The 125,656-nt window shown below is 42.2% G+C and overlaps 3 protein-coding genes and 1 pseudogene across 3 annotated transcripts; 3 read left to right on the top strand and 1 right to left on the bottom strand.

The window, feature by feature from the left end:
• Positions 1-8,121: 8,121 nt before the first annotated feature.
• Positions 8,122-24,465, top strand: LOC145356789 (acidic mammalian chitinase-like). The gene is made up of 12 exons (XM_080209657.1): positions 8,122-8,131; positions 13,966-14,001; positions 14,433-14,634; positions 15,810-15,866; positions 16,130-16,280; positions 16,804-16,928; positions 18,146-18,272; positions 18,375-18,557; positions 19,811-19,927; positions 23,292-23,430; positions 24,125-24,196; positions 24,308-24,465. The coding sequence occupies exons 2-12, from the start codon at positions 13,992-13,994 to the stop codon at positions 24,463-24,465; spliced, it is 1,341 nt and encodes a 446-aa protein (XP_080065783.1). The 5' UTR covers positions 8,122-8,131; positions 13,966-13,991.
• A 5,937-nt stretch (positions 24,466-30,402) lies between these two features.
• Positions 30,403-51,813, top strand: LOC145356788 (acidic mammalian chitinase-like). Its single transcript, XM_080209655.1, has 11 exons — positions 30,403-30,427; positions 33,752-33,781; positions 33,868-34,069; positions 36,614-36,670; positions 37,474-37,624; positions 39,325-39,449; positions 41,254-41,380; positions 41,850-42,032; positions 46,710-46,826; positions 49,163-49,301; positions 51,557-51,813. The coding sequence occupies exons 1-11, from the start codon at positions 30,403-30,405 to the stop codon at positions 51,811-51,813; spliced, it is 1,413 nt and encodes a 470-aa protein (XP_080065781.1).
• A 6,804-nt stretch (positions 51,814-58,617) lies between these two features.
• LOC145356787 (acidic mammalian chitinase-like) lies at positions 58,618-77,610 on the top strand (annotated as a pseudogene).
• A 2,666-nt stretch (positions 77,611-80,276) lies between these two features.
• On the bottom strand, positions 80,277-106,156 carry LOC145356786 (acidic mammalian chitinase-like). Its single transcript, XM_080209654.1, has 11 exons — positions 106,132-106,156; positions 103,787-103,819; positions 102,405-102,609; positions 101,390-101,446; positions 96,704-96,869; positions 95,714-95,838; positions 92,932-93,055; positions 92,633-92,815; positions 86,964-87,080; positions 84,215-84,350; positions 80,277-80,521 (listed from the first exon to the last, which is right to left on the bottom strand). Exons 1-11 carry the CDS (start codon positions 106,154-106,156, stop codon positions 80,277-80,279), a joined length of 1,416 nt encoding a protein of 471 aa, XP_080065780.1.
• Between the last annotated feature and the right edge of the window lie 19,500 nt (positions 106,157-125,656).

Raw genomic sequence — 125,656 nt, 5'->3', positions numbered from 1 at the left:
CACATTCCTCGAACAATTAAAAAAAATCAAATCCTGACAATGTGTGTGTCAAATGGATGTAGATTCATTTTTCGGGTATCAGTAGGGTTGAAATGCGTGGTGGTCTCTTGCTTTGGGGTGATTTTTATTTTTTCATTGGGATCTGAGTGTCGCTGTCATGACTGGCTTTTATTTCCTGTCCTTAATTACCCTCGATTAGCTGCCATCTTGAACTGTTGCAGTCCCCACAGCAATGCTCTGACATCATAAACATCTGCAACAGCATTTTCACAAAACAAGGTTGCTGGGTTTTATTTTAGCTGAAGCTGCTTTTCCATATATGTTCCAGAACCTTGTTATGGAATTGGGGAAGTGTGTGTGTGTGTGTGTTTGTGTGTGTGTGTGTGAGATACTGGTCAGTTGGGTGAAGATGTGTTATTAAGGAAGAAGAAAGACAAGGAAACAATAAAAAAATTATAATTTAAAAAAAACAGACCTAATGTAAAAAATGTCTTTATATTATTGATGTGATATTGAAACATTATTGTTGAATAAGGGAACACTAAACTACTCTTTATTTTTCCAGCCTGCCATTAATCTTCGTTGGGTACCCTTGAAGCTGTAACTGGTCTTCAGTTTTATTACTGAAGTGACACTACTTTGTGGGTGAATACCATTAATGTACCACATCTAATTTATCTCAACTGAAGATTAAATGAATTGCAGGTTAAACAGCAAAATAAAATCATTGGTTCATTAAGAAAACAGCTTATGGTGTTTGGTTTTTAATGATTGAAATACAACAATATCAGTTGAAAGGATTTCGCCAGCGTGAATTCATTTCCAATGTAACAGTTTAAGGCAGGCACAGACATTCGAAACTTTGACGTAAAGACAAAGCACAGCTATCCGATATTACACTCATTCCAGCACATCCCAGGGAAAGCATTTCTGTGTTCAACATAGGAAGGAAAGTGAAACCAATTTATGTATTCTGCAGCCCACTAACATTTGTACCTAAAAGGAAATGAAATTCATAAGTTATATAGCAGATTAATTGTCAATGAGACACATGGGGGTGGGGAGAAATTTTCATTAGCAGTTCATTTCTGATGTGAAAACACCATTTTCAATTAGATTGCGATTTCCCTGAGGGAATTTTTTTGTTTTTTACTCTTTCTGGATGTCATTGGCCATCTTAAACTGTGTTTCAGAAGGTAGTGGTGAGCAGCCTTCTTGAACCGCTGCAGCCTATGTTATGGACGTGCTAATAGGGAGGAAGTTTCAGGATTTTGACCCAGTGATTGTGAAGGAATGGTGATTTGGTTCAATGTGATGATGCTGTATGAGTTGGAGAGAAACTTGTGCGTGGTGATTTTCCTGTGCATCTGCTGCCCTTGTTCTTCCAGTTGGTGATGATCTTGGGTTCATAGGGTGCTGTTGAATAAGGCTTGATGAGTTGCAATAGTACATCTGACAAATGGTCATGTGACTGACATTGTGCACTGCTGTATGATTTCCTGCTAATTATTTATTAATCATACAACCAGTTTTCTCATTAACAAGTAATTATCACAATGATCAGTTTAATAACATTAAAATATAACTGATTATTAAGACAAAAACTTGCATTCTCACACTGAATCCTTTTGAATAGAATGGCAGACAAGCAGGTCAGCAAATACATTTACATTTTGCACACATGTTGCAAGCAAATATATTTGTCACCATTCCATTATTTAAGGCCAATTGCAATTTTTATCAAAGATTTTCAGCATGTATCCAATGGCAGATTCGTCCACGGTGACACCGGTAATATTGACAAAGATCAGCTGGATTGGCAGATGACCCATCATCCTTACCCTGTCAAAATTCATGGACGATAGAGTTAACTGTTGTCAGGCTGCTGCTTGAGAATGTGGGTAACATTTTGTGGTCCTGCCAGTGTTGGGAATCATTGTGGTTGGGGGTGGAAGATCTGGTGGGAGGCTAAAGATTGAACAGGGAAGGGAGGTGGGCAAGTTCAGGGCAGTGTGGGAATGGGGACAGGTGTTGTCTCTGCTGCGAGGGAAGGCATATGCAGGGTTGTAGTTACATTACCCAGGGCAATGGGAGGAAGTTGAAGGATTGCGGAGGGAAGTTCAAAAGTGATGTTTCTCGATGATGTTTGTTGGTGATGGGAGGAGAATTGTGGGCGGCGGGGTGAAGATAAAAGATACTAGTGCAGGTGCAACACATAGTATGTTCCATCTTCTCACAAAGACAGCTCAGGAGAAAGACAACATCCTCAATGTCCAAGAGCAACAACATCTGGTTGGAGGAGGGCCCACTAACATTGATGAAGCTCAAGGTCAGCACAACTGGACAATTAAAGGAACAGCTGAAGAATAACAGGAACTATGATTGCTGTGGTCATTTGAAATCCTAATAGTCCAGGGGCCGATGTGGTGGCACAGTGGTTAGCATTGCTGCCTCACAGCGCCAGGACCCGGGTTTGATTCCTGTGAATGTCTGTGTGGAATTTGTACATTCTCTGGGTTTCCTCCGGGTGCTCTGGTTTCCTCCCACAGTCTAAAGACGTGTGGGTTAGGTAGATTGGCCATGCTAAATTGCTCCTTAGAGTCAGTGGAACCAGCTAGTGTAAATGTGTGGTGTTATGGGGATAGGACCTGTGTAAGGTTGTGGTCGGTGCAGACTCGATGAGCTGAATGGCCTCCTTCTGCACTGTAAGATTCTATGATTCTATGAGGAACCAATTAGACTGGCCCAGAGGCTTCTCAAAGCAATGAGATTCCAGGAAGGTGTTGAGCTGCCTCTTCATTCTGAACAAAAGGCTCTGGGTTGCAGTCAGAGAACACAATAACACAAGAACACAAGAGCTAATATCAGGAATAGGCCACCATGTCTTTCAATCCTGCCCCACCATTCAATATGATCATGGCTGATCTATGCTGGTTTCAACTCCTTTTCTGTGCCAATTTTCCGTTGTCCTCAATTCCTCGATCAATCCAATATTTATCCACCTCCATTTAAAAACTTCTATTGATCCAGCCTCCACTACCCTTTGAGGTAGAGAATTCCAGAGACTTACCACTTTCCACAGGAAGAAATTTTCTCAGATTTAAATGACTGGCCTTGAATGAAGGATGAGGGGAGAGGGAAAGGCAGATTTCACAAGGGGCAAGCCAATGAATGACTGCCAACTCGTAACTTCAAATTTCCATCCTCCTGGGTTCATGGCCATCCCCAACAAATACGCACGTAGTTTGTCTTTCCACTAGGACAAGGCAAAGATTTCTCCAAATGGTATTGAGAGAAGTGGAGGTAAGCAGACTAGTGACGGGGGATGTTTTTCACATTTATCAAAGTGGCACCATACACAGAGAAGTGAGGGGTGTGATATCCATCTTTGGTCCTTTATGGACCTGGAAGGGATGGAGCATACATGAATGAATTGAGAAAACATACAAAGAGGGCAAGTAAATATATATTGATAAGTGCTCAAATGATAAACAGTGATTAGATACTAGCCCCGCCAGTTGAATTCAGAACTTCCTAATCTATCTAATTCTACTGCTAAATCTAGGTGCATCCCCAACACACACAGCAGAAGTGGAGGCTGCAAGCTAACTCTGCCATCTTGTTCATGATGACTTTGGTGTCACCCTCTTTAGGTCTCAGACTTATTAAGAGCTTTGAAACTCCTCTTCATGGGCAGGTGATACATCCTGAGCAGCTATAGTTGATCTGGTCACAGACCAGAGAGGTTTAGCAAAGTCGGAACAACCTTGAAGTATCCTGGGTGGATGTCCATGGTTTGTCCAACTGATGCTTTTCCTCCCTTTGGGTGCTTGAGGACCCTTCCCTGACTCCTGAAGGAGAAGCAGCACATTATGGGAGATTGGGATGGCCTATCCCCTTCTCATTTAGTCACTGCTGGAACACAGTCATGGCTGCAGGGATATACAGCATTCCTGACAGCATGAAGATAAGGACTGTTATTTTTCCATTGTGACTGACCCTTTCCCAGTGATATGGTTAATGATGTTTGGAATTATTGAGCACTAATGATAAACTCAGTGTATAAAAGAGAGACTTGATGCCCACAACACACCAGCTGCAAATGGCAAAGCTTCTACTTGGAACAGGTAAGCCTGTTTTACCATTTTACTACCTTTAATATTGCCTTAAATGCACGCTTCATATCATTGAGGGGCTGAACTATTATGTATGTTTCAATTGGCTGAGCAACAGCATTTAAAATGTGACTTAAACGGCAGCACCTAAGATGGCCAAGCATTCACCTTACAAACTACAAAGCCATCAGTAAGGACCTGGGCTGACTAGAGGTAGCCCATTAACATAAATGGATGATGCATTCACAACACATTCAGATATAACCTGTGCATTTAGCTGGGTGTAGGTCAAACCATTGAATCATTCATATTGGACAGTAAATCCTGACTGAGGAAGGTACTCCACTTTTATACCACCATTTTATAATCTAAATGTTGGTTTTGCAGCTAGTTTAATATGACCATGTTTGGATTCCTGGTCAGTTTCTGAGCAGAGATCATGTGATGAGCCAGCTAACCCACTTTGTGTTTAAGAAACTGTTTTGTTCCAGAGTGAGTTCAGAAAGACTCTCAGTTGGCACCCTCTCTCTCTCTCTCTTACTGTCCTGCAAACTTGTCCCCAGCCACACAATGCAGGCAACATCTTCAATGTCAGCATGGCAGATGCTGATTCCAGAAGAAAAGACAGAAATCATCTATGATCATCTTTAACTTGTTTTGATGCAGAATCAGGAAAGATCATTGAATCCAATCTGAAACTATCCAAAGCATCAATCTACAATTGACTGTTTTAGACATCTATGTGTGTGTTTAAGCACTCTTAGGTAAATATCATAGGATAGAATCATAGAATCCCTACAGTGCAGAAGAAGGCCATTTGGCCCATTGAGCCTGCATTAACCATAATCCCACTCAGGCTGTACCCTTGTATAGGACCTGGGTGGGAAACTTGTCCCACATGTTGAAGAGCAAAGTGTCTCCAAAGCCAATGAAGCGGTGATTATGGCTGACTGTGAGCATGTCCACAAACACTTTTCCCAGAGAAATCCTTCCTTTCAGATCCAAATTCCCAAATCGGACTGAAGATGAGAGAGTGACAGGAGAATAAGCCGCTATAGGCCAGAAAGTAGAAATGGAAACACAGGGGGCCCTCCTCATACTGAGAAGGAAGGTGCTGTGAACAGCAGCGATGATTGACAACCCTGTGTGCTTCCATTGTGACAAAGTAGGCCATCTCTGGAAATTAAAGGGAAAACGTACATGTTTTGTCAGGGTACATCAGATTGGTGCATGCAAAAGGGACTTGACAAAAAACACAGCTGACAAGACAGGCTCTAAATAAAGGATTCATAAACTGTTATCCTTGGACAAGTCCCCACAAGCCAATAGCCTTGCTGAAAAGGTTAGCACTGAACTGAATCTGATGCAGAGAGCATTCAGGAGTACTGCTACTTAAAGGATATACTTCTCTTGAGGAATTGGAGACATTCTCATAGACTATGGCTGAAAACTTGGCTGTGATCCACCATGTAATAATGTCTCTGAGATACTCTAGGGAAATATTGAGGACTCCCCATGAAATACCAATGGATGGATATGTCTTTATCCTAAAAAAAACCCAAGCCTGCATAAGTGTAGCAAATAGGATTGAGGAAGTGAATTGTTCTGTTGAACTCTAGACCATAGGAAAAAACAAAGGATGCTAGAGCAGTATTAGAACCAGGAAGAGGGTAAACAAGTACAGTTATGCCAGAGAGTGAGGAAAGAGGAGGCAAGTGGAACAGTGGGAGAAGAAAGCCTAGACTATTACCAATTTGAACCCCCAGCTGTGCAGAAAAAATGTGGAAGAGGTGTCAGAGCGTAATGACTTCTCATGAGCTGGCCCCAGCTTACCCTCTAATTCTATGCTCATAAAACTTAACTCTAGCTCTTTTAAACTTCCTAATAATGCTCTCTCTAAATGTCTCCTGATCTTTCTTTTCATCTTAGCTATGACCATAACACTATATTCTGCAGCCTCACCTTTCCTTCTCTCCTATGCACACTATGAACGGTATGTTTTGTCTGTAAAGTGTACAAGAAACAATACCTTTCACTGTATCCCAGTACTTGTGACAATAATAAATCAAATCAAAATTCTGACAGTTCACCAGCACTGAAATGTTAGGGAGGCTGGGCACAATGCTTTCTTATTTAGACACAGAGCGGAGAGGTGACGTAACAAAGATGCTCGTATTATTTAGAAGGATTTGGGACAGGATGTAGGGCCCCACTGTTAAATTCTTTACTGTTAAGGAATATCTTGAAGAACTCATTCTACAGACAGATGTCAAGGAAGACAGGTATTTATTGTAGTCTTACTCACTCTGTATTCTAAGTCACAAGTGCCCTCTCAGGGCGGTTGCTGGGCAGATCACAGTACACCCTGGGTCACCCTTGAAGTGACTACACCCCAACATATATAACAGCTGGTCTACACAATGTAGATGTAGGAGCGACCCCTCTCAAGGTGAACTTATAGAGGTCTATAAAATAATGAGGGGCATAGATCAGCATCTTTTCCCAAAAGTAGGGGAGTCTAAAACTAGTGGGCATAGGTTTAAGATGAGAGGTAAGAGATACAAAAGGGTCCAGAAGGTCATTTTTTTCACATAGAGGATGGAGAGTGTCTGGAACAAGTTGTGAGAGGCAGTAGTAAAGGCGGGTACAAGTTTGTCTTTTACAAAGCACTTAGACAGTTGCAAGGGTAAGATGGGTATAGAGGGACCTGAGCCAAACACGAGCAATTAGAACTAGCTTAGTGGTAAATAAAGGGTGGCATGAACAAGTGGGACTCAAGGGCCTGTTTCCAAGGTGTAAACTTCTATGATTCTCTAACTCTAAAACAAAGTCCCTATTGCTTAGGTTCTGCAAAATTGGCGAAGGTTCAGGAAGAAATTAAATAGAAGCTGGAACACTTCCTGATGGAGATGAGCCACAGCAGATTGAGTTTTCTGATTTTTCTTGTGCCAAAGTCCAATGGCACAACAAGGCTCTGCATTGATTACAGAAAAATTAATGTAGAGCAGACTTATACTTGATATCTAACCTGGAGGACTTAATTGACGGACAAAGAATCTTCACTTGCGTCACAAAGTTAGACTTGTTAAAAGGATATTGGCAAGTTTCCTTCAGCACTCAAGCTGAAAAGGCCTTAGTTTGTGACATGCCAGAGAGCTTATTCCAATTCTGAGTTATGCCTTTTTGGATTAGAAATGTCCCCACTAAATTACTGGAAAGAATTCTGAGGGACAGAGTACATCTGCATTTCAATACGCATAGATGAATTAGGGTTAGTTAGCATGGACTTGTTAAGGGAAAGTCATGTTTAGCCAATTTAATAATTTTTTTCGAGGAGGAAACCAGGAGTGTTGATGAGAATAATGCATTTGATCTGGTTCATATGGACTTTAGCAAGGCTTTTAATATGGTTGCTCATGGCAGACAGGTCAAGAAAGTATGGGCCATGAGATCCAAGGAAAAGTGACACATTGGATCCAAAATTGGCTAAGAGGCAGGAAGCAGAGGTTGATGGTAGAGGGATGTTTCTGTGACAAAAATTCTTTCTTCTTTGTAGAGATTGGTGTTAAGACCTTTGCTATTTGTGGTGTACATTAATGCTTTGGACTTAATGTAGGGAGTATGATCAAGAAGTTTGTGGATGGCACGAAAATTGGTAAGGTTATTACTTATATCAAATTTTTAAACATTAAAATTTAAAGAAGAGACTCAATTACATCCATAAGGAGGGATGATATGTTAAATGAATCAACTGAGACCTTATGTGTTGAGCTCAGAAATAAAAAAGGGGCAACAACACTACTAGGACAGCTATCCTTTTTACTACATGGCCAATTTTCGTGTCAAATCTACAAATTTCCCAAACATGATGCCAATATATACAACAAGCAACAACGACCCCAACACGGATCCCCGTGGAACACCACTGGAAATCATTTTCCATTCGTAAAAAACATCTGTTGATCTCCAAATGGAGAGAGGGTTGTGGAAGAGCAAATATGTAGGCAAAGTTCTGAGTGAAAATTGGGGACTTCAACCATCATATTATCAGTTGGGTTACAAACAATGTGAAGGGCACAGAGGGCACAAAATTCTTGAACTGCTTTCAAGAGAATTTTTTCAGCCAGCATGAAACAAACCCAATGAGAGTGAACACAATTCCAGACTTAGTTTTACGAAATGAAGATGGACAAGTGGATGAAGTAGCAGTGAAGGACCATTTTGGAAATAGTGACAATCATTATCATAAAAGATAAAGACAGAACAAGAATAAACTTTCTAAATTGGGGGAAGACAAATTTTACAATGCTGAGACGTGACTGTGTGGATGTGGACTGGCTGCAGCTACTCAAAAGGAAAGCAGAGACAGACCATTAGGAGGCAGTCAAAGGCAAGATCCTCTGGGCAAATTGTAGACATGTTCGCACAAGGACTGGATGGTATTGCTAAATCTAGAGTGTTCTGTTATATAGATGCATACAAAATAAGATAAATCAGAAGGCTTATGATAGCTGCAAAAAACTTAATAATTTAGAAAATTAAGAGGAGTGTAGAAAGTACAGGGTCAATAAAAAATAGAAGGTAGGAAAGCAAAGATAGGGTACAAAAAAAATTGGCAGGTAAAATCAAAGTAAACCCAAGACATTTTACCAGTACATTAATAGCAAGAGAATACTAAGGAAAGGATAGGGCCTATCAGAGACGTACATGGTAACATGTGCACTGCTGCTGTAGATGTGGGTAGGGCTCTCAACAAGTATTTTGTTTCCATCTTTGCTAAGGAGAGGGTTGATGTAGACATTCTAGTTAAAGAGGAGGCGTCTAGAATATTAGATGCAATAAGCATAGTGAGGGAACAAGTAATGCAGGACCTGACAAACTTGAAGGTGGATAAATCACCAGGCTGATTGGATTGTATCTGAAGATGTTAAAGAAAGCCAAGGAGGAAATGATAGATGCTCTGAAGTTCATTTCCAATCCTCAGTGAATGCAGTGCAATGGATGTGGTCTACCTGGATTTCAATACAGTATTTGTCAAAGTCTCACATGGCAAGCTGGTCAGAAAAGTAAAAGCCCATGGGATATAGGGGAAGTGGCAAATTGGGTTCAATATTGGCTCAGCGACAGAAAAATAGGAGTAGTTGCTGATAGATGGTTTCCAGTGGTGTTTCATTGGGCTCAGTGTTGGTGCCATTATTGCTTGTTGTATATTTTGCTGTCATGATTGGGAAATTTGTCGATAACACGAAAACTGGCTGTACAGTGAAAATGATAACTGTCGATTCCAGAATGAGATCAATGGTTTAGTTGAGTGGCAAGAAGTGGAAATGGAATTCAATCCAAAAAAGTGTGAGGTAATGTATCAGGGGAGGCTAAACAAAGCAAGGGAATATTCAATAAATAGAAAGATATTGAGAGAGGTTGAGGAAGTGAGTGACTTTGAAGGACGTGTCCACAAGTCCCTAAAGGTGTCAGGACATGTGGCCAAGCTGCTTCAAGAAACCATATGGAATGCTTTCCCTTACTGGGCAAGGTATAAAATACAAAAGCAAGGATGTGACATTGGAATTGTATAAGAAGTTGTTTAGGCCAATGCTGGAATTTTGTGCGCAGCTCTGGTCACTACATTATAGGAAGGACACAATTGTTCTGGAGAGAGTACAGAGGAGATTGGCAAGAATGTTGCCAGGGCTTGAAAACTGCAGATATGAAGAAAGATTAGATAGGCTGCGATTGTTTCCCTTAGAACTGAGGAGGCTGAGGGGTGAGCTGATTGAGATGTACAGAATTATTACCTGCTCATATAGAGTAGACAAGGATGTCCTATTTCCCCTAGCAGAGAGATTATTATTATCAGGAGTCACAGATTTAAAGTGAGAAGTTAAAGGATTAAAGTGGACATGAGGTAAACTTCTTCATCCAGGGCATGGTGCATTTTTGGAATTCACTGTCTGGTTCGGTGGTTAAGGCAGAAGCCCTCAACTCATTGAAAGGTATCTGGATCTGCACCCAAAGAGCTGAAATCTGCAATGTCAGGGACCAAGTGCTGGAAAATGGGATAAGAATGGGAGGCTGGATTTTTACTTTTAATTTTTTGCCTAGCGCTGACACGATGGGCTGAGTGCCTGCTTTCAGTGCATGACTTTTCTGTGATTCTCTAGCTGTACCCTACAAATTACAAAGCCATCAGCAAGGTGTCAAAATGTCTAGAAGTGGCCCACTAGAGATAACCACCTTCAATCAATGTGGGCGAGTTTCCCCAGCCATTCGCGCTGGTGGGGTTCTCTGGTCCTGCTGCAGTGAACAGAGATTTGGTTGAGCGCCAAATTCCCCACTCTCGCCAGCAGGGACAGTGGACGTGAATGGCCAGAGGAATCTGTCCTATGAATGACTCATCTCCTAAACCATTCAAAAAATAACCAAGACATTAGGTTCAATCACACTGGCAAATGGGTCCTGGCTAAGAAAGGAATGCTATTAGCCTTATATTGAAATTACTTGTAAACCAGCTTCCCGTGACCATGTCTGGGAAATGCTACAACTTGTGAGAGGGGATCATGTGGTGAGCAAGTGCACCATCTTTGTGTTTAAGGAAACTGCTTTGTTCCAGGTCACTACACAGGGGAACGAGAAGAATGATCAGTTGGTGCTGCCTCTCTACCTCCAGCTGTCCTGCAATCTTGTCTTTGGACCAACCACAAATCTCAGGCAGAATCTTAAATATTAATGCAGGAACTGCTGACTCAGAAGCTCCAGAAGAAAGACAGGAAACTTCCGTCAACATCTTTAATTTGGCTTGATACAGAATCTGGAAAGACAATCAAGCCCAATCTGAAACCACTCAACCCATCAATCAGCAGCTGCCATATTTAATTGATACTATTGAATTCTTTAACTATTTAACCCATCCTCCCATATTGTAATGTACTTCTGTGTCTAAGGGTGGAACTTTGCTGGAAATCGCAAAGGCGGGCAGGAATAAGTGGTGTCAACCCAATGATGGTGATGGTTAATAATCTTGCTTAATGGCACTTAGAAATAACAATTTGAGCCCATGGGATTCATGCTGGTTCGCTGGCTGGTGCCTCCTGATTTGCCTGACTTGCTGTTACCTTAGTGTCTTAATGATGGGGGTGCTACATTAACAGGTGCCCCATTGCTTACCAACTACTTCATCCTGGTTGGGATATCAACTGATGGCTGGAAGGGAGGCTGCCTCCAAGTTTTTTGCTTTTTCTGATGCCACCCTAACAGGCTGCTAGATATAGTGGAGGGGTGACATAACATCTTGTATCCCCGCACAGGGAGGAGACAATAAGCCAGCATGGAGGTGATGGCAGTGGTGGTCAGCACCAACTCCCAGCAGAGGGGGGCAGGGATCCGATGCTACAAAAGCATGAATGATCTCTGTTCTGCCAGGATAAGTCACTCCTCCCATCACCCTCAGCTCATGCACGCTCACATTCATTACACATACATAGGAAGCTCACTCACTGCCCAGCTCAAGGGGCACAGCCCATGCAAATTTTTATCTCCCTCTGAGGCCTCGTCACCTCAATGCTCACCACACATGCCAGGCATTTTCATCATCTGCCCTGACACATGTCCTGCTTACACTGATTTCAGGTTTACCCATTTCCGTTTCTAACTTACCGTAAAGTTAATGAAAATAGAATTAGATTATAGTGAGCAATAGTGGTAGAAATGTGAGGAACTACTTTGTCTGGCATTTTTAGCAATGTAACCTATTTATCATTAAGTGGTTAAATTAGCAAAGGAATGCTATACAACCACATTATTGATGGGTGATCTGCCCCAGAACATTTCCTTTGCAAGGGCGCAGTCAAAAAATTGTCTGGCATTTCAATTTCTCTTCATTTGACTGAAATATTTCCATGGATAATCAAATGGCTAATCAATTTACTGTTATTTTGTTCTCAGACAAATTTGGGGTGCTACTAGTGAGCTCAATTACAGTGCAGGATATTTCAAGCACCTTGAACATCTTGGTAGCATTTTAATGTTTTCAGAGGCATTTGAAAATCGATCCATCTGCAGAGTTTAACATAACTAATCTGTTAAACAATCAGTTGCACGGAAACTTGAAAGAAAATTTTGCAGCCTTTAACATTTGAACCGTTTTGCATTAATACTTAGAACCAGAGTTAAATGGAAACAGTTGAAAAGTTGGTATCTGAGGTAAAGTAATGATTCAGAGGGTATGGGTGGCATGGTAGCACAGTGGTTAGAATTGCTGCTTCACAGCTCCGGGGACCTGGGTTCGATTCCTGGCTCGGGTCACTGTCTGTGTGGAGTTTGCATGTTGTCCTTGTGTCTGTGTGGGTTTCCTCCCACAGTCTAAAGATGTGCAGGTTAGGTTGATTGGCCATGCTAAAATTGCCATTAGTGTCCTGAAATGTGTGGGTTAGAGGGTAAATATGTAGTGAGATGGGGGTAGGGCCTAGGTGGGATTGTGGTCGGTGCAAACTCAATGGGCTGAATGGCCTCTTCCTGTACTGTAGGATTTCTATGACAAACAAAAGCAAGAATAAATCATACCTGCATAGTGCTTTTAATGTAGAAAATCGCACAATTTCTGTAGAGCTAGGTGGTGCTGCCCTGAATATCACACACTAGGAGATGCATCCATGTCCCTCCCTCATTGCCCAAAATGTATTTCTCCTGTGGGGTGAGTGAACTGTGGAGTCAGGACTGTCCCTGACAGGTCATCCAAGTGGCCCAAGACCCAATTCCGAGATGGACTGGTCTGATTACAACCTTACTGAGTTTACAAGTGACAAAGTTGAACAAAATGCTTTTTGCTGAAGGTGGGCTGAGATAAGGAAGGGGTTAAACCATGTTATTAAGGTGAAAAATAGGCTGTCATTGCAACTGGGACAATATAGGTCTGGAAGCTTAACTGGGCACTGAATAGGACATGAGCTGGTGAGCCACCTGGTTCAGTCTGAGACAGTAAGCAGGAAAGAATTGGTGGTGAAGTTGGCAATAGGGACTGTATATAATGAATTCTGTCTGACATGTGGTGTGCCACAGAGCTGGGACCTCAACCTTTTACAATTAATATTAATGAGTTGGATGAACAGACTGATGATATGATTGCTAAACTTGCTGATGACACAAAGATAGGTCGGAAAATAAATTTTTAAGATGACATAAGGAGGCCACAAAGGAACGTGGGTTGAGTGAGTAGACAAAACACTGGCAAATGGAACATAAATGATTTAAATGAGAAATTGTCCACTTTAACACGGAGAACTAAAAATAAACTTATTATCTAAATGCTGAGAGTTTGCATAACACTGAGGTGCAAAGGGATCTGGGTGTCTGAGGGCATGAATCACAAAAAGGCTAGTATACAGGCACAGAAAATAATTAGGAATGCTGATAAAATGTTATTACTTACTGTGAGGAAAATTGATTACAAAAGTAGAGAAGTTGTACAGGGCAGTGGTGAGACCACATCTGGAGTATTGTTTACAGTACTGGTCTCCTTATTTAAGGACGGATGTAAATGTGTTAGAAGCAGTTCAGATGTTTATTAGACTATTACTAGGAATAGGTTGTCTTATGAGGAAAGGTTGGATAGATTAGCTTTTTATCCACAAGGGTTGAGAAAAGTAAGAGGTGACCTCACCCAAATCTTTAAATCCTGAGGGATATTGACAGGGTGGATATTGAGAGGATGCTTTCTCTTGTTGGATGGAGAACAAAGGGTCACTGTTTAAAAATAAGGGATTGCTCATTTAAGACCAAGATGAGGAGGAATGTTTTCTCTCAGAGGTCTGTAAGTCTTTGGAACTCTCTTCCTGAAAAGGCAGTGGAAGCAGAGTCTGCCTACTCCTCCTTCTAATTCATATGTCTGTGTGTAACGATTAACTGGAAAAAATTGTGGGTCATTCCAGACTGATTGTTGGGCAAATAGTCTGACAGTGCAGAGGCAGAGGAGGAGAGAGTATTGATGATGTAGAGCCAGGTATTATCAATGGATGTGTAGATCTGGGACCCCTGAGATTGTCAATGATCTCACCAAAGGGCAGCAAATAGGTGAAGTGAAGAGTTTGACTGAGGATTGATTCTTAATGATTCTTATTCACTCTATAGTAACATTGTTCTGAACCCTTAAACCTTTCACTATATTTTGATCACATTTTTAACAATTCTCCTATATTCTTTATTACAGTGGTGGTCTTGTTGGTGTGCCTGGAACTGGGTCAGTCTTTGTGCTTTTTAAGCTATTTTGAATTTTATCTAATGTGTAGAGACTCAGTACTGATTTTCCTTTCTCCTCACTCTCAGGCTCTGCCTACCGACTGGTTTGTTACTTTACAAACTGGTCCCAGTACAGATCAGGAGAGGGGAAGTACATGCCAGAAAATGTGGATCCCTGCTTGTGCACACATCTGATCTATGCTTTTGCTGGGATGAAGGACAATAAAATCACCACCACTGAAGTGAATGATGTGAAACTCTACCACTCTTTCAACAGCCTTAAAAACAAGTACAATTATTTTATAAATATCGAGAATCTACCTGCAATGCTAAATATATTTGGTCCTTACTATATTCTGTAGCACTTTGAAAAATTATACCAGATTATATGTAATCTAACATGACTGACCCAGTCAGATAGCTATTGTGTGGGTGAAACTGGGTTATGTTGATTTGTGTCCCATTAGCAGAGATGTGTCAATGCCCAATAGGTCTGACAATGTCTGACATAACCATGACATCACCATGTGGTGACACATAAACAAGGAAATGTGTTATATTCACAGCAAGTCTGACAGCATCTGTGGAGAGAGAATAGAGTGAACGCTTTGAGTCTGGATGATCCAGACTCTAAACATTAGCTTTGTTCTCTCTCCCCAGAATTGGTCAGACCTGCTGAGATTTTCTAGCATTTTCTGTTTTTATTTCAGATTCCAACATCTGCAGTATTTTGCTTTTAATACCTAATATCCATTTAGCATGGCAAAGACCCTTGAGGTGAGAGATTGAACTGAGAAGTTCCATCTCTGTTCCTACTCCTTAAATTTCTGGAATTCTTTTCCTAACAGAGCTGTGGGAATTACTGCACCAGATAGATGGCAGCAGTTCAACAAGTTGGATGACTACCAGTATTTGCATCTGCCTGAAGCCAGGCCTAATGTCCATTGCTGTGTCCTCCACACTGGATAGGACAAGGAGGCATTGCCCCAGTCCACCAGCCCAGCCAGGAAGAAGTCAAACCAGATTGCCTGCATTATGAATGCATTTGCCTCAGTCATCAGATCCTGGAGTGGGAATTGAATTTGTAGTTTCTGGTTCAAAGGCAGGGACACAGCCCACTGTACCACAAGACCCCCTACTGCCATCTTTGCACATGCGATTAGGAATAACCAACAAATGCTGACGTGACCATAGATGCCCACATTACTTGAAAGAATATAATAAAGATATTTTATTTTTGTGGGACTGTGGGACATCCCCGCATGAATATCCTCTGTGGCTCATTGTGTTGTGAGATGTTTGTTCTGCACTGTGGGATTTCTGTTCAATTAAAATTCAGCACCAAAGGGAGGAAGCCGTAAAAAGACTAGGGAAATAAGGATTTTCAGCAGTGCTGGTGTATTAATAAATGCATTTGCTTATGTTCCTTGTACTGAAAAAACAATTTCTTCATTCTTACAACAGAAATGGAAATCTCAAGACTCTCTTGTCCATTGGAGGCTGGAACTTTGGAACTCAGAAGTGAGATGAAAATATTTGCTTTGAGTGTTGGGTGAAGAGTGCTTTTATTCCTTTTGCTCCTAATATAAAGTACAGATAGATCTGGAAATAATTCTTCTATAGGTTTTGATAAGTATATAACTTACATTTTGAATAAACTGTAATTGGTTTCCTTGAATATTTTGAAATTGCAAATGATTCAGAACTCATAAAGGTGTAGGTGGTGATTACTGAGACCAAATTTCACCAATTCTGACTCTGTTAAACATTCTACTCTCCTCTAGGTTCTCCGCTATGGCTTCCACACCAGAAACTCGCCAAATTTTCATCACATCTGTAATTGGCTTCCTGCGTGGTTATGGGTTTGATGGTTTGGATATTGACTGGGAATATCCTGAGGGAGGAAGCAAACCTCACTTCACTCTGTTGGTAAAGGTAGGGGGAAATTTATTTAACAGGATGCTTGGTTTAGTAGCTAAGATAAAGCATCATCCAACTCTTTTTGTAAATTTAAATTTTCTATCAAAATTCTCACCAAGGATATGGAACACTGGAACAGGCACAGACGCTGACTTCTTCCAACCTGTTGGCCATTCAATAAGGCAATGGCTGATCATTAAGCTAATCAACTTAGTCTTAAAAGACAGCTTTGTAGCATTTGTGAAACACAAAAATGGAATGTTTAAATGTGAAAAACATGCATTAAAACAATGAAAATAATTTAATTGCAGCCTCATTAATCACTGTTCGGGCTACTGTGCAGGTAGAGCTATTGACCTCAGCTCCATTTAAACCTGGTCCTATCTCTGACTTTACTGTTAGATTAGATAGATTATTGTAAGACACTTGGCCATGGTTACATATTATGAAGCTGGACAATTCTTTAGTTTGTGTTTGAAATCGTCCATTTGGTGAAAATTTGTTGCTAAGAGAAACTTTATTCATTTTTAACTTCTAGGAAATGTTGGCAGCTTTTGAAGCTGAGGCGAAAAGCTCTGGAAAACCCAGGATGCTGATTTCAGCTGCAGTTTCTGCTGCACCAGGTTTTGTTACTCAGCGATATGAGGTTCCTCAGCTTGGACAGTGAGTGACATATTCATTACACAGGTCTCTGTGAAGAGAGTTGTTTTTGTGTTTACTTGCTAGTTTAACAAGTTTAACTGGTTAGCAGCTGAAACATCTGGACCTGGATGGCCCTCCATTGAATCTCCTGTTGGTTGAATCCAGCTGAGATAATGTTAAAGGTTCTTGGTACTTTCATTTTGTCCTGTAACTTCAGACATAAAGTGCATGCATCTGGTCATCATGTGAGATTAATTTGTCTATCAATGTTGACTCTCAAAGCTAGACAAAATAATTATCAGTTTGTCATGCAGTTCTGTCACACATTATTTTGCCAGAAATTTAGAGAATTATATAACAAAATCCTTTTGCCAGTTCTTGAAATAATGTGACGGAGAGGAGAGTGAGTGCAGAGAGAATGGAGGGAGGGTCAGAGACAGCTGGTTGAAGTATGGAAAGTGTTCAAGGGAGATGAAGAGAGGTTGAATTTATCTACCATGTTTTAGGTTTTGTTAGTTTGGCCATGAGTTGGGAATATCCCAGTTATGCTGTGTCCACAACTTGGGTAATGTTGAGAAAGTGGATAAATATGTACTTTTTTTTAACTGAATAGTAAAGTATGAAAAGCAGAAGGTGAATAATAGAAGAAATAATTTGACCTGCCACTTTCACAGATTCAGTGCATCCTGAATATGTTCATAGTCAATGAAGTCTTTTGGATACAGTGGAATTAGCTGCATTGTCTGGAAATGCAGCAACCAACAAATTCACATCAAATCCCCAGAAACAGCAACAAGATCGTGACCAGGTGTGCTGAAATCTTTTCTGCTGGTTTTGATTGAGGGATAAATGCTGTTTTCTAAACAAGGATAAATTGTTACTCTCTTCTTTTTCAACTGCATCAAGTAATTCTCATTGGTTATTTATCTCAATGCGACATTAATTGTGGACAGGAAATTCTGGTCTGCTGTGCAGGATGCAGGCAAACTTCCATTTCTGGGACCTGATGACCTGGATGGCAGGCAAAGCCAGGAAACCCCAATGTTGAAAGTAATTCAGCGTTTGTGAACTGGTTTGGGATACTCTGAGGCTACGCAAGATCTTGTTTAAATGCAAGGCCCCATTTTATTTATATCCTACATTTCCATTGTCAGAACTCATTCATTTAATAAGTTAGGTGATTACCATTTATTTTAGTGAAAAATATATCAGTGTAATTCAGATCTCTTTTCACTCAGAATCTTGGACTTTTTCAATGTGATGACATACGATTTCTTTGGACCCTGGAATAGCGTCACTGGAGAAAATAGTCCTCTTTATTCTCTCCCAAATTTCAGACACTACACCAACCTTTACTTTAATGTGGTAAGTGTTCTTGATCATGGAATCCAATCATATTTACTATTTTAAATGGGTAACTATCTTTAACTCCATGGAATGCAAAGCCTTTCATGTTTCGTCCTGTAGAACTATACAATGATACACTGGAGACAAGAGGGAGCTCCTCCAGAGAAGCTGAACGTTGGATTTGCTACATACGGCCATACCTTCAAACTGGTCTCATCCAACAGTGGGATTAGAGCCTTTACAGAAGGAGCTGGAGCAGCTGGGAAGTACACCAAACAGGCTGGAATCCTGTCCTATTATGAGGTAGCTCTTTATCCCATAAGAGTTTATATCCAAAATTACCAACTGAACAAAAACTGACTTATATTCATTTATTTATTATTGTGACTAGTTGGTTTATATTAACAGTTCAATTAAGTTACAGTGAAAATCCTGTCTGGGTACACTGAGGGAGAATTTAGCACAGCCAATGCACCTAATCAGCACGTCTTTCAGACTGTGGGAGGAAACCGGAGCACCCAGAGGAAACCCACGCAGACATAGGGAGAACGTGCAGACTCCGCACAGACAGTGACCCAAGACAGAAGTCGAAACCAGGTCCCTGACGCTGTGAGGCAGCAGTGATAACCACTGTGCCATTGTGCTGCCCCTAAGCCCCAACAAACTCAAACTTCGCTGTGAGACTTTGCCTCAATCATATGAACATCTTCAGGCAGATTAAGTAACATGCTAAAATACATTTTAAAAACATCTACTTATTACTCTTGTGCACCTCAGATGATGAAGGTTTCCATGCTCTGATGAAGAGAGGTGTCACACCCTCCATCATTAGAAGGTGCTTGACTATTTTACCCTGGCCAATGTTGTCAGTCCTGGAAAATACACAAGGAGGCAAAATAGAGGATATAACATTTTACATCCCTAACCTTCTTCCCTGCAGAAAATTCCAGGGGTCTATATATAGTCAATCCTTAATACTGAGTGTGCCCAGCTATGATGATGTGCATATTGTTAGAAAGCAAAAGTTACCATAGTCCCTGTTGGCCATAGGTACTGAGTGGTGGTGATTTAACCTCAGGCAAGGGGCAAGATTGAGAAGGTGGATTTCATGAATTACCTCAGTCAGTATGGGAATTGAATCTGTACTATTGACATTACTCTGTATCACTATTCAGCTGTCCAGCCAACTGGACTAAACTGATCCCCAAAACACCAAGGAAGCTGGTGTTGATGCTATTCTTTAAATCAATCACTTTACCATGTGCTCAGGTAAAATCTGGATGCTTCTTTGGCTCCTCTTGTGCCTTAGATTGGAAACCATGCAGTGTGAGGAATCTTTGAATATCTTTTAGTTAAGGATAATATTAGTCAGCATTTGCTAATTACGATTAAAAGTATTTCTTCAACAGTGGAAAAGAGCAGTGCCCCGAGGAAGAGAGAAAACTGTAGCTAAATAAATCATTAAAGAAAAATGAAATAAGAAATGTTGTCAGTGTATATTGAGAGCGTTACAAACCACTCATGATTTGAAAGCTAATGTCTCACTCTTCTCACAGATCTGTGCATTTTTGAAAGATGGTACTTCGAAATGGGATACTCCACAGGTGGTTCCATATGGTTACAAAGGAAGGGAATGGGTTGGATACGACAATGTGAGAAGCTTTACAGCCAAGGTATCTTTGATGTTTGACACTTTTTATTTTGTGGTTTTGTACAAAATCTGTTTCAATATACAGCTAGTTTGTCACATTCAGCATTGGAATCATGATGCTACATCCATCAATAGAATAACTGGAATATTACACTATTATACAAATGGCTATGAAGTATGCATCGGGGTGAGCTATCTTGTTGAATGTGTTTTCACCACCATTTTATTTCTGATTTAGTCTCTTATGCTGGAATGTTGGAACAAGATTTTCCTGTTAATTCACCCCTTTGTGGTTAATGACAGGAACACATACATTTTTTCAATACTCATTTCACAGTCACTTTTACAGTGTTAGCAATGATATCTGCAAAATCTATTTTAATGGTCACCATAGGAAATATTTCCACGTCCCCTGGTCTATGACAAAGGTCCAATGAAACAGTATTCATGCAAAGCTAGCAAAGGACCTTTGGTCATTTGCACAAGTGCGAAGCTGCTTTTTGTATTCAGTTATGTAGGGGGCAATTTTAAGTCTGCATTGGCTGTCAGTATGAATGGTGATATAGGCTTAAAATCTTGCGAGAGTTGGGAAGCTAAATTCTCACTGGTAAGATTTTTTTCCCAATTTTTCATATCCATTATCTCCCACCTGAAATGGGAACCTCATTTCAATAAGTTTTAATAAATGTAATGATAGCTTCCCTGCAATATGTTCCACTGAGGGCATATAGCTAAATATAGCCCTGGGGGGGAAAGGGCACGTCCTGATAGTGCCCTGGCATTGCCCTTTGGTATAATAGCAGTGCCAACCTAGCTCAGCTCTTTGGGTGTGCCACTGGGGACTTCCTCTTATGTGACTGGGTGTCACACTGATGTCTGCCTGGTGGGGACAGGGGTGTGGCCCAATGTTTCTGGAGATGGTGCATCCTGATGCTTGTTGTGGGGGGATTGCCCCATCGCTTGTGCATGGGGGTGATCGCCACAATTCCTGTGTTTCGGCGGGGGGGTGGGGGGCTTGCCCTGATGCTTGTAGGGGAGACCCCGTGTCCATGGGGATCCACTGGGCCCAGCCATGCCAGAGTGATGGCAAAGGCTGTGGCCCCAGATCCTCTGTGCACAAAGTGCCAGAGAATCTGGAGACAAGATTCGGCTGTGCAGATGGAGAGCCTCACATTAGTTTTCTCACAGAAACTGAAACTCTGAAAAAATATTGTAAGGTTTTGCCCGTAGTAAATATGTACAGAATCATTATTATGGCTCAAAAGGAGGTCATTTGCTCCATTGTGTCTGCACCACCTCTCCTGATGAACAATTCATCTCGTGCCATTTCCCTTCCTTCTCCCTGTAACCCTGCACGGTCACCCTTTAGGGATACCAGTAACTTGAATCCTTCAATCTAACTTTCCTCCTCCACATTCTTAGGCCAGGTAATTTTACACCTTAACCACTTATTACATGAAAAGATTTTTCCTTATATTACTTCTGTTTCTTTGTCCAATTACTTTAAATCTGTGCCCTCTTAGAACCATAGAACCATAGAAAATTACAGCTCAGAAACAGACCTTTTGGCCCTTCTTGTCTGTGCCGAACCATCTTTCGCCTAGTCCCACTGACCTGCACTTGGACCATATCCCTCCACGCCCCTCTCATCCATGAACTCGTCCAAGTTATTCTTAAATGTTAAAAGCGTTTACCACTATCCAGCAGCTCATTCCACACTCCCACCACTCTCTGCTTGAAGAAGCCCCCCCTAATATCCCCTTTGAACATTTCTCCTTTCACCCTTAACCCATGCCCTCTGGTTTTTTTCTCCCCTAGCCTCTTGTTCTTGGATATTTCACGTGTGGGATGCTTGTCCCTATCTAGTCTGTCCAGACCCCCATGATTTTGAGCAAGTCTATCAAATCTCCAATCACTATTTTTTCGCGAACAAAACAGTCCCAACTTCTCCAATCTATCTTCATAATCTTCAAAACTGAAGTTTCTCTACCCTGGAACCATTCCTGTGAATCTTTTTCTGCACCTTCTAATGCCTTCATATCCTTCCTCAAGTGTGGCGCCCAGAACTGAGCACAATACTCCAGCTAAGGCCAAGCAAGTTAAACATAACTTGCGCTTTTGCTCTATGCCTCTTTTAATAAAGCCTAAGATACCGTGTACTATATTAACAGCTCTCTTAACCTGTCCTGCTGAATTCAATCACTTAGTAAGAAGTCTCACAATACCAGGTTAAAGTTCAACAGGTTTATTTGGAATCACGATCTTTTGGAACACTGTTTCATCATTGGGTGAGTCCATTCTCCTGATGAAATGAACTGTGTGCATTTTTGGGCGCCGCACCTGCGCAAAGATATTTTGGCCTTGGAGGGAGTGCAGAGGAGGTTTACTAGGCTGATACCGGAGTTGAGGGGGTTGAGCTATGAGGAGAGGCTGAATAAATTGGGCTTGTACTCGTTAGAGTTTAGAAGAATGAGAGGAGATCTCATTGAGACGTATAAGATGATGAATGGGATGGATAGGATAGAGGTGGAAAGACTCTTCCCGCTCAAAAAAGACAATAGGACTAGGGGGCACAGCCTCAAGATAAAAGGGGGGCGGTTTAGAACGGAGTTGAGGAGGAACTTCTTCACTCAAAGGGTGGTGAATCTCTGGAATTCTCTGCCCGTTGAAGTGGTGGAGGCTGCCTCGCTAAATATTTTTAAGACGCGGGTTGATGGGTTTTTGATAGGAGAGGGGATTAAGGGTTATGGGGAGAGGGCGGGAAAGTGGAACTGAGCAGAGACAGATCAGCCATGATCTTATTGAATGGCGGGGCAGGCTCGAAGGGCTGGATGGCCTACTCCTGCTCCTATTTCTTATGTTCTTATGTTCTTATGAAGGAACAGTGCTCTGAAAGTTCGTGATTCCAAATAAACCTATTGGACTTTAACCTGGTGTAGTGAGACTTCTTACTGTGTCCCCCCTAGTTCAACACCGGCATCTCCACATCATGGATTCAATGAGCTAGGCACATACATGCCCTACTCCTCCCTATTAAAGATATATCCATTAGGTTATATTGCCTTTCCATGTTTTCCTATTAGATTAAATGCCTTACGCATTTCTCTGCATTGAACCTCATCTGCCACCTGTCTGCCCGTTCCACCAATTTACCAATGGCTTTTTGAGACCCTACGCTATCTCCTTACAGATCACAATGCTTTCAAGTGTTGCATTATCCTCAGACTTTGAAATTGTGCCCAGTACATCAAGGTCTAGGTCATTAATATACATGAGGAAAAGCAATGGTCTGAATACTTGCCCCCAGGTAGAATAAGTTCTATTGGGGGCAAAAATTGTTTGCAAACAAGGATTTGTGAATTAAAGTTGTGAACAATGCCTTTCAGGCTAAGTGGCTGAAAAAGAACAACTTTGGAGGAGCCATGGTATGGACTCTTGCTATGGATGATTTCTCCGGTTCTTTCTGTAATGAAGGGCCTTATCCTCTCATTAATGCGCTGCACACTGAGCTTGGAATTTCATCAAGTAAGTACCAGGATTCTTTATATTTGCAGCTTATCACTAGTTTCTGTCACAAAGTCAGCGTTGGCAGCAGTTAACAACTAATACAGAGCAACCTATACACAGAGCAATTATTACGAACACCTGAATTTTTTTCAATTTCAACTTTGTTGGAGCCACAGAAATTTGATTAGTAGAATATTGCTGAATGTCTACAAGCATCGCATATATAAAATAAGACAAGGCACACAATTTAACTATTGAAACATGTTCTTATGTTGTTACAACCATGATTGCAGGCATGAGTTCATTCCTCTCTCTCTCTCATTCTCATGTAAAAGAATAAAGTTTTAAAGTTTAAAGTTTATTTAGTAGTGTCACAAGCAGGCTTACATTAACACTGCAATGAAGTCATTGTGAAAATTGCGATACAAATTTATCAAGTTATTAATAGAAAGGAATCAATAACACCTTCCATACATTGGGTGTAACTTGACATAAAATAATATAAAGTCCAGACAGAAATGGATATGTCATATAAATTTGTCAGTAGCTTTTATTGGACTAAATTTGCAAAAAATTTGTTCCTGATACTGTAAGCAATTGAGTTCTACCTGAGATTTTTGAAGCAGCAATAGTCTTTGACTTGCAATGTTTATCTTTGTTTGCGACTAATTTTGAAGAAAGAAATGAATTTGCAAATTTTATTTCCTTCTAGCTTGTGTTCCATCCAAAACAACACTGCCACCAGCTGTTCCTCCTACCCAGGCCCCGAGTGGTGGTGGTGGTGGTGGCAGTAGCAGTGGTGGTGGTGGCGGAAGCAGTGGTGGTGGTGGTGGAAGAGGTGATGGTGGAAGCGGTGGTGGTGGAAGCGGTGGTGGTGGTGGTGGTGGTGGGAGAGGCAGAAGTGGGTTCTGCGCCAGCAGAGCCAATGGTATCTATGCTGATTCCAAAGACAAGAACAAGTTTTACGAATGTGTCAGTGGAAGGACCTACCAGGAGAGTTGCGCTCCTGGATTAGTCTATGATCCTTCCTGTCACTGTTGCAACTGGGCATAATGAGGAAGCAGAAGGTAAGCTTGCTTAATAACCAACACAACAGTTCAAAGCAGATATTCTGTGAAATACAACAATGTTGAGGCTGTGCAAAATATCAGTGTAGACTTTATTGCAAATCCTGAAATAGTATATCAAGAGATAAGCGTATATGGGCCAAACCTAATAAAACGCAATTCACTGGTTGTAGAATTCCAACAAATTGTGACAATGTTCATGTCAAATGATCATAGATTCATTCTCCCAGCTGTGAATGGGATGAAATGGATGGCATGCCCCTGTATTGGTGTGATTTTTAATGGTTCATGGGATGTAGGTCACAGGCAAGTTCAAATTTTATTGCCCATCTTTAATTAGCCTTGATTAGCCACCATCATGAACCGCTGCAGTCCCCACGGCAATGCTCTGACATCATAAACATCTGCAATGACATTTTTACAACACAAAGTTATTGAATTTTGTTTCAGCCCAAGCTACTTTTCCATATATGATCCAGGAACTGGTTGTGGAATTGTGGAATTCTCTGGGTGGAATTTTATGAATTCAAAGTAGAGAACATGGGAGAGTTTCAGACCCGCTTTTTGGGCGAGTTTAGAAAAGCAATCTTATGAAACTTAGTCAAGAAATAGTGCCCGGATGTAATTCTCGCCAAGGTGGGGCAGGGGCTAATCTTGTCAGTGAAGCCGGTTGCTGAGCTCTAGGGGCACCATTGTACATGCACTCTGATCTTCCAGTAGACTGGAAGATCTCCTGCCACCCTGCTCAACACCGCCCCCCACCCCCCCTCCGTTGATCACTCCTTGTGCTGTTCTCCCCACTCACCCCTTTGGACGTCGCCCCCCCCGCCAATTGTCACAACTGCAGAGATACCCCCACCAAGTCTCCACCCTGGACATCACCACCCCCCCCCCCCCCCTCCCCTCACCCCCTCCCCTCCCCTTCCGGTTACCATTCTGGACGTTGCACCCCACCCTCTTGATTGCCACCCCCGCAGAGCAATGTCCCCTTGCAGAGTTGCCCCTTGCCTCCCCTCCCCAATGGAACTTCCCTGCCTCATCCCCATCATGACTCCATCCCTTCTCAGCCCCACCCCACTCCAGCCCTCTTGACACTGCCCCGATACAGTCAGGATGCCCAGTGGGCAGTGCCAGGGTGGCCAGTGGGCAGTGCCTGGTGCCAGGTGGGCACTGCCAGGCTGGTACTGCCCAATGGGGCACTGTCAGCACTAACCCCGACCAGCTGGGGGGCTCCAATGGTCTCTGGTCTCACCCACAAGTTATCAGGTCTGGCTCCCGTTAGTGGGGACTCTACATGATCCTTGCTGGTGAGGACCTCAACTGGTGAGGAGATGTTCAAATGAGCCCAGATGATAGTGCCTGTGACTCACTAATAACATGAATATTTTAATTGGCTTTGTGCCCTCTCTGGCTGTGGATCCAATTTCCCCGACAAATCAGTGCTGTTAAGATCGCAAGCGGTGTAAAACTGGGTGCAATTGTGATTTTTTGCCTCTCACCCAATCTTACTGACTAGGCTGGCTGATTGATCAGTGGAATGAGCAGGTAAGATTGCAGCTTACTGAGGCCAGCGTGGTCCTGGTCACTTCTGTTGGGTGAGGATAAGCTGTTGGGGAAGAAGTGGTCAGACCTCACTTGGAGTACTGTGCTCAGTTCTGGTCATCTCATTACAGGAAGGATGTGGAAGCCATTGAAGGGGTGCAGAGGAGATTTACAAGGATGTTACCTGGATTAGGTGGCATGCCTTATGAGGATAGATTGAGAGAGCTTGATCTTTTCTCTTTAGAGAGATGAAGGATGAGAGGGGTATAAGATGATGAGAGGTATTGATCAGGTGGACTCTCAGAGACTTTTCCCCAAGGCTGAAATGGCTGTCACAAGAGGACACAGGTTTAAAGTGCTGCGGAGTAGGTACAGAGGAGATGTCAGGGGTAAGTTTTTCACTCAGAGGGTGGTGGGTGAATGGAATTGGCTGCTGTCGGTAGTGGTAGAGGCAAATTCGTTAGGGTCTTTTAAGAGACTTCTGGATGAGTACATGGGACTCAATAGGATTGAAGGTTATACGTAAGCCTCGTAGGTAGAGATAAGATCGGTGCAACTTGTGGGCCGAAGAGCCTGTTTGTGCATAGTTTTTCTATGATTCTAAAGGAAGGAAACAAGAAAAGAATTATAATCAAAAAAAAGATCTAATATAATTTAAATGCTGCTGATGTGATGTTGAAACATTATTGTTGAAGTAGAGAGCACTAAAATACTCTTTGTTTTTCTAGGCTGCTGCCAAACTTCATTGGACACCAGTGAAGCTGTAACTGGTCTTCAGTTTAATGACTGAAGGGACATTAGTTTGTGGATGAAGATCATTAATGTACCACATCTAATTTGTCTCAACTGAAGATTGAGTGAGTTGCAGTTTAAACAGCAAAATAAAATCATTGATTCATTTAAAAAAAAACTGTCTATTGGTGTTTTGTTTCTAATGAATGAAATGCAACAATATCAGTTGAAAGGATTTCACCAGCATGAACTCATTTCCAACATAACAGCTTAAGGTAGAAACAGACATTTGAAACTTTGACACATGGAAAAGGCACAGCTCTCCGATATCTACACTCATTCCAGCACATCACAGGTAAAGCATTACCGTGTTCAACACAGGAAGGAAAGTGAAACCAGCTAAGTTTTGGTACCCTGCATCCCACCAACAATTTTTTTATTCATTTGTGGGACGTGGGTGTTATTGACTGGCCAACATTTATTGTCCAGTTGAAAGTCAACTGGACTTTCAACTGTGGCTCTGGAGTCACATGTAGACCAGATCAGGTAGGAATGGCAGATTTCCTTCCCTAAAGGACATTCGTGAACGAGATGGATTTTTCCAACAATGGACAGTGGTTTCATGGTCATCAGTAGATTCTTAGTTCCAGATATGTTTAGGTTGAATTCAAATTCCACCATCTGCCATGGCAGGGTTTGAACCTGGGTCCTCAGAATGTTTGCTGAATTTCTGGATTAATAGTCTAGTGATGATACCACTGAGCCGTCACCTCCCCTTTTCCCAAGAGAAAATAAAACACAATATTTTAGTAACAGATTAATTAAATCTGTGGCACAGTTATGGCATTTGGGTGGGGCTGGAGGGTGGGGGGGTGGTGCGGGGTAAGTTTTAATTGGAATTTCATTTCTGATTTGAATATATTGCTTTCAGTTAGATTCCTATCTTCCCATGGGGGATTTTTTTTATTTCTTGTTCTTTTTTGGATTTGAGCATTGTTGACAAGATTATTACTTATCTCCCATCCTAAACTGTGCTTGGGAAGATAATGGTAAGCAGTCTTCCTGAAGCACTGCAGTCTATGATATGGAGAGGGAGGGAGTTCCAATAGTAGTAAAGCAACAGTGATTTGTTTCTGTGTGATGATGCCTTATGAATTGGAAAGGAACCTGCAGATGCTGTAAAACCATGTGTCTGCTGACCTTTTCCTTCTGTACATCTTCTGGATTTAGAAGATACTGTTGATGGAGGCCTAATGAATTGCTGTAGTGTATCCTGTTGATGGTACATGTTGCTGACATTGATGTCAGCAATTGAGCTGGTCAGCAAACTGTCATCTGACTAATCGGGGCCACTGCACAAGCGCAGAGTTCTGGAACTGTCAGACTCTGATGTGAATAGGCTTCCTCCCCCCCACCAAAAGCTTTTAATGATTTTCACAATTGTGACCTCTGCAGTCTGGAGGTTCAGGTCTGAAGTTGAACTGAGAAAACAGTTGTGACTTACACCAGTTTTCTTGCCAATTCAGCACTTTTGAGAGAATTGCTCCCAGAATCTTTGCTTATTTATTTATTCATCACAAAGCAGTTTGCTCATAAACAAGTTATTATCACAACAATCAGTTTCATGATATCAAACTATAACTGTGGTTATTTAACGCCCAATCTTGTATCAACACACTGAATCCCAGTGAATACAATGGCAAACCAGAGCATTCACAAATCCACCTTGTGCCAGAAACCTTGGCTGTTCCTGTTTTTGCTTGCTGTAGACCCCTGTTGGTGAAGTGAACTCTACATTAGATCTAACCCCCACCAAGGTGTGTATCTCTGGGTTAGTGGAGGATGAGGTGACTGCTGTGACTGGTCTACAGCTGAGAAGACATCTTCTGAAGAGGAGGCCTGTGTTCTTGGGCTTTCTTCACTGGAGGGGATTGGTCTCCACTGATTCTTGCTGGAGCCTGGTATGGAGAAACTCAAGAATGAGTGGCTGTCTGGGCTCAAACATTGCTCATAGAAATCAGCTTGAGTTTCTGAAGGTCTCAGGATAATATATGCTTCCCCACTGGATTATTGGGATGGACTTGCCTCATCCTTGGTACAGACATGGTCCCTATCCTCCTCTGCCATTTCTACAGCCTGTTGCTCGAATGCCATGAGCATCTTTCTGCAAGTGTCCTATCATGATTAACAAAGGGCTGTCCATGCGCCTTTTAAATATGGTGCCTGGATGTGATGGCAGAGCAACCAGTTTCTTGCCCACCCCATCCTGAGACGTGAGTCATGTTAACTATGCAGCAGCAAAATTAATCATTTGAACTTTGCACAATTAAGCGCGCTTACCCATCATGCTCTGTGGCAAAGTCCTTTTGGATTCCAGTTTCCACCATAGGGCTTAGTGCTAGAGTGGAACATTCAGAGGAATGAGGGGAGATCTTGTAGAAGCATAAAAGATTATGAAGGAAATCGATAAGATAGAAACAGGGAGGTTGTTTTCACTGGCAATTGAAACCAGAACTAGGAGGCATGGCCTCAAAATAAGGGGGAGCAGATTTAGGACTGAGTCAAGGAGGAATCTGTGGAAGTTGTGAATCTGTGGAATTCCCTGCCCAGTGAAGCAGTTGAGGTTACCTATTGAATGTTTTTAAGTCAAGGATAGATAAATTTTTGAACAGTAAAGAAATTAAGAGTTACGGTGAGCGGGCGGGTAAGTGGAGCTAAGTCCACGAAAAGATCAGCCATGGTCTTATTGAATGGCAGAGCAGGCTCAAGGAGCCAGATGGCCCACTCCTGCTCTAAGTTCTTCGGTCCTTATGTAATGGTTGCCCTTGGTGATCCTGTAACTGATTGATGGCTCAAATTCTGTCAGGAAATTACAGTTAGTATTTTTATGATTTGCATTAAACATCAAAAATAAAGCATCCAACATCACCTTTATTGGATTAAATTTAGATTTTCCTCATGAATTTGAGAAATGATTGTAGCCGCTTCACCTCAGATCATTCTATTGTTCTTCAGGTTGAAATCTGAAATTTAAAAGAAGTCAATTAGTGACTGAACCCACACGTCTGCCATCAGAACTAATTTGCCCCCAAACACGTCACCTTTACTGAAACTATCTTTCAATTGCAAAGTTGTTCATTGAAGTTAAACTTAACTAGCAACTGCGCGGGGATTTGAATCCATGACCCAGAGCCTTAGCTTGGGCCTCTGGATTACAGGTCTAGTGAACATCACCACTGTGTGACTGTACAGCTTTCTGTTTGAAAGTGCACCCTTTTGGTGTAAAGGGTTGCACTGATGTCAGAAGTTCAGGTCAGGAACATTAAAAGGTGGGAATCACATCATCCCATGTTAAAAGAACATGGATCTCTCAAATCTCCCCACCAATTTTCTGGTCTGTTTCTAGTACAAGAACAAGTCTGGGGTTGCAATGAAGGTCAAAAATCCAGATAACATTGTAGAGGAGAAAAATGGTTACTCACAGAGTGATGCAAAAAATGTTACAAAGATTAGATAAGACCTGTTATTTTTCCATTGTGACTGATCTTTTACCAGTGATATGGTTAATGATGTTTGGAATTATTTAGCACTAATGATAAACTCAGTGTATAAAAGAGAAAGTTGATGACCACAACACACCAGCTACAAGATGGCAAAGCTTCTACTTAGAACAGGTAAGCTTGTTTTACCATTTCATTACCATTGATATTGTCCGTGAAAATGAAACAATGTTTTCTGTCGAAAATGACATCATTTATTGATGGGCTGACCCCAGTAGATAAGCTTGAAAAGACTGAACAAGAGCATTTGAAATGTGACTTAAATGGCATCACCTAAGATGGCTGAACCTTCACAAATTACTGAGCCATCAACAAGGAGCTGGGCTGTCTAGAAGCGTCCCTTAACAGGCAATTAATATAGACCATCTCCTGAGTCATTCACAACATATCCAGATATGTGTATCCAGCTGTGTGTGGTCTAAGCAATCCACTTTGGACAATGGATGCCCACTGAGAAAGGAATTCCACCAGCCATACCATTTACTAACTTTTAAATGGTTGATTGAAATGAATTTAGCATGACCATATTTGGATAATTAGCCAATCAGTGACAGGATTCCCACCTGACTTAATGGAAATCTGGGGCTGTATTTGTCGTTGGATTCATGGACAATGAAGGATAGGAAGTGGGAAAGAAATTGGTTCCTAGGCATACTTTTAACCTTCCAAACAGGTCACAGAACTAGAATACTTAACAAGTCCATGTTTGAAGATACTTTTTTTTATTCATTGGGTGTGGAGGCCCTTGAATTGAATGGCTTGCTGGGCCATTTTAGAGGACGTTTAAGATTCAACCATATTTGGAGTCACCAGTTGGCCAGACCAGATAAGGATGGCAGATTTCCTTCCTTATTTGATGAACCAGATGGGATTTTCCAATAATGGTTTCATGGTCATCATTAGACTTTTAATTCCAAATTTTTATGGAGTTTAAATTTCAGTTGTTGTCATGGCAGGATTTGAAGCCAGGGCCACCCAGTAATTCTGGAAGCTAGTCTAGTGAAATGCCACTACATCACTGCCTCCAGTCATGGAGCAGAATGAAGTAACTTGGAACACTTCTGCATTGAAGAGTTACGGAATTTCGCCTACTGTTAGGAGTGAGGTTCTGCCCAAAAGCTAGGAAAACCCTCAAACTTCTGGCCACTTTTCAGTTGAAGCTGAAGAACAGGAGATAGGCAAACAATCTGAAGTGAGCAAAGATACAGCTGGAGCTTTGGAAAGTAAAGGCAATATTTCAAGGAACAAAGGAGAAAGAAAAAGACAGGAAAGAACAGGAAAAAGAGGAATGAGATTTCCAGGAAAGCAAAAAAAGGGACAGAAAAGAAAGCAGGGAGAGAATTTCAGAAAAGAGAGAGTCATTGAGGTCTTACATCATGGAAACAGGCCCTTTGGCCCAACTTGTCCATGTTGCTCATTTTTTACCACTGAGCTAGTCCCAATTGCCCACGTTTGGCCCATATCCCTCTATATCCATTTTAACTATGTAACCGTCTAAATGTTTTTTAAAAAGAAAAAATTGTTCCTGCCTCTACTACTATCTCTGGCACCTTGTTCGAGACACCCACTACCCCCTGTGTAAAAAAATTGCCCCTCTGGACCTTTTGTATCTCTCCCTTTTCACCTTAAACCTATGCCCTCGAGTTTTAGACTCCCTTACCTTTGGATAAAGATGTTGACTGCCTATTTTATCTATGCCCCTCATTATTTTATAGATCTCCATAAGATCACCCCTAAGCCTCCTACACACCAGGGAAAAAAGTCCCAATGTCTATCCAACCTCTTCTTACGACTCAAAAAATCAAGTCTGGTAGCATCCTAATAACTCTTTTCTGCACTCCTTCTAGTTTAATAATAGAGAAAGAGCCTTTCAGGGGAAAGTTATGAAAGCAAGTTAAAGGCAAAAACGGAGCAGAAGCTAAGATAGATGGAATTGAGGGGGCAAGTATTGACTGTACCCATTGGAGACAAGTATGTAAATGACTATAACTAAGGGCTGATCATTGAGCTCTTAAGGTACCAAGGCTTAATGAGAAGGACATGAAAGCAATTTTTGTGTCATTCAGAAAATTTGCCATGAGATTGTAGTGGCGAATGGAGATTTGGACCCTAATACTACAAATCAGATTAACAGGGAAAACCCATGAAGTTTATCCCCTATTGTTCAATGAGAATCGACAAACTATGAGATGAACAATGATGGCTTTCAGAGTCTGTATGGGCTGGTACCAGAGCTGTACGGGAAAAATTCCAAACTTCCTGCAAGTGACCTGAGCAAAACTATATTGGGTTTCAAAGGCTTAGGCGACTTGTTTTCAATCAATTGATACGCGTGCTAAAGTTAGATCCCATGCACAAAAACCTCAGAGGTGCGATTGTCCCTGAGGAATTCAAAAGTTCACTCCCACTTTCCGGAAAGACATGTTGAAAAGCAAAGCGTCTCCAAAGCCAAACAAGCAGCGATTATGGCTAACAATGAGCATGTCCACAAACACTTCTCACAAAATATATCTTCCTCCAGTTAAACACTCATTAAATTAGCGAGAAGATTCTTTAAAGAGACCTGTTATGATCAACTGAGGCATAGAAAGAGAATGGAGCCATCCTGCTACCTTTTACCCAACCTTCAGAATATTGTAAGGCTATTAAATGGGGAATGTAACAAAGAGGCCAATCCTTTCTCAGGTTCGGGTCTCAATGTAAAGGAATGGATCATTTGCTGTGTTACCTGAAGATGCCTTATTGTTAGGTTAAAAGCTGAATTTGCCTCAGTCCCAGGTGCTGACTGGTGGTGATTTAACAAGAGGATCACCATGCCTCAGGTGAGTGGCAAGGATGAGAAGGCAGAGCCTTCATGAATAACCTGAGCCAGTATGGGAATTGAACCCAAGCTGTTGGCATCACTAACCAGCCATCCAGCCAACTGAGCTAGCAAGCTATCTATCTACTGTTCATTGGTTAAATTAGCAAAGGAATGCTGTGCAACTACATTGGTAATTGGTGATTTGCCAGAAAGTTTCATTTGCAAGGGTGTAGTCATAAAGTTGTTTGGCATTTCAATTTCTGTTCATTTGACTGAAATATCTCCATGAAGAATCAAACAGCATCAGCTATTTGTGCAGGTTCTTTTTTTCTACCTTGTAAATGTACCTGTTCTTTTGTTCTCAGAATTTCTGCTTTTTCCAGTTTGGGCTGTTACTGTTCATCTCAATTTCAGTGCAGGATATTTCAAATTGATGGAAATCTTAGTAGCATATGAATATATTCAGATGCATTTGAACATTGATCTGTCTGTAGAGTTTAATTCAGCTGCTTTCTTAAACATTATCAATTCGATGATAATTTGAAGGAAAATTTTGCAGCTTTTGCAGTGAACCTTAAAGATTTCAGAATATTTTGATCATCATTTTAACACTTCTCCAATATTCTTTATTACAGCAGTGGTCTTGTTGGCATGCCTGGAACTGGGTGAGTCTTTGCCCTTTTTGAACTATTTTGAATTTTATGTAATGAGTCGAGGCTCAGTGCTGATTTTCCTTTCTCCTTGCTCTCAGGCTCTGCCTACAGACTGGTTTGTTACTTTACAAACTGGGCTCAGTACAGACCAGGAGCTGGGAAGTTCATGCCAGAGAATGTGGATCCCTGCTTGTGCACACATGTGATCTATGCTTTCGCTGGGATGAAGCACAATCAAATCACCACCACTGAAGTGAACGATGTGAAACTCTACCACTCATTCAACAGCCTTAAAAACAAGTATATTTTTTCCATAAATATTGAGAAATTCCTGAAATGCTAAATATAGTTTAAGGCCCTTATTCTATTCTGTATACTGTTGAAAAATTATATGGAAATATAACATGACTGACCCAGTCATAAGATAGAGTCATAGAGGTTTACAGCATGGAAGCAGGATCATCAGCTCAACATGTCCATGCTGCCCTTTTTTTTAACCTGCTATGTTAGCTCCAATGGCTCGTGTTTGGCCCATATCCCTCTCTACCCATCTTACCCAAGTAACTGTCTAAATGCTTTTTAAAAGACAAAATTGTACCCACCTTTTCTACTACCTCTGGCAGCTTGTTCCAGACACTCACCACCCTCTGTGCGAAAAATTGCCTCTCTGGATCCTTTTGTATCTCTTCCCTCTCACCTTAAACCTGTGCCCTCTAGTTTTAGAATCTCCTCTCTTTGGGAAAAGATGTTGGCTATCTAACTGATCTATAGTTGATATATGAGTGAAATTGGGTTATATTGATTTGTGTCCCAACGATAGAGATGAGTCAATGCCCAACAGGTTTGGCAATATTTAACGCAATCATGGTATCACTATGTTGTGCCACGTAAACAAGAAAATACTTTATATTCATTCCACGTTTCAATTTGAAACCCCTGAGATGGTGAACTGAGAGTTATTTTAATTAGTGTGCAGCTAGATTATATTTGCCACATATACTAAATGTTGCACTTACACCTGAATCTGGCAATACGCTGGTGCACAGGCTGCCATATGTGTTGTACAAAATGCAGTGTGTACAAACCTGCTTCTGTGCAGAAACACTGGGCTATGGAGAGAGCTGGAATTTCCACTCTGTTCAGCAATTCAGAATGAGTGAGATGGCATTTGCATTTTAGTTATTCCAGCCAGCTACAAAGCACCCATCAATGCGTGTTAAATATTCTCACAAAATTGACGCTGGTCCCCATTATTGTAGCCCAATGGGAAGTGTTTTTTCTTAAACTCCTGCCTTGCCCTTCACACTTTCCTGCCTTAGAGGACAACGAGGTGACTTGCAACAGGGCTCTGCTTCTGATGTTTATTCAAAGCTGCAATATCCATGTTGCTAGCAAAACCCATGAAGGTGAGAGTGACTGCCTGTGTAATCAATGCAACATTTGTTCTGACTGTGACGTCAAGGAACCCTGGCAAAATTGAAGACATCCAAATAGTATTACAATTCTGTACACACCCCTGCACCCACCCTTTCTCCAGTACTGACATATTGGCAGTTATTGTTGACCACGGACTGAATTGGACAATCATATAAACACCACAGATACAAGAGCAGTCAGAGACTAGCAACTGTGAAGTGAGTAACGCACTTCCTGCCTTCTTAAATCTTGTCCACCATCAATAAGGCATAATTTGGGAGTGTGATGGAATGCTTTCCATTTGTCTGGAAGAGTGAAGCTTGAATATACAACATTGAAAGAACTTGACGCCATCGAGTACAATGCCTGATCTGCACCCAATCCACCAATTTGTATGTTCGCTCCCTCAAATACTAACTCAGGCTGGCAGCACTGGACGATAGAAACAAGGAACACTACAACAACATCCTGTTTTGGAACAGCATCATTGTTCCTTTACTGTTGCTGGACAAATATTTAGGAATTCCCTTCCTAACAGCACCAGATAGATGGCAGCAGTTCAAGAAAGTAGATCACAAAAGAGCCTCATTTTGAAGTTTCTGCCCAAAGCCAGGTCCAAACAACAGAACTGTGTCCTCTACCATGAGTAGGTCAGGGAGGCATTGCCACATTCCACCCAACTGAACCCAGCTTGGGCATAAAATACAGCAGTGGAACTTGAACCCAGATTTTTTGGTTCAGAGGCAGGGACACTTCCCATTGCACCACAAGACCTCTTACTGTCAACTTCTCAAACTCAATTATGGATGACCACTGGATACCACTGGATGGCCGTACCAGTGACATCCACATCCCATATTCAAAATCATGCAGGGACTGGGCAGAGTAGATAGGGAAATGTTGTTTCCTCATGAAAAAGGATCAAGAATGAGAGGCCACATATTTAGAGTGATTTGCAATTAAAGCAAATGCAATTTAAGAAAAACCTTTTCACACAGCGAGTGGTTCGAATCTGGAATGCACTGCCTGGAAATGTAATGGAGACAGGTTCAATTGAGGCATTCAAGAGGGGTGTTAGGTGATCATCTGAATAGAAACAATGTACAGAGGAAAAGGCAGGAGAATGGCACAATGTCATGCTGCTCGTTTGGAGAGCTGGTGCAAACACGACGGGCCTAATGGCCTCCTTCTGTGTCATAACAGTGATAGAGAGATAGTCTGTGAGATAAGGCTTGAACCTTACCTCCACTCCCCAGTGTCACATTATGTTCTGCTCTGAGGTATTTCTGTTCAATTAAAATTTAGCCCCAAAAAGAGAAAGCAGTAAAAAGATTAGGACAATAATGAATTTAAGCAGTGCTGTTGTTTAATAAATACATTTGCTTACGTTCCTTATTCTGAAAGAATATTTCTTCATTCTTATAACAGAAATGGAAATCTTAAGACACTCCTGTCCATTGGAGGCTGGAAATTTGGTGGTCAGAAGTAAGATGAAAATATTTTTATATATTATTTCAATGTTGGGGGAAAAGTGCTTATTTTCCGATTGCTTACAATATAAAATGAGCTGGGGTCAAAGATTTGGAAATTATAATTGTATGTTTTGATGAGTAATAGATTTTCATTAAGGAGCTTACTGTGACTATGTTCAACTGTGTGTAAAATATAATTCAAACAATAGTTATAAGATTATATCTGAAAGGAAATATTACATTACTTTTATAAAGGCTTTATTTACATTAATACGTTCAGTGAAAATTGATTCAACTCATTACCCAGAGCAGCAAGAGAGCAAGGTCATTTCATAATTTTCTTTTAGTAAGTTCTAATTTGTTTCCTTGTATATATGTTTTTAGTTGCTTATGGAATGTGGGCATTGCTGGCTGACCAGCATTTATTGCCCATCCCTAGTAGCCCTTGGAGGGCAATTGAGAGTCAACCAATTGCTGTGGCTCTGGAATCATATGTAGGCCAGATCAGGTAAGGATGGCAGATTTCCTTCTCTAAAGGACATTGGTGAACCAGATGCGTTTTTACGACAGTGGTTTCATGGTCATCAGTAGATTCTTAATTCCAGATATATTTTATTGAATTCAAATTCATGCCATGGCAGGATTCCCAGAACATTAGCTCAGTTTCTGGATTAATTGTCTAGTGATAATACCATTAGGCTTCCCCACCCATATTATAAAACAATAAAAGAGTCAAAGCTTTTAAATGTTCAACTTGTAATTAGTGAAACCGAATTATTTCAGTTCTGACCTGTTTAACATTCTACTCACCTCCAGATTCAGTGCCATGGCTTCCTCGGCAAAAACTCGTCAGATTTTCATCAAGTCTGTGATTAGTTTCCTGCGTGGTTATGGGTTTGATGGTTTGGACATTGACTGGGAATATCCTGGGACAGTGGGCAAACATCTCTTCACTGTGTTGGTGAAGGTAAGATCAAATGGATTGAACAGGAAGATTAGCCTCATAGCTGAAATAAAACATTTTTCTACCGTGTTTGTAAAATTGAGTATTTTTCCAAGGTCCTCACCAAGGACATGGAATGCCAGAACAGGCATGGGTCATTGAGCACTTCCAGTCTGTTTGGCCATTCAATGGGATCATGGCTGATCTGCAAGCTTAAAGGGGGCGATATTATCAGCTCGTTCTGCCAGACGACCGGTGTGGCGAGCCGGTAGGATCGGGTGATAGGTGAAAAATTGGGTTCATGCCCTGTTTTACTCCTGTTGCGATGTTACCAGCCCCATTCTGCCTGTGAAATTAACTTCACGTCCTTTCCGATGTCTATGTGCAGAACACAATTTAAATACATTATCTTCGGGGCTCATTTGCCCTTAGCTGCTCACCAGTTGAAGTCCTCATCACCGAGGATCACAGATGAGGATCACCAATGGGGACCAGATGTGATGGCCTCGCTGCTGGGACCAGAGGCAATTGAAGCCCTGGATAGTCAGGAGCAGGGGTGGGCAGTGCCCAAGGGACAGTGTCAGTGTGGCACCCTGGCACTGACAGATTGCCATCGGGCATTGGGAAGTACCAAGTGGGGGATGGGGCTTGGGGGCGGAGCTTGAAACTGCTGGGGCCTGATAAGATAGGCCCATAGAAGGGGTGGGGCCGTGATGGGGGTAGACTGGAAGGAGAGATCTGTAGGGGGGAGGGAAAGGGGTACTCAGTGTTGGGGGGCACTCTGCATTGGGGTGGTTGTGACTGGCTGGGGTGGTGATCAGGGGCAGATGGCGGGTGGAGATCAACAGCATCTGGGGCAGCGATTAAGGGGTGTGGGATTTCCAGTGTCTGGGTCAGTGATTGGGGGGGTGGGGGTAGCAATGACCAGGAGAACAAATGGGAAAGGACGTTTGATCCGGGGTGGGGGTGGGGTGGGGTGGGGCGGGGCGGTGGTGGGCATGAGTGACAGACAGATCTGGGAGATCAGAGCACCTGCGCAATGGTATCCCTATACTCATTAGCTGGCATTCCAGCAAGAATACCTCTGCCCACTCCCCCTGCTGCCGAGAATCACAATTGGGCTCTTCTTTTTCCGCGTGCTGTACGATTGTGTCTGGGAGTCACCCTAAAAAGTTGGCATGTTTCTCTCCTGTTTTCACTCTCGTTCAGCAATTTTTTTTGGTAAGATTACCCCCAAACAGTTTTAAAAGACAGGTTTGCAGGATTTGTGAAACATGAAAATGGAATGTTTAAATGTGAATCACATGGCATTACTCAATGAAAATAATTTAATTGAATTCTCATTAATCATGGTTTGGGCTACTGTGCAGTAAGAGCTATGAAGTTGAAGTCCAATAGGTTTATTTGGAATCACTAGCATTTGGATGAAGGAGCAGCGCTCTGAAAGCTCATGATTCCAAACAAACCTGTTGGACTTTAAGCTGGTGTTGCGAGACTCTTACTGTGCCTAACTCAGTCCAACGCCGGCATCTCCACATCGTAACAACAATTGACCTGGGCTACATTTAAACCTGATCCTACCTCTCACTTTACCATTAGGTTGATAAGTTATTGTAAGACACTTGGTCATGGATACATATTATGAAGTTGGACAATTCTTTAGCCTGCGTCTGAAACCCTCCATTTGGTGAGGTTCTGAAACTTTGCTTATTTTCAATCTCTAGGAAATGTTGGCGGCTTTTGAAGCTGAGGCGAAAAGCTCTGGAAAACCCAGGATGCTGATTTCAGCTGCAATTGGCGCTGCACCGGGTTACATCAATATGCGATATGAGGTTGCTAAGCTTGGACAGTAAGTAACGTGTTTAGAACGGACTGTCTATGGGGATAATTTAGTGTGCTTCCTTGCTAGTTCAGCAAGCTTAACTAGTTAATAGCACCATGGGGCACAGTGGTTAGCTCTACTGCCACACTGCACTAGGGACCCGGGTTCGATGTCTAGCTTGGGTCACTGTCTGTGTGGAGTTTGAACATTCTCTGCGTGTCTGCGTGCATTTCCTGTGGGTGCTCCAGTTTTCTTTCACGTTCTGAAAGATGAGCTGGTTAGATACATAGACCCGAACAGGTCCTGGACTGTGGCGACTAGGGGAATTAAACAGTAACTTCATTGCAGCATTAATGTAAGCCTTACCATTGTATGGCTAATATAAGACTAATAAATAAACTTTAAAAAAGCCCTCCATTCAATCTCCTGTTGGTATTGAGTTTGCTGAATCCAGCTGAGGCAATGTTAGATCACAGAATAACTACAGTGCAGAAGGAAGTCATTGGGCCCATTGATTCTGCACTGACTCTTACCCAGGCTTACCCTATAACCCCATGAATTTATCCTGCTAATCCCTGAACCTATATATCTTGGGATACTAAGGGGCAATTTGAACATGGTCAATCAACCTAACCTGCACATCTATGGAATGTGGGATAAAACAGGAGCACCAGAGAAAACCCACACAATCCCTAATGCTGTGAGGCAACAGTGCTAACCACTGTGCCACCATGCTGTCATGCTATGTTCTTGGTATTTCTATTTTGTCCTGTAACTTCAGATGTAAAGTGCATGCATCTTGTCACCACGTGGGGATAGAATTGGGCCCCTACTTTCAATCTCTACACAGTTAACTTTCCATCAGTGTTGAGCGTCAAAGTTAGACATTAATAATGACTAATTTGCCATGCAGTGACTGTAGCACTGGATTTTGCCAAGGAGATAAAGAATCTTATAAAAAATACCTTATCTAACTCTACCTGTTCTTAAAGCAAGGTGATGGAAAGGAGGGTAAATGCAGGGAGAGTGGAGGGAGGGACAGGGGTGGCAGGGAGAAGAGGAGAGAGAGCTTGAGTTAAATTTATTTCTTGCAGTGTTTTGGGTTTGATAGATTGGTTACTGGCTGGGAATATCCATGTTATGATGAATTCACATCTTGAATAATATTGAGAAAATTGCACAGATGTGTCTTTCTTTCAATAGTAAAGTTTGAAAAGCAGAAGGTGAATAGTAGAAGAAAGAATTTGAATGATGTGCCACGTGTCATAGCTTCAGTGCATTCCAAATGTGTTCATAGTTGATCAAGTATTTTGGATACAATAGACATGGCTGCATTTGTCTGAAAATTAGCAACCAATAAATCTCCAAAAATGGCAATGCGATCATAATCATGTTCTGAAATATTTCTACCAGTTTTGGTCGAGAGATGAATGTCATTTTGGAAACAAGGTGAACATCTTCCTCTTTTCTCTTTCCTCTTTGATAAGATAAGGATATCTCTAAATTAAAGAAAAAAGTTTCCATGCATTAAGATACCCCTCTTCAATCATTATGTAATGCTCAGTTAGTGCTGCACTTTTCTTTTGGATGTGATGCTAAACTGAAGTCCTGTCTGATCTCTTAAATAGATGTTAAAGATCCCATGGTATTATTCAAGGAAGAATCTGGCTAACATTTATTCCTCAGCCAAACGCATCAACTCATTCTCATTTGTCATTTGTCATAATGCAGCTATAACTGTGGACAGGATTTCAATTGTCACTCCTCAATACTTCAATGAGTCAGATAACTATCATTCATTCTGGTCTAACTCAATTCCTTTCTCCTCCAGAATCTTAGACTTTTTCAATGTGATGACGTACGATTTCTTTGGATCCTGGAATATTGCCACTGGAGAAAATAGCCCTCTTTTTCCTCTCCCAAATAATCATCATTATACCAACCTTTACTTTAATGTGGTAAGTGTTCTTGGAAATGGAATCCAATCATATGTATTACTTTTAATATGGGCTATCTGTTTCAGAGTGGATGTAGGTCAGATGTTTCCATTAGTAGGAGAGATGAGGATCCAAGGGCACAGCCTCAGAGTAAAGGGATGACTCTCTAGAACTGAAGTGAGGATGAATTTCTTCAGCCACAGGGTGGTGAATCTGTGGAATTCATTACCACAAAAGGCTGCAGGGGCTAAGTCATTAAGTGTATTTAAGACAGAGATAGATAAGTTCTTGATTGGTAAGGGGATCAAAGATTTCAAGCTAAAGATGGGAGAATAGTGTTGAAAAACATATCAACCATGACTGAATGGCAGAGCAGACTCGATGGGCTGAATGGCCTAATTCTGCTCCTTTATCTAATAGCCTTATTGTTTTCAGCCATATGGTTTGCAAAGCCCTTCTAGCATACACTTACGATTTTTTTTCCCTGTAGGACTATGTAATGAATTTCCTGAAAAAACAGGGAGCTCCTGCAGAGAAACTGAATGTTGGATTTGCTGCATATGGCCATACCTTCATACTGGCCTCATCCAAAACTGGGATTGGAGCCTATACAGCCGGTGCTGGAGCACCTGGGAAGTACACCAATCAGGCTGGAATCTTGGCCTATTATGAGGTATTGATACCGAGGCAGCTTCTCTATTTCATAAGGACATTTGAAAATACTAACCAACCAAGTACTGAATTTAATGCTCCAAAAAAATTAAAGGTGTGTTGTGAGGAATTACATTTATCAGATGAACTTCCTTCGACATGTATGTATGTTAAAGCCATGTGCTCACTATTCTCTGCAATTGCACTGATGGAAGTTTCCAGAATGGCCAATATTAAAACAGGCAGTGCATTCTGACATCCTTACCAAAGACACTCTGTCCCATATATGAAGATCCTGTTGACTCTGCCAGCATCATAACACATGGCATCACTCAGCTTAGGTACCAACAAAACAGGAGCTGAAACATGCATCTGATGATCAGAGATATAATGCTGTTTTACAGATGAATATCCAGATATTGAATTACATAGCAAAAGATATTCCAATGAGTCACAACTATTTTATTGTGATACAACTGTTCAGTTCACATCCTGGTTTCCACTCTTGGCTTCTGGATTGTCTTCCTGTCCAGAGACATACCCTACTGAAGAAAAACCCAACCCTTATGTCAAAGCTTCAATGAGCTTCACTCGATTCACTCTTAAACTTGTCTTGGATTACACTCAAAGGGACCTGCACTGCTAACATTTATACAATTATACTTAGGCAAAGGTATACAGGTACAAATATAGAAAAATAAATAAATCTTGGGTGGCACAGTGGTTAACACTGCTGCCTCACAGCGCCAGGGACCCAGGTTCAATTCCAGCCTCAGGTGACTGTGTGGAGTTTGCAGGTTCTCCCTGTGCCTGTGTGTGTTTTTTTCCTTCCACACTTCAAGGATTGTGGGCTACACTGAATGCCCCTTAGTGTCAGGGGGACTAGCAGGGTAAATAAGTGAGGTTAAAAGGATAGGGCCTAGGTGTGATTGTTGTTGGCGCAGGCTTGATGGGTTGAATAGCTTCCTTCTATGATTCTGATGTTAATTCTGCTTCCCCGCTGTTATGATGTGAGTATGCCGGCGTTGGACTGGCGTAAACACAGTAAAAAGTCTGACAACACCAGGTTTTAGTCCAACCTATTTATAAATAGGTTGGACTAAAACCTGGTGTTGTCAGACTTTTTACTGTGTCCCCGCTGTTACACAGTGGAACATTCCTCTCCCAGCACCTTCAACATTCTTCTCTGTAGACACATTCCTCTCAGTGAAACAATCCGATAATTGATGATTGGTACGTACATACCCTACCTTAGAGATTTCTTTCCTTCCCAACATTTGCTTTAAGCTGGTTATGTTTCTCCGAAACCTCTATTCATTTACACATTTTAAAGAATGCACATTATCCCACTAATATCGGTTGCCAGTGCAACATTCTATTGTTACTGTTCTTCCAGTCTATTTTTTATACAACATTTCTTCCAAGATCTTGAACACCATATGAACAGATAATAAGTTCAAGAGTTTCAGCGACTAGTGTGCTCTTCACCACTCTTATTTTTTTTGCCTCCTGTGCGAAGGGCTAACTTCCCATTCTCTCACACAAGAAGTATCCCGAATCCTGCTGCCATGAAAAATCCACCCTCAATATTTGCGTGTGAGGAATCAATAAAAGCAATTAATTTCCCGTCATTGGGATCACCCAAAGCTGGGAACTTTAACATACACTTCCCCAGTTTCAATATTCTAAAACTTTTATCCGCTCTCAAAATGTCCTCCACTTTCCGATTTTTCATGATGTGGAGATGTCGGTGTTGGCCTGGGATAGTCACAGTAAGAAGTCTCACGACACCAGGTTAAAGCCCAATCGATTTATTTGGTGGCATGAGCTTTTGAGCACTGCTCCTTTATCAGGTGAGTGACGTTTTCATGACAAGGCTAAATCCCAGTACATCAAAACTTGCATCTGGTTTTCTGTATGCGCCTAACCACACAGGCACACAGACTGGACCCCAAAGATGTGCTCTTAGGCTGATTGGTGTAACAAATTGTCCCTAAATTAGTCTTCCCTCAATGTGGAATGCCATAAGCATAAATAAGGGCATGGGTGGAGAGGGGACTCATAATATTAAAATGGCGGCGTAAGGTCATTGGGCCGAAGGGCCTGTTTCCCGTGCTGTGTTGTTCTTTGTCCTTTGTTCTAACCAATAGATCAGGCCGAACTGACACCTCAGCTATTTCCATCTCATCCTTGGCAGCAGCTGATCTGGAACAACTTGTGATGGGATTGGCATTGAGGGAGTAATATTATTGATGTAAGTTTCTGCCTGATTCACCCTGCTTAATTTCCAAACCCATATACCTGAAAGACCTACCCAGAAGCTTGGCTGCCAATTTGAAATTCCTTCCTAATTTGACTAATAACATTTTCTACAAAGTCATTAATGCCCCTCCATAAAAGTCATCCATATGCATCAAGAAGATGCCCGGTAGTACAGTGGTTAGCTCTGCTGCCTCACATGCCAGGGACCTGGGTTCAATTCCCTGCTTAGATCACTGTCTATGCGGAGTCTGCACATTCTTCCCGTATCTGTGTGGGCCTCGTCCAGGTACTCTGGTTTCCCCACTCAGTCCAAGAGACATGTTGATTAGGTACGTTGGCCATGGTAAATTCTCCCTCAGTTACCCGAGCAGGCGGTGAAGTGTGGCGACTTGGGGATTTTCACAGTAACTTCATTGCAGTGTTAATAGTTGTGACACTCATAAATAAACTTAAAAACAAGTTTTCCCTTATAATGACAAAAAACATAGAAGAAACCCATTCAGACATTGAGTCTGCACTGACTATTAGCCCAGGCTTACTCCGTAACCCCACATACTTACCTCACTCAACTTTCAAAGCTATATATCTTGGGACAATAACGGGCAATGCAGCTTGGCCAATCCACCTAACCTGCACATTTTTGGAGAGGGGGAGGAAACCAGAGCACCCAAAAGAAGTTCATGCAGACATGGGGAGAATGTGCAAACTCCACATGGACATCACTCGAGGCTGGAATTAGACCTGGGTCCTTGGCGCTGTGCAAAGCTAATCACTGTGCCAACTAGAGTTGTGAACACTCTTCAGCTCCATAGTTATCACTGTTAAATTCCCAGGCTAATGGAAAACTTTCACCAGCATGGTAGTGTATTCTGATAGTTAATAACTATATCACATTTTGATGTGATCTGTTCATTAAGGGATTCATATTCTTTATTCACAACTCTGTACTTTAATGGTAGCTTTAACTTGTGATGAAGGATGGACAAACTTTTTATGCAATTTTCAGATGATTCTCTTCTTGTTAACCAGACTCTTATCCCCAGAGGTCAACAATACCTCTCGAATTTCTTGATGGGAACCTCCTTGTGGAATATAATAATGTCTGCATTTAGTGAATTGTAAATCCATCACTTTACCAAGCACAAATACTTTGTCATTCTTCATGTCCAAATGCATTGAAAACTTACTCAGCAATAACAGGTATGTCATTCTGAACTTTGTCAGTGCTGATGAAATGATGCATTCCTGCAATTCCAGTTGGGAGAACCACTCTCTTTAAGGATGTCCAAACACTGGGACTCTGAAATGAAACAGAAAATGCTGAAAAACTCAGCAGATCTGGCAGCATCTGTGAAGAGAGAAACAGAATTACCGTTTTGACTATGACTTCTTCAGTGTCATACTTTGCTTCCTTTTAGCTAGAGAAGTGATGCGAGTCCACATCTCCATTTTGTTCCTATGAGTCTAATGTTGAAAGGATTGGTGGGTAATCATAGTTTCTGATCTTACAACATGACTCAATTACTTCACCTTAAAACCCACTGAGATCTTTTGTTTTATCAGAAACAGAGATTGCTTTCTGTTTTCTTTATCTTCCCACATCAAAAGATTGAAGACAATCCTCTTCTACCATGTTTTACAGATGAATATTCATTTATCAAATCAGACAGAGAAGGTTCTCTGATGGTTTTCAATTGTTTTATTGTGACACTACAGTATAGTACAAGCACTGGTTTCCACTCTTCCCTTGTGGATCTTCTCTTCCAGTCCAGAAGAAACCCTGCTATTAGGGAGAAACTAGCTCTTAAGTATAATCTTCAATGTATATTATCTGTTCAATTCAGTCTGAAGCAAGATCTGGAAAGAAATCAACATTTCTACCATTGTCAAGTGTCACACCCTTCATCATCGGAAATGTTTGACTGTTTTACTCTGGCCATTGTTATCAGTCTTGGAAAATACAAGGATATAACAGTTTACCTCCTCAACCTCGCTCCTTGTAGAAAAATTTAGGGTTTTGTACAAATATTGCAGCCAATCTTTAGCAGTTTGTGTGCCAACTGATGACTGATTTCCACATTTTTTGGAAGGTAAGGAAACTGGTGTTGATGCTATTCCTGAAATCAATCTGTTTCATGTTATTGAATAAAGTCTGGATGCTTCTTTGGCTCTTCCATGGAAACATGCGATGTGAGGAATCAATGAATACCTTTTAATAAAGGATAATATTGGTCAGCATTTGCTATTTATGAATACAACTATTTTTACAACAGCAAAACAGGACAGTGCCTCCAGCCTGAGAGAAAATGGTAGCTGAATAAATTATTAAAGAAAAATGAAATGATAAATGTTGTCAGTGTAAATTGAGAGCACTGCAAGCCACTGATGATTTATGACCACGGATGATTTGAAAGCTAATGTCTCACTCTTCTCACAGATCTGCTCATTTTTGAAAGGGGCCACTGAGGAATGGGATGCTCCACAGGTGGTGCCGTATGCTTATAAAGGGAAGGAATGGGTTGGATACGACAATGTGAAAAGCTTTAGAGAGAAGGTATCGCTGATGTTCTACATTTTTTTAATTTGGTGGCTTTGTGCAAAATTTGTTTTAGCATACAGCTAGTTTGTTGCAATCAGCATTGGAATCATGCTGGTATATTGATCAGTTGAATAACAAACAGTGTATCATTACACAAAGCTTAGGTGGAGTATGTGTCACGGATAATCTGATGCTCTTTAACCAACATTTTTATTTCTGAGTTAGTCTCTTATATAAGAGTGTTGGGAGATGTTCATATTTCTGTTGACTCACCTCTTTGTAGCCAAATTATGTTCCATCACAGGAATAGAGGCATTTTCTGAAATGACTGATTTCCCAGATACTTACACAGCAAATGGAATGATATTTGGAATATCTATTTTAAAGTCATTACGATACTCATTAAATATTTCATGTGTCTATGACAAAAGTCAAATGAAGCAGTATTCATGCAAAGGTAGCAGAGGACCTTTGGCCATTTTCATCAAGTCACCTTTATGTAGGTTGGAGTTTTCCAATCTGTTGACAAAGTATTGCCTTGAGCAGTAAAATTGGAGGCAACCCACTGGCTGCCTTGCTGGGTTTTCCTGCTGAATTTTCAAACACCCAAAAAAAAGGAAGGGATGCTTCCCATGATGCCATGCTGCTGGGTGGGCTCTTGACTGAGCTTAAACCATCATCAGCTTAGGTTTCTGAGAGGTGAGACATCTTATTTTGAAGGCCATACTAAATTAAAAAATAAAAATCAAGAAAACAAGCACCATCCCGCATGGAACCCCCTCCCCCGCCCCACCCATCCAAGGACACGGAGCCCATCCCTGCATGCAACCCCTCCCCTCATGGAACACCCCCCTTGACAGTGCTGGGGAGCATTGCAAGGGGAAGCGCCTGACAAGTGTGCCAGGATGCAGTGACAGGGGAAGTGTCTGCGTCGTGTCAAGGGGCAGGGGTAAGGGGCTGTGCCTGGTCAGTGTCAGGGCATTGCCCAGGCATGACACTCTCCTGGGTGGGGGCTGTCTGCCTCCAGTGGGTTCTGGTCACCAGATGCATACCTTAGGGGGTGTGGCAGACCCGTCATGATTCATGTTGGCATGAACAGACAGGCAGACATTCAGACATAATTCCCATTAAGTTATTGGTCAGGGTTGGGGTGGAGGGGTTGCAGTGGTGGGGGAGAGACAATCAAATGGGGAAATCCCACCAGTGAGAAAGCCATTTTGGGACTCTTGCTCAATTTACCACTTGCACGGGCATTCCTGCCACCTGAAAACAGGAGCTGGAAGTCCTGAGCACTTCACTGAGTCATAAAATTGTTTCAGCGCAGAAAGAGGCCATTTAGCCCATTTTATCTGCACCGGCTCTCTGAAATAGCAACTCACCTGGTGCCATCTGCCCATCCTTCCTCCTTGACACTGCATTCCAGAGCCTTACTCCTTGCTGCGTGATAGAGACTTCCCCCATATGACTGTTGCTTCTCTTACTGATTACATTACATCTGTTCCCCTCATGATTAATCCTTTCCTGAGTGGGGACTGTCTCCCTCAGTCCTGTACTCATAATTTTGAACACCTCTATCAAATCTCCTCTCTGCATTGTTTTCTCAAATGAAAACATACCCATTATCTCCAATCCATTTCCATAATCTTCATAACTGAAGTTACTCTTTCTTGGAACGACTCTCGTGGATCTTTACTGCATCCTCTAATGCTTTCATGTCCTTCTTAAAGGATGGTACCCAGGACTGAGCACAATACTCCAGCTCAGGCCAAACTACTGACTTCTTCATGTCAAACATAACCAGTGAAAACCTACCAGATTGCCCACCCCGGATTCCCAGAACAGAAAGTAGCTTTGGGTGGGATTTTATGATCTCACCTTAGCGAGACTGTAAAATCCTGCCCAACCTCTTTGTACTTGTACTCTGTGCCCTGGATACTCCATCCATTATTGAGTGCTCTTGCAACGGGTCCTGCAAAATGAAATTGCCTATGTGCATATATACCCAGGCCTTGCAAAGATGTATCTTTTGTTTTATTTTGCCTTTTCACGTTCTTCTCAGATGAATGACTTCATCTTTATCCGCATTGAGCCTCATGTGCCATATGCCCATTCCACCAACTTGCCTCTGGCCTTTCGAGATCCTGCACTATCCTCCCCTGCCAGTTCCCAGTGTTGTCAGGTTTTGTGTCATCTACAGGCTTTGAAACTGTGGCCAGTACACCAAGTCCTTAATATATATGAGGGAAAGCAACGATCCCAACACTAACCTTAGGGAGTTTAAGTTAAATTTGAGATAGAAATTGCTTGCAAGCAAGGATTTGTGAATTAAAGTTGTGAACAATGTCTTTCAGGCTAAGTGGCTGAAAAAGAACAACTTTGGAGGAGCCATGGTGTGGACACTTGCTATGGATGATTTCTCTGGATCTTTCTGCAACGAAGGGCCTTATCCTCTCATTAATGCGCTGCACACTGAGCTTGGAATTTCTGCAGGTATCAGCATTCTTTGTCCTTGGAACTGATTGCAAGTTTCTATCAGAAAGTCAGTATGGGCAGCAACTAATAATTGCCAATTTCAAATATGTTTAACTGTCTACATGACTTGGCGCAAGGAAAAATCCAACCAGGCTCCTTAAGTTAACAAGTGTCATCTTTATTCCTAAAACTCATTCAGGTAAAGATGCAGAAACAACTGCCAAAATATTAAAATGCTCAACTATATCCAAAGAGGATGGCTTGTTGGCACAGTGGTTAGCCACTGCTGCCTCACAATGCCAGGGACTCGGATTCAATTCCCAGGCTTGAGTCACTGTCTGGGTGGAGTTTGCACATTCTCCCCATGCCTGCATGGGTTTCCGCAGGTGCTCCAGTTTCCTTCCACAGTCCAGGGGGGTGTGTGTTAGGTGGTTTGACCATGCTAAGTTGCCCCTTAATGTCAGGGGGATTGCCTTGGGTAAATGCATAGGATTACAGTGATAAGGTACGGTTGGGATTGTGGTCAGTGCAGATTCGATGGGCCAAATGGCCTCCTTCTGCAGTGCAGAGATTCTATGATTCTATGATACTCACTAATGAAAAACAAAATTCACTAATGCACAGGAAACGCACACACTGTAGTATTGGATCGGTAAGATGTAACGGCCAGAATTTTACTGGCCTGCCCACCATTGGAATTGGAGTGGGTGAGGGGCAAACAATGGGAAGGTCCAATTGGAAGAAAGATTTTATTGTTTTGGGACAAGCGAGGCTGTAAAATCCAGCCCAATGTGTGGGACGGCATAAAGAGTACTGTCCTTAAAGATGATGCAAGAGGCATGTGGCCAAGAGTAAAGAGTGATAATGTTGCTTGTATTAGATATGTGTATCTGTAAGTCATTATATCTAATAATGTTTAGATATGCTAATGACTCAGCAATCATTATTTAGCTAGTCCAACCAATCTACAATGCACACGAATCAGGAAACCCCATGTCCTACTCAACAAGAATGCAAAAAGGAAATAAAACTCTTCAAGTATCAGCTATTAAAAAACTCGACAGAATGACAAGTAGATTCACTGAAGTAAAAAATCACATGGTGACCAGATGTGTCTTTGCAGCTGAATGGTCCTGGTCCTCAGTAGCTGCTGGCTTCACTAGATATTATGGTTTTTAACTAGGAATTCACCTTTTTGCACTCTCAGTTTGCAGCAATAAGTTCTTCTGTTGGGGTTTTCAAATCACAAATAGCTAAGCTTTGATGAAGAAAGAGAGATGGGGTGGGCTGTTGGCTCTGGTGCAGTCTGTCCTTAACTGTTGAAAAGCCAGTATCTTTTTACCCAAGAGCTAGGTTATATGACTTCTGTCTGAAATCTCCGGGTCTCCATAAAAAGCAAACTGTGTCCTTTACAAATGCAATGCAGCAGCTGCTGTAAGCCAGTATCCTTTGCTAAGGAAAAATGTCCTTTTCAGAAAAAGTGAATATCCAGATTATGGCATCATAGATTAATATGTATCCAGCTGAGGATGTAATAAAGTCAATTTTGTATAACACAATTTCATAAAAATATTAACAGGCCAAGTCATGAATCTGTACTGGTTGTTACATCCGGTACTCATTGATAAATGACAAAATAATACATTCAGTTTATTTAATTAAGTGGATATTTATTAATTTAACTTAATTTATTTATTTATTAGTCACAAGTAGGCTTTGATTGACACTGTAACACAGTTACTGTGAAAATCCTCTAGTCGCCACACTCTGGCGCCTGATGGAGTGCACTGAGGAAGAATTTACCATGGCCAATGCACCTAACCAGCATGTCCTTCAGACTGAAGGAGGAAACCAGATGACCCAGAGGAAACCCACGGAGACAAGCTGAGAATGTGCAAACTCCACACAGACTGTGACCCAAGCTGGGAATCGAACAAATGTCCCTGGCACTGTAAGGCAGCCATATTGTGATGCAGATTTATCTTTTTTTTAAATCAGATGGAGTTCGATAACTGTGCAATTTGATTAAAAATAAAACGGTAATTAAATTGCATGTCAAAATTTTCACCCCAACAAATAGATTCCAGGCAGCATTCAATATGTCATCAGAATTCGTCAGTAGCTCTTGCTGAACTGAATTATCAAGACATTTGTGAATTGAGTTCTACCCTGAGATTTTCTAAGCACCAACAGCCCTGACATTACGATGTTTGACTTTGTTTGCTATTAATTTTGCAGCAAGCAATGAACTTGTGAATTTTATTTCCTTCTAGCTTGTGTTCCATCCAAAACAACACTGCCGCCAGCTTTTCCTCCTACTCAGGCTCCTAGTGGTGGCAATGGCGGCAGCGGTGGTGGTGGTGGCGGCAGTGGTGAAAGTCGGTTCTGCATTGGCAAAGCCAATGGTGCTTACCCTGATCCCAAAGACAAGAACAAGTTTTACCAATGCGTCAACGGAAGGACCTATGAGAAACATTGCAGTTCTGGATTGGTCTATGATACTGCCTGCAGCTGTTGCAACTGGGCGTAATGAGAAATTGGCAGGTAGGCTTGCTTACTAACATAAGTAACAATTCAAGAAAACAAACTACAGAAAACTATAATGTTGAGGTTGTGTGAAATTCCAATGTAGACCCTACTAGAAGCCTGAAGAAATGCATCAGAAGATTAAAATATGTGGGTAAAATTAACAAAACGCAGTTCACTGGGTACAGAATTCCGACAATTCCAGACAATGTGTGTGTCATATGATACGTAGGTTCATCTTTTGAGTGTCGATAGGGTTGAAATGGACGATGTGTTCTTGCTTTGGGGTGATTCTTATTGGTTCATGGGATGTGGGAGTCCCTGTCATAACCACCGTTTATTGCCTGTCCTTAATAACCCTTGATTAGCCACCGTCTTGAACCACTGCAATTCCTGTGGCAATACTCTGACATCATAAATATCTGCAATGGTATCTTCATAAAACAAGGTTACTGAGTTTTAATTCAGCCCAAGCTGCTTTTCCATATATGATCCAGAACCTGGTTGTGGAATTGGGTATTTCTGTGTGTGTGTGTGTGTGTGTGTGTGTGTGTGGTCCTGGTCAGTTCTATTGGGTGAAGATATGCTGCTGGGGAAGAAGAAAGGTGAGGGAAGAAGAAAAAAATTATAATTTTAAAAATAAACTTAATATTGAAACTGTTTTTAATATAACTGATGTGATATTGAAACATTATTGTTTAAGAAGAGAACACTAAAATATTCTTTATTTTTCCAGCCTGCTGTCAATCTTCGTTGGGCACCAGTGAAGCCGTAACTGATCTTCAGTTTACTTATTGAAGTGACACTACTTTGTGGATGAAGATCATTAATGTACCTCATCTACTTTGTCTCAATGGAAGATGTAAATTGCAGTTTAAACAGCAAAATAAAATCATTGATTCATTAAGAAAAGGCTCTATTGGTGTTTTGTTTTTAATGAATGAAATGCAACAATATCGGTTGAAAGGATTTCACCATCATGAACTCATTTCCAACATAACTGTTTAAGGCAGAAACAGACATTTGAAACTTTGACACAAGCACAGCTCTCCGATACCTGCACTTATTCCAGCACATCTCAGGGAAAGCATTTCTGTATTCAATACAGGAAAGAAAGTGAAATAATTGAGATTTTGTAGCCCATATCAAACCAATTTTTTTCCACGCGAGAAAATGAAACTTAAAATTTATGTAAGAGATTAATTAATGATCTTTGTGGCAGATATGTAGTGGGGAAAAATTTGAGTTGGCCGTTTAATTACATTGTGAAAACACTGTTTCCAGTTGGAGTCCCATCTTCCTATGTGGATATTTTTGTCACTTTTTTTGGATGTGTGCGTCATTGGCAAAACTACTACTTTTTGCCCATCCTCAATTGCCCTTGAGTCGGTGATGGTGAGCAGCCTTCTTGAACCGTTGTAGTCAGTGTCATGGAGGTGCACACACAGTGCTGTTAAGGAGGGACTTCCAGGGCTTTGGCCAATGATAGTGAAGGAACAGCAATTTGATTCTATGTGATATTGCTGTATCAGTTAGGGAGAAAACTGTGGGTGAGACGTCTGCTGCCCTTGTCCTTCTAGCTGGGAGGGTTTGGAGGATGCTGCCATCGGAACCCTGACATGTTGCTGTGGTGCATGTGGCTGATGCTGTGTGCTTCTCTGCTAATGTATTTACTAACCATAAAACCAATTTGCTCACAAACAAGTAATTATCATGAAAATCAATTAAATGATGTTACAATATAACTGGTCATTTAAGATACAATCTTACATTATCACACTGAATCTTGGTAATTACAACAGCAAACCAGTGCATTCGCAAATTCATCTTCATTTTGCAAGATTTACCAGGAATCTTGGCTGTTGCTGCCTCCGCCTGCTGTGGACCCTTGTCAATGAAGTGAACCCAAGCCTACACTGGAAGGAGGGGGGAATTTTCCTGTCCCATCCACCATGGGAATCATAACGGGTTGGGGGGCAGACGATGCAAAGGTCTGTTGACCTTGGGTGGGATTTTCCAGTTTTGAGGTAAGCACAGCCGAAAATTCTGTCCTAAATCTTTGAGCCCCCACCGAGGTGTGTGTCTCTGGTCTAGTGGAGGGTGCAGGTGACAGCTGTGACTGGTCTACAGGTGAGAAGAAATCTTTCTTCGTTGAGGCCTGGGGTCTTGTGCTTTCTTCATTGGAGGGGACTGGTCTCCACTTTTTCATTTTTTTTATTCATTCATGGGACATAGGTGTCACTGGCTATTCAGCATTTATTGCCTATCCCTAGTTGCCCTTGAGAAGGTGGCGGTAAGCTGCCTTCTTGAAACACTATACTCCATGTGCTGTGGTTTGGAAATGCACATTACGAGGGGCCACGGGCTTAGGGTGAGGGGGGCGAGGTATAATTCGGATGTTAGAGGGAGGTTTTTCACACAGAGGGTAGTGGGGGTATGGAATGCTCTGCCAAGCAAGGCGGTGGAGGCAGGCACGCTGGAGTTGTTTAAGAATTACTTAGATAGGCACATGAGCAGGATGGAGATGGAGGGATATAGGAGACTGCTTTAACATAAGAACATAAGAACATAAGAAATAGGAGCAGGAGTAGGCCATCTAGCCCTTCGAGCCTGCCCCGCCATTCAATAAGATCATGGCTGATCTGTCTTGGCTCAGTTCCACTTTCCCGCCCTCTCCCCATAACCCTTAATCCCCTCGCTTATCAAAAACCCATCAACCCGCGTCTTAAAAATATTTAGCGAGGCAGCCTCCACCACTTCAACGGGCAGAGAATTCCAGAGATTCACCACCCTTTGAGTGAAGAAGTTCTTCCTCAACTCCGTTCTAAACCGCCCCCCCTTTATCTTGAGGCTGTGCCCCCTAGTCCTACTGTCCTTTCTGAGCGGGAAGAGTCTCTCCACCTCTAACCTTTTAAATAAGGTTCAGGAGCCTTGGGACATCCCTGGGAATCAATTGATTCCTATGGACCTTCCAACATATTTTCTGGCTCACTTGTTTTACTTTTGAGCTTCTGGGGATTCCCTTGAATGTTTGTACAAGGATGTGCATGTTATTGATGTTTTTCTCTTTTAATCCACAGGTGCTTCGGTCTGCCTTGTTGTCCAACAAGGGGCATACACGCGACGGGTCGTGCAAGGGCTGCTCTTGGATGTTTCGAGAGTAGCCTAGTACTTCATGTCGTTAGTGTACGCTTAAACTGGACCAGATGCTGGGCAACACGACAGTTCAGTGACTATCACTGTTTGCTGTGCAGGTACATGGATTTGGGCAGTGTCTGCGGGAATTTGCGCATCGTGAATTGTGCTTGCGTGGGTTTTCTCCGGGTGCCCCGGTTTCCTCCCACACCCCAACGATGTGCTGTTAGGCTGATTGGTGTAACAAATTGTCCCTAAGTTAGTCTTCCCTCAATGTGGAATGCCATAAGCATAGACAAGGGTCATGGGTGAAGAGGGGACTCATAATGTTAAAATGGCGGCATGGGCTTGTTGGGCCGAAGGGCCTGTTTCCTGTGCTGTGCTGTTCTTTGTTCTTTGTTTGGCCCTCAGTGCCATTAGGGAGGGAATTCCAGGATTTTGACCCAGCAACTGCTAAGGAATGGAAATATATTTCCAAATTAGAATGGTGAGTGGCTTGGAGGGGAACTTGCAGATGGTCGTGTTGCCATGTATTTGCTGCTTTTGTCCTTTTAGATGGAAGTGACTGTGGATTTGGATTTGGAAGAGGCTGCCTAAGGATCTTTGGTGAATTGCTGCAGTGCATCTTGTAGGTAGTACACCCTGCTGCTATTGAACATCAGTGACTGAGGGAGTGGATGTTTGTAGATGTGGTGCCACTCAAGCAGGCTGCTTTGTCTTGGATGGTGTCAAGCTTCTTGAGTGTTGTTGGAGGTGCACCCAACCAGGCAAATGGGGAGTATTCCATTGCGCGCCTAACTTGCATGAGTGCACCTCAATAAGTACGATTCAGCCCACTTGATCAGCACCCCATTCACCATCTCCAATATTCAGGCTCTGCAGTCTGTTCCATACACAAGATGTATTGCGGCAACTCAGCAAGGCTCCTTTGATATCAGTGTCCAAATCCACGAGTGCTGTCTCTAAATAGGCAATGACGGCAGGCACATGGGATTAACAGCTCCTGCACTTCACACCCCATGGCTGAACCTTCGCTGTGGTTTGGTCAAAATCCTACTGTTGCCTCCCTAACAGCACAGCATATGGACTGCAGAAATTCACAAAGACAGCACACTACCATCTTTGCAAGACTGTTAAAGATGGGCAATAGGAAAGCTGCCTGGCCAATGATTTCCCACGTCCCATGACTGAATCACAAAATGAGTGGTGATGTGAGTTTGGACTGAGTAACATGTTCACTTACCCTAGCAGAGTGGATCAGACATTGGCACATTTCCTGCATTGTAGGCCATCCTATAGTCACCGACCACCTCGGTGATCTTCTCCCAAGCAGCTGTGCTCAGGTGGGAAGGCCAGCTGCTGCCATTCTTTGGAAAGAGGATCATCCTTCCTTTTCTCGGTGGCCTGGAGGAAGTCCTCTGGGAAGGCATCGCTGAATCGGAGAGCTTGAGCTGCTGCCTGCTGCTGCACATCTTTCTGCAGTGTCCTGGCATGATTAACAAAAGGCAATCTGTGTGCTTTTTAAATATGGTGCCCGGATATGATGGAGGACAGCCAATTTCCCTTCTACCATGCCATGGCACTTGATGCAAGTAGTGTTATGGAGGTGCACACACAATGCTGAAAGGGAAGGAGTTCCAGGGCTTTGACCAGTGATACTGAAGGAACGACTGCAAAATTAATGTGCTTAACATTGCATCATTTAGCACACTTACCCATCACGTTTTCTGGCAGAAATCCCTCTGTCTAATCGCTTCTGCCATTGGACTTAGTCTCAGGCAGAAATTTCCACCCCATAGTTGTAGTTGATGATGTCATCATTGATGATGGCTCAAATTCTGTGAAAAAAATTACAATTAGCATTTTTATGACTTGGATTAAAAATCGTGTGGCATGATGGTACATAGGTTGGCACCAGGGATCCACATTTGATTTTGGCCTTGGCTGACCGTTTGGAGTTTGCATGTTCTCCCCATGTCTGCATGGGTACCCTCTGGGTGCTCCGGTTTTCTCCCATAGTCCAAAGATGTGCAGGTTAGGTGGATTGGCCATGCTAAATTGCCCCTTGATTTCTGAAAATGTGTAGATTAGGGGGTTATCCATATCCAACATCAGGTTTATTGGATTAAATTTAGATTTCCCTCATAAATTTGAGAAATGATTGTATCCTCTGAACCATGGATCATTATTATTCTTCAGGCTACAATGTGAAATTTTATCAATCAGTTATTTCAGTAAAAGGAGACCAATGGATACTGTGCCCCATTGAAATGGGGGCTTCACTCTTATTTGCATTGAATGGTGGAGCTACTCACACCAATCAGGAATTTCAATGCTGCTCTAACCAACATTGGGCGATTTTGATGCCATGCCTGCCTACAAGTGGCAGAGAAGTGAAATAGGCATATTCAGGGCTGGAGCGAGAGTGTTTTCCTGGTACTGGGAGCAACATATCCTCTTCTGGGCTCCACAGAGTAACTGGCAGGATCATATTCCATGTAGGTGCAGATCCATTTCCTTTGTGACCCAGCAGCCAATGTTGAGATTTTGATTTACAGAAGCAAGGTACACAGCGTCTATTCTTGGCAGCTACCCTGCATGCATCTTCCAATGGTTGCTTAACAAAAAATGCATGTAATCATGACAATAGCTTCAGAAATAGAGACAAGTTTATTAATTGGATTTAAATATGACCAGAGACCATGATGGGGTTCTAATCCTGCCTGAAAGTCTTAGTGTGCTAGTCCAGTGACATTACCATGATGTGACTGTCTCTCTAGCAGGTTGATTTTCTGATTAAAAGTGCACCCTGTTGCTTAAAATCTTGCACTGATGTCAGAAATTCACCGAATCATAGAATCCCTACAATACAGAACAGGCCATTCAGCCCATTGGGTCAACACCAACCCTCCGAAAGAGCACTGCACCCAAGTCTAATCCCCCTCCCTAACCCTGTAACCCTGTGAATTGATAATAGCCAATCCACCTAAATGGCACCCCTTGGACACTAAGGGACAATTTAGTATGACCAATCAACCTAACCTCCAAAGAACTGGAGCACCCAGAGTAAATGCACACAGTCACAGTGAGAATGTGCAAACTCCACACAGACAGTGACCCATGGTTGGAATTGAACCTGAGTCCTTGGCATTCTGAAACAGCAGTGCTAACCACATGTCACAAACATTCATAGGTAGAAGTAATTGATCTGAATAAGGTCTGACTTGTCTTGCTTGACCAGTTTTTCATTTTCAAATAGCTCAGTTCACACATCCTGTGTTGAACCCATACAGCCCATCATAACGCTGACCAGCAGAACCTCCATACCTACCTGCAGCTGAAGCACTGATGATTCCCATTCTTCCTGGTCCTACAATAAAAGATCATGGGACCCTCAATCCTCCCACCAATTTTCTTGTCTCTGTTAAAGTACAGGAACACATTTGGGGTTACAATGAAGGTCAATAGCCTGAATGACATTGTGGAGGAGAAAAGTTGTTATTTATGAAAAGGTGAAAATAATGTTAGGAAGATAAGATAAGTACTATCATTTTTCCATTGCGACTAATCTTTTCCCAGTGATAAAGTTAATGATGTTTGGAATTCTTGGCCACTAATGATAAACTCAGTGTATAAAAGAGAGAGTTGATGCCCACAACAGACCAGCTGCAAGATGGCGAAGCTGCTACTTGGAACAGGTAAGTTTGTTTTATCATTTCATTATTGGGTAAGTTGTTGGAAAGTATTTTAAGAGACAGGAGCTACAGGCATTTAGAGATGCAAGGAGAACTGATTAAGGACAATCAGCATGGCTTTGTGAGTGAAAAATCATGTTTCACAAATTTTATTGAGTTTTTTGAAGGGGTAACCAAGAAGGTAGGTGAGGGCAGTTCAGTTGATGTTGTCTACATGGACTTTAGCAAGGCCTTTGACAAGGTACCGTATGGTAGATTGTTGCATTAGGTTAAATCTCACAGGATCCAGGGTGAGGTATCTAAATGGATACAAAATTGGCTTCTTGATAGAAGCCAGAGAATGGTTGTAGAGGGTTGTTTTTCAAACTGGACGCTTGTGACCAGTGGTGTGCCTCAGGGATCAGTGCTGTGTCCACTGTTATTTGTCATTTATTTTAATGATTTGGATGAGAATATAGGAGGCATGGTTAGTAAGTTTGCAGGTGACATCAAGATTGGTGGCACAGTGGATAGTGAAGGAAGTTATCTCCAATTGCAATGGGATCTTGATCAATTGGACCAGTGGGCTGACGAATGGCAGATGAAGTTTAATTTAGATGACTGCGAGATGATGCATTTTGGTAGATTGAATTAGGGCAGGACTTACTCAGTTAATGGCAGGGCATTGTGGCAATTTACAGAACAAAGAGATCTAGGAGTACATGTCTGTAGTTCCTTGAAAGTGGACACAGTGGTGAAGAAGGCATTCAGCATGCTTAGTTTCATTGTTCAGAACATTGAATACAGGAGTTGGGACATCTTGTTGAAGTTGTACAAGACATTGGTAAGGCCATACTTGGAGTACTGTGAACAGTTCTGGTCTCCCTGTTATAGAAAGGATATTATTAAACTAGAAAGAGTGCAGAAAAGATTTACTAGGATGCTACCGGGATTTGATGGTTTGAGTTATAATGAGAGGCTGGACAGACTGGGACTTTTTTCTTTGGAGCGTAAAAGGCTGAGAGGTGATCTTATAGAGGCCTACAAAATAATATAGATTAGATAGTCAATACCTTTTTCTAAAAGTAGTGTATCTAAAACTAGAGGGCATAGATTTAAGGTGAGAGGGGAGAAATACAAAAGTATCTTTTATTGTCCAGAGAGGCAATTTTTTCACACAGAAGTGGTGAGTGCCTGGAACAAGCTGCCAGAGGTAGTAGTAGAGACGTGTATGATTTTTTATTTTAAAAAGCATTTAGATAGTTACATGGGTAAGATGGGATATGGGCCAAATGCGGGCAATTGGGATTAGCTTAGGGGTTAATTCCATATTAGCTATTGAATTACCCTGTTGCTGTTCCTCCACTAAAGGCTCTTTGGCAGTAACATGTATCTGTGCATTTAGCTTGTATAGCAAAATAATATCAAAGTACTGGTGAGAAATTATTGTTCAGGTTTTCTTCTTTCTATTTCTAACTAGTGAAAACAGAGTTAGATCACACTGAGTAAAATCAGTAGAATTACAAGACAATACCATTTCCATCAACTCCAGCATGATGCTACAACCCAACACATCTTCCCCTCACTGCCCCTGTCAGCATTCCGCAGGGATCACTATCTCCAGGACATCCTGGTCCACTCCTCCATCACACCCAACATTTCATCCCTGTCCATGGCACTTCCCATGCAATCGTAGAACACGGGCAGTTGGAACTAGCTTAGTGGTAAAAAAAGGGCGATGTGGACAAATTGGGCCAAAGGGCCTGTTTCCATGATGTAAACCTCTAATACTTTGCATGGTATTTCCGCATTTGAACTATTTATCATTAAAGCTTAAATTGGCAAAGGAATGCCAAACAGCCACATTGATAATGCATAATTTGCCCCAAAAAGGGTGCAGTTAGGAAGTTGTTTGGCATTTCAATTTCTGTTCATTTGACTGAAATATTTCCATGAATAATCAGATAGCATCAACTATTCTTTCTTTCTACATTGTAAATATACCTGTTATTTTGTTCTCAGAATTTCTGTTTATTCCATTTTATGGAAATCTTCATAGCATTTTAATATTTTCTGAAGCATTTAAAAATTGATTCATCTGTTGTCTCCCTAATGGCATTGTGAGTCAACCCATAAAACATGGACTGCCACAATTCAAGAAGGCAGTTCATCACTACCTTCTCAAAGGCAACTAGGAATGGGCAATAAATGCTGGCCAGCCAGTGACGCCCATGCCCCACGAATGAATAAAAAATATTTGTAAAACTTAATATAGCTGATTAATTAAACAATCAATTGCATGATAACTTGAAAGAAAATGTTGCAACCTTTGTCATTTAAACTGTTTGACATCAACACTCAAAACCAGATGGGGGTGGGAGCTGTGGATGAATTATTCCAATCATACAATGATTAGCTTGAAAAACTATTGTTCATCTCAGACTTATTGCTGGGAAATGACTCTGACAGCACAGAGGCAGGAGAGTAGAAGATATTGAGGATGTAGAGACAGGTGTTAAAAAATGGATGTGTAGATCTTGAGCCCATGTCTGACAATGATCTCACCAAAGGGCAACAAATACATGAGGGAAGGAGTGTGACCAAGGATTGAGTCTTAATGGTTCCTATTCACTCATATAACAGCATTGAAACCTTAAACCTTTCAGCATAATGTAATCATACTTTGAACTTCTCCTTTATTCTTCATTATAGTGGTGGTCTTGTTGGCGTGCCTGGAACTGGGTGAGTCTTTGTGCTTTCCAAACTATTTTGAATTATGTGTAATGAGTAGACGCTCAGTGCTGATTTTCCTTTCTCCTCACTCTCAGGCTCTGCCTACAGACTGGTTTGTTACTTTACAAACTGGGCTCAGTACAGATCAGGAGAGGGGAAGTACTTGCCAAAGAATGTGGATCCCTGCTTATGCACACATCTGATCTACGCTTTTGCTGGGATGAAGGACAATAAAATCACCACTACTGAAGTGAACGATGTGGCCCTCTACCACTTATTCAACAGCCTTAAAAACAAGTACAATTATTTTATAAATATCAAGAACATTCTTGTAATGCTAAATATAATTGGTCCTGATTATATCATGTTCAACATTGAAAAAGTATCATAACTGACCTAGTCAGATAGCGGATATATGGGTGAAATTGGGTTATGTTGATTTGTGTTCCATTGACAGAGATGAGTCAATACCCAACAGGTCTGACAACGCCTGACACCATCATTATATCACTATGTTGTACCACATAAACAAGAAAATACTTTATATTCATTCCACATTGCAATTTGAAACCTCTGAGATGGTGAACTGAGAGTTATTTTAATTAGTGTGCAGTTAAATTATATTTACCACATATACTAAATGTTGCACTTGCGCCTGAATCTGGCAATACGCTTGTGCACAGGCTGCCGTATGTGTTGTACAAAGTGCAATGTGTACAAACCTGCATCTGTGCAGAAACACTGGGCTATGGAGAGAGCTGGAATTTCCACTCTGTTCAGCAACTCAGAGTGAGTGAGATGGCATTTGCATTTTAGTTATTCCAGCTAGCTAAAAGCACCAATCAATGCGTGTTAAATATTCTCACAAAACTTACACTGGTCCCCAGTATTGTAGCCCAATGGGAAGTGATTTTGTTCCCCTGTTTTTAAACTCCTCCCTTGCCCTTTGTATTTCCTGCCTTAATGGACAACCAGGTGACTTGCTACAGGGCTTTGCTTCTGATGTTTATAAAAGCTGCAATATCCATGTTGCCAACAAAATCCATGAAGGTGAGAGTCAACACAATGATTGACTAACTGTGGCGTCATGGAATCCTAGCAAAATTACCGACATTTAAACGGCATTGCCATCACTGCACTTCCCCTTGCTGTCAACTGGTTATCAACACATGCTTATTGTCAACAATATGGAGGTTATCATTGACCACAAACTGAACTGGACCAGCTGTATTGGAGGCAGTAGCATGCTATTTTCACAGGACTAGTAATCCAGAGACCCAGAGTAATGCTCTGGGGTCCTGGGCTCGAATCCCACAATGGCAGATACCTGGTAAAAACCTGGAATTGAAAATCTAATGATGACTGTGAAACAATTGTCAAAAAGATTGTTGTAAAAAACCCTTCTAGTTCACTAATGTTCTTTTGGGAATGAAATCTACCATCCTTAGCTGGCCTGGTCTACGTGTAACTACAGATCCAGAAATATGGTTGACTCTGATATACCCTTTGAAATGGTGTTGTAAGTCAGTCTGTCCAAGGGAATTTATGGATGGGGTTTAGGCCCATCCAGGGATGCCTACATGCCATGAATATATTTTGAAAAACTGTGGATGCAAGAGCAGTCAACAAATGGGAATTGTGAGCTAAGTAACTCATCTCCTGACTCCCCAAATTCTGTCCACCACCTACATGCCACATGTGAGGAGTGTGGGAATGAATACTCTGCATTTACCTAGATGAGTGCAGCTCTAACATTAAGTAAGCTCAACATCATCTAGTACATAGGAGTCTGCTCAATTGGTACCCCATCCATCAATACAAAGTTTATTCCCTCCAATATTGACTGGCAGTAGTGTGCACTATAGACAAGACACACTACAACAACTAAACAAGGCTTAGCTTAGGAGAATCTTGCCAAGTAAATTTTCTTTGCAATAGTGTTGTGGGAGTGTCTGCACCAAATGAATTGCAACAATTTAAGGAGGCTGTTAAATTCTTTTTCAGTGAACAGCTTCTTTTTCAGATCTCTGCCTGAGGTCAGACTGTGGCCTCCACCATGGGTTGGACAAGGCGACTTGTCAACAATTCACCCTAGTCAAAACAAGTTTCAAAACTGCTTGACTGCAGTATGAATCACGGAGTCATAGGATCACAGAATCCTGAAAGTGCAGAAGGAAGCCATTCGGCCCGTTGAGCCTGCACTGACCACAATCCTACCCAGGCCGTATTCCCGTAACTCCTTATATTTACTCTACTAATCCCCTTGACATTAGGGTTAATTTAGCATGGCCAATCAACCTAACCCACACATCTTTGAACTGAATGCATCTGTATTGGTCATTGGATTCAGGAATAGAACTTGAACCTGGATTCTTTTGGCTCGAAGGAAGGACACTGCCCACTGCACCACAAGACCTCCTACTCCTAGCTTCTCAACCGCAATTAGGGGTGACCAAGAAATGCTGACTTTGCCAACGATGCCCACATTATATGAAAGAATAAAATAAAGAGATAGTTTTATTGTTTGCGGGACATCCCTGAATGAACCTTATCCTCTTTGTGTGGTACATGTTGTGAGATGTTTGCACATTGAGGGATTTCTGTTCAATTAAAATTTAGCAACTAAAGGAAAATGATTAGGACAATAAGCAGTTTCAGCAGTGCTGTTGTGTTAATAAATGCATTTGTTTATGTTCCTTATTCTGAAAGAATAATTTCTTCATTCTTACAACAGAAATGGAAACCTTAAGACGCTTCTGTCTATTGGAGGCTGGAGCTTTGGAAGTCATAAGTAAGATGAAAATATTTTATTTTAGCATTGGGTGAAAAGTGCTTCTTTTCCTATTGCTCAAAATATAAACTAATCTGGGTCAAAAGATAGATTTGGTGTAGCTTTTGATAAACGTATCTATTAATGAGAATATTATGACTATTTTCAGTTGTCTGTAACATATTCTTCAAGAAATATTTATAAGATGATATCCAAAAGGAAATATTTAATCATTTCTACAATGACTTCATTCATATTAAATACCCAGTGAAGATTGATTCAACAGATTACCAAGTGCAGCAACAGTACAATGCCGTTTCATTGAGATAGTTTTGCAAATTAAAATTGTTTTCCCAGAATATTTTGGAATTGTAAAAGAGACACAACTCTTGCAGGTTCAGATCGTAATTACTGAGATCAAAATACTCCAGTTCTGACCTTGTTTAACATCCCACTCTCCTCTAGGTTCTCAGTTATGGTTTCCACAGCAGAAAACCGCCAAACTTTCATCAACTCTGTGATTAGCTTCCTGCGCGGTTACGGGTTTGATGGTTTGGATATTGACTGGGAATATCCCATGGGAGTAAATAAACATCTCTTCACTCTGTTGGCACAGGTAGGAGCAATTTTTTTCAACAGGGTGCTTAGTCTCTTAGATCTTAGTAATTGAAGTATCTAATTTTTACTTAGTAATTATAGCATTTTTCGTCTGTTTATAAATTTACATTTTTTTATCAATGTCCTCACCAAGGACACAGAACAGCAGAACAGGCATGGACAAATAGGCTGTTATGTCATTCATTGATTGAACTGAAATCTAACAAACATAGAGAAACAGTTTTAAAAGACAATTTCACAGAATTTGTGCCACATGAAATTGGAAACGTGAAATGAAACAGCAAAATAATTTAATGGCACATTTACTGTTCTGGCTACTGTATATAATAATACTTTAGGTAAATTATTGTAAGACGCTTGGCCACAGACACATGGAACCATAGAATCTCTACAATGCAGAAGGGGGCCATTCAACTCATTGATCCTGCCCCGACAATCTCACCCAGCTCCTATATTTGTAACCCTGTTAGTCCCCATGACACTAAGAGACAATTTAGTATGGCCAATCAACCTAACCCACACATCTTTGGAGAGTGGGAGGAAATCAGAGCAGCCAGCAGAAACCCACACAGACACGGGGAGAATGTGCAAGCTCCACACAGACAGTGACCCAAGGCTGGAATTGAACCCGGGTCCATGGCTCTGTGAGGCTGCAGTGCTAACCATTGTGCCACCATGCTACCAATATATATTATGAAGTTGGGCAATTTTTTATTCTGTGTTTGAAGCCCTCTATTTGATGACGATCTGTTGTTAAGAAAAACTTTCTTTCATTTTTAACTTCTAGGAAATGTTGGCAGCTTTCGAAGCTGAGGCGAAAAGCTCTGGAAAATCCAGACTGCTTATCTCAGCTGCAGTTTCTGCATCACCGGGTTACGTTGATTTTAGATATGAGGTTCCTCAGCTTGGAAAGTAAGTAACATGTTTAGTTGCACAAGATTCTCTTGCAGAACATAGCTTTATTTTTCTATGCTAGTTCAGAAAGTTTGCCCAGTTAGCAACTCAGACATCCAACCTGGAAGGTCCTCCCTTCAACCTCCAGTTGGTGTTGAATTGTTGTATGTTAGAGGTTGTTGGTATTTCCATTCTGTCCTGTAGCCCTAGCTCACAGTGAATGCATCCAGCCATCACGTGAGGATAGAATTGGACTCTGCTTTCAATCTCTACAGTTAAATGTCTAGCAGTGTTCAGTGTCAAAATTAGACACCAATAATGATTGCTTTGTCAGGCAAGGCCTGTAGAACTGTATTTTGGTAAAAAAAATAGAAAACTATCCCAAAAAAAAACTTATCTAGCTGTGCTAGTTCTTAAAGCAAGATGGCTGAGGATCAATGTTGGGAGAGAGGAGTGAGGGAGAGAGGGTGACAGAGTGAAGGAGGGAGAGACTGAGTTCAGGAGAGTTGAAGAGAAAGAGAGGTTGAATTTATGTACTCGAATCCAAGCTTAGCTTCTTGCAGTGTTTTGGGTTTGATAGTTTGGTCATTAGCTGGGGCAGCACACTGGTTAGCACTGCTACCTCACAGCGTCAGGGACCCAGGTTCAATTCTGGCCTCGGGTCACCGTCTGTGTGGAGTTTGCACATTCTCCCGTGTCTGCGTGCGTTTCCTCCGGGTGCTGTGGTTTCCTCCCACTCTCCAAAGATGTGTGGATTAGGTGGATTGGCTATGCTAAATTGCTTTTAGTTGTAGGGGGACTAGCTAAGGTAAATACATTGGGATAGGGTCTGAGTGGGATTCTGATCGATGGACCAAATGGTCTTCTTCTGCACAGTATGATCATATGATTCTGTGATTCCATTTATATTATATTCATAGCTTGGGTAATGTTCAGAAAGTTGTACAAATGAATAGTAAATAATAGAAGAAAGAAGTTGAACAATTTCCACCTTTCACAGCTTCGGTGTACCCTAAATATGTTCATATTCAGTGAAGTATTTTGGATGTATACTGTAGATACAGCTGCATTGTCTGAAAATGCAGCAAACTCACAGCAAACCCAGATATTCATGACCAGATATCATGAAATCTTTTTTGCTGATTTTGATTGAGAGATGAATGTGGTCCTGGAAACAAGGAAAACATTTTACTTTATTCTTTTTGCAAGATGGCTATTTCAAACTAAAAATTCATGCCTGCCCAATAAAATCCCCACTCTTCAATTATCATGAGGCCTTTTACTCTTTGACTTTACTTACTTCCTTAGATCACTGAATATACCGCTGCTTCTCCTCAGTTGGACTGTGATGTAATTCTGCTGCATTGTGCTCCACATCAGCACTGCAATCTAAAGAATTCAAGCAGTGGGGGCAGTGCAGTAAAGACTTGTCATTGAATTTGAATGTCAGTGGTTCCAGCCATTGATCCAGAACGATTCCTTTTGGATTCAACAATGGGTGAATGAGCTATATGAGCTATGAAGCTATTGTTTGTATCAGATGATCACTTGCCACGTGCTTCAAAGTTTGCTTGAACATTGGCTTGGGCAGGCTCCCGGCTGTTCCAACATAAGCCAGGGGGATAGGTTTCACAAAAGTTCACAAATAGGTTTCACATGTTTTAATTTTTTTAAAAGTATCCCTTTCTCAAAGTTACAAAGCCAATGTGCAGAATGTATAGGGCAAGTCCTAAATCCATCTGCTTGTTTACTCCAAAAGCTAACTCAAATTCCAACTGAATCCAACTCATAGTCCCTACAAGAGATCTATGCCAGATCCAAGCTTTAAAGAACATTCATTGAGCCTTACCTCAGGCCTGGTCCTTTGCTTGATCTTAGCCAAACAGCTGAGAAGTATACTCTAGAAAGACACAAAAGTCGTAGCTCTGACTCAGTGGTCAACTCTTGGTTTCGGATCAGACTATTATGGATTCAAGCCACAACTCAATTGGAATGTCTTAGCTGATGCTCCAATACATAATGGATGTTGTCAAAGTACCAGACCAGAAACTCCAAGGCATATTATGAAACCACATTAGACTCCAATAATTCTTCTATTTTGGCATTAATGTAAGGATAGGATATTCTGCTGACAAAATAGGGAGCTTTTTATCAAAACAAATTTTATATGGTAATACAGTTTAACTATAACAAATGAATTAGCTTAACTTTTAACAATTGAACAGTACTTAAACATGACAAGATAAAATTCTTATCTGCTCATTTATCACTATGGGTTCCAATCAAGCACAATTTCCATAATAGACTTAACCCCTCTTTATACTTAGTTAGCAAAACAGACATGCTTGCTTGTGACTTAGGTTAACAGTCCTGGAGCTTTCAAAAAGCCTCTGGAGAGAGAGAGAAAAACAGAGACATGTGTTTCTTCTAGCAGATCCAGGCAGCAACTGGTTGCATTTTAAAGTGAAAACATGAAAACGGTCTTTCCTACAAGCTAAGGTCCTTCCATTAACCACATGACTCTGTCCTTGTCAATCAATCAAATCAAAAACTCACAGGACTCTGCACACTTAGTCTAGGAAAGCCCAAATAAGCAAAAGGTCCATTAACTCTACCAAGTAACATACTGCCAGTTAAAATCAGTTATCATCCTGCATTTTTAGTATCTGCTGCAGGCTAATTGATTCTTGGAACAAAACACTGCCTCTCACAGCCGTCTACAGAAATATAAAATACATAAAAATAACACAGTATTATTACAATGTGATGTTAAACAAAAGTTCAATCTGATCTCTTAAACAGATTTATTCATGGATGGGTTTTCCTTGTGTTCAGGCTAACATTTATTCCACAGCCAATAGCATCAAATCACTCTCATTGGTCATTTTTTTTACATGTGACAATGACTGTGTGTTGAAAATAATATTCCTCATCTGTGAACTGATTTGTGATATCCTGAGCCATGAAAGGTTGAATATAAATGCAAGACCCTTGTTTATTACCTATAGTTTAAATTATCAGAGCTCATTTGATTCATAAGTTAAATATTTACCGTTTATTTAGTGAACAATGTATCAGTGTAACTCAGATCTTTTCTCACCCAGAATCTTGGATTTTTTCAATGTGATGACATACGATTTCTTTGGACCGTGGAATATCAACACAGGAGAAAACAGTCCTCTTTATCCTCTCCCAAATAACAGAGGCTATACCAATCTTTACTTTAATGTGGTAAGTGTTCATGAAAACTGAATCCAATCAACGTAATTATTTCCAATGCATATCGGTCTACAAACAGAGAGTTTCCAGCAGATACTTTCATGGTTTTTATTCTGTAGGATTATGTAATGAAATACTGGAGAAAACAGGGAGCCCCCACAGAGAAACTGAATGTTGGATTCGCTACATATGGCCATACCTTCAAACTGACCTCATCTGCCCATGGAGTTGGAGCATCAGCAGGAGGTGCTGGACCAGCTGGGAAGTACACCAAACAGGCTGGAATCTTATCCTATTATGAGGTATTGATACTGAGACAGCTTCCTTATTCTATAAGAGCTTATATTTGTAAATACTAACCAATCAGATACTGAATTCTACTTTCTAAAAAACTGAGGGATCTTATCAAAATCTTATCAACAATATTCTGGGTGCCGAACAAGCATGAAAATGGAAGAGTTTCAGATCTTTTTTTTGGCTAGGCCACAAATGAAATCTTATGCCTCCTAATAAAATGATGCAAGATCTGATTCCTGCCAGAAGGGGGAGGGTGGGGCCTAAACCTGTCCACAAAATGGCTGTTCACACTAGATGATGCAAATACAGAGAGATCTGTCAGCCATGTCCCCCTGAATGTCATGCCAACCCCCACGATCGCTCGCCTGCCTGGTTGCTTGCCCCTTCACCAAACCTCTGGATATCACCCTGATATCTCCCTCACCCATGGGCGATCATCTCCTCAAACCACCCCCCTCCGAGGCCTGTTCGATCATTCCCCCAACACCCACAGACCAATCAATCATCCCCACCCCCCCACACCCTTACTCCCCCCGTCTCCAGCCCTCAGTCCATTCGGTTGTCCCCCTGGCCAATTGAAAATTGCAGCGCACTATTCCCCCACACGTCCACCATCCCAAGGTCCTGATCGCATCCTGGTCCCGCCTCTCACCTTAAGCCCTGTCCCTATCATGGCTTCACTTCTTGGCACTGCCTGGTGCCTGGTTGGCAGTCCCAGCGTGCCAGACTGCCACTGTGGGGAACTGCCCCTGCCCCCCGCCCCCAACCATTTGGGTCTTCCAAGGCCTCTGGTTCAACTCACAAGGTTACCATGTCAAGTCCCTGTTGATGGGGACCATACATGATCCTCAGCAATAAGGACTTTCCCTGGTGTAAAGCTGATCATGCTTGAAATCTGGGGCAGGTAAGGTCGCGAGAGCCGAGAAACTGGGCGCAATCCCGATTTTTCATCTCTTACATGAGCTGATTAGCTCTCCTTGCCCATCGACAGACATGATGAGTTGGTGAGATCACTCCCTAAATCTTTACTGTAAGAGCCTACCTCAAACATAAGAATGTCCTCAGACAGATTAAGTAACACGTTTGAATGTTGTTTTGAAAAGATTTGCTCATTAGCCTTATGAAGCTGAAGTGATGGAATTATCCGGTGTTAAATCAGGCAGTGCATTCCAACATCCTGACCAAAGACACCCTCAGCTGATGGTCTGTCCCATGTATGAAGACCCTGCTACCTCTGCCAGCATCACAACAAATGACATCGCTCAACTTAGGTAGTAATGGAACAGGAGCTGAAATGAGCATCATTACAGTCTGATGAATAGAGACATAATACCATATCCTCCATCATCAGGAGGTGTTTAACTGTCTTATTCTGGTCATTGTTATCAGTCTTGGAAAATGCACAAGAGTAAGGAAGCTGGTGTTGACGTTAATTCTCAAATCAATTTCATTACCATGTTCCTGAGTGAAGTCCAAATGCAACTTTGGCCCATCTAGTGTCTCAGAATGGAAATGTGCAACATGAGGCATCATTGAATATCATTTAGTAAAGGCTAATATTAATCAGTGTTTGCACTTCCGAACATAAATATGCTGGCAGAGTGATTAGTACTGCTGCCGCCTGGGACCCAGGTTCGATTCCCGAGCTGTTTCCCTGTCTGTGCAGAGTCTGCACATTCTGTGTGGGTTTCCTCTGGGTGCTCCGGTTTCCTCCCAGAGCCTGAAAGACATGCAGGTTAGGTGCAAAGGTTATGCTAAAATTTTCCCTCAGTGTACCCGAGCAGGCGCCAGAGAGTGGCAACTAGGGGATTTTCACAGTAACTTCATTGCAGTGTTAATGTAAACCTGTTTGTGACACTAATAAATAAACTTCAAACTATTTCGCCAGCAAATGCAATGGAGTGAAACTGGTAGCTCAATAGCATATTTAAAAAAAATGGTGAGAAAAGTTGTCAGCGTACATTGAAAGTGTTGCAAACCACTGATCATTAGTGACCCCTGATGATTTGAAAGCTAAGTGTCTCACTCTTCTCATAGATCTGCGACTTTTTAAAAACTGGCGGTTCAGGATGAGATGCTCCACAGGTGGTTCCATATGCTTACAATGCCCACACATGGGTTGGATATGACGACGTGAAAAGCTTTACAGCCAAGGTATCTTTGATAAACCAATGTCTTAAACTTTTCTTTGATAGTTTGGGGTGATAATTGTGGTGATATCCAATTAGGTTGTCACAGCAAGCATTTAAAACATAATGTCATATTAATCAGTTGAGTAACTAGAACATTACACAATAACATATACGATTGTTGAGAATGCATTATGGATGAGATATCAGTCGGGACTCTTCCACCTCGACCGCAGAGAATCGGCACGGGCGAGAGTTCGACAATGGAAATCTCCATTAACCTCTGGCGAGAATTTCCAGTTTTGCCAGAGTGAGGCTGTAAAATCGGGTATCTTGTTTGATGTGTTACAATCATCATTTTTATTTCTGATTTAATCTCTTATGTATGAGTGGTGGAAGAAGCTCAAATTTCTGTCAACTCACTTCTTTATAGCCAACATAGAGTCAATGACAGAAAGGGAGACATTGGGCAGGATTTTACAGCCTCACTCATCCCGAAATGGTTAAATCCCATCCGAGGTCAATAGACATCCCCATTGCCTGCCCCTTGCCTGCTCCGATTCCTGTGGCAGGCAGAGCAGTAAAATTCCCTCCATTTTCTGAAATGTCATGGATGGATACACAGCTACTGCAATAGTATTCAGAATGTCTATCTTTAAGTCATTAGAATATTCTTTAAATATTTCCATGTCCATTGGTCTATGAAAAATGTCAACTGAGACAGCTTTCATGCAAAAGTAGCAGAGGACATTTGGGCGTTTCTACAATTTTAGGAGTCACTTTTGATATTCCGTTACGTGATAAATTTTCACCGAATCACAAAATTTTCATGGTGCAGAGGGAGGCCATTCAGCCCATTGTGCCTGCACTGGCTCTCTGACTAAACAATTAATTCGCTTAGTGCCATTCCTCCGCCTTCTTCTGTAATGCTGTAAATTCATCCTTTTGGGATAACAATCTTTCGAGTGCTCTGAATGAATCTGCCTCCACTATCATCTCAGGCATTGTATTCCAGAGCCTAACTATTCGCTGCATGAGCTAGTTTTTCCTCATATCACTTTTGTTTCTTTTACTTTCATCTGTGCCCACTTTTTCTTAATCCTGCCACATTTAAATGACTTATGCACATTTGCACCCCATGCATCTCTCCTCTACCCCTATTAAAGATGTATGCCTTAGTTAAATTGACTCTCAATGTCTTCCTATTGGAATGAATTACTTCACATTTCTCTGCATTGAACCTTACTTGCCACCTTTCTGCCCATTCCCTCAATTTGCCAATGGCCTTTTGAAGGCCTACATTATCTCCTTACAGAACACAATGCTTTCAAGTTTTGCTTCATCCAGAAAAATAGGTATTGTGCCCAGTACATCAAGGTCTAGGTCATTAATATATATAGGGAAAAGCAAACATCCCAACACTGATCCCAGGGAGCCTAAGTTATACTTGGGTAAAAGTTACTTGCAAACAAGAATTTGTGACTTAAAATTGTGAACAATGTCTTTCAGGCTGAGTGGCTGAAAAAGAACAACTTTGGAGGAGCCATGGTGTGGGATCTCGCTATGGATGATTTCTCTGGTACTTTCTGCAACCAAGGGCCTTATCCTCTCATTAATGCGCTGCACACTGAGCTTGGAATTTCTACAGGTAAATATCAGAGTTCTTTATACTTGGATTTGATTATTTGTTTGTGCCAGTAAGTCAAGTGGGCAGCACAGTGGCACAGTGCTTAGCACTGCTACCTCAAAGCACCAGGGACCCAGGTCCAATTCCCGGCTTGGGTCACTGTCTGTGCAGAGTTTGCACATTCTCCTAAGTCTGCAAGGCTTTCCTCTGGGTGCTTTGTTTCTTCCCACAGTCCAAAGATGTGCAGGTTTGCTGGATTGGCCATGCTAAATTGATCTGAGTGTCAGGAGGTTAGCAGGGTAAATGTATAGGGTTATGAGAATAGGGCCTGGGTGGGTTTGCGGTACTGACTTGATGGGCTGCATGGTCACCTTCTGAACTGTAGGGATTCTATGATCCTATGAATCAACATGGGCAGCAACCAATAATATAGAACCAGAGAATATAACAGAGTAATTAGTTGTTGCATCTAAATGTTTTTCAATTGCAACATTTTTGGAGTTTTTTCTCTCTTTAGCCAGAGAAGTCTGACAAGGAGAATATTGCCAAGCATCTACATGCATTAAATTCCTAAAACAGGATAAGGCACACAATATGATACTGAAACATGTTTATATGCTGTTAAGATACAGTTGCAGGGGTGAGCTGATTCCGCTCTTTGTTTCACACAGGTTGGTTATAGCAGTTAGAATTTTAAAGGAGGGACTATTGCCCATTTAATATATATTTAATTGTGTATAACTTGATGCAAGAAGTGAGCCAACCTGATTTAAGTTAACAAGAGTTACTGTTGAAACTCACTTGGGTAAAGGTGAAGAAATTATTAATAAAAGCAAAGAACAAAGAGCAAAGAAAAGTACAGCACAGGAAGAGGCCCTTTGGCTCTCCAAGCCTGTGCCGATCATGATGCTCGAACTAAACTGAAGAAAAAGCAATCTGTCCTTACACGGTCCATATCCCTCTATTCCCTCCCTCTTCATGTACCCATCCAGATACCTCTTAAATGTTGTTAATGGGCCTACTTCCATCACCTCCTCTGGCAGCACATTCCAGGCTACCACCACTTTCTGCATCAAACCTCCCCCTGCGTATCTCCTTTAAACTTGCTCCCTCTTACTTTGAAAAGGCTTACAATGAACAAATTACATGGTCAGCACTGTGGCACAGTGGTTAGCACTGCTGCCTCACAGCACCAAGGATATGGGCTTGATTCTGACTCTGGGTGACAGTCTGTGTGGAGTTTGCATGTTCACCCCATGTCTGTGTGGGTTTCCTCCGAGTGCTCTGGTTTCCTCCCACAGTCCAAAGATGTGCAGATTAGGTGGATTGGACATGCTAAATTTCCTCTTTTTATGTCAAAGGTATGTAGTTAAGTGGATAAGCCATTGCAAATGCATGGGATTACAGGAATAGGGTAGCAGGGTGGGCCTGGGTAAGATGCTCTTTCAAAGAGTCCATACAGATTTGATGGGTTGAATGGCTTCCTTCTGCACTGTAGGAATTCTGTGAATTTTATGTCCAAATGCTCACAAATGCAAAGGTATGCTGGAGTATTAGGTTTAATATGTGGATCTGAATAAATAATACTGTCCAAATTACATCATGTGAACATATGAAATCGAAGCAGAACTAGTCCATCCAACCCCTCAAGCCTGCTCCACTGTTTGATAAGTTCATATCTGAATTGTTTGCACCTCTGGCCCTACATTCCCATTTATCTTTGAGAACCTTTCATTCCCTTACCTAACAAGTATGTACATACCTTCACCTTATAAATATTCAATGATCCCCACCTCCACTGCCTTCTGAGGCAAACGCGTAAATCTTACAGTCCCGCCCACTGTGGAAATCATCGTGGATGGGATGGATAATTTGACAGACCACCAAAAGAGTATTGTCCTTGGGCAAGAATTTCTGGTTCCAGAATGAACAAGAATGCAAAATCTCACCCAGGGGGCGGAACCTTACCCCCACTTTATGTAAACCTTGTGGTGGGAAAATGCCATAAAAGGCTCCTCTGGGAAGTTAGGGGCAAGGAGGCAGTGTCTCTTGGGTAGTGACAGTTTGGCATTGCCAGCCACTTGGCACTTCCCACCAGTTACCTTGGCACTGTCAGCTAGGCACCTCGGGCAGTGCCAAGGGGATGAGGCCAGGGGGCAAAGGACCTACTGAGGGCAGGACCAGATTAGGAGAGGGGGGATGGGTGGCACTGTGCATTCTGCATAGTGATCATTTCCCAGAGGGATGGGAGGACCACTGAGCACTCCACACAGTTATTGGTGATGGAGGGGGGACGACTGCACTCTTTGCACAGTGAATGGTGGGGAAGGAATGGGGGAAGAACTGCTTGGCGCTCTGCACAGTGATTGGTGGAGAGAGGGGAAACACTGCCACTCTGCACAGCAATCAGTGGGGTGAGGGAGGGGTCCGCTGTGCGCTCTGCACAGCGATCAGTCAGGAGAGGGAGAGGGGGACCACTGCTGAACAATGGGGGGATGGGTTGGCAACTGTTCTGGGCCAGTGGGGTCATGGGCGGCGGCTGAGCTGCACAGTAGCATGTGAGGTGCGGGTGCTGGGCCACAGAGGCTGGTTCATAGCAACAGAGCCAGTAACAGGTCTCTCTACAGCTCTCAGCACAGAACCTGTGCATGCGCAATGGCACCCTGTGCTGCTACTAGCTGGCCCACTCTCCCTACTGGCAGAAATCAGATTGAGGGTCTTTTATTGCACAGAGTGGCTGGTGGCCTTACCGAAAAATGGATTTCAAACTCTCCTGTTTCCATGCTCGTTCTAGACTTAGAATTCTTTTTGGTATAATTGCTCCTTACTCTCCAGTTAAACCTGAAAAAGAATTTTCAGGTAAATAGAATTTACTGTGTGATTCTAATTTGCTACTCACTCAGTCTCCATCTTGTTCTGCATAGTCACCCATCTCCTTCCACAGATAATGATGATGAAAGGGACACATGACTAAGAATTGAGAGTGAGAATGCTTCTAGCTTCAAGGGATTTGCGCCTAGATAGGTATATCTGCATGTAGTTCAGTTAAATCTAATATACCAATTATTGTTTGACATGCTCATGTCTCAGAAATCATTACTCAGCCAGGCCAACTATTACCCAACACACATAATCCAACAAGTCTGCCCGACCCAACAGGCAGGCAAAAAGCAAAATTATTACATATTAAAACCTTATCCAAGCAAAAGTATAGCCAGAGAAAATAAAAATCATGGCATTTCCAGATGCTTGTTTGTAGATGAAGGGCCCTGATCCATAGTAGCTGCTGGTTCTTCATCTTTTTTCCTTAGAGACTGTGATTTTGATTTAGACTTCTCCTTCTAATACTCCTGGTTTGCAGCAATAATGTCCTCTGGTGGGGTTTTCAAATCACAAACAACTCAGCTTTGATGAGAGATTCTTCAGAAGAAAGAGAGACGGGGTATAGCTGTTGGCCCTGCCACAATCTCTCATTAACTGTTGAAAATCCAATATTTTTTCACCCAAAATCTGGATTATGTGACCTCTCTCCGAGATCTCCAGGCCCCCATAAGAAGAAAATTGTATCCTTCGCAAATGCAACACAGCGGCTGTGATAAGCCAGCATAACTTGCATGGAGATGTGACCTTTTCAAAAAACTAATTACATAAATCGAAGAGGTGTTTTTGATTTGATTTGATTTGATTTATTATTGTCAAATGCATTAGTATACAGTGAAAAGTATTTTCCTTGTGCGCTATAGGGACAAAGCATACCATTCATAGAGAAGGAAATGAGAGAGTGCAGAATATAGTGTTACAATCATAGCTAGGGTGTAGAGAAAGATCAACTTAATGTAAGGCAGGTCCATTCAAAAGTCTGATTGCAGCAGAGCAGAAGCTGTTCTCGAGTCAGTTGTTTCGTGACCTCAGACTTTTGTATTTTTTTCCCAATGGAAGAAGGTGGAAGAGAGAATGTCCAAGCTGTGTGGGGTCCTTAATTATGCTGGCTGCTTCGCTGAGGCATTGGGAAGTGCAGACAGAGTCAATGGATGGGAGACTGGTTTATATATGGGAGGCTTTGTATTATTCTGTGATTTAAAAGGAAAGCGTATTGTCATACAAATTTAGCAAGTTACTTTTCAGATGGAGTTCAATGACATCTGCCAGAAATTTTGTGTAACTTGACTTAAAATAAAATTGTAATGAAATCACATGTCAAAATATGTTATTTATCAAATAGACTCCAAGCACCATTGGATATGTCATAAGAATTTGCCAGTCGCCTTTAGTGAATTGAATTTCATTCCTGATATTGTAAGGAATTTAGTTCCAGTGGGTGATTTTTGAAGCACCAACAGCCCTTGGCTTTGCAATGTTTATTTGCGTTTGCTGCTAATTTGGAAGGAAGAAATGAATTTGTGAATTTTATTTCCTTCCAGCTTGTGTTCCATCTAAAACAACATTGCAGCCAGCTGTTCCTCCTACTCAAGCCCCTAGTGGCGGTGGCGGTAACAGTGGTGGTGGTGGTGGCAGTAGTAGTGGTGGTGGTGGTGGCAGTAGCAGTGGCGGAAGCGCGTTCTGCGCTGGCAAAGCTAATGGTACCTACGCTGATCCAAAAGACAAGAACAAGTTTTATCAATGTGTCAATGGAAGGACCTACAAGAAGAGTTGTGCTCCTGGATTAGTCTATGACTCCTCCTGCACCTGTTGCAACTGGGCATAATGAGAAGTCAGAAGGTATACTTGCTTAGAACTTCAATAATATTGAAAGAAGGCATCCTGTAGAAACCATAATGTTGAGGTTTTGTGAAAAACCAATCTAAGCTTTATTAGAAGCCCTAATGAAATGCACCAGGAGATTGAAATATGTGGGTAAAGTTAGCAAAACGCAGTTCACTGGGTATAGAATTCCAACTAGTCCTGGCAATGTATGTGTCAAATGAATGTAGGTGTATTTCTCGAGTGTCAATAGGGTTGAAATGGAAGGTGTGCTCTTGCTTTGGGGCAATTCTCATTGATTCATGGGATGTGTGAATTCCTGTCATAACCACCTTTTATTGACCATCCCAAATTATCCTCAATTAGCCACCGTCTTGAACTATTGCAATCCCCATGGCAATGCTCTAACATCATAAACATCTGCAATGACATTTTCACAGAACAAAGTTAGCCCAAACTGCTTTTCCATATATGTTCCAGAAGCTTGTTGTGAAATTGGGGAATTGTGTATGTGTGTGTGTGTCTGTGAGTGAGGCCCTGGTCAGTTCTGTTGGGTGAAGATGTGCTGTTGGGACAGAAGAAAGGCTAGGAAACAAGAAAAGAATTATAATTGAAAAATAGACCTAATATAGAAATTGTTTTTTAATGCAATTGAAGTGGTAGGAGTGGGATTCTCTGGCCTTGCGTGCCTGAAGACCAGAAATTCCCGCCCAAACTCAACGGACCTTTGAACGGTCCACCAAATTTTTTGTCTCACCGGCTCCGATTCCCGTGGTGGGCAAAACGTGAGAAACTCTTTAAGCAGAGAACACTAAAATATTCTTTATTTTTCCAGCCTGCCATTAATCTTCGTTGGGCACCAGTGAAGCTGTAACTGGACTTCAGTTTAATTATTGAGGTGACACTACTCTGTGGATGAAGATCATTAATGTACTACATCTAATTTGTCTCAACTGAAAATGTAAATTGCCGTTTAAACAGTAAAATAAAATCATTGATTCTTTAAGAAAATAGGCTATTAGTGCTTTCTTTTTAATGAATGAAATGCAATAATATCAGTTGAAAGAATTTCACCAGCATGAGTTCGTCACCAGCTTAACAGTTCAAGGCTGAAGCAGTGTGAATTAGAGGAAGATGGAGGTGATGGCATCCCCATGCATTAGTTGCCTTTGTCCTTTATGCTTGCAGGTCATGGGTTTGGAAGATACTGTTGAAGGAAGTCTCACAAGTTGCTACAGTGCATCTTACAGACAGTACATGTGGCTGCCTCCCTGCACCAATGGTGGATTTGATTTGATTTGATTTATTATTGTCACATGTATTGGGATACAGTGAAAAATATTGTTTCTTGCCCGCCAGACAGACAAAAGACACTATTCATGGAGTACAAAGGGGAGAAAGAAGGGAGAGAGTGCAGCTACTGTCATAGCTAGTGTGAAGAGAAAGATCAGCTTCATATAGTAGGTCCATTCAAAGTCTATTGGCAGCAGAGAAGAAGCTGTTCCTGGGTAAGTTGGTGTAAGTTTTCAAACTTTTGTATCTTTTTCTCGATGGTACAAGGTGGAAGAAAATATGCCCAGGGTGCCTGGGATCCTTGATAATGCTGGCTGCTTTTCTAAGGCAGCGGGAAGTATAGGTGGAGTGAATGGGTGGGCGGCTGGCTTGAGTGATGGACTGGGCTACATTCGCAACCCTTTGTAGTTTTTTGCGGGCTTGGACAGAGCAGGAGTCATACCAAGCTGTGATACATCTGGAAAGGATGCTTCGTAATGTGCATTTGTAAAAATTAGTGAGAATCACAGCTGACATGTCAAATTTTCTTAGCCTCCTGAGAAAGTGGAGGCACTGTTGGGCTTTCTTAGCATCAGCGTGGAGAGACCAGGACAGGTTGTTGGTGATCTAGACACCTAGAAACTTGAAACTGTCAATGGAGGAAGGGAATATTTAAGATAATGACTGGGCATTGCTTTGTCCTGGATTATGTTGAGCTATTTGAGAGTTATTGGGCTTCAACATTATTTGGATGCTGCTTTCTCTTGTGTGGCTGGGATATCGGTCCAACATTCGGACTAGTGTACTTGTGCATTGATCACTCCATGCCTGGATGTCTCTGTGTGAATGCAAATAAAACGACACAGAGACAAGTAAATATCCAAAATAAAATAGCCAGACGTGTCCCAATCCAAGTTGTTTTAAGCTTCAACTTTCAATTTATTTTGTTTTGGCATTGAAAGAAATAAATGTTACAAAGAGAACAAAGAAATCCAGGGAAAATAAGACAGCTTTAACACATCAAACAGTGTCATTGTTTATTGTGCCTCTGGGTTGATGCTAAAAATCACTCAATTTATGCTGGGTGCTTTATTGACACCGTTGCCCCTGCTTCCATTGAGAAGTAGTCAATCAATTTTCATTTATGTGATCCTCTGCTAATTTATTTATTGCTCCTATAACCAGTTTGTTCACAAACAAGCAATTTATCACAACAATCAATTCAATAATGTAAAAATACAGCTGCGGTTACCTAAAAAACAATCTTACATTGTCACACTGAAATCTGGCAAACACAATGGCAAACCAGCAGATTAGCAAATTTATTTTCATTTTGCACACTTTCAGTGTTTATTCACATTTTGAGGCTGTGAGCATGGCGAGTTTTTATTACCTTGGTTAAGGCCAATTGCAACAATTACAATTTTCATCAAAGATCAAATTTTCAGAACATAGCCTATGATGGGTTTGCCCACTGTCACACTGGAAGTATTTACTAATATCAGCTGGATCAGCATATAACCCATCAGCTTTGTCTTGGCAAAATCCTCGGATTACAGTGATAGTAGTCGTGATGCTGCCTTGTGTGGTTGAATTAGGGGGTTGAGTTGTGGGTGGCGATGTTGTGTTTGATGGCTGACATTCTGTAACAGAAAATATAAGTTAATATTTTTATGATTTGGAAGTTATTCTTTTGATGAAGGCTTTCATTTCCTTGACAGACTCTGTTTCCTCCATGGATTATTCATTTTTAGTTTTTTTATCACAAAATTTGGAAATTAAGAATCTCGCCGGAGCGACTCTAATTTTCCCACTTCTTCCCAACTTCCACCGGTGACGTACATTTAAATACAATCAGGGGTCTTCCTCACTGTATCATTGCCCAAAATTGGAACTAGTCTCCTGTTGCCAATGTGCCGTTTCAACTGTTTGTAAAAAATATAAACCAGCCAAAGGGGCATACAGGTAAGAATAGCTTCCTGTGGAGAGGGACACATCCAGCCGGAACCTTGGCATTACGCTCGGTACTGACCCTGGGAGTGGTGTAAGGGTGTCAGGATTAGGGGAGACGGTGGTGTAGTGCATGGTGGTACAGTGGTTAGTACTGCTGCCTCACAACACCAGGGGCCTGGATTCGATTCCTGGCATGGGTCATTGTCTGTGCGGGGTTTGACCATTCTCCCTGTGTGTGTGCGGGTTTCCTCTAGGTCTTCTGGTTTCCTCTCACAATCCAAAAAACATGCTGGATAGGTAAATTACCTCTTAGTGTACCCGAGTGTGGCGACTAGGGGATTTTCACAGTTACCTCATTGCAGTGTTAATGTAAGCCTACTTACGACTTGAGTAAATAAACTTTACTCTAGTGGTATTGTCACTGGGGTATTGTTACTGGACTAGCAATCCAGTGACCTAGGGTAATGTTCTGGAGCCCTAGGTTCAAATCCTGCCATGTCAGATGGTGAAATTTGAATTGAATAAAAATCTGGAATTACAAGTCTAACGATAACCATTGTTGATTGTCATAAAAACCCATCTGGCTCACTAACGTCTTTTAAGGAAGGAAATTTACCATCCTTATTAGTCTAGCCTATGTGTGACTTCAACCCACAGCAATGTGGTTGATTCTTAAATGCTCCCAGGGATGGGCAATAAATGCAGGCACAGTCAGTAATGCCCATAGCCGATGAAAGAATAGAAGAAAGGATGCTAGCTAAGTGCTCCGGTGCCAGGGGAAGTACAGGGGACAGCGTCAGGGTGTTGTGGGAAGTGTCAGGGAGAAGTGCCAAGGGGAAGGCCAGTGGGCAGTGCCAGCAGGCAATACAAGGGGGCAATGCAGGGTGTTGGGGGATGTGCCAAGGGTAGTGCTAATGGGGGGGTGCCTCCTGGCAATAGCAGGGGACAGTGAAGTGGGCCCCTTTGGGGAGGTCCATTGGAGGGGGCCTCCCTTTGAGCATGTAGTGGGGGTTTTACTATGTGTGGAAGTATAGTGGAGGCAATTTCAGTTGAAGCATTAGATGATAATTTAATAGAAAAATGTGCAGGGGTACAGGGAAAAGGCAGGGATTAGGACTCAGTTATGATGCTCGTTTGGAGAGCTGGTGCAGACTTGATGGGCCAAATGGCCTTTCTCTGCAGCATAACAATTCCATGAATCTGTGCTGACAATGAGCAACTATATGAGAAAAGTTGAGGAGATGATTGATGCCATGATGGACGAGGAAGGATTTGAGGGTGCGATGCTGGAAGACAGGATGAAGAAAGTTTTGGGGGCGTTGCTCAAGAATGTCAGGCCATAACTGTTGAAGTCTCTGCCTTTGTAGATGGAGCAGGGGAAGGGACAAAACAGAGACAAGTGGTTTCAGAAGAAAGTAGTATTCTAGCACGTAGGCCGCTGCAAAAGAAGGGCATTGGAAGGAATACGAAAACAATATTGCAAACTTTGATTTTTGCATTGATTTACTCACACCTTCTCACAACGTTATTTGTCATTTTAAATCTCGGCATATTTGGGAACTGGAAATTGCCATTATCTGTGTTATATTTACATGAATAAGACTATAAAGTTTATTTATTAGTCACAAGTAAGGCTTACATCAACATTGCAATGAAGTTACTGTGAAATTACTCTAGTCTCTACAGTCTGGCGCCTGTTCGGGTCAATGTACCTAATCAGCAAGTCTTTCAGAGTGTAGGAGGAAACTGCAGCACCTGGAGAAAACCCACGCAGACACAGGGAGAACATGCAAACTCCACACAGACAGTGACCCAAGCTGGGAATCGGACCCGGGTCCCTGGCACTGTGAAGCAGCAGTGCTAACCTCCGTGCTACCGTGCCACCCACCTATCGATCCGATATATAGGTGGGCACTTATATCCTATAAGAAATCAGAGCAAGAGGAGGCCATTCATCCCTTCGAGCCTGTGACACTGTCAAACAAGGTTATGGGTGATCTCTGCCCGCAGCTCCACTTTCCCAGCCCATCTCCATTTTCTTAATTACCTTGATTACTCAAAAATCTCTCAATCATTATCTTGAAAATACTCAGTAGCTCAGTATCCACAGGACTATGGGATAGAAAATACCAAAGATTCATTGCCCTTTTAGTGAAGAATTTTCTTCTCATCTCTGTCCTAAATAGTTGACTATTTATTCTAAGAACATGACCCTTTGTTCTACATTTCCCAGCCAGTGGAAGTGCTTTCTCAGCATCTGATAAACCCTTTAAGAACTTCACAGGTTTCAATTTGATTATTTCCAGGGATCTGGATTCAATTATGGCCTTGGGGATGACTGTCTGTGTGGAGTTTGCACATTCTTCCCGTGTCTGTGTGGCTTTTTTTCGGCTACTCCAGTTTCCTCCCACAGTCCAAAGGTGTGCGGGTTACGTTGATTGGCCATGCTAATTTGCCCCTAAGTGTCGGGGAGGATTAGCAGGGTAAATACGTGAGGTTAAGGGGATAGGGCTTTTGTGGAATTTTGGTTGGTGTAGGCTCGATGGACTGAATGGTCTCTGTGTGCACTGTAGGGATTCTATGATTCTATGATTCTTCCAAACTCCAGGGAATATAGGCCGGCTCTCCTCAATCTTTCCTCAACTGGATAATCCCTTCATCCCAGGAATCATTCTAATGAACCTTTGTTGTATTTCCTTGAGGACAAACCCTTCATTCCTTAGGTAAGAGGATCAAATCTGTACCCAGTGGCTCTTGTATATAATTATAGTAAAAAATCTTTACTGTGATATGCCATATAAAAAAAGCTAATGTGCCATTCATCTTCTCTCAGTTCTACTAGTACTACTCAACCTTGTAATACCTCTCAGCTGAATAGCCAGGATAAAATGTCACCATTAAGAAGGAGTTGGGTTAGTGAGATACTTGGACCAAAGACTGGTGATTCAATGCAGTCCTCATGACGACTCCCATGGAATGTTTACTCAGCTAGTGGATAAGGTATTGTTTGTTACAAGTCCTTGTTGTCAATATTTGGGAACCCAGCACTTCTACAGAGCTTTCGGAAATTCATTGCAGCACAAATTCAAGTTTAGTTGGTTGTTTTACAATTACTTATTCCCTTTCATTCAGGCCATTAGATGTACCCTGAAGGCAGGCCCTTAGTTTTTTGTTTATTTTGCCCTGAGTTGTTTCCAATGTCAGTTTTCTGTCAGTAAAAGATTGCCAGCGCCTTTTATTCTCAGGGGCAGGACAAGGGGGCAGGTCCCAAGTTGACCTTGGCTGGAATGGGAAGCCAATCCATGCTGTTGGCCTAAACCTAAACCACTTGCTCACCATCTAGCCAGTGGAGCTTTCAGGCCCTGAGAATAATTTATACAAACCACTGATGTTAAGGAGGGTCTTCAATGTGTTGATCAACGGGTAAACTCCTTGATTGCATTGAGTTCCATTGAAATCATCCAGATCTAAAGTCCAAACCATGGCACCTCCGAAGTTGTTAGCCTTCAACCACTGAACCTACAAATGTAAAGATGTAAAAACACCAGTAAAATGCATTAAATAAAAATAAGTAGTTTATTGGAGATCTAATGCTTTCCCTTGGGGCAACACAGTAGCACAGTGGTTAGCACTGTTGCCTCACAGTGCCAGGGACCTGGGTTAGATTCCCAGCTTCGGTCACTGTCTGTATGGAGTTTGCATGTTCTCCCTGTGTCTGTGTGGGTTTCATCCAGGTGGTCTGGTTTCCTCCCACATTCTGAAAGAAGTGCTGGTTTGGTGCATTAACCTGAACAGGTCCCAGACAGTGGTGACTCGGGGAATTTCACAGGAACTTCATTGCAGTGTTAATGTAAGCCTCACTTGTGTCTAATAAATAAATTTTAACTTTTGTAAAAAACATAGTTCCTTTTAAACATATTTGTTCATTTAGTGGTCTAATGGACACCAGCCTGAGAATTTAGGTCCAACTTAATACAGCTAAAACTGCTTCCATGAGGTTACATAAGAACATAAGAACATAAGAAACAGGAGCAGGAGTAGGCCACCTAACCCTACCAGCCTGCCCTGCCATTCAATAAGATCATGGCTGATCTGAAGTGGATCAGTTCCACTTTCCCGCTTTCTCCCCATAACCCTTAATTCCCCTGTCTATCAGAAACCTATCTACCTGTGACTTAAATATATTCAGTGAGGTAGCCTCCACCACTTCAACAGGCAGAGAATTCCAGAGATTCACCACCTTTTGAGTGAAGAAGTTCCTCCTCAACTCTGATCTAAACTGCAACCCGCCTCCCGCCCCCCCCCCCCGGCTTATCTTGAGGCTGTGCCCTCTAGTCCTCCTATCCTTTCTAAGTGGCAAGAATCTCTCTACCTCTGCCCTGTCTATCCCCTTCATTATCTTATGCGTCTCTATAAGATCCCCCCTCAGCCTTCTAAACTCCAACGAGTACAGACCCAGTCTACTCAGTCTCTCTTCATAGGCTAACCCCCGCATCTCCGGTATCAGCCTAGTGAACCTCCTCTGCACTCCTTCCAAGGCCAATATATCCTTCCACAAGTGCGGCGACCAAAACTGCACACAGTACTCCAGCTGCGGCCTCACCAGTAACCTGTACAGTTGCAGCAAGACCTCCTTGCTTTTATATTCTATCCCCCTCACTATAAAGGCTAACATTCCATTCGCCTTCTTGATCACCTGCTGCACCTGCAGACTGGGTTTTTGCAATTCGTGCACAAGGACCCCCAGGTCCCTCTGCACCGTAGCATGCTGCAGCTTTTCGCCTTTTAAATAATAATCCCTCCTACTATTATTTCCACCAAAGTGGATAACCTCACACTTGCTAACATTATACTCCATCTGCCTGGTCCTCGCCCATTCGCTCAGCCTATCCAGATCTCTCAGCAGACTTTCCACACCCTCCATGTAATTTGCTTTTCCACTCATCTTTGTGTCATCAGCAAATTTTGTTACCCTACACTCAGCCCCCTCCTCCAGATCATCTATGTAAATGGTAAACAGTTGAGGCCCCAGCACCGATCCCTGCGGCACTCCACTAGTCACCAACCGCCAACCAGAATAGCACCCATTGATTCCAACTCTCTGCTTCCTTTTAGACAGCCAATCCTCTATCCACGCTAACACCTTACCCCCAACTCTGTGCACCCTAATTTGGTCTGTGGTTACCAGCAGAACTATGTCGAACAGTGATTATTCACTTTAACAGTAGGCAAGTCATCATGACCCGACACCAGAACCCAAACCTCTTACATATTGAACAGAGAGGCTTAAATTTTATAATAGAAAGGTTGTTATGGTCCGAAACCCATTAGGAGCTTTTCAGTCATAAAACATTATGACTGTGTATTCCATAGTTTCAGCCTGACTCCCTGTTATTAACCATCTCCTCAAAGGAGACATGTACAAATCGGATAGCCTGGGCTAACCTCATTGCGTGTTGTGGCCCTCCTCACCCTGTCACCCCATTGGAATATTCAAAGGAGGAAGGGCAATTTTCAAGACAAACTCCAGCGAAGATGCCATCAAAGCTGTTGTAACCTGGGATGATGCAAGAGAACATGCGAGATCCACCTTCGTGCTAAGACGACCCTATGTTCATCTGTCATTGTGAACCCAGTGAATTGAATCCAACAGCCCAACTGATTTCACCAGACTGGGTAGTATCTATTTTCAGGCAATTATCTCACTTTGAGGAAAGTTAGCTGAATTTATTATGTAAGGAGTGTTTTTAACAAAGCTGAGTTTGAACCATCATAAAAGCACTGGAGTAAATGTGTGATAACCTGGTCGAAGTGTTGGTATAGAATATTTCACAGTAAACAGTTTTGACATCTCTCTCCTACACATCTGAAAAATATTCCTAATCATTGAAGGCGTGTAAAAGGAAGAAAACCCCAGACACTTTTATATTATTTTGAAATTTCTGCCCTCCTTGCAGAGGAGGAAGAACACATCAGTAAAAATTGGACTATATTAATAAACCAGTTAGCAAACAGATCATTCAGAAAAACTCCATAGATTAACACTTATTAATAAATACAGTTTTTTAATGGTGATCTATGATGGTCTTGGCTGGTATAGGACTGCATATAGACTAGACTTATGGTACATACCTTAGTTGTAAAGCTCTGCTGATCGTCATATCCAACCCACTGATCGCCTTTGAATGCATAAGGAACCTGCTGGTCTTTGATCAACACTGAGGTAGCAGTTTTCAAAAATGTACAGATCTGTTAAGGAAAATCAATAAACATTGTTAACACATTGAAGATTCATGAAGTTTGCCCTTAGTATCAGTCCCATTTGCACTCAGTATTTAGTCAATACCCTTTGTTAATTAATAGACAATATATAATTGTAGCAACAGTTATTACAATAAAAGGAATATTGAATGGTTAATGAAAGTGCTTTCATCTTTGTAATGTTGATGTTGAGAATCAGTCACAAAGGGATGATGGATTTATCGTCCCTTTAAATCTTTTTTAAAGATACATACTATAGAGGATTTCAATTGTCATAATCCAAGATACAAAATGTATTATTGTTTGTGTCTTTCTAATGAAGATTATGAGCAAGGTGACAGAGAACTATTGAAATCCTTGTTTCTTTTCCAATTGTAATGAATACATTTTTGAGAGGAAGATGTGTGTTTTAAACCTCTGAATGTGTGGGTGTTATGATTCAAGTCAAACTCCAAAGTATTTTATAGAGCTGCCTGCATCATATGTTTTGCACCTTGAATTTGGCTAGGATAAGCATGATATATTTCACCTCAGACATGATAGAAATCACTCACTGGGGAGCTTTTAGCAAACCAAGTTTATTTAAGAATATACTTATTAACAATAACATTTATCAATTACAAACAAGAATAATATTCCTGTAATATAATATAGCATACCTTAACAGCTAAACACCATTCCAATGAAGCAAATCCCATAAACTAAACCTTTACTACAGGTTTAACACAGCAAAGACTAATGCTTACGTGATATTGCAACTGAGTGCTTTGGTTGGATAATTGAAACCCTGACTTCTCAGTCTTGTAACTTCTAGCAGTCCTCTGGATACACTCAGAACAGTTTGAAGTTAGAACAGCTTCCCAGAATACCAGGGAGAAATTCTGGTCAAGCTACCAAAAGAAGATTCTCTACTGCAGAAAGGCAATAAGCCTTGCTTTCAGCTAACCAGCAGAATTTCCAAAACCAGGGGGAAAGAAAGAGAGAGAGAGAGACTCCTTTCAGGCTGATGTTCAATCACTTCGAAAACTCCAATTGCAGCCAAACAAAAAAGAGAATGAAACCTTGAATTCCTTAGGAAGAAAAAAGAACTGTCCAGAACCCAGGACCTTCCTCCTAACAATGCAGGATCACAAAACAACTCAGAGTATAAAATAAACAAACCCCATTTAAACCACTGACGAAGCAATAAAAGGACTTCTACAGACAGCCTGGCAGCAACAAAGTCAAAACAGCTAATAGCCACAGAGGACATGATTTTAAAAAATATTTACAAGTACACCAACATCACAGGGGGCAATCTGAATAGTCTGTAACAAGCTTTTTTGCATGGGTGCAAATGAAGAAAGAGGATTGTTTATTTCATGCAGCAAGCTCAAAATTTAACGTAATGGGCTCTTACTCACACAGTCACACATAGAAACACACTCAAGAAGCATATAGTTGAAGAGAATAGTATAATTTTACAGCTTATAAGCAAAAAGAATAGTTCATAAATCACATGGCTGCCTTGCTCTAGAAAACATGCATCTGATAAGTTCATTTATTATTGTCACAAGTAGGCTTACATTACCACCAAAATGGAGTTACTGTGAAAATCCCCTAGTTGCCACACTCTGGTGCCTGTTTGGGTACAGTGAGGGAGGATTTAGTATGGCCAATGCATCTAACCAGCACATCTTTCAGACTGTGGGAGGAAACTGGAGCACCTGGAGGAAACCCATACAGACACAGGGATAATGTGCAGACTCTGCACAGACAGCCACTCAAGCTGGGAATTGCACCCAGGTTCCTGGCGCTGTGAAGCAGCAGTGCTAACAACTGTGCCACTATGCTGCCTCATTCCATATGTGTATTTTAGGCGAAAGTCAAAGCTGAAGTCATAGGCCAGAATTTCCAGCCGATCCTGTCTCCACAATCTTCCAGCCTCACCGATGGGTTTCCCAGTGGCAGAGCAGGTGAAACCTGCAAGTGGCCATTGACATTGCTGGGCCCGGAGGTGGAGAGGTATGTGTGATGGTGTGTGATGGTGGTAGAGAGTGCAAAGTTGTTGGTTTCTGATCAATATGCTAGAGTCTCGAAGGGATGGACTTCCTAAGGATCATGAAGTTAGCTGTCATCTTGTTACCAGGAGATGACTTTATTCTATTGGTGAGGCTGAAAAGGAACAGGCTTGGAGGCCTTCGAATGTTCCAGCCTCTGGTTCTTTGAGGCATATGCCTTACTGCTCTTTCTGCCCTGTTTCTCATTCTGAAGGCAGCATTGATAGATTGGGTGACATGGTGGCACAATGGTTAGCATTGCTGCCTCACAGCACCAGGGCCCTGGGTTCGATTCCATCCTTGGTTGACTGTCTGTGTGGAATTTGCGTGTTCTCCCTGTGTTTGTGTGGGTTTCCTTCGGGTGCTCTGGTTTCCTCCCATAGTCCAAAGATGTGCAGATTAGGTGGTTTGGCCATAGTAAATGCGTGTGGCTATGGGGAGGAGATGGGAGGGTTATGGTGATAGAGTGGGTACTGGCCCTGGGTAAGATGCCCTTTCAGAGCATTGTGCTGACTTGATGGGCCAGATGGTCTCCTTATGCATTGTAGGAATTCTATGATTCTACTAAAGAGGACAAACATGGTTCCCTTGCAATATGATTCCTCACAATTGCAGTTTCCATTCCAAATAGCTGGGTGGCCTTAAGTTGTTTCATCAAATTTCAATTTATTGCCTTAAGATATTTATCCTGAAGGGTTTTAGACAAGCACTTTCCTTGTTTCAGAAAGACGCATTCTATTTGGGAATATCTTTTGATGGTCTCAGGATGGATATAGTTGATAGTTCATGGACTATGAGACAGTGCTTGAATACACAAATCAGATCTGCCCTTTGGTGTCCAGTTATACAGCACATTGTTCACATTTTAGAGGAAAAAGCCATTTTGGAAAGTCCACACTGAATAAGGTTTGAATCGTAGAAGTTAGAAAAATGATGTATCTTTACTGGACATGATGATATCTTATATATTATCACATGTATTCAGATGCAATATTTACTTTATTATAATATATAATTTCAGCGCAGGCATGAATATATTAGCTTTCTTTAAACTATTTTTCTTTTGAAATGGACTGATGAACTGTAAGATGTCCATCAAAGAATCACCTGACTTTTGCGACTTCAACAGCCTGGCAAGCTTTCTGAAAAGTTCCAAATAAGATTATAATGGGCATGCCTAATGGACCCTCCTGAATGGACATGATAAAAACAGCATCCTTCTGTGAAATTTCATTCCTGCTACTGTTAAGGTTTACTCGAAAAATAAGAACAATGAACCCCCTGAATGTCTGATTCTACATTTGCCTGGTAACAAAGGAAAGCTGTTGATACAGATTATCTAAAATGAAGCACGGAAATCTTTATCCACCAAGAGGGTGTCTTCACAATGCAAGACCATAATTGGTATTCCATTATCTATCAATGGCCATTCATCATGTGATTGAAACTGCCCTCTGATTTTTAAATCCTTTTATCCAAAAGCTGAGAGGCCAATTTAACCATGAAGTAAACCATCAAGTTACCATGGCCCATTTTTGAGTGCGGAAATTTGGGTGTGAGGTGAGCAGCATGATCTGTGATCGCCTCCGTGCCCGTTCCTCTTTTACCAAGTGCCTAAAATTGGCACCATTTCCGAAATGGGCGCAACATCAATTTAAATACATTTGCATGTATTTAAATTAACTTAATAGACTGGACACTCAAACTTAACTGCATTTCTCCCTTTACCACTACGTTCACCTATCCAGATTTGACATGAAACTGGACATGGTCCGCTAAAGTCCGATTTGGGCGCTCCAGCTTCTGAGGAGATAACTTCAGAGCTTCTGGTGGCTCTCTGACTCAGATTGGTGATGGGTCTCAGATTGGTGATGGGGGCAGGAGAAGGGCGTGGAGGTGGGTCCGATGGCTCACTGGTGGTGGGGGAGGGAGACGGGTCTGATGGCTCTTTGGTGGGGGGAGAAGGAGGTGGGTCTCAGGTAGGCGGGGGGGGGGGGGGGGCGGTGGAGGCAGGTCAGATAGCTCTCTGGTGGGGGGGGGGAGAAGTATCAAATAGCTCTCTGGTGGGGGGGGAGGAGTATCAGATAGCTCTCTGGTGGGGGGGGGAGGAGTATCAGATAGCTCTCTGGTGGGGGGGGAGGAGTATCAGATAGCTCTCTGGTCGGGGGGGAGGAGTATCAGATAGCTCTCTGGTGGGGGGGGGCGGGGAGGAGTATCAGATACCTCTCTGGTGGGGGAGGAGTATCAGATACCTCTCTGGTGGGGGAGGAGTATCAGATAGCTCTCTGGTGGGGGGTGCAGGGAGGAGTATCAGATAGCTCTCTGGTGGGGGGGGGTGGGGAGGAGTATCAGATAGCTCTCTGGTGGGGGGGGAGGAGTATCAGATAGCTCTCTGGTGGGGGGGGGCGGGGAGGAGTATCAGATAGCTCTCTGGTGGTGGGGGAGGAGTATCAGATAGCTCTCTGGTGGGGGGGAGGAGTATCAGATAGCTCTCTGGTGGGGGGGGCGGGGAGGAGTATCAGATAGCTCTCTGGTGGGGGGGGGCGGGGAGGAGTATCAGATAGCTCTCTGGTGGGGGGGGAGGAGTATCAGATAGCTCTCTGGTGGGGGGGGCGGGGAGGAGTATCAGATAGCTCTCTGGTGGTGGCCAGAGGAGTCCGTTGCCACTCTGCGTGCGATTGGTGGGAGAAGGAATGGGTGCAGAGGGTTGTGATCGTTCTGGGTAGCGGAGGGGGCTAAGGGAGACAGTTGTGTTGTGGGGGTGGGGCAATGTCTGTGAGGGTCAGGAGGAGGTATTAACTGGCCTCGGAACGATGTGGCAGGGGACTGTTTTTCAATTTTATTTTACTGTGCAGAGTGTGAATATGGGGATGCCTGAGAACGGGAATAAATGTCAGATCTAAAACACTCCCAAATTCAGCACTTCGAATCAAAATGGTAAAATCGGCCCTGTGAAGTCTGCAGCATGCCAACAACGTCACTGCTGCAACAAGAAGTCATATTTTCTTTGCCAGTGAGTCTCAAAGTCTTTTAGAAGCCTCCTCCAATCTGTTTTGAACAGCTCTCAGTTTTCCCGTAAGAGATTCCAGCTCTGGTTACAGCAGCCATTAGGACCTGTCTACACAATCTGCTGAGCCGTCTTGAACTTGGAAGGAAGACTGCAGTTAACCCGACTTAACCCAGCCATCTGAAATTCAGTTCCAGAGTGGGGGGTGTGGGAGAGCTCGGGTGTGGATGGGAAGGTGGTGAGGTGGGCAGCTGTCCTATTTTACGTTTCCCTCCCCCAAAATGATCCCCCTGCTGAAAACGGGGGCACGCAAAATGTAATCACTTGACAGGGGCTCCGAGTGCTCCCCCCCCACCCCCAGTTGACCCTGATGTAAGGGTTATGAAGCATTGCGAGGAAAATCCTGGCCTATGCTTTCATGCGATTGAATCCTGAATATTTTTTATTTACGACAAGCTTCAGAAAAGCGATAAACAAATGTCATTTGCAATTACCTCATAGTAGGCCCAGAATCCATCTTCCTTAGTCAATTGTCCAGGCTGACCAGCTCCGGATACTGGGGCACCAACACCTGTTTGGGAAGTGCTGAGGGTGAAGCTACGTCCATATGTAGGAAATCCAATGATTAGTTTCTCTGCTGGAGTTCCACCATTTTTCCAGTATTTTGCAGCATAGTCCTGCAAGATAGTTAAGCTTTGATGCTGAGGTTTTACAAAGAGTGTTTTCTTATGTCTTATCAGGGAACTATTCCAGCGATAATGAAGAGGGACAAGACATAGTTACATATACTTACAACATTAAAGTAAACAAACTTTCCTTGGTCTGTAGAGCCTTGGTACAGGGGACTGTTGTGTCCAGTGACATTTTCCCAGGCCCCATGAAAATCATATGTCATCACACAAATAAAGTCTAGAAATCTGTCAAAAAAGGTCACTGCATGAAACATTACAATGTAAAGCATTACATGAAATATTACAATGCAAAGCACTGCATGAAACATTACAATGTAAACCTCTTTTTAATAGTTATTAACAATAATCATTATAAATATTACTATGCCTGTGGTTCCAACAGACTGATTCTCAGTCAGAATTCCAGCTTTGCATCCTATCTTTGGCTATTGGAGCTAAGACAACAAGTTTCTTTATTTCTCAACATAGCCACCAGATGGCAGTGTTCACTCAGTTGGTAAATCATAGAATCCCTCCAGCGCAGAAGGAGGCTATTTGGCCCATTGGGCCTGTGTTGACAACAATCTCACCCCGGCTGTAACCCCACGTATTTACCTTGCTAATTCCCTTGACATAAGGGGTAATTTAGCATGGCCAATCAACCCATCCTGCACATTTTTTGGACGTGAGAGGAAACTGGACCACCCCAAAGGAAACTCATGCAGACATGGGGAGAACATGCAAACTCCACACAGCCACCAAGGCTGGATTTGAATCCGGCTCCTTGGCGCTGTGAGGTCGCAGTGCTAACCTCTGTGCCACTTTGCCACCCCAATCGTACCTTAGACAGTGGCCAAGCGGCCTCATTCTTCACAGTCAAACCTTCCCCTCCCTAGAGGTCTGCGACATTGGGAAGTTTGACATACGTCACCAAACTGGAACTAAAATAAAGTAATTAAGCAGGGCTATGAATTGGCAAGTGCTTTTTAGTTGGGGGTGGTTGTGTCAATTTGCAAACACTCTGTGCTTGTTTGGATGGCCGTATGCACAACTTAAATTTGGTGTTGCCTCTTCTTGTAACTGATTGTAGCTTTGGACTGAGTGGGTTCCTTGTTGTTGGCTGCCTGAATGCTCAGCAAGGGGGAATCAGCTGGACTACTATAATCCACTGGGTGTTAAGAATACACTAACTTGGAGCAGGAGGAGGCCATTTAGTCCCTCGAGCCTGCTCTGCCATTCATTTCAATCAATGGCCTCAATTCCACTTTCCTGCCCATTCTCAATAACTCTTCATCCCATTACTAATTAAAAATCTGTCCATCTCCTCCTTAAATATACTTAATGTCTCAGCATCCACTGCAGACTGGGGTGGTGAATTCCACAGATTCACCCCGTGTGAGGAATGTAATTTCTCCTCATCTCTGTTTTAAATCTGCGATTTCTTATCCTAAATCTATGACTTCTCATTCTAGATTGCCCAATAAGAGGAAGCGTCTGCTTTACCTTTACTTTGTCAATACCTTTTATCACCTTATATAGTCCAGTTAGATCTCCTCTCATTTTAAACTCTAGAGACTTTAGGCTTAAACTGCTCGGTTCCTGCAGGGAGTGCAGATAGAGGAGCCAAGCTTCTGACACTACAAGCAGGCTGTCTATATAGGAGAGGGGGAAGAGAAGCAGGGCAATAGTAATAGGAGATTCTATAGTCAGAGGTACAGATAAGCACTATGCGGCCATTAACGTGACTCCAGGACGGTACGTTGTCTCCCTGATGCTTGGGTCTGGGATGTCACTGAATGGCTGTGGGGCATTTTGAAGGGGGAAGGTGATAAGGTAGAGGTCATGGTACATGTTGGTACCAGTGACATAGATGGGAAGAGGGATGAGGTCTTGCTCAAGAATTCAGGCAGTTAGGCAGTAATCTAAAAAACAAGGCCTCTTGGGTTGTAATCTTGGGATCACTCCCAGTGCCTTGTGTTAGTGAGCACACAAATAGGAGGTTAGTGCAGATGAATGCATGATTTAAGAGCTGGTGCAGACGGGACAGCTTTAGATTTCTGGATCAATGGGACCATTTCTGGGGAATTGGGCATAAATTGCAAAGATTCTTCAGGATTCCTAACCTCTGACTTGCTCTTGTAGCCATTGTATTTACATGGCTAGTCCAGTTCAGTCTCAGGTCAATGGGCCCTCCAAGGATGTTGACAGTGGGGGTTTCAGTGATAATAATACTATTGAATATCAAGTGGAGCAGATTAGATTCTCTCTTGTTGGAGATGGTCATTGCCTGCCACTTGTATGATGTGAATGTTACTTGCCACTTATCAACCCAAACCCAAATGTTGGCCAGGACTTGTTACATTTGGACATGGACTGCTTCAGTATCTGAGGACTTGTGAATAGTGTTGAACACCGTGCAATCACCAGCAAACATCCCCACTTCTAACCTTATGATAGAGAGAAGGTTACAGATGAAACATCTGAAGATGATTGGGCCTTGGACACTACCATGAGGAACTCCTGCAGCGATAACCTTGGACTGAGAACATTGGCCTTCAATCACAATATTCATCTTCCTTTGTCCTAGGTATGACTCCAACCAGCAAGAAGATTTCCCTTCTGAATCCCACTGACTCCAGTTTTGGTCGGGGTCCTTGCTATCACATCAGTCAAATAGTATCAAGAGCAGTCAATCCACCACCCACCCTCCCACGAACGCACACACACACACACACACACACACACACACACACACACACACACACACACACACACACACACACACACACACACACACACACACACACACACACACACATCTCTTATTCACAATATATGAAACAATCCACAATGAAGGCTTTCCCATGGGTTGTAAGTTTCAATCTCTCAACAAATTTCACTTACTTTGAAATCTCAGCTATCTCATATCCAGCATCGATAGTCTGCTTACCAGCAGCCACTGCAGCAGTGAGCAGAAGCCTGTTCTTCCCTGAAGATTCAGCCTCTGTTTCAAAGCCTTCTTGCAATTCCTACAAATGATGAATATATTTTGATTTTTAATGGTGATAAACATTATCCAGAACATAATAACTGTAGTCACAGCTCCTATGGTATTCTGCCTCTCTTAAATGGCTGTCATTGGATATGTATACGACAGGGGTTGTTTTAAGTCAGTTGGCCGGAAGACTTGCTTGTGACACATAGCGATGTTCATCTTCAGTAGGGCTGGAAGATCCCAGTGGTGGAAGGGCTGGAAAATCCCACCCGTAACATCCACTGAATCACAGAACCATACACTGCAGAAAAGACCTTTTAGCCCATTGAGTGTGCACTGATATATGAGAAATACCGAATCTACCTAATCACATTCACCAGCACTTGGCCCATAGCCTTGAATATTATGATGTGCCGATTGCTCATCCAGGTACTTTTTAAAGGTTGTGAGGCAACTCATCTCCACCACCTTCCCAGGCAGCGCAATCCAGACAGTCACCACCCTCTAGGTAAAAACATTTTTCCTCACATCTCCCCTACACCTCCTGCACCTCACCTTGAACTCGTGTCCCCTCATAAGTGACCCTTCAAATAAGGGGAACAGCTGCTCCCTATCCACTTTGTCCATGCTTGTCATAATGTTGTACACCTCAATCACGTAGCCCCTCAGTCATCTCTGCTTCAATGAAAACAACCCAAGACTATCCAACCTCTCTTCAGAATTTAAATGAGGAACTCAACACAAACAGACCAACCAAAATCTTATTGAATTGCAGAGAAGGCATGTGGGGCCATTCTGCTCCAATTTTTGTATGTTTGTAGCAAAGAGACATAAAATGTTGTTGCTGAAGAAGCTGTCTATTATAACATTAAATTAAATGTTAGGTTTACACCTCTCACCTTGACCAAGAGTGTGTAACGGTCTTTGTCTGCTGCCGGACTCTCTCGAGAGCCTGGATACTCCCAGTCCAGGTCTAACCCATCAAATCTGTGGTTCCGCAGAAAAGAGATTACGGAAGTGATGAATGTTATCCGGGTTTGCTCTGTAGCTACCATATTGGTAAATCTAATTGCCGAGAACAAATTGGAAATAGAGAAAGGATTAAATTCATAAATATCCTAATATATTTATTTCCAACCAGTACTGCTTTTTTGAACACTTAACATGCTCATGCTAACTTCCACTATTTAACTGTTTAGCTTCTGCATTGTTTAAAAGAACAGCAAAGAGAAATTTACTATTAGAGCTTCAAAGATTAATGTTATCCTACATTCTGACATTTCTGTCATCACGACAAAGTACTTACTGAATAATTTTATGTTGAAGTATAAAATTAAATATTAAACACGTGCAGTGGTAAATCTCTACCTTGGGTTTATTTTACAATCTGATGTTATGAGGCTAAATTTTGGGCAGATTGGAACCCAAATATAAAGTGATGCAATGGTTTCAGAGTTGTGTTGTCAAATTTCAGATTGTTGCAACCTAGTTAGGGAGTATTACCACTTAAAAAGGAATCAAATTACCTCATTTTGACCAATAGAATGATGGCATAAGAATTCACTTTTTAACAGAACAAATTTTATTGTAAATAAAGACTTAAACAAAGTAATGACAATTATATCCATTATGCGCTCAGGTTTACTTTCTACTTCCAAGAATTCTTTTAGAAAACATTTCAACCTTAAAGTTATATCCTTTTGCAGGGATCACATACAAGTAAGTATGTCCCCATGATATTTTTCTCAACTCTAGATCATTATCAGAGGTAAAACTTTAATTTATCTTTTCTTGACTTAGCCTACCTCAATGTCTTGTTCTGGTTACTTTTCCAATACTTACAAGCTAATTTGCTGTTTATTTTCTTTTGCAGTAAGACACTATGAGACCCACTGTAGATTCTCCAACTAGCTTCAAACTAGTTTCGAACCTTATCGATCAGAGTGATCAAGTCCCAATCTATTGAATACCAATGGTCAATAGGGGTGTGAAACTCTCTGACCCCACAAACGAGCTATAACAATGGTGACCGTCACCAGCAACAACCAGCATGAGGAGAGCCACCACACACGAGAAGGAAGGAAGACCAAAGCCAGAGTGCCAAACCAAACCAAAGGACCAGACTACGCAGAGGACTACTGAGACCAGCACACAGCTAAAGGCCAATATCTGCTTGCCAGTCATGCAAAGTTAAGTCAAGGTCTAGTATTGGACTTGAACTTTAGTATTTTCTGTAAGATAACTTATTGTTGGTTGAGTGGGTGATTATTGATTGCGTGTTTAAATAAATGTTGGTTGTACTGACAAGAAGTCTACTCATAATTCTTTGTCCATCTTATAACAGTTAAAACAGACTGTGTAGCAGGCCCAACACTTTCAACTTCTATTCCTTACAAAATTCAACCTGCAATTATAGTGCACCCATCTGCTACCTGGTTAATGATGAAGTTAATGTTTTACTCTGCTTGCAGTATAGGTATGTCAGTCATTGGCCAACTTCTCTCAGTGATCTGCAAACCACACATGGTCCAACCTGCAACTAACAATCACTCACAGCAAACCACCAGATAAATTGAAATCCCAAAGCCTTCCTAAGCTCCATCTATCTCCATGAAGTTATAGCCTGCTCTGGACTAGCCTCAAACTGAGTTTTAAGTTAACTAACTTGATTTATAATTTATCTGTTGGTCCATTGAAGTAAATATCTTTTATGATTTTTGGCATTCACTGAATGCGTTTGAACTCATTTAGCTCAAACTCCTTAAAAAAGTCTCTCTGGATTAGGCTTCTTTGCTAACAGTGCACTCATCTGCAGTTTTACACTCTTATCTTTGCAACCTCTTAACATAACGTGGTTCCAATTGTTTCAGTGTAATGGATTCTAAGCTGCTTTAATTGCATTAATCTGATTTGTTTGCAGCCGATCTTTAACTCTTAAGACCAAAAAATACATGAACAGTGAATTAGATAGTTACAAGTTTTTTCCTGGCTTTTCTGGAAAATCTTTTTGGTGGGGCTCCTGATTGGGCACAATGTAGCCCATAGAGCTCCCTCCCAAAGGTAAATTCCAACCAAACTAGAAAACTCCCATGCCCACAATTGCCCCCATCACCCCTTTCACCAGAGTCTGCCTGTTTCGTCTTGATAAGCCCTGACACTACTAACCTGCACTTGCCTTGAAGTCAGAAGGTGGTGAGTTCAAGTTCTACAATAGAGACTTGAGCATATAATCTAGTCTGACACCTCGGTGCAATTCTCAGGGAGTGCGACATTGTTGTAGGTGCTGACATGCCAATGAGACATTAATCCAAGATCCTTCCTGACCTCTCTAATGACTTTAAAAATCCAATGGTACTATCTTGATAATAGTGAGTTCATCTAGTGACTGGGCCAGCATTTATTCCTTTCCTCTCAATCAAAAGTGCTCTCATGTCCACGTGTCTGTCCTTGACATGCTGCCATGTCCCAGTGAAATTGGCACAAGTTGGAGCAGCAGCATCTTGTCTTTCAGTTGGGCAATTTGCAGCCTTTGGTACTCAACTGAGTTCAGGAGTTTTAGATCTCGACCTCTCTCCTCCATCTTAAACCCCTTTTTTAAAAAATAGCTATTATGTGTCTCCATGCTCAAAATCAGAGCTCTGATCATACTGGCCCCTCACCTGTATATAGGAAAGCGGGGCTTTAATATGCCAGCCAAGCCCTGTTGCATTGGCATTGGTGGAGGGGGGGGGGTCATGTTAAAAGGGCACCTGATCAGAGCAATGGCATCTCCCACACTTCACTGTGGAGCTTTCAGGGACTCCCCTCTCCTGGGTAAGGAGCTCCACCCCTCCCGCCCCACATGTCCCCATGATTCCTCCCTCCACCAGCTAGTGCAGGCACTCGCACTCCCAATCACCTGAATATTGGACCCTGTTACACCCCAACAGTCAGAGCTGGCAGCCCTGCTTCTCCTTGAACATTGGACCCCTTGTCCCCCAGCAGTCAGTGCTGGCGCACGCCTCCCTTGAACATTGGTTCCTTTCCCCCCAGTCCCTCACCCAAACAGCCATCACGGGTAACCCCATCTTTCATGCCCACTCCCAATCACCACTACATAAAATGAATTTCCCCCTTCCCCGCCCACATGAGCTGCCACTGGTGTCTGCCCCTGTCACTGCCTTCTGGCATAGTTGACTCTGCCAGGTTGGCATGTGCATGGTGCCTACTGGCAGTGCCAACCTGTGCAGGAGACATTGAAAGGCCACTGCCATGTTCATGTGTGTCCCTCACCCCTGGGGGATATGCACAGCTTTATGCTCCTAGGGACATATCCACAACAGGTTCATGTCTGGGTGAACCTGTTGTAAACCGAACCAATCTTACATCACTTTAGCATGGTTTGAAAGCATGGCAGGTGCTCAATACCTGGCAGGGAGGTCTTTAATCATATGGTAATATATTAAAATGCATGTCAGTTAGGTCCTCATCCATTAACTTTGTTATGCTTGTGTTCCTGACATGCGCAATTTTAAGTGAAATGGCTTTAAGTGAATCATGGGTTCCCTCGGAGATCAAAGCCACAGTTAGATTCCTGCAGAAATTTATCTCGACAATGTACGTGTTGAAATACTGTACTATACACGTGCAACACCGCGCATTCCTGGCTGAAATAACTTGCAAAACAAAGACATCACTAAATATAACAGAAATACACTACTGTACAATGTAACTCTTTTGAAGGATTACAGTACACTCACATACAGATCAGTACTTCTAAATTGACCAGGTTCCACCCGTTGGGGGGAAGTTAGTCAGTACAGCTAGCCATCCTGATTGCCCTCCACTGAGCAATGTCTGCTGGCAGATGGGCTGCAATGTGAGTTAAGCAGCACTGCCGCAGTGGAGCTCAGAATGGAGCAGCAACAACAGACTATTGAGGACTGAAGTAAACAGAGGCTGGGTATTAAGGGCAGGAGGTAAGGCTGGGGTGGGATGCAAAGCTGTAGTGGGAGGAATGGGGACTGACAGTGGGATCGGAGGCACTGTGGGAAAGGCCATGTGAGCAAGCAAGTTCACATTAGAGTGGTGAACAATGGTAAGGTGAAAGTCAATGCTAAAACCTACACTGTTTTATTCATGATGTTGAAGTGAAACAATGTCAAGCAAGTCAAGGTTAAGCAAGGGCCTACTGTAGCGATAAACCTCTCTGGGAAAAGTGCATGAGAATAAATAATTCACCTGGTTTATAAATCTATGGTAGTGGTCATGATTTTGTAAAAACAGACTACACACATCTGGTTGTGGGGGTTGAGAGTGTGGGGGTGATGGTTTGGGCATACACCTTATCTAAAATAAACCACACTGACAATGGACAGAAGAATTAGTGACTTCAGCCTGCCTCCCTCTCTTTAGGTAACTACATCTATTGGAGAAATCTAATAAGAAACCTGGAATTACTTAGCTTGGTGTCTGGTTGCCACAATCTGTTTCATAATTGCCAAATTCACTTTGTTACTTAATCATAGCAGGCTATGAGTAAAATCTTGGCCCTCACTGAAAGTTGGGACTTTTTTTGTGAAAATTGAGAATATTGCAGATATTACCTGCTGGTACCAAAGTTCCAACCTCCAACAGCAATGAGTGTTTTCAGATTATTATTTCTGTTGAGAAAAAGAATACAAACAATTATTTTCATTATTGCAGTGAAGTAGGTGTATGTGAGAGGAACATTTGCTTTCTCTCCACCATTATATTAGTTATCATGGCCACAACATTTTGTTAAGTGGCAGAATGTGAGAAAATGCTGTAGGTGGAGGAAGAACGGCTACAACAATGATTTTAACAGCAATAATGACAATATTGGCTTTAAAGGGTAATTGTGATTGAGTGTTAAACATGCTGGGATTTTCGGTCAACTTATAATTAAAAACAGATGCAGGTCATAAAGTTGTTTTGAGCCATGACCTGGTCTGGGAACTGTGATCCTAAGCTGCCTTGTTTTGATCAAATATGGTAAGTTGTTTACTTTGCGTCAGACCCGATGGCACTGATGTTTATGGGTTCTATGTGAGCTATATGTTATCTGAAACTAGCATAATGGAGTAATTTGCAATTAATTTCATTGGCTGTTCAAGCAATGTGAACGATTCCCAGCTAGGTGCCAGATAACCTCCTGGAAGAACAGAAGAAGTTTAAGATAAAGAAATGTGTTTGAACCTTTGTGCTCTAGAGATCAACCATTGCCCAGAAGTATGTGTGCCCTGAAGAACATTAGAGAATGCCATGAGGATAGATTCTACAAGGGGAATGGACCTGGCTAGTTCTTTCTAAACCAGGTAATGTCTACTTTCAATTAAAGAATTAGAGGTAAAGTTCAGTGTGGTTTATTTTAGAGTTAAAGTTTGTGACTGTTTTCAGATGGAGTTGGGTACCTAAAGCGTTAAGTAACAGAAGGTGGTTAAATTAATTTTAATCATGGGTCGATTCTTGTCCATGTCTGTCACAATAAACTGGAATACTTGAAAGAGTTTGAATTAGTAGCCAAATAATAACGCAAAATTGTAAAATGTATCCAAGGTTTATAACTAACATAAGTTCAAAGCGAATGATGTGGCTTACTTATTTTTCAGATCATTGAATCTCTGGTACATGGGTTCATCGTTCCATTCGTAAGTGTCAATTTCATTGTTTGCCAAGCTGCCAAAGGCGTAAATCAGGTGGGTGCACATGCAGGGGTCAATATTTTCTGGAAAGAATTCACCACCTTCCGGTCTGTACTGAGCCCAGTTTGTGTAATAACAAACCAGTTTGTAGGTGGTGGTTGCTGTGTGAAGAAAACATTGCATTTCGATCAGTATAGCTGAAAATAGGCTTGTCACAGAAAAATCACAATAGGAATTCATCACCTATGAACAGCCAGATTTAAAATTCCTGAAAATTACTTTTAGTAAATTGTACAGAACCAATCCTTCCTTTATCTGTAGCCTCACGGACAATTCTTTCATAAATTAAAAATATATTTGGAATTTTTCAAAACATTCCTTTCAGTGTTGATATGATGGCACAGTGGTTAGCACTGCTGTCTCACAGCACCAGGGCTCAATTCCAACCTCGGCTGTCTGCCTGTGTGGAGTTTGCACATTCTACCCGTTTCTGTGCGGGTTTCTTCCGGGTGCTCTGGTTTCCTCCCACAGTCCAAAAATGTGCAGGTTAGGTGGATTGGCTGTATTCAATTGTCCTTTGTGTCCAAAGATGAGTACGTTAATGGATTAGCCATGGTAAAATGTGCAGAGTTATGCGGATAGAGCACAGGAGAGAGCCTGGGCAAGAGTGTCAGCCAGTGCAGACTCAATGGACCAAATGGCCTCTTTTTGCACTGAAGCAATTCTGTGAGCGTCCAAAGAAGAAGCTTAATTTTCACAGCATCCATGATGCCCTTCCAAACGGTATAATTAGTGTAATGAATTAGGAGCAGGAGTAGGCATGGTGGGGCAAGGCCCCACCATGGACAAAACTGGATTCTAGCACACTGCTTTTATAAACAAGCACCAGGGACCTCAAAAATTCTAGCTGCTCTGATCATAATTTCAGTTAATAACACCACAATCTTTTGCCATGACTATGTCAATTTCAGCTGGACAAAAGTAATGGAACAAAATGGAAACTCCAGCCATCAACAAATTACATTCATCCAAGTTCCTCAATAAGTAATGGGGTCCACTTGGCTTTATGTTTTGAGAAAGCTAAGAGGTTTATTTCAACTCTGCGTGATTGTAACAAATTGAGCACTATTGATTCAGCCAACTATTATATCCCTTTCCCAACTTTCATTAACTTCAATGTTTAAACCAAACACAAATTCTCAAGCTGCAATGGTGGGATTTGAACTCAGGATTGGTTGGATTAACACTCAAATTAAACATCCACTGCATTACCATTCCCTGGATCACTGAAGTGCATTGCTTTATATAAACTTGTACTATGGATGTACAATGGCTTACCCAGTATTACTTGCTGTACGAAGATGAAACTCACTGAAGTAAAAATAAATACACATGAATTAATATCACATGGATAATTTTTTTTAAACTTTATTCCAATCCAATCAAGTCAAATTAAAGCCAATTCAGAGTTCCAACAAGTTGGGACATTCCCGATCCAAGCTGACAAGACAGCGCTCTCACTACCTGTCTTCTACATGATCCAAGCTGATTGGAGTAGGTGTAGCTTCTCCTCCAAGGCTTGATCTAATTTGCATCTTAGCCAAAAAGCCTAGATGCCACTTTAAAAAATTGCTTCAAATGAAGCTGAAATGTAACCTAATGACTTCAACCAAGTGCAGCACGTCAATACTACACTTGATCTTAGCCAAAAGTCCATCACATGGATAAAAATTGTGTTAAATACCTTTAAAATGTTAGTGTTAAAACAATGGTTTTGATTCTCCAACCTCGTCATGCTGTTAGTAGATCATGCCCATCTTGGAGAATATTGTGCGGGCCTAAATATCTGTTTTGCGTCCAGCGCCAAACAGTTTGCGAGCCTCCCAACCCCTTCCTAATAGTGAGAAACAGCTCGTGCCCAGAAAGGGTGAGGCTGATTAGCATATTTAAAGTAGCATTTAAATATGCATAGCCCATTCCAATCTCAGTGCACCAAATTCACCAGCCGCTGGCCATGGCGTGATAACAATGAGAATCAGTACTGGTCTCATCAAGTCATAGGGGTTTACAGCATGGAAACAGGTCCTTTGGCTCAACTTGTCCTTGCCTCCTAGGTTTTTAACCATTCAGCTAGTCCCAGTTGCCTCCATTTGGCCCATATCCTCTATATCCATGTAACTGTCTAAGTGCTTTTTAAAGGACAAAATTGTATTCATCTCTACTACTGCCTTTGGCAGTTTGTTCCTGACACTCACCATCTCCGTGTGAAAAAATTACCGCACTACACCCTTTTGCATCTCTCCTCTCTCACTTTAAAACTCTGTCCTCTAATTTTAGACCCCTTTATCTTTGGGAAAAGGTGTTTACTATATAGCTCATCTACGCACCTCATTTTCGTATAGACTTCTATGAGGTTATCCCTAAGCCTCCTACGCTCCAGGGAAAAAAGCCCCAGAACAGTAAAAAAAGCCCACTAGCGGAGTCCTAGCATGATATTCACTCTGGAGAGCATGGTCCTTGGAGGCCACTGAAGCCCCCAGATGGTTGGGGGCATGGCCGGGCTGTGCCCATCATGGCAGTGCTCAACTAGTGATGGTGGTGCCCCACTTGCACACTGTTTGAACAGTTCCCCAGTGCTGTTCAGTTACTGCCAGGGTGTCAGTTGGGCACTGCACTGTGCTACAGGTAGTGCTGAGGGGGTAGGACCTGAGCAGGGGCCATTCCGGGAGAAGGAGGGGAGGTCTATGCAAAGGAGGGGGGGGAGCAGCTGACAAGTAAAGTCACGCAGGGGTGGATTGTGAAGGCAATCTTGATGGGGGCATGTTGGATGTAGTGTTGGGGACCAATTTGGAGGGTCCCAATGCCCTTATGCTCGTGACTTGTGTTGGGGAGGGGGTAGGAGAACATGCTGCTGATGAGGTGGGTTCCAATGTCCCTGGGACATGGAGGAGGTCTCCCATTGCACTCTGAGAATGGCACCCAAGTGTTCTGAAGCAGCTCACCAGCATGCTCAGTGTCCACCCCCACTCCCACCTTCCTTTTCAGTACTGGCACAAAATTTCCAACTCTTTAAAAAAGTGACTGAGTGTGAAAGGATTGCAGTGCGGAGCACGCCTGAGAAACCAGTGTGGATCATTCCACTATTCTCGCTGTTATAACACTTCGAAATTTTTTGGGAGAAATCTGCCCAACATATTAAAAACTAATTTAAGTTCATAATTTCATTTGATTGTCAATAAAAAAGCACATGCTAATGTCTAAATCAATTGCTATATTGTATAATCTAATTTCAATGTTTTGATGTTGAGTTTTTTCCAAATAAATCAACTCCAGAGTGTGAACAGTTTGTGAAAATCTAGTCAAACTGGAGATATAAGAATAATCTCCTGAGTAGGCATTGAGGAAACCCAACCAGTCCCAGCACGGTCTGAGCAATCACAGGATGATGCCTGCATAAACAGTGGTGCCACATTGTGGATGAGATGTTAAGTTGTTTCAGCGTCTGTCTGTTATTGTGGGTTAATCAATCCCAGGGCACAATGTGAACAACATCCAAATGAACAGACAGAAGGTGAGAAACGTGTGATTCTCTAATAAAATCAATCATCTGGTTATGTGGCTGTATTTACCACTTCACATAGTCTGAAATAAAAATAATCCAATACAAAATATCCAAGACTGACCAGTTAAGAGTAGTGTCTTGCCCATCCTAAAGTTTTGAAGTTGTTCAGTCACGGTTTTTCATTCAGTGGTACGTCTGATAACGAGTGCACAACATTAAAAAATTGATCTGCAGAATAAATCATTGAAAAATAATTTGCAAGGAAATATTATCTTAAACCAACTGGATTTACTTAATTTCAATGGGATAGTATGGGAGAGGTAGGAGGTGTTGCAGGATGGGGAGCCATCGCTGGGGCGGGAGGGGACATAGAGGGGCGTGGCTGAGATGGGAGGGGAGGGAGGAGCAGAGTTCGGGTATGAAGGAGGAGGAAGGGTGGTGAGGGGGTGGCAAGCAGGGAGGAAGCCGGGAAGGTGGCAAGGCAGAGGACAGATGGGATGTGTGGGAATGGTGAGATGGTATGCGAAGGAGGGAGGGGGTTGGTATGGGAGGCAGGGATGAGGTGGGAGGGGGCCTATGTGATGTGGAATGACAAATGGAGTTGGGATTTACAGAGTTAAAAATCATATTAGTTCAAAAATCACATCAGCTGCTGGCTGCTAGAATTCTACAGAGAAAATTCTGCTGAGAAACCATTGGCCTTAGCCACAGATAACGGACAAGGAACATGGCTGTATTAATTATAAGGGAAACTACACAATGTGCACATAAAGATTCAACCGAAAACTGTACAGCTGCAGCTCATGTAATCACTGGTTAAACATATTTTCATCATATTTACGTCTGGAAGTTAGTGGACAAATAGAAAGAAATGCACGCTTTCTGAAAGCATCATTCCGTAGATGTGCTCAAATTGTAACTGGAAAATTATACTCATTTATTGTACTATCGTAACTCCAGGAGTCAGATGTAAAGGAACAATGCTTTACTGCACAAAATAAAATAAAGCAAAACCACAAATCTGTGGTGAGCACAAACGGGACAATAAAATAATGGATCCACTCAGTGTAATACTGCATTATATTTTTAAAGGTACACTTTAGAAATCCTCAATGATCCTTTAATTTTAAACTTGACATGAAGTAATAAGAACAGAGGTGGAAAAAGTAATTTACCCAAGTTTTACTGATACCATGGCAAGTAAACAAATAACAATGCAATGGTTTGTAAAGTTATGAGTGGCAATATGATTAAACTCAGGGGCCTGCTTTATACAGGTTTCAGTATAGGAGCTCCATCTAATTACAAATCCCCAGGGAGCTCATATTCAATGAGTACCACAAGGAGGTCAGTCAAAGATACCCCTTGCACATATACATTATGTAATCCCAATATTATTTGTGAATGGAGACAGATAATGCTTCTAAACAAATATACGTACACTTTTGATTGGTAGACGCTAATTGCTTGTAGTTGAGCTACAGGCTGTAATTGCCATTGTATTCCTTGTTCAGGGAGTCTGTGAGCCCCCGCCCTCCCCCCCATCGCTCTTCATTCTTCCCCGTCATGTAGTCGGCAGACCTCCTTTCTGTAGCTTGAATAAAGATCTTGAACTCAAACTCTGAACGTTGTCTGGTCAGTTACGAGGAGTGAGGTATGCGATAGTCGAATAGCTGTGAAACTCCCACAAGAGGATGGAATGGGAAATATGGCTGCATAGGAAGAAGGTATAGATAGGGTTGGGAATAGGGCACTTTGAGAGAGATGAAAAGAATCTGATCATTATGGCTTGAGAGGGAAGGATAGAATGGCAAGCAATGGGGATTTAAAGAAGCATTTTTGCAATAAAAACATCATATTCACCAAGTCTGGCAGATAAAAGCAAGACTTGTGTTGAAAAGACCACTGCATCCACCTTCTGTGCTACAAAGTGCTTTATCAGTTTATGGAACAATTCAGGAACTTACTAGGCAACATCTCAGTTTCCATTGGAATGTCTATAGGTAATTCCTACAACATAGGTGGAATTTTGCAGCATTGAATATATAGCGGTGTGTTATTGTCCTGGCTGGGACTTATTTATGTTCACCACAGACTTGTGGTTTTTGTGCAATAAAGCACATAAAGCAATAAAGCACAGTGACAGAGTGGTTAGCACTGCTGCTTCATAGCGTCAGGCATCTGGATTTGATTCCAGTTTGGGTCACTGTCTGTGTGAAGTTTACACATTCTCCCTGTGTTTGCGTGGGTTTCCTCTGTGTGCTCCGATTTCCTCCCATAGTCCAAAGATGTGTGGGTTAGGTGGATTGGCCATGCTAAATTGTTCCTTAGTGTCAGGGGGACTAGCTAGATTAAATGCATAGGGTTATGGGGATAGGACCTGGGTGGGATTGTGGCCGGTGCAGACTCGATGGGCCGAATGGCCACCTTCTACACAGTAGGATTCTATGATTCTATAACCATGTGTAATACTTTGTTAACTCATCCAATCTTTGCCTTGGCTAAAATGCCGATGAACCACAGCTGAATGGATGATGTTAACAATCTGGAATGTTAGAGATGGTGAAACAGGAGGACACCAAAATTAAATTATTGCTGACAGATTGCACACGTGGGTGATTGGTCAGATTAATTTACAGAGTGGCTTTGCAACCTGGTCCTATTATCATCAACAGGAGGCAATCCATTTCTCTTAGCACATCAGCTGATTACCAAAGTTGAAGGGTGGAAATCCCATGTCTTGAGGAAAGACTCGTCAAATTGTTGAGCACACACTTAGCTAAGTTGTTCATATCTGGGATTGTAAATGGTTCCCTCTCCTTGGATACTGTCCCTTCCCCTTTAAAACCAATGTAGTCGCCCTTAACCTTCAGTTCTTGCAAGCTACCATTCTGCCTTCCTTCTCCTGCATTCTCAAACATGTTGGTGCCTCTCAAATCCATGCCATCTTTCCTCACCAAGGGTTTATCCTCTCACCTTCCAAAATTCAGGAGCTCATGTTAAATGAAGTGTGCTGAATCTACGTATCAAGAATTCCTGTTTGACTTCTAGACCCACTAAAATTATATCACTATTGATCATGTAAAGACATACACCCAGTGGCAATGACCACAATTGCTTACAGGAATGATCTTTGACAAGGGCTCATAAGTGAAGTATGGACGACAGAAGTCCAACATTGCAACCACAGGAGTGTGGTGAACTGGATAAGGATGACCAGAGCACCATCATTCCTTTATTCTATGTTAATGATAGGTAATCTTATGGTAAGCAACATAACTCTGCATCTGCCTCCATGCTGACCTTGAGTCAATGGGCACTCATCTTCTATGCCTTCTCACTGTCAGCAGCTCCATAAGTGACACATAGCGGTATAAGTAGCCCTTATAGGATAAGAGTATACTGCAGAGAAAGGGTTAGTATGGAACTGGAGAACAATATCACGCACAGAAATGATGTAGAGAGTCACATGATAGACTCTGAAGAAGAGTTTGGAAGGAGCTGCCATGAAAACCTCACCCATGCACCATTGTACTGTGGATATGTACATAGTTAGGAATCACCAATAAATGATTTATGTTGAAGCAGAAAAGCCTCCAAACTCTCAACGAAACACCAAGTTACCTTTAAAACAGTTCAGTGAACGCACCAGCCAGGCTCTGCTTCACCATTCTATGTTGCTCCCAGCAATAATGGTGCAGATTGCCATTCAGCATCAGAATTTCTGCTTGCAATATGTGGAAGTGGAAGTGTTCGCCATTTACACTGGTTGCAGCATGAACAGCAGTGTTTTGGCCATCAGACTCAGGAAGGATAGTTGCAAGGGGAGGGAATGGGTGGGCAATAGAATGAAAGCTAAGGGTTGAAGAGAGGACGTTTATCATTGGGAAGGGGAGGAAGAGGAGAGGTGCCAAACTCAATGAAAAAGGATGAGGAGTGGTGAAGGAGTTTCAAGTTTGAGCTCACTGTGCCCAGAGAAGCGAAAGTATATCAATGAAGGAGGTAAGTGACAGAGGGCTGGGGAATAGTGGTGTAACAGCATGAGGTTAGAGGTTGTATTAGTTAAAAATGCATTAACCATGAGGTACATCATTGATGAACATTAAAAGGAAAGCATTATGTTCAAGGCAGGAATGCTCCTGAGCTCCTGCCAATAGTAGATGTAATCCCACTTTCTCATCATACGGACAGACACTGAGGCAAACGTGATTGTATTGGGTGTAGGGAAGGAATTCCAGAAATGAGAGGAGTGTTGGCTATTGAAGGCATGAGCATTAATGGTAGTGAAATGAAAATTGGGATTCAAATGTCCAGAAATGGGGGAGCAGAGATACCTTGGGGGAGAGGGAGGATTATGGGGCTGGAACTTACAGGGAGAGATAAGGCCATGGAGAGATTTGAAACAAAGGATAAGAAATTTACAATCAAGTGATTGACTATGAGGCAATGTATGCCAGTGAGCACAAGAGTGAATGGACTTTGTGTGAGTTAAGACACAGACAGCTGAGGCTTGCATGACCTCAAGCTCATGAAGTGTAAGGTGTGGGAGACAACCCAGGAGAGCACTGGAATAGTCAAGTCCAGAGGAAACTAAGATATTTTTTGACATCAGTTATGCTGAGATATGGGAGATATTGGATGATTTTTTTTAAATGTTCGTTAATGGGACATGGGTGTCACTGGCTGGCCAGCATTTATTGTCCATCCCTAGTCACCTGAAGGCAGTTGAGAGTAAACCATATTGCTGTGGCTCTGGAGTCTGGTAGGCCAGACCAGGTAAAGATGGCAGATTGCCTTCCCCAAAGAACTTTAGTGATCAACATGGGTTTTTTCAACAATCAGCAATGGTTTCACAGTCATCAGTTGGTTCTTAATTCCAAATATTTTTTATTGAATTCAGATTTCACCATCTGCTGTGGTAGGATTCTAACCCGGATCCCCAGGATATTCGTTGAATTTTCTGGATTAATGGTCTAGTGATAATATCACTAGTCCATTGCCTCCCCCCCGGGATTATACAATTCATTGTTGAGAGTGATTTTCCAGCATTTTCTCTTTTGGTTCCATCATAAAACTCCTGCGCCAGAATTCTATCACCTCACCTGCCATGGAATCGGAATGGGCGAAGGGTGGACAATGGAAATGTCCGTTGACTTGGGGCAGGAATTTTCGGTCTCGCTCGAGTGAGGCCATAAAATCCCATCCATGAAATCCAATGTAATTAAAAAAGGAAAGTCATTCAGTGATCCTGGAGCAGTGTGTGTCCTTGTTATTAGGCTTCTTATCCAGGATTCCTTCAACTCGGTAGAAGTTGTTTTTTAGCGGTCAACATTTTTTTAGGTTGCAATAGATATTTTGAAGTTGTGCACCAATGATGATGCGTTAGCAAGCAAGCCATTGATTAAGATCATCTAGAACCATTGACGATATGTAAAAATTCTACATTTTTCAGGAACTGGTCATTTTGGCCCAGTATTGTCAATTCCTTGCTTTCACTATTTAGATTTTTATTCAAGCTTTCATGCACTTACTTTATTTTCTCCCCTCCAATACCAGGGAAAAGATGTTGTGGTTATCAAGAGCTTCCGTTCCAAATACCTCGTCGCAATCCACTTTTATGTGTCACAATCAGGGCCATTATTGGGTCAGCTGCTTGGGGGTGGAGCAGCCAGTGGAGTGGGTGGGGCGGGGGAGTGCATGCCCGTTCCATCAAAGTTGTTAGTCAGCAATTGGTTAGCTTTGTGCCTAGTTGGAACATTAATATTTCAAGCCATGCACTTGCACAATTTTGTGAGTAGATTGTTCTCCCCCCAGGTTTGTGGAGAAAAGACCCTGACTTAGAGAACCTATAACTACAATGACCAGGGCACAAGTACACAGATCAGCCACTCTTCACAGGTTTGCTGCACTTCCGTGCAATTAATTTTTTTTAATTCATTCTTGGTGCATGGGCGTTACTGGTTGGCCAGAATTTATTGCCCATCTGTAGTTGCCCTTATTCAGTGGGCAGTTGAGAGTTGACCATATTGCTGTGGCTCTGGAGTTACTTGTAGGCCAGACCAAGTAAGGACAGCAGATTTCCTTCTCTAAAGGACATTAGTGCTTTCCAAAAATCAACAATGGTTTCATGATCATTAGTAGATTCTTAATTCCTGATTTTTTTTATTGAGTTCAAATTCCACCATCTACCATGGCGTGATTCAAACTGGGGTCCCAGAATATTAGCTGAGTTCCTGGATTAATAGTCTAGCGATAATGCCACCAGGCCAGCGACTTGACTTCACAGATTAAATAGTTAGTAGTGTCTGGTGAGATACATGTGGCCCATTAGGCTAAATGTATCTCACCATGTATGTGGCCTAAAAAGCAGAGTTAAAGCAGTTTATCAATATTCTTCAGTTAAGACTGCATTGCTAAACATTTCCACTGCTTTTCCACTCTTCTTTTAACAGTTCAGGAAGCAGAAACGTGGAGTTGGTTGGTGCAGAGTAGCTCCTTTGCAGTAAGCATCAGGCACTGTGAGGTGTAGTTCTGAGACATGACAGCGTCACTACTGTGGGGCGTGTGTGATTACAGGGCAAGGAGTTTATAGAGGCAGTTTGCATTTTAAATGTGGACATCAGAATTTAGAATCGAAAAAAAATATAGATGACACCAGGATGTAAGGTGCTGATCACCTGAAGCACATAGAAACTGATTTGTCAACATATTATACACTACAGCAATAGGATGTTGTTGGATCTTAGTGGGGTTACAAGTGGTAACTGCATGGCAGCTGGTAGAATTTGAACTTGGACAGGCCAATCTTAGCAAAAAAAAGTCAAAGTGATGAATGAGCTTGAAAATGGGAGAGAATCACACCTTTTTTTTTGAGCGAGTTCTCAGACTCAATCAATCTACAGCAAAAAAACCAAAGTATGAAACACACCAGTAGGGGGACTGATGGAGTCCATTCTCACCAGGAAGCCTGCTGTTGACTGCAAGGAGCACTATTGCGCATGCGCCTTGATCTTTCAGTGTTCTGTGTGGAAGTGTATGTCTATATTGAAAGATCTGCTACTCCCCTCAAACCCCTGGATATCAGCCCGAATCCTCAATTGCTGGGCTCCCCAGCTGATTGCTGGCCACCCCGGCTGATCATTGGCCTCCTCAGCCAACTGCTGTCTTCCCTGACTGATTCTTGCCCCGGCCAATCTGCAATTGAATGTACCCCTCTGCTTCCCTGTCATTGCCCATCCCAATCATGTCCCTGTCCCCATCCTGATCTCACACCATCCCATAATGCCCCACCCCCAGCACTGTCCAGTGGGCAATGCCAGGGTGCCAGGCTGGCAGTGTCAGGGTGACTGGTGAGCAGTTGAAGGGTGGCAGGCTAGCAATGACATGGCCCCAGCTTAACACTGCCCAAGTGGCACTTGCCCCTGCCCCCATCCACCCGGGGGGCCTGTGTGGCCTCCAATCTCACTGATGAGGCCATTAAGATAGGTTCCCATTGCTGGAGATCATATGTGATCCTTGCCAGTGAAGACTTTGACCACTGAGGCTGGTAAAGCAAGTGAACCCTGACAATTCTGTCCTGGACTCACTAATAAATCAGCCTCATACCTCACACTGCCAATCCAGGGCTGGTGAAATCGTGAGAGATGAGAAACTGGACGTGCACATGCTTTTTAGCCTCTCTCTTAATCTTACCAGCTTGCTATGCCAATCGGCCGGTGTGGCCGATCACCCCTGAAGTCTGGAACAGAAAACTAGTTGCAGTAATGATGACCATTGCAGAAAGTTGTAAAGACCCATCTGTGTTTCTAATGCTGCCCTTACCTGGTCTGGCCTACATGTGGTTCCAGACCCACAACGTGGTTGCTCTGCAATGGTCTAGCAAGCCATTCAGTTATAACAAACCTTCAACTTCTTGGCCATCCATTCTTGAGCTAAATTCCTTTTAATCTTTCTTTACTTCCAACCGAGCCTCCTTATGTCTTTCCCCTTTGTCCATTGCTTCTGTCACTTTCCCAGTTACTTTTCTTATGTTGCTTGACATCCTTTCCCATTTTTGTGGTGAACTTTTTGAGTTCAATATTGTGCTAGAATTTTACCACCCTGCCCACCGCAGGAATAGAAGCAGGTGAGGGATGGACAATAGAAAATTCCATTGACCTCGTGTGAGATTTTACAGTTTCGGGATGAGCGAGGCTGTAAAATCCCATGCTGTCAGTACAATTTTTTGTGATGTGGAAATTCTAGACATCAGCTGTAAGTTTGTATATTTTATACTTTTTTTTCCATTTCTCCCATTGCTGCAATGTATTTTTGCTTTGATTCAGCCAAATCTGAAAAGATAATGAAAATCTTTGTCAATATATTGAAATCCAAATCATTAAAATACATTTTATCTTTTGTTTTACAGGGTGCAATCTATCATAATTTATAACATCACCAAATAAGATATTGATGTTACGACAAGCCTAATGGATTTTATTGTTCCCCATGAGATCCTTACAGACATTACAATTGTGGCTATGGGGAAAGTAACATTCTGATTTGTGCTGGTAAAGTACACTATGAGGATAATTGTCATTGTCGCAACCATAAACCAACACAACTCTAAAAAATAGATTAATTATAAATGTTGCATTAAAAATGAAAAATTAAAGCTTGTAAAATTAAAATGAATCTGATCATGAGCTAGTTTGTGATTGTGTTTCCAGAAGTCAATGTAGTAATATGTGAATGCTACAGTCATAACCATGGCTGCATTTTAATTTAATAAAGTGATTGTTGTAATACATAGAAACATAGAAGATAGGAGCAGGAGGAGGCCATTTGGCTTTGAGCCTGCTCCACCATTCATCACGGCTGAGCATCCAACTCAATAGCCTAATCCTGCTTTTTCTCCATAACCTTTGACCCCATTTTCCCCAAGTGCTACAACTAGCCTCTTGAATACATTCAATATTTTAGCATCAACTACTTCTTGTGGTAATGAATTCTACAGACTTACAACTCCTTGGGTGAAGAAATGTCTCCTCATATCTGTCTTAAATAGTCTCTCCCGAATCCTCAGACTGTGACCTCTGGTTCTGGATTCCCCCACCATCAGGAACATCCTCCCTGCATCTATCCTGTCTAGTCCTGTTAGAATTTTATAAGTTTCAATGAAATCCCCCTCATTCATCCAGCAAAAACAATCCTACCCAGTCTATCTCTCCTCATGCATAAGTCCTGCCATCCCCAGAGTACATTACCTAGTCATGAGACTAGGGAACCAGAGACTGGCCACATGCATGGCCTCAATTGTTCACGTGAACTGTATGAAACCCCACTCATGTTATGCGCGAGACTGTTCCAACTTGAAACACTGGTTTCCTGTGTTTTATTTTTTGATGAATATTATCGAGAAGTGCTTGCAGAAACACTGAGAAGTCAGACCTCTCTTCTGTTAAACAACAAATTAAAAAATATTTAATAAAGTCGAAGAAAGAAAATAAAACACTACAATCTTATACTTTGACAAATAAACAGTAAGCACTTAGTCCCTCAAAGACTGAAACCCAATTTCCCCTGTAATCTTAAACTCTGCTGGGACCCCTCTTTTCCCAAACAGCAACCATAAACCTATTGGTCAAATCTAGCCAGTGAATACTACACTGTTCAGTTTAAGTGACCAGAACTTGGGGATAGTCTCCAGTTCAGCAAAGACAATGATCTTTTGCACAAAGTGGTTTATCTTTAGAATCACCTCTAACTGAGCTGTTTCTTGAGGATGGCCACCCCACTCCCTTGCTCTTCTGCTGCCTTCAGCCCCTAATCTCTGGCTGAATCTGGGAATGGCTGCCTCTCTCTTTGTCTCTCTTGCTGCTGCTTTTTCAACACCTCATTTGTGTCTAAACTGCTTCTCGGCTCTCAGCACAAGTACTATTAAATGTATCAATTACAAAGAATACACTGTTTCCTATTCTTCCCTTTTCGTTAGTTGCTGCCTCACAAAATACATTGCAGTCTGGTTTTAATTGTGCAAGAAAAATCATTTTTATAGCATCCTATTATTTTGTGACAAAACACAAGCAATTCCAAATAAAAACTGGGAGGTGAAAGTAGCAGAGAAGGTGGCAGGCAGGCCAATTAAACCCTTTGTCCAATTAAACTCTTAAGCTAACAATTAATGGTACAGCAGATAGGTATTTAGCCACCTTTGATGTTTCACTTGTGATTTATTTTTGTTTAACCCCTTAAATCATTAATTTGTCCCTTACTTTATTTGATTTGTTTTAATTGTTCATTGACTTGCCTCAAAATAGGGTATGTAGCCACCAGGGAAGCCATCCAGTAAAAGGCAATATAGAAATAGCCACCTTGTAAACAGAGATCACAGGACATTTGGTTGACCATCACTCGCAAAGCACAATCCTGATCATCTCAGGCCTGCAGGAATCCAAGTTGCACAAATAATATTAGAACACTGTTGGTGTCTGAGAGTTAAATTTGCATTAGGGAAATGCACTGGGGTCAGAAACATAAGAAATAATTTGAATTTAAAGAGGTCTCCTTACATGTTGCCATCCTTGAGTGGGATCCAATTCATATCTTTCATAGAATTCCTGCAGTGTAGGAGGGGGCCATTCAGCCCATCAAGCCTGCACTGACCACAATCCTATCCAGGCACTAAGCCCGTAACCCCAAGTATTTCATCCATTAATCCCCTTGACACTAAGGGGCAATTTAATATGGACAATCAACCTAACTTGCACATCTTTGGAGTGTGAGAGGAAACCAGAGCACCCGGAGGAAAGCCACATAAACATGGGGAGAATGTGCAAACTCTGCACTGACAGTGACACAAGCTGGGAATCGAACCTGGATGCCTGGCAATGTGAGGCAGCAGTGCTATCCATTGTGCCACTGCACTGCCCAGAAGTTAAAGTGCAATAAAAATTAGGTTGAATTTTCAGACACAATCTGATCAGGACTGATATTCTATACAACCAAGTGAACATCAGGACAAAGAAACAGGAGGAGACCATTTAATCATTCAATTAAATAATGTGAGGGCCGAATTTTACTTGCAGGCAAGCAGCTGGCAGATGGACCCTTAAATTAGGGCATAGACTGCCTTGATTCTACATGAGGCATGGAAGGCATGATTGAGGTCCTTAAGTTTCCCACTGATGCACTATTAAGGGCCTCAACCCACCTGCTTTGATACAATGGTCAGTGGTTGTTGAGTCCATGCCTATATAAGGTTATAGATGGGTGGCATGGTGGTTAGCACTTCTGCTTCACAGCAGCAGGGACCTGGGTTCGATTCTGTGTGGAGTTTGCACATTCCCCACATGTCAGCGTGGGTTTCCTCTCACAGACTGAAAGTTGGGCTGGTTAGGTGCATTGACCCGAACAGGTGCCAGAATGTGGTGACTGGGGAATTTCACAGTAACTTCATTACAGTGTTAATATAAGCCTTACTTGTGATGAATAAATAAACTTTAAAAACTTTAGATTGCGCCTCGTTAAACATTTTTTACGTCAGTTTTGTTACTTCTGTGTCCTGATCTATGGGCATCCGGTTCAAACTGGGGTGGGGAAAGAAGAAGATCTTCCTTCTTCTTGTGAACCTGCCATTGGGCCTGGCCAAACTTGGCATAAACAGGTCAAGGAAGTGGGTGATCGAAGGGCTTGTTGGGCCTGACTGTCTGTCCTTCTACCACAGCTTTGGCCACAGCTGGATGTCTCTGGAGAGGGAGCACGCAATGTCTGCAAAACCACTGTGGTCTTCCATGCCTGGGAGGAACAATAGGGACTGGAGTGTTTTATTGACCTCTCTAAACACATTTCGATGATTTCCCAAAGCTTGTCCACCATTTGCAAGGCTTAAGCCAGGAGTGTTATGGAATAGCCTTCACTCGCCTGGAAGAGTGCTGCTCCAACAATACTCAAAGTGCTCAAAACCATCCAGAACAAAGCAGCCCACATGACCGACACCCCATCCATTACCTTCAAAATCCACTCCCTCTCCCACTGACACACTGTGGCAGCAGTGAGCACAACGTACAAGATGCACTGCAGCAACTAATTAAGAATCCTTTGACAGCACCTTCCGAACCTACAGCACAAAGAAGGACAAGGGCAACAGATGCACAGAAGCACTACCACCTGCAAGTTGCTCTACAAGGTACACACTATCCTGACTTGGAACTATATCACCTTTCCTTCACTACCGCTGGCCAAAACCCTGGAGCTTACTCCCTAATAGCACTACGGATGTACTTACAACACATGGGCTGCAGTAGTTCAAGAAGATGGCTCTGACCACCTTCTCAAGAGCAATTAGGAATGGGTGATAAATGCTGGCCCACCGAGCGAGGCTCATATCCCGTGAAAAAATTTTTAAATGCCAACTGCAGAATTGGTGATGCACTCTCAAACGGCATGGCCACTGTCAGAGTAAACTCCCAAGTGCCTCTTCTCCTGCACACTCTTTAGAATTTTACCCTTTATTTATATTGGCCTATACCTTCTGGCCCGAATGCTGGATTAAGTCAATTGTGCCCCACACATGCACCTCTGGACAACGCAGGAGTCCTAGCACATGCGCATTTACACTGAAAGCATGCTTTTTATAAACATGGGTCCTGATGGATCAGCACTGCGCTGAAGCAGCACAATGTACTTTCCTGAGGCAGCGCAAACCTGGTCTGCTTCGCCAGGTGTTATGTGAGTTTTCACGTGAAAAATTTTTCTGATCTAGCAGTGAGCAGAGAAGCAGGAGATCTCTCGACGTTTTGAGGTTGGTATGCTTGACAATATTTTAATTTAACTGCTGTAGTTAATGTTATTCCTTGCAAGCCTCAGTAGTGAATTAAGAAACATAATTTATTTTAAGTTCCGTTGTGTGACCTTCCAAGCCTCGGTAACGACATACATAAATGATTTAATAATGTAGTTTATGGACATCCTTACAAGCCTGAGTAATTACTTTAAATGCCTTCAGAAATTTTGATGCCTTAGTTAATGTATGCAAGTCTCCTATGAACTCATGTGAACTACCTCTCTGACAGATATTTAGAATCCTGAGCAGACTGTAAATCTGGAGTCATGTCCCACAAGCATTCAGGCCTCAGACTACTAGTAATGTATAAGAATCACTAGTGCTTTTATGTGAATTCAGTGTAGGCGCAGACATCATGAACAAAGAGCCAGGCTACATCTTCGTCTGACAGGGAGGCAAATCCATTACCCACCCGTGAAACTATACAGGCCAAGGACTTCATATGAAATGATGTCAGACGAGATGTGCACCTGGAAACTGTACTTCAGCAAGGAAGCAATGGGATGCCTTTGTGAAATGTTGACAGAAGACCTGAAACCCAACTCGAACTGCCACGCTGCCTCAACATTGGAGATGAAAGTCACAAGAGCACAAACTTTTTTGGCATCTGGTTTCCTCCCACACTCCAAAGATGCGCAGGTTAGGTTGATTGGCAATGCCAAATTACCCCTTCATGTCTGGGGGATTAGCAATGTAAACTCACGGGATTACAGGGTTTAGTATAGCTCCACAGTTAAGGGGAGCTGATAGTCTGACTCCACTGGAGTGAAGGAAGTGTGCAATCGAGGGTTGGATGCCAGGTGTGGGGGTGTCCCTTGAGCATTGCCAGTCTAGTGGTGGCAGCCTGGGCCCCCTGGCAGGGCCCAATCAGGGTCTTTTCAGCGTGGCATCAGTGACATTTGTAACATTTCACAAAATGCGAAGACCTGCATTCACCAGGTCATTAATACAATTTTCCTGAGTTTATTAATTTTGACACATTCCCTGCACAAATGACGAAGAGATCCATCACATTCCACAGAATTGCTGGTTTTGTAAAGGTAATTGGAGTTGTTGATGGAAAACATATTGCATTGAAGACACCAAAAGATGACAATTCTTCATTTATCAACAGGAATAGACTCCATTCTTTAAATGTCATTATAGTGTGTGATGCACAAATGAGGATCCTCAATGTAAAGGCAAACAAACGGGGACAAAGCCATGACTAATTTGTTATTGAGAGTTACATCATGACATCAGCTTGAATTACAGGATGGTTACTGGATGATAACAGATCCCCACTGAGAAGACGATTTATGACACTATTCCACAAGACCAATAATGAAACACAGGGCTGTTACAATTGTGCTCAGAAAGCAACACGTTAGGTGGTGCAGAGAACGATTGGTGGATTGAAGTTACGTTTTATTATCTGCTGAAGGAACTCATTTTGCTGTCTCAGCAGATCATTCTGCTGCACTGAGCTCTGTCTCAGCTGCTCATTCTGCTGCTCCAAACTCTTGTGACACTGATCCACAGTCCTCGGCACTTCACTATTTGAAGGGGTAAATTTGGTATCGCCAATCAACCTAACCCACGCATCTTTGGAGTGTGGGAGGAGACCAGAACACCTGGAGGAAACTTACACCGGGAGATTGTACAAACTCCACACAGATATATGGTTACTAGATGATAAGAGATCCCCACTGAGAACACGGTTTATGACACTATTCCACAAGACCAATAATGAAATACAGGGATGTTACAATTGTGTCCAGAAAGCAACACGTCAGGTGGTGCAGAGGACGATTGGTGGATTGAAGTTGCGTTTTATTACCTGCTGAAGGAACTCATTTTGCTGTCTCAGCAGATCATTCTGCTGCTCCAAACTATGTCTCAGTCACTCATTTTGCTGCACTGACCGATATTTAGAATCCTAAGGGGCGACAGCTTGCTGTGGGGACGGGCTGCGGGGGAGTCGGCTGCAGGAGTAGGGTTGGTTTGAAGCTGGCCCGAACATGTTCAGGGGGCCAGCGATGGCGCTGTGGCGGGTGTTGCACATCGGGCAATACAGGAGTTGTGGGGCCGGACAGCGATCAAGCTGACCAGCAATCGGAAAACAAGAAATGCGGCAATTGTAATCCATAAAGACAATCACACTGTTCTCTCTAGGTTATTGATGACCCTAGTGTATAGATTTTTTAACTGTTCATTGATCCTAGACGATATATGTGCACCCTACTGGAATGATCACAGCTTTATTTTAAACTTCTTATTTCCTATCCCTGATTTAGGCTTATACTATTTATTTCTTGGAAGAGTTGGTGTCCAGAATTCTCCACCTTTTATGTCCTGTCGCTAATAAGAACGGAAAACTTGGCACTCAGTCAAATCTCCCAGCTGCAGGCGAGGTCAGAGAATCAATCCTGTGAATTGTGTCCTTAACCCAAATTTCGACTCCCCATTCGCAAATTCTGTTCCAATATCAAAATCAGCCCCAACCATCAGGTCAGTTTTGGATATACAGGGATTGCTGGACTCACGACTTTTTCTATACCTATAAGAAAGATAATTCTCATTTTAATCTTCTGCTCACTACATTTGCTCACGTATTGACTGTTCTTTCCTTTACAAAAAGCTATCCCGTTTATTCAGCCTTGCACACACAATAGTTCTTGTGAACTCTGATCATGCCTCTGAATTTCAGCGATATGATTCCATGCTTGACCTGTTTCTCATCCAGCACTGCGACTCATCTGGCAGACCTGGATTTTACTAAATTCATTTCCTCACAATTAGACACTTATAAAGAACATAATGCTACTCCGGATATTTTCTTTGCTACATTTTGGGAAAGTGTGAGGCCTGACCTATATAGACAAATGATTGTATATACTGCTCAACTTAACAAACACTATCGCTCAAAATTGTCCCACTTGATTGCAAGTTATTGACACATAAACCACTGGTGTCTAACCTCTCAAATCAAATTGACTTAAAAGGTTCTCCATCTCACTTTTTTCACTGTCTGTTTCTTGTGAATATTCCTTACAAATTATAATAATTTGTGTCCTTTATTGTTCTAGATCAAATTTTATCTCTTTTAATTTAATTCTAATTAATTCTATCCTGATTGTTTCAAAGTCAGTTTCTCCGCGGAGGATGTGCCAGTGTCTTCATGAATTAACAATTTTGTCCCACTCTACTGGCCCCATTAACCACTTCATGCCATACCATTTGTCAAGTAGTTATACATTACTCAGACACTGCCTTCCATGCATGTTCACCATATGATTCCCAGACATTGAGCCAGCCCATTTTGGAACTGATATACTATTAGTCATTACACATGTAACATATCTGCATACATATGTTGTGTTAGATACATATGTTAGAGGATGAGAAGGGGGACTTAGTGGTAGGGGATGGGGATATGGCTGAGGTCTTGAATAACTTTTTTGTTTCTGTCTTCACGGAGGAGGACGTGAATAATTTGTCGGGTGTTAGAGATGGAAAGGTGGTAGGACTGGAGGGTCTCAATGACATTACTGTTACTAGAGAGGCAGTGTTCGACAGGCTGGAGGGGCTGACTGTGGACAAGTCCCCAGGACCGGATGGAATGCATCCGATGGTTCTGAAAGAAACGGCGGAGGTGATAGTGGATGCCTTGGTGGTTATTTTCCAGACGTCACTGGATTCCGGGGAAGTGCCGGAAGATTGGAAAACGGCTAATGTTACACGGTTGTTTAAGAAGGGTGCCAGGCAAAAGGCAGGGAATTATAGGCCGGTTAGTTTAACGTCTGTTGTAGGTAAAATGTTAGAATCCGTCATCAAGGAGGAAATAGCGAGGCATCTTGAGAGGAATGATAGAGCAGACGCAGCACGGTTTCGTTAAAGGGAAGTCGCGTCTGACAAATTTACTGCAGTTCTATGAGGATGTGTCTAGGGCGGTGGATAGAGGAGAGCCGGTGGATGTGATCTTTCTTGATTTTCAGAAGGCGTTTGACAAGGTACCTCACAAGAGGTTATTGCAGAAGGTCAGGGGACATGGAGTTGGGGGTAGGGTGTTAGCGTGGATAGAGGATTGGTTGTCAAATAGGAGGCAGAGAGTGGGGGTCAATGGGTGCTATTCGGATTGGCGGATGGTGACGAGTGGAGTGCCCCAGGGGTCGGTGCTGGGGCCTCAGCTATTTACCATTTATACAGATGATCTGGAGGAGGGAACCGAGTGTAGGGTGTCGAAATTTGCTGATGACACCAAGATTGGTGGAATGGCAACTTGTGTGGAGGGTGTGGAGAGTCTGCAGAAGGATCTAGATAGGCTGGGCGAATGGGCCAGGAAACGGCAAATGGAATTTAATGTTGGCAAGTGTGAGGTGGTCCACTTTGGTAGGAATAATGGTAGGAAGGATTATTACTTACGTGGTGAAAAACTGCAGCATGCGACGGTGCAGAGGGACCTCGGGGTCCTTGTGCATGAGTCGCAAAAACCCAGCTTGCAGGTGCAGCAGGTGGTCAGGCAGGCGAATAGGATGCTGGCCTTCATAGCGAGGGGGATTGAATATAAAAGTAGGGAGGTCTTGCTGCGGCTGTATAGGGCATTGGTGAGGCCGCAGCTGGAGTACTGTGTGCAGTTTTGGGCGCCGTACTTACGCAAGGATATTTTGGCCTTGGAGGGAGCGCAGAGGAGGTTTACTAGGCTGATGCTGGAGTTGAGGGGGTTGAGCTATGAGGAGAGGCTGAATAAATTAGGCTTGTAATCGTTAGAGTTTAGAAGAATGAGGGGAGATCTCATTGAGACGTATAAGATGATGGATGGGATGGATAGGATAGAGGTGGAGAGACTCTTCCCGCTCAGAAAGGATAGTAGGACTAGGGGGCACAGCCTCAAGATAAAGGGGGGGCGGTTTAGAACGGAGTTGAGGAAGAACTTCTTCACTCAAAGGGTGGTGAATCTCTGGAATTCTCTGCCCGTTGAAGTGGTGGAAGCTACCTTGCTAAATATTTTTAAGACGCGAGTTGATGGGTTTTTGATAAGAGAGGGGATTAAGGGTTATGGGGAGAGGGCGGGAATGTGGAACTGAGCCATGACAGATCAGCCATGATCTTATTGAATGGTGGGGCAGGCTCGAGGGGCTAGATGGCCTACTCCTGCTCCTATTTCTTATGTTCTTATGTCCCAATACCATGCTGCATGCTCTCCACTCTCATGTGACCTTATCAAAAGGTGAGGCAATGGTGTCATGGTATTGTCAATAGAAGAGTGACCCAGTGACCCAGGACCCAGTACAAATCCCAGCATGGCAGATGGTGAAATTTGAATTCAATAAAAAAAGTCTAAGAGTGACCATGAATTGCATTAAAAACCCATCTGGTTCACTCATGTCATTTAGGGAAGGAAATCTGCCATCCTTACCTGGCCTGGCTTACATGTGACTGCATATTGTGGTTGACTCTCAAATGCCCTCCGAAATGGAGGGCAGCTAGGGATGAGCAATAAATGCTGGCCCAGCTAGCGAAGCCCATATCCCCTGAGTGAATTAAAAAAAGATCTGGAATGGTGGAAAGAAGACCTAGTGCTAAAAAAACTAAATTGAAAAGTTCTGCACAGTTTATCCCACTCAACAGACTAATAAGCTACCACAGTGTAAGGCAAAGTTGAAGACAGAAATTGTACCATAATTAATCAATTAATCAGTTACAAATCATGTCTATTTTCTCATAGATTGTTTCTTGAGATTATGTTTTGTGTAGCCTATGGCCTTCTATTTGGACTTGCCTTCATAGTCACATTCATTATGGATGGAATATTTTCATTCCCAACACCCAAGGTGGCAAAACTTGATTGAACAGAGCAATTGCCATGATTTGATTTTCCTCCTATTCTCCTTGCTGTATGCACTAGTCCTCCACAGGTGATAGCAGGAAATGTAGGAACAGCAGAAGTTTAGGAACTGCTCAGGAGATCTTAAAAGCACTTGCTCTAAGGGGATGTAAGCAGTGTGTTGGAGAAGCGGCAAGTTTGGAGACTAGACCAGAGACAAGAAGTATGTATAATATGTGATCAATACAATGGGAAAGAACCCAAGAATTATTGGGTAGTATTTTCTAGCCACATTCACCCCTAAACAGGAAAACCCACCTAAAGTCAATGGACCTTTCCATGATCTGTCCCTCACACGTTATGACTCCGTGGTGGGCAAAATGAGAAAATTCGCCCCATGGGGTCTGATTTATAAGACAGAAATATGATTGAAACATGAAAAAAATTGGCAGCTCGTGACAACCATACAGAATAAAGGCAGTATACTTGCTTAGCTGGTGGGAGGAACATCATTTCAGTAATTATACATGTGTAGGTGGAGAACAGATTTCTAGTAGCTATCATTGAACAGTAAATCGGACCAAGGTCTGTGTACAACATATACAGCCTCTGACATTCCTTCATTAATGGAACACTGTCTGTGTGGAGATTGCACGTTCCCCCCTGCATGGATTTCCTCAGGTGCTCCGGTTTCCTTCCACAGTCCGAATGACATGCTAGTTAGATGCATTGGCCATGCTAAATTCTCCCTCTGTGTACCCGAGCAGGCGCTGGAGTGTGATGACTAAGGGATTTTTACAGTAACTTCATAGCAGTGTCAATGTAAGCCTACTTATGACTAATAAATAAATAAATATATTATACCACAATCTATATCCTGAAGTGGAGCCAGTAATGGTCAATTTAACTGACATGTGATTAACACTCTGGCACAGACACAAGAACAGAGCCTTATAGGAAGGAATGTTACATCAGCGAATGACAGATTTTAGAGAAAGAACAATTAAAGTAAATAAT

This window comes from Carcharhinus amblyrhynchos, chromosome 22 (assembly GCF_965287045.1).
Source record: "Carcharhinus amblyrhynchos chromosome 22, sCarAmb.v2.hapA, whole genome shotgun sequence".
Classification (NCBI taxonomy): Eukaryota; Metazoa; Chordata; class Chondrichthyes; order Carcharhiniformes; family Carcharhinidae; genus Carcharhinus; species Carcharhinus amblyrhynchos.
The sequence above is the reverse complement of the archived record's forward strand: the minus strand, read 5'-3'. Positions and strand labels throughout refer to the sequence as shown.

Excerpts from the sequence above, each read along its gene's own strand:
- LOC145356788 (XM_080209655.1), top strand. The coding sequence starts at position 30,403 with ATGGCAAAGCTTCTACTTAGAACAG. Across the intron at positions 39,450-41,253 it reads GAGGTTGCTAAGCTTGGACA|AATCTTAGACTTTTTCAATG; the intron begins GTAAGTAACGTG and ends TTTCTCCTCCAG. Across the intron at positions 42,033-46,709 it reads GAATCTTGGCCTATTATGAG|ATCTGCTCATTTTTGAAAGG; the intron begins GTATTGATACCG and ends CTCTTCTCACAG.
- LOC145356786 (XM_080209654.1), bottom strand. The coding sequence starts at position 106,156 with ATGGGCAAGACACTACTCTTAACTG. Across the intron at positions 93,056-95,713 it reads GAGATAGCTGAGATTTCAAA|ATTTCTAGACTTTATTTGTG; the intron begins GTAAGTGAAATT and ends CTTTTTTGACAG. Across the intron at positions 87,081-92,632 it reads GATTCTGGGCCTACTATGAG|ATCTGTACATTTTTGAAAAC; the intron begins GTAATTGCAAAT and ends TTTCCTTAACAG.
- LOC145356789 (XM_080209657.1), top strand. Across the intron at positions 14,635-15,809 it reads TTCAACAGCCTTAAAAACAA|AAATGGAAATCTCAAGACTC; the intron begins GTACAATTATTT and ends TTCTTACAACAG. Across the intron at positions 16,281-16,803 it reads ACTTCACTCTGTTGGTAAAG|GAAATGTTGGCAGCTTTTGA; the intron begins GTAGGGGGAAAT and ends TTTAACTTCTAG.